General features: G+C 42.4%; 1 protein-coding gene and 1 pseudogene across 1 annotated transcript; both read left to right on the forward strand.

Moving 5' to 3' along the window:
- The window catches only part of LOC135362151 (histo-blood group ABO system transferase 2-like), a 718-nt pseudogene extending 641 nt beyond the window's left edge, over positions 1–77 (forward strand).
- Positions 78–44,293: 44,216 nt separating this feature from the next.
- On the forward strand, positions 44,294–105,333 carry LOC135362139 (alpha-mannosidase 2-like). Its single transcript, XM_064575572.1, has 9 exons — positions 44,294–44,362; positions 72,414–72,579; positions 73,906–74,124; positions 74,884–75,006; positions 78,747–78,861; positions 92,029–92,162; positions 94,974–95,115; positions 97,814–97,944; positions 105,100–105,333. Exons 2-9 carry the CDS (start codon positions 72,529–72,531, stop codon positions 105,316–105,318), a joined length of 1,134 nt encoding a protein of 377 aa, XP_064431642.1. The 5' UTR covers positions 44,294–44,362; positions 72,414–72,528; the 3' UTR covers positions 105,319–105,333.
- The last annotated feature ends 38,846 nt before the right edge of the window (positions 105,334–144,179 follow it).

Here is a 144,179-nt window from a genome sequence, read left to right on the forward strand (position 1 = left end):
CTGGGCTGGCCCCAGGTCATGAAGAAGCTGAGATTTGGGCCGTGCCCAAGAATCACCAGGACACCTGGAACTCATGAGGGGCTGTCCCCGTCTCCAGCAGCGGGTGCTGACTTCAGCGGAGCCATCAGAGCAGGTTCCTACTTCTGTCCCCTCGAGGGACACTGTGGAGTCCAGTACTGTCTGCACGGGCACGTCCAGTGCCCCAGCCGCACCTGCTCACAGGAGGCCTGCCTGGGGATACAGCGTCCTCTCTTTGCGTTCACTACATTTTCTTCACTTCTGGGTCATTTGCAGCTGTGAACGGCTCCAGTTTTATGTCAGATGTTTTTCTGTGTCAATGCTGAGCAACCATTTTTAAAAAGAACAATTGAGGGAAAAGGTTTTCTCCCTGGTTCTAAACAGACACCGCCTGGTGGGGCTGGGAGCAGCCCTGTAGCAGCCGTGGAGCCAGAACGGGTCCTGGCTGGGTCTTCCCTCCCAGTCCTTGCACCTTGCCATGGCCATGGGGCTTCAGGGTCAGGGGTGCACCGAGCCACCTCTCAGAACCCCGGTGCCCTCACCGCCAGAGGTCTTGGCCGTGACCGCTAGCTCAGCCTCCAGGAGCATGGTGCCCTCTGGGTTATTTCCATTTCCTGCCGTGGATTTATTTTTTATTTATTAATTTTATTTAATTTTTTAAATTTAAATTCATTAGCCAACATATAGTACATCAGTAGATTTTGATGTAGTGTTCAGTGATTCATTAGTTGCGTATAACACCCAGTTCTCATCACAACATGTGCCCTCCTTAATACCCATCACCCAGGTACCCCATCCCCCCACCCTCCTCCCTTCTGTAACCCTCAGTTTGTTTACCGGAGTGCAGAGTCTCTCATGGTTTGTCTCCCTCTCTGATTTCTTCCTGTTCAGTTTTCCCTCCCTTCCCCTGTAGTCCTCTGTGCTATTCCTGACATTCCACATAGGAGTGAAACTATATGATAATTGTCTTTCTCTGATTTATTTATTTCACTTAGCATAATCCCCTCCCGTTCCATCTATGTCAATGTAAATGGTAGGTATTCATCCTTTCTAACAGCTGAGGAATATTCCATTGTACATATATACCACATCTTCTTTATCCATTCGTCTGTTGAAGGGCATCTCGGCTCCTTCCACAGTTTGGCTATTGTGGACATTGCTGCTATGAACATTGGGGGGCAGGCGCTCTTCTTTTCATTACATCTGTATCTTTGGGGTAAATACCCAGTAGTGCATTTGCTGGGTGATAGGGTAGTTCTGTTTGTAACGTCTTGAAGAACCTCCATACTGTTTTTCAGAGTGGCTGTACCAGCTTGCATTCCCACCAACAGTGTAAGAGGGTTCCCTTTTCTCCACATCCTCACCAACATTTGTTGTTTCCTGCCTTGTTGATTTTTGCCATTCTAAGTGATGAAGGTGGTATCTCAATGTGGTTTTAATTTCTTTTTCCCTGATGGCTAGTGATGTGGAGCATTTTTTCATGTGTCTGTTAGCCATTTGTATGTCTTTGGAGAAGTGTCTGTTCATGTGTTCTGCCCATTTCTTGAGTGGATTATTTGTTTTTTGGGTGTTGAGTTTGAGAAGTTCTTTATAGATCTTGGATGCCAGCCCTTTATCTGTAATGTCATTTGCAAATATCTTCTCCCATTCCATGGCTTGCCTCTTAGTTTTGTTGACTGTTTCCTTTGCTGTGCAGAAGCTTTTTATCTTGATGAAGTCCCAAAGGTTCATTTTTGCTTTTGTTACCCTTGCCTTTGGAGACGTGTCTAGCAAGAAGTTGCTGTGGCTGAGGTCGAAGAGGTTGCTGCCTGTGTTCTCTTCTAGGATTTTGATGGATTCCTGTGTCACATTGAGGTCTTTCATCCAATTTGAGTTTACCTTTGTATATGGTGTGAGAGAATGGTCCAGTTTCATTCTTCTGCATGTGGCTGTCTAATTTTCCCAGCACTATTTATTGAAGAGACTGTCTTTTTTCCATTGGGTATTCTTTCCTGCTTTGTGGAAGATTAGTTGACCATAGACTTGAGGGTCCATTTCTGGGGTCTCTATTCTGTTCCATTGATCTGTGTGTCTGTTTTGTGCCAGTACCATACTGTCTTGATGATCACAGCTTTGTAATACAGCTTGAGGTCACCTGCTTTTGTTTTATTTTTATTATTTTAGTGAATTTTAAATTAATGTATAATATATTATTTGTTTCAGGGGTACAGGTCTTTGATTCATCGGTCTTATACAATTCGCAGTGCTCACCATAGCACATACCCTCCCCAGTGTCCATCACCCAGTCACCCCACGCCTCCCAACCCCCTCCACTCCAGCAACCCTCAGTTTGTTTCCTGAGATTAAGAGTCTCTTATGGTATGTGCTCTGGTAAGCGCTGTGAATTGTGCAAGACTGTTGAATCTCAGATCTCTACCTCTGAAACAAATAATGCAATATATGTTAAGAAAAAAAAAGAAGAAGAAGAAGGTAGCAGGAAGGGAAGAATGAAGCAGGGGAAATCGGAGGGGTAGATGAACCATGAGAGACGATGGACTTTGAAAAACAAACTGAGGATTCTAGAGGGGAGGGGGGTGGGAGGATGGGTTAGCCTGGTGGTGGGTATTGAGGAGGGCACGTTCTGCATGGAGCACTGGGTGTTATGCACAAACAATGAATCATGGAACACTTCATCTAAAACTAATGATGTAATGTATGGGGATTAACATAAGAATAAAAAAAAAGTCTCTTATGGTTTGTCTCTCTCTCTGGTTTCGTCTTGTTTCATTTTTCCCTCCCTTCGCCTATGATCTTCTGTCTTGTTCCTCAAATTCCTCATATCACTGAGATCATAGGATAATTGTCTTTCTCTGAGTGACTTATTTTGTTTAACATAATACACTGTAGTTCCATCCACGTCGTTGCAAATGGCAAGATTTCATTTTTTTTGATAGGTGCATAATATTCTCTGTATATATATATACACACACCACATTTTCTTTATCCATTCATCTGTTGATGGACATTTAGACTCTTTCCATAGTTTGGCTATTGTGGACATTGCTGCTATAAACATTGGGGTGCACGTGCTCCTTCGGATCCCTACATTTGTATCTTTGGGGTAAATACCCAGTAGTGCAATTGCTCGGTCATAAGGTAGCTCTTTTTTCAACTTTTTGAGGAACCTCCCTAGTGTTTTCCAGAGTGGCGTCTGCCTTCGTTTTAAATGGCTATTTATGCTGGTGTTTGTGAAATGTGGGCACTCACTCAGTCTGGATGCATGTGCCGCTGGGATTCCTCAGTGCCCACAGATGGTTTGTGCACTCTCTCTGGACCATCTGCCTGCACTGTGTCTTAGCAAGCATTTAGTGATGCCACTGTGAGCTCAGGCACCCAACAAGGCGCAGAGCATGAGAGCAAGAACTAAGATACAGGATCCCTGCTCTTGGGCCTTCCTGGGACTTTCGATGGACCCGTCCTCCTGACTCACTACTCTCCTATTGTGTAATAGACATACAACTGATACCATTAAGCACGTTTCAGGGTACAATTCAGTGGCAATAAGTATATTCACTCTTCTGCACCTGCCGCCTCCATCCACTGCCACAACTTTGTCATCCTCCCAAACTGAACCTCTACCCAGGAGACACTAACCCCCCATTTCCCCTCCCCAGCCCCGGCACCCAGCAGCTCCTTCCACCTCTATGAATCGGAGTGCTCTCTGTCCCTCACAAGTGGGGTCCTCCCGTATTGGTCCTTTAGGGACTGGCCTATTTCACATAGCCCAATGGCCTCAAGGTCTGTCCCTGTGAGCCTGGACCTGACCCACTTTCCCCCCAAAGGAGTGTCTCAGCCCTCTCCTGTCTAAGCCAAGCCTCCTCAGTCCCTTCTGCTCCCCTCACCTTCCTCCTCCGCCTGAAGATGATCCCAGCCAATCTGCAGCTTTGAAGACCTATTCAGTCCAGATGCCAGGCACATACCCCGGGGACCTCGGGCCTCACCTACCCCATCTGTCCACGTCAGGTCCCTGCCCACCCCCCACCAGCTGGCCACCTGCTCATCCCACAGGTGTCCCCATCTCAGGAGAGGGAAACACCAAGTCCAGACCCTTGGAGTCCTCTGTGACTTTTTGCTTTCTACCAACTCTCCCAGTAGTGAAGTGGCTATGTACTGAAGTGGACATCCATTGTCCAAAACATTAAAGGCATATGTGAGTCTCTGCTGCCTAGGCAATGGATAACAGTTGGGGCAGATAGAAACCGAACAGAATCACTGGAAGAAAGGCTGAGGAATGAGGAGCTTTAGGGAAGAAGGGCCTGGAAGCTGTGACTGCCCGTACCTGACCTTCAGATGCCCCTCAGTGACTCCTGTGCCTCTGGTGTCTTCCTGGAACCCTGACCTGGCTGTTTTCAGACAGCTCATCCAGCGGTACCCTCAGTTTCTGGGAGGGGGGTTTGCTGGAATCTGCAGTGTGTCCTGCTGCCCCACCAGGATCACTTTCTGAAGGCACATTGTCTGGGACCCAAGACTGTGGGTCTGTGGCCTGGAGGGGTTCTGAGCAGAGCTGGTGGGATGGGAAGGCTGCAAGGCACAGAGGTAGGTTTCCAGAAAGCCAGCTGGGGTCCCCGGCATCCTACTGTTTTTGATTCAGAGCCCTGAGATCTTTAATATGCCAGCAACGTTACAGCATGGGCCAGAAAAGCAAATTTCCCTGTGCAACCAACACCACCTAAACTATTGGCCATTTCTTGTCACTTGAGCTGAGTACAAAGGATTGGGAGTCAGGACTTGGTGGGGGGGCCCTGGACCAGACTTTGTATTTGGGGGACAAAGGCCATCCAGAGAAGCTTGTGCTGAGCCTAAGGAGAGGGTCTGTGTGGAGACCCCAGCTGCAGGCACTGCTGTCCAATGATGCCCCCTCAGCCCGACCCAGTGCACCTGCTGCTGGGGGAGCACCTGCCCCCTCCTCTCTGCCTGAGGGCTCTCTCCTGCACTAGGTGCCTCTTCTCCTGCCAGCCACTGCCAGCCTGCAGCCTGGGAGGGTGGATACCCCGAGTTCCTCCAGCTGCTGGGGGAGCACCTGTCCCCTCCTCTCTGTCTGAAGGCTCTCTCCTGCACCAGGTGCCTCCTCTCCTGGCAGCCACTGGCAGCCTACAGGCTGGGAGGGTGGATAGCTGGACGACCTCCAGCCCTGGGGACAGAGCCAGTGAGGGTGGGATGTGGTTTCCCAGTAGGCCTGAGCGCCAGGTCCCCACGGTGTTCACTCTCCTCCTGCAGGCTCACTGTGCCATGTCCTCCCTCAGGCTTCCTAGGCTCAAGTCCTCCTCTGCTCGCTGACCATCCTTGGCCCAGGCTCCACACGTTGGGACTGGGAGCAGGTCATCTGGACCTTCTGGACTCTCGCTTCCGTGCCCGTGACACGGACACAGGTTGGTCTCACAGAATGCTTGGAGGAGACCCAGTGCAGGAAGATGCAGGCAGCTGCAAGGGAGATGCCATGTGACCCCAGAGGGAGCGCACAGGCTTTGCACAATGCACCGGGCTCACAGGACCCCCATGGGATGCGGGCGCCAGGCCACGGGGCACAGGAAGTCCTGGTGGGGGTGGCCCTGGCGGGGAGGCCAGAGAAGGGTCCCAGAAGGGGCAGGAGACAAGGAACACGACAAGACAGAGCTTCCCAAGGAGGTCAATGGAAGGATCAGAGGATCGCAGAGACCCTTGGGGAAACTCGGAGGCCCTGGAGATGTTGGCTGAAATGCCGTCATTGGGTCAGAAAAGTTAGTCACAACCACCCAGTCGACACTGGGTAATTTACTTTGTGGTTCTAAGAATCAGTGCGTACCTGCCATTAGAACTCACACTGCAGGAAGTCTAGGATATACTCACTCTTCATCACTTTTCAGGACTCGATTTTTCTAGAGGAAGTGCCAAGCATTGGCCTCTGTTTTCAGGAGCAGATTCTTGGTGCTCATCACCACTCCTAGCCGTGAGGACTGACCCCTGTCACCTCCCACAGTGGACGTGACCATGTGGGTTGGGGGGTGCTCACTGATGAAGCCCCAGTGCTCAGTACACAGCAGGGACCCCCGGTCCTCTGCTGAATGAGGGAGGAAGGGGGGAAGGAGGGAGGGAGTGAGAGGGAGGGAGGATGGGAGAAAGGGAGGGAGAGAAAGGGAGGGAGGGAGGGAAACCACAGAAGTTGGGTCCATCCATCAGGAGCCCTTATTTGGGGTGAGGTCCGAGGGCACCACAGCCTGGGCCCTGGAGGTGGCTCAGGTCCTCCCAGTGCTGAACTTCCTTCTCCTTGGCCCTCTGTCATCCTGGATCCTCTCCACCTCCTCCTCAAACAATTCTCAATGTTCCCAGGAACAGGGTGGCAGGAGGGGTCTCAGGAGGGGCTTCCCGGATCCTGTGCCCCGAATGACAATGTGACAGTGGCTACAGGACATTCTATCATGAGGACTGGGACTGTGGATACCATCCATCTCCTCGGGCATTAGCGTTGTTCCATTCCCTGCTCTCTCCACCACTGCTGTGATAAACACTCCTGAAAACACATCTGTGAAAAACCGAGCCGGAGTTTCCAGGGGTTGGTCAGAGGCCAAGCATGCCAGGTGCACCTGTGGCCTGGGATGGGTGCTGCTCACTGTTCTCCCAGACAGGGGTGCCTGTCACCCTTCTCTCCAGGGAACCTGCAGGGAATCTCCGCTTCCTCACGTTCTCCCCAGACCAGACACCTGCCAGTCTGAGGGTGACCAGTGCTGCCTCCATAGGGTTTCCTTTGCCAGAGTCCTTCCCCGGGAGCTCCCTCATCTCTGACTCTGCACGTGCCTGTCCTCCCCCCTTGGACTTGCATGCGTTTGGTGTCTGTCCTTGTGGAACCCAGTGACTTGGTGTGTTGTTTGGACAAGAGGCATCGGAAACCTTTCTCTGGCCTTGAGTTGTGAGCAATGCTTTTGCCCTTTGTGGTGTGTCTTCCAGCTTCTGCATTTCCCTGGTTTCTGTGTGGGCCACAGGAGGAGCCAGCCTTGTCCTGTCTTGGGTCAGGCTGTGGTGTCCCAGCAGGAACAGGGGTCTCGGGCCCAAAATTGTGCCCATAATTCCTAAAGCGGCCTCTCTGATTACATCTGATCTGTAATCCATCAGGCATTTTAATATCGAATAAGGGAAATTTTATGACAAATAAACACAGACGAAAACAAGTCCCCTTTGAAAATAGGTGGGCAGACACAAAGGCACCTATTGCGTGATTCCACTTACAGAAACATCCAGAACAGGGAAAGGAACAGGGAGAGAAAGCAGCTTAGGGGTTTCCAGGGTCTGGGCTGGGGGAGAAATGGGCAGGGGGGCTTCTGGTTCGGGGACTCCTTTGGGACACGAGATATTCCGCAGCAATGTTCTGGGGTGTGGTGGCACAGCGTTGGGAAGGTACTTATGCTCATCACATGTTCAATGAAAACAAGTAATTTTATTTAAAACAAATAATAAACAGTATACAGAACATGAAAATGAACAATATGAACCAGAACAATATGAACCAGAGAGAAAGAATATAGGGGGAGGGGATGAAACAATCTGGCGGGGCGTCGGGGTCCGGCGATGGAACTAAGGGCAATTGTACAAGGAGCTCTCCCCGCAGGGCTGTGGGCTCTGGATGTGGCTCTGGGAGCCCTGCAGGAGCAGGAGTAGGGGCAGGGGTTGGGATAGGGGCAGGGCCTGGGGCAGGGCCAGGTGTAAGAGCAGGGCTAGGGGCAGGGACAGGTGTAAGAGCAGGGCCAGGGGCTGGGGCAGGGACAGGTAGGTGTAAGAGCAGGGCCAGGGGCAGGGGCAAGGGGAGGGATGGGGTCAGCAGTAGTGGCAAATGCAGGATCCAGGGCAGGACCTGGGTAAGGAGCAGGAACAGGAGCTCTGGCAGGCGCAGGGGCAGGGGCAGCAGCAGGAGAAGGAGCAGGAACAGGAGCTCAGGCAGGGGCAGGGGAAGGGGCAGCAGGTCTGGCAGGGGAAGGGGCAGGAGCAGGGGCAGGGACAAAAACAGGAGCCCAGGAAGGGGCAGGGGAAGGCGCAGCGGGTCTGGCAGGGAAAGGGGCAGAAGCAGGAGCAGGAAAAGAGCAGGAACAGGAGATCAGGCAGGGGCAGGGGCAGCAGGTCTGGCAGGGAAAGGGGCAGAAGCAGGAGCAGGAAAAGGAGCAGGAACAGGGGCTCAGGCAGGGGCAGGGGAAGGGGCAGCAGGTCTGGCAGGAGTAGGGTTATGAGCAGGAGCAGGGTCAGGGACAAGAACAGTAGCCCAGGAAGTGTCAGGGGAAGGGGCAGTGGAGTCTGGCAGGGGCAGGGAGAGGAGCAGGAGAAGGAGCAGGAACCGGAGCTCAGGCAGGGGAAGGGACAGTGGCTCTGGCAGGGGCAGGGGAAGGGGTAGGAGGAGGATCAGGAGCTGGGTTGGAGCAGTGGCAGGTGCAGGATCCAGGGCAGGAGCTGGGTCAGGGGCAGGAACAGTAGCAGGAGCTGGGTCAGGGGCAGGTGCCAGTTCTTCCTGGTCCACGTCAGGCTGTCCGTGGGTGGGTGCCGGGTCACCTGCCGGCTCCTGGTCTCCTCCTGAAGTCGCTGCAGGCACCACCCCTCCCTCCAGAGCTGCCGATGGAGTTGGAACCGGCTCTAGCTCCTGAGGTGCTGGAGCAGCTGTGAGAGGAGAAAAGCTCACCCCGAGCCTGCTCTCCGTGGGCCTTTGCGGAGACAGAACCCAGCCCAGGGCCTCCCAGAGAAGCCGCAGCCAGGAAGGAGCCCTCCCCGGGGTGTCTCCCCGACTGCAGTCCACCCGCTGGATGCTCTGCGCCCAGTCTTTGCTCCAGGCCCCACACCAGGCTCTGGGGGCTCGTCCCTGTGGGGCCAGCACCGACCCATCCCCACACACCACAAACACCCAGCCCCAGCCTTCTCACCCTCGGGCTCGGTCTCCGTGGGCTCCGGCTCCTGGACCACTGTCCGGTGACCAACCACCTGGGACAGTGGTCTGGGGGGTGTTGGAGGTCTTGCCCGGCAATCCCCAGCACTTGTTTTTGGGGATGCCTGTGGGGTCAACCCCTCCATCAGGGAGGAGGGCCTGTCCGCCAGCCGCCTCGGGAGGTCATCTGTGGCCTTCTGCAAAGACAGGACGGGTAGCCGGCTGGAGGTATCACAGCCCTGCCCGGCCATCCTCACTGTCCTACTGCCCAGTCCCCCTGCTGCTCCCAGATCAGACACAGACCTGTGAGTGCACAGCCCTGCACCCGGGATGCAGTGACCCATCCCTGCAGGGCTATCGGGATAAACCCTGGGTAGAAGGGGCAGTGCCCGCACACCCCATCCCACACAGCCAGCCTTGACCTTGATCATGACCTGCCCACTGGGAATCTGACCCCTCATCACCTGCTCCTGCTCAGGGTGGCCCCACCCTGCATGATCCCTCTTTACACACACACACACGCACACTCACACATAGACACACACAGACACACACACACACGGAGGGGGCCCTGGGGCTGCACAGGTCAGATCAGAGCGTGTGGGGCTGGGTGGCCGGCTCTGGGCCTCCTGGTGTCACCTTTCTGTCCTTCTGGCCAAATGGCCAGAGGCGGTGGGGAGCCCTGATCAGACATCCCCAGCGGGGGCCAGCGTTTGCAGGGCGGGCTTTCTTCAGCCTACAGCATCCAGACTTAGGGAGGCAACAAGCCCACATGTTCATGGTTGGATGGTCTCCAACGAAATGAGCTGGGCAGGGGGCTGTCTCTGGAATGTGGGTGCCTTGTTACCTGGGTTCCAAATTCTGTTGGACTCTGTTGTCAGGGAAGTGAGGTCACCACTGCCTGGTGTCCCCTTACCCAACTTCCTCCTCACACAAGAGCCCCACCCCCGAGGGCCCCCTCCCCCAGCTGCTCAATGCTCCCCCTCCCCCCATGCCCCATCCATACAGTGACTCCCTCACAGCCCACCCACAGCCTTCCCAAGGCCTGGGTGCAGCCGGTGTCCCCGCTGTGAGGACACAGAGCTGGCTTGAGAATGGGCTCCTGTGCGTGCCCAGGGCTGTGACCCTGGACAGACCCCGTGCCTCTCAGGGCCTCCCCAGGCTCCCCATCTGCACAGTGGGGTGTTCTGGCTTCTAGTCCTACGGACGCCATCAGGGGTAGGACCTCTACATACATTCCGGACCTGCTATCACAGGAGGCTGGGGCACACTGGGCAATGCAAGGAGGAGCCAGGGGCTGGGCGGGACATGGAGCACAGCTCAGAGAGGCCTGGGTCTGCTCTGGGGTCTGGGCAAAGCCACCCCCTTCTTGCCTGTTCCCAGCCCCTGTGGGAAGGTTGCAATGAACGGATTCCGACCTTGTCCCCTGGTGACGCACACTTCCAGGGGCTCCCATTAGGTTTAGGCTCAGGCCCCGGGGCCTCGTCTGTGCCCATGTGCTGGGCAGAAGAAAGGGTCAGTGAATTTAAAGACTCAGCAGTGGTGGGGCACCTGGGTGGCTCAGTCAGTTAAGCATCCAACTCTTGATTTTGGCTTAGGTCATGATTTCAGGGTCATGAGATCGAGCCCCACATTGGGCTTGGTGCTGGGCCTGGAGTCTGCTTAAGATTCTCTCTCTCTCTCCCTCTGTCCCTCCTTCTCCCTCTCTTAGAAAAAAAAAAAAAAGACAGGGCATTGGAACTCACCCAATCAGTGCAGCAAAAAGAAAAATTAGTGAAGAAAAAAAAAAGTAAAGATAGCTTGAGGGACTTCTAGGACAATATCAAGTGCACTAACATACATGTTATAGGGCTCCCAGAAGAAGGAGAGAGAGAAAGTGACAGGAAATTTATTTGAAGTAATGCCTGAAAGCTTCCCTAACCTGAGGAAGGAAACAGACATTCAGATCCAGGAAGCAAACAGAATTCCAAATAAGATGAACTCAAAGACACCATTACCAAGACACATTATTTTTTTGTTTTTAAAGATTTTATTTATTTATTTGAGAGAGAGAATGAGATAGAGAGAGCATGAGGGGGGGAGGGTCAGAGGGAGAAGCAGACTCCCCGCCGAGCAGGGAGCCCGATGCGGGACTCGATCCCAGGACTCCAGGATCACGACCTGAGCCGAAGGCAGTCACTTAACCAACTGAGCCACCCAGGCACCCACCAAGACACATTATAATTAAACTGTCAAAAGTGAATGACAGGAGAGAACAGTAAAAGCATCAAGAGAAAACCATCTTGTTATATACAAAGGAACCCCCACAAGACTATTAGCAGATTTTTCAACAGAAATTTGCCAGGCCTGAAGAGAGTGGCATGATATATTTAAAGTATTGAACGGGTACCTGGCTGGATGAGTTCATGGAACATGCAACTCTTGATCTTGGGGTTGTGAGTTCAAACCCCATATTGGGCATAGAGCTTACTTAAAAAATTACTTAAAAAAAGACAGTGCTGAAAGAAAAAAAAAACTTCCAACCCAGAATACTCTACCTGGCAAAGTTATCATTCAGAATTAAAGGAGAGATACAGAGTTTCCCAGACAAGCAAAAACTAAAGGAGTTCATCACCACTAGACTGACCTTACCAGAACTGTTAAAGGGAGTTCTTGAAGCTCAAAAGAAAGTGTGTTATGTATGAACAAGAAAACATGAAAGTGTAAATCTCACCGGAAACATAGAGTAAAGATAGTGGATTAATCACTTATAAAGCTAGTGTGAAGGTTAAAAAACAAAAGTGGTAAAAAAGAGCTGTAATTACAACAATTAGTTAAGGGACACAGAAAATAAAAAGATGTTAAATGTGACATCAAAAACATAAAATCTGTATGTGGGAGAGTAAAAATGTAGAGCTTTATTTTTTAAAAAAGATATATGTAATGGGGTGCCTAGATGGCTCAGTCAGTTAAGCATCTGTTCTCGGCTCAAGTCATGATCCCTGGGGTCCTGGGATTGAGCCCTGCATTGGGCTCCCTGCTCAGCGGGAGGCCTGCTTCTTCCTCTGCCGCTCCCCCTGCTTGTGCTCTTTCGTGCTCTCTCTGTCAAATAAATAAAATCTAAGGAAAAAAAAAAGATTTATGTATTTATTTGAGAGACAGAGAGAGAGAGAGAGAGTGGAAGGAGGGGCAGAGGGAGAGAATCTTTCAAGCAGATTCCCTGCTGAGCACAGAGCCTGACTTGGGGCTTTATCTCACGACCCATGAGGTCATGACCTGAGCCAAAACCAAGAGTCAGAGGCTTAACTGATTGAGCCACACAGGCGCCCCTAAAAATGTAGAGCTTTAGAATGCATTCAAACTTAAGTTGTTATCAAGTTAAAATAGACTGTTAAAATATAAGCTATTATATGTAAGCCTCATGGTAATGACAACCCAGAAACCTATAGTAGGTACACAAAAGATAAAGAGAAATGTATCTAAGCATAGCACTAATGAAAATCATCAAACGACAAAGGAAGAGAGCAAGAGAACAAAGGAACAGAGAGGAACTATAAAAACAGCCACAAAACAATTAATAGTAACACGTAAATAAGTCCACACCTATCAAATAATTACTTTATGTATAAATAGACTAGATTCTCCCATCAAAACACATAGCATGACTAAATGTATAAAAAAACAAGACCCATCTATATGCTGCTTACAGGACTCACACACACTCACTCTGAAAGTGAAGGGATGGCCAGAGGTATCCCTGCAAATGGAACCCAAATGGAAGCTGGCATAGCTATACTTATACACACAAAACAGACTTTCTTTTTTTAAAGATTTTATTTATTTGAGAGAGAGAGAAAGAAAATGAGGGGAGGAGCAGAGGGAGAGGGACAAGCAGACTCTGTGATGAACATAGATGCAAAAATCCCAAATAAAATGTTAGCCGACTGAATTTAGTAATACATTAAAAGGATCATACACCATGATAAAGGAGGATTTATTCCAGGGATGCAAAGATGGCTGAATATTCACAAATCAATCAATCTGATATATCATATTAACAAAATGAAGGATAAAAATTATATGATCATCCCAATAGACGCAGAAAAAGCATCTGACAAATTTCAACGTGCATTTAAGACAAAAAAAAAAAAAAAAAACCTCTCAACAAAATGGGTATAGAGGGAATGTACATCAACATAATAAAGGCCATACATGACAAGCCCACAGCTAACATTGTACTCAACAATGAAAAGCTGAAAGCTTTTCCTCTAAGATCATGAACAAGACAAGGATGCCCACTCTCACCACTTTTGTTCAGCACAGTATTGGAAGTCCTATCCAGAACAATCAGGCAATAAAAACAAATAAAAGGCATCCAAGTTGGAAAGGAAGAAGTAAAACTGTCACTATCTGCAGATGACATATTATATATAGAAAACCCACTAAAAAACTGTTATAACTGATAATGAATTCAGTTAAGTTGCAGGATACAAAATCAATATGAAAAATCTGTTGCATTTCTATACACTAAGAATGAAGCATCAGAAAGAGAAACTATGAAAACAATCCCGTTTACAATTCTATCAAAAAGAATAAAATACCTAGGAGTAAATTTAACCAAGGAGGTGAAAATATGTACTCTGAAAACTATAAAAACAGTGGTGAAAGATACTGAGGATGACACAAACAAATGGGAAGATAGTTCATGCTCATGGAACCTGTTTTGGATTTGAAGGTGAAAACTGTGACAGTAAGGAAATAAATTGAAGAAGATGAAAATAAATGGAGAAATATTTTGTGCTCATGGGCTGGAAGAGTTAATATTGTTTTTTAAAAAGATTTTATTTCTTTATTTGAGAGAGAGAGAGAGAGAGAGAGAGAGAGAAGCACAAGTGGGGGGAGGGGTAGAGGGAGAGGGAGAAGCAGATTCCTCACTGAGCAGGGAGCCGGATACAGGGCTCCATCCCAGGACCCTGAGATCATGACCCGAGCTGAAGGCAGACACTTAACTGACTGAGCCACCCAGGTGTCCCCACACAAATATTTAATATTGTTAAAATGTCCATACTACCCAAGGCAAGTTACAGATTCATGCAATTCCTATCAAAATTCCAGTGACATTCTTCCACAGAAATAGAGCAAACAACCCTAAAATTTGCATGGAACCACAGAAGACCCTAGATAGCCAAAGCAATCTTGAGATAGAAAAACCTGGAGGCATCATGCTCCCTGATCTCAAACTATATTGCAGAACTATAGTAACCAAAACAGTATGATATTGGAATGAAAATAGACTCATAGATCAATGGAAGAGAATAGAGAGCCCAGAAATAAATCAATGCATATATATATGCCCAATCAGTTTACTACAAAGGAGGCAAGAATATACAATGAGGAAAGGACAGTCTCTGCAATAAATGGTGTTGGGAAAACTGGACAGCTACATGCAAAGAATGAAACTGGACCACTTTCTTCTACCATACACAAAAATTAACTAAATATGGATTAAAGACTTGAATGTAAGACCTGATATCATAAAGAAAGAAGAAACTATAGACAGAAAACTCCTTCACAGTGGTCTTGGTGATGATATTTATTTATTTATTTATTTATTTATTTATTTATTTATTTAATATTTATTTATTTATTTATTTGAGAGAGAGAATGAGAGAGAGAGAGCATGAGAGGGGGGAGGGTCAGAGGGAGAAGCAGACTCCCTGCCAAGCAGGGAGCCTGATGCAGGACTCGATCCTGGGACTCCAGGATCATGACCTGAGACGGCCGTCGCTTAACCAACTGAGCCTCCCAGGCGCCCTTGGTGATGATTTTTAAATTTGACAACAAAAGCAAAGGGACCAAAAGTAAAAATAAATAAGCTGGACAACATCAAACTAAAGAGCTTCTGCACAGCAAAGGAAACCAACAGCATAATGATAGGGCAACCTATGGAGTCGGACAGAATATTTACAAATCATATATCTGATAAGGGGTTAATATCCAAAATATATGAAGAACTCATGCAAATCATAGCAAACACAAACAAACAATAGATGAAAAAATGGGCAGAGGATCTGAATAGATTTTTCCAAAGAAGACATATAGATGGCCAAGAGACACATGAAAAGATGCTCAACATCACTCATCATCAGGGCAATTCAAATCAAAAGCAAAATGAAATATGACCTCACACCTGACAAGTGTTGGCTAGAATGTAGAGGAAGGAGAACTTGCACACTGTTGTGAGAATGTGAAATGGTGCAACCACTGTGGAAAAAAGTATGGAGGTTCCTCATTAGAAAGATTAGCCCTTTATTTTTGATATAAGTTGTATTTTTTTTCCCCTTTGATCGTGAGACTGCCAGTTCCTTCCTGAAACCTCTTCTGCCCTTGGCCTTCAGTTTACTCTCTGGCTGCTCTCCTCAGAGGCCTTTGTCCCCTGCCTGTCAGTCATGTTTGTGTCTTGCAGTAGGTGCCCTCCTGTCTTCTTATACCCTCTCTCTGGATGGCCTTGGTCATAACTGAGGCCTCAGTGGGCATCTCTGTGCTGTCTCTGTGCACCTCCAGCTGGGACTCTCCTTGGAGATCCCAGCCGCCTGCCCCATCATTAATAGATCCTGCACTCAGATATCGTCTCAGGCTGTGTGGTTCCCAGACTGGACTCAGTAACACACTTTCTCTTGTGACCCTTCTCCTGGGAGTGGCAGAAATCTCTCTCAACCACATCTCTGAGCTTCCCTACCTCATACCTAGTGGTTGCTTCTCAGATTCTCGGTGGGGAAATCCATCCTTTTTGTACAAACTGGTGCTCTGAGAAGTTCATGTTGTTCTGGTCTAGGAAGATCTTGCATGGGGGGTTGAGCGCTCCACTGGACAGCACTACCCTTCAGTCTCTTTGACTTGCTTGGGGTCCACATGTCTTGACTAAATGTTATCCACCTCTGCTCCGAAAAGGGCCATGTTGGTTCACACAGATGGCAACATCCTCCTGGTACATTTGTCCTCCTTATGCCATGTGTCATGGTGCACTTCAGCCCTCCAGGATGGGCCGCAGCAAGCAAAGGCCCCTTTTGCACTTGGAAGATTGTGGTGTCCCCCCAGAAGGCTCCAGTCCTGGAAATGCAGGACAATATGAGCCAGCTGGGCTGTGTTCTTTCTACATAAGTATGGATGTGCTAAGGCTGGGCTTCAGCAGTCAGTGACTGCATCATGGCACAGTGGGGTTTGGAAGTCCCAAAGAGCTCTCACCATGAAGGAGTTAAACACCTCTCTTGGTGTTTCAGAAAAAACACTGTCCAATTGTCTGTTTCTATAGCAGAATTCCCAGTGCTGTGAGAGTCCTTAAAGGGCATCTAAAACTTAACATGTCCTAGATGGCACTCAAAGTCTTCACACTGGGAGATACTCTGTCAGTGTGCCTTCTCTCTGCTGGCAGGATCAGCACCTCCTGAGCTAATTAAGAGTGAAATGCAGATCTTATTCCCCATTTCCGCTTGCCTCACTCTCCACACCCATGTCATCTGTGATCCACCCAAGAGCGCTTTCAGGTGCATTGCCAAGAATGGCCCAGCTCCCACCTGATCTTGCCCCAGCACCAGTGACAAGCAGCTGCTCCCTCTGCAGCCAGAATGCACCTGTTGATCCTGCCTTCTGACCTTGTTGTTTGGTCCTTGGCATCAAAACTCATGTCCTCAGGTAGGAGCTCCCCTTGTGGTGAGCACAGTATTACAGAGAGTTGTCGAATCTCTACGTGGGACACCTGAAACCAGTGTGACCTTGTGTGTCAAGTATGCGGCAATAAAACAAACAGCCCCCCTCCCCCAAACTCACGTCCTCAAGCAGAAGCAACCTCAGGGGTCTGCAGGGCCAGACTTGTGGTGTGGAATGAGGGAGGCTGTGGGTGGCACAGCTAGACTGGAGAGCAGATGTGGCCCCATGCGACAGTGGACTGCGGCTGCATGGCACCCGGACCCAGTGTTGTTGGATCTTCCGATTCTGTCAGGAAAAGCTTGAACTGTGGATGTAAAAACTGTAAAATCTCTTTCCCTTTCACAATTCTTTGAACATGCCATCCTCCCGCCTGGTTTTTATTTTATTTTCCCCTCCATTTCCTACCCTTTCTAATGTCCCCCCAGGCCTCTTGGACGCCTGAGTTAATGCCTTTTTGGTTATGCATGTACCCTTGTATGTCATGCAGTGAGGTTTGTGTATACGTGCTTTTCATTTATGTACATATTATCCAGCTATAGATCTGGTGCTTGCACCCCTTGCTTAGGAAAGCTTTAGTATTGATCCCTGTTCATTATATCATCACCCCCATGATGGGCCAGAAGGTGCTTCTAACTCCCACACACAAAGCTGCAATGAGCTCCCTCCCAGCTACCCTCCTACAGTCCTCAAACTGACCTGGGGCTGGAGTGTCATGCCATGGGATTTGTGTGCTTACTCATACCAAGTGCGGACAGATTGCTGTCCAGAAGAATGTGTCATCGATCTCCACACCCCAGTAGTGCCTTCCACCTGGCCGCACTCATGCCAACCTTTGTATATATACAAAGGGTACAGTGATATGAATTTCCACATTGCATTGTGTACTATTGCCATCTTATCAATAGTATGTCTTTTCATCACCATGGGGTCCTCAGATTTATTTAGGTTTCCCTTTCATTTAGCAATGTTTTGTAATTTTCAGTGTACAAGCCTTGCACCTTGATTACATCTATTCCTGAGTATTTTGTCAGTGTTAATGTTCCCTAAATTGGAATTGTTTTCTTAAATTATTTTTTGGATGATTCATGGCTAATGTATACAAATAAGAGAGATTTTTGTGTGTTGATATTAACTGGCTGTAATCATTTTTTGTTGATTGTTTAGGAAGCTCTCTATATAAGATGATGTCATCTCTGGTCTCTGAATAGACGTAGTTCTACTGTTTTCTTTCACATGTGGATTTCATGCCTTATCATTCTGGGTAGAACTTCCAGTACGATACTGAGCAATGAGTGAAAGCCAGCATGATGGACTTGTTTGTGATTTCAGAGTAGAGCTGTCAGTCCTCTAAATTGAGCATGATGTTTGATTAGAGTTAGGGTTGGGTTAGGGGTTAGGGTTAGGGTAGGTGACCCTGTGACCCATGCAGCCCCACAGTCAGCATGTTGGAGCCAGGAACACTCCCCCTGTGCTGAGCTCCCGGGCAAACCCTGCGGGTCCCCTCCCCTGGCTGACCCCCTGAAGGTTCTGTCCCCACCTGCCATGAGTTGGAAGTCCCCACAACCTCCTCTTCAGGTTTGGATAATCTGCTCCAGTGGCTCATGGAACTCAGAGAAACATGTGTGATTCTTGGGCACAGCCATGAATCTCAGCTTCTTCATGATGGGGGCAGCCCAGCAGCTGAGTGACCATGCAGGGCTGCCTCTGCTTTTATTTCATTTTTTTATCAGAAAAGCAAGGGCAGTTGCCTCAAAGCGTGGGAAAGGAGGACAAAGGGATGGCAAGTATCCTGAAGCGGTAAAGCAGTCCTGCACCCTCCCCTAGGGGCAGGCACTCAGGGAGGCAGTCATGGGATAAGGGGAAAGTGGGATGTTTGTGCTAGCAAGCACCAGGTGCAGAAAGGGGACCTGAGGGTTACATTCTTTCCTAGCTCCTAACCTGTGCCCTGCCCCTGGGGATCATGGGATCCTGCTCCTACTGGGCCCTTGCGTTCAATAGTCTGAGAACAGGAACGCTGTTGACCTTTCAGCTGCTTCCACAATCACTCCTGAGGGCTTACAATATATTTTCTAAGAATAATTCCACACTTCCTCCGTGAGGTGGACTACCTGGTATGCACAGAGGTGGACATGAAGTTCTGCGACCACGTGAGTATGGAGATCCTGTCCCCCGTCTTTGGCACCCTGCACCCCGGTTTCTACCAGGCAGCCCGCAAAGACTTCAGCTACGAGCATTGGCCACAGTCCCAGGCACACATCCCCAGGGACAAGGGCGACTTTTACTACATGAGGACCTTTTTTGCGGGGTCGGTGGTAGAGGTTCACCGACTGACCTTGGCCTGTCACCAGGCAATGGGGGTCAACCTGGCCACTGGGATTGAGGCTGTGTGGCACAATGAGAGCCACCTGAACAGGTACTTGCTGGACCATAAGCCCATTAAGGTGCTGTCCCCAGAGGACCCGTGGGACCCTCAGCTGCTGGGCTGTCCCCGAGAGGACCTGTGGGACCCACAGCTGCTGGGCTGCCCCTGGAGGACCTGTGGGATCCACAGCTGCTGGGCTGCGCCCCATCATGAAGAAGCTGAGATTCATGGCTGTGCCCAAGAATCACCAGGACATCAGCAGTGGTTATTACTTGAGGAGTCATTTTGGTGCCCACCGGGTCTTTCACTTGAGTTAACAGATGAGCCTGAAGGAAGGACGTCATCAGTTAGGAAGTACAGACGAAGGTCAGAGTGGAGGTGGGCAAAGTCCTCTTTAACTCAGAGAGCGGGGGAGCCCCGAGCTTCTTCTACACACCTTGCCCTGCTCATCGATTCCAGCTGCCTGGCTCTGAGTTCTGTCCTTTTAATGAACAGGTCATCTAGTAAGTAACATGTTTCTCTGAGTTCCATGAGCCACTGGAGCAGATTATTCAAACCTGAAGAGGAGGTTGTGGGGACTTCCAGTCTGTAGCCCATAGCTCGGAAACAGGGGTGACCTCTCTGCCCAGCCACTGGCTGACCACTGAGTTAACAGCACAGGGATTCAGTGGCCACACACAGCAAAGAATACAGACTTGACAAAGTGAGTTCAGAAAAGTCACTAAGCCAACAGTAGCAACTACAACGAGCAGCAATCATGAAGCCTGGAGTGGGGAAGGTCTGATGTTCAGGATGCTTCCATTATAATATTCATAATCACACCCTGGACTTGTCACTGGGGCCAAGTCCCCCGGCTGGGGCTCAGGTAACTCCTACATGTTCCACGTGCCTCTCTCTGGCTCCCCCACCCGTGCACAGTCCTATGCTGCTTCCCAGCAGAGGTCAGTTTTAACCAAAGCCAGGAAGATGGGATGGGTTTTCCTGACTCCCCACCCCCTGCCCCACAGAGCTGCAAGAGAGGAAAAAGTTTTCCTCAACCCTGTTAAGGTCCCCGGCTGAGTCTGGAAATTGACAAAGACAGATGAACAGGAGAAAAGCAAGCAAAATGTATTGATTGCTTTGGTGGGAGCCTCACAAGACCATGAAGACCAGCAGAGGTGACTGGAGCAGACAGCTCTTCTACCTTTTAGACAAAGAAGCAGTCAGTGTGTGAAGAATTGACAGATGCAGGGGTTTGGACTAGGGCTCGTAAACGGTAAAGAAGTAACTAGGAAGATAAGGGTTAGTTTAACCAGGTGTGTGTGTATAGACCCCGTGGTCCTAAATTCCTTGACTCTGGTGATAAGCACGTCATCTCTGTGGTCCGGGGTGAGAAAGTTCCACATGGGAGTCTTCTGACCTGCTTAAGGGAAAAGGGCTGATGGCTGGGGGTCAGAGAGACCTTCTTGCTTTGCTCTATGCAAAAGTTCTTTTAGCTTCTGTATTTATTTTGCCAAGGTGCCGTATTCGGGGTCGTGTGTCCTGACCCTCACTGGCCTGGTGCTGTACTCTGTCTCCTAGTATCCAGGACATTGGATGTGCTGCTGTGGAGACCTTCCAGCCCTGGGGTAGCCCCTTGTCCAGGGAGGCACCTGCCTCAAGGGGAGGGTCGCTAAGGGTGGCCGCCCCTCCTCAGGGAGATTGGGTGGGAGAATGCAGATCTTACTTCGAGAAACTCTTTATTTCCTGAAAAGGTCTACCTGATAGTGGGATCATACGGGAGTTCTTTTTTTAGTATTTTGGGGAAGCTTCATCCTTTTCCCAGCATGGATGTGCCAACCAAAGTCAATTCCAGATGATTTTTACCTATAAACCAGAGATTTTGCAAGAACCTCTCCAGCAGAGAACATGAGGAGAACAGTTTCAAGACCTTAGACAGGCAGAGATTTCCCAGGATGCAAAATATACTAACCGTAGGAACAAAGCGGTGACTTAGAAACTATGAAATGAAGAACTGGTTCTCCTTCTTCCATTTCTGGCTAGTGTGCTGGTCTGTGGCTCGATCTCACCTCAGGCAGCTGAAAGGTTGACCTCCCAGGTCAGCTACCACTGAGATGGCTACTGTTTCTAGAAATTCTTCGGGGTGTGGCCGGTTTTCCCCACCTGTGCACTGATCAAGTCGGCGACCTTGGAGAGTGGAGCCACAGGTCCTCCAGGCATGGTTCCCCCCACCCCCCAATGCCCCAGTAAAGCCATTCCACTGAGGGTTTCGGGGGACCGGAGCTGCCCCTAGGCAAAAACACCAGAGATTCTCACTGTCCCTACCTGGCCTTCAGATGCTCCTCAGTTACTCCTGTGCCTCTGGTGTCTTCCTGGAACCCTGACCTGGCTGTTTTTGGACACTTTGTCCAGGGGTAACCTCACTTTCTGGGAGGGGGATTTGCTGGAATCCGCAGTGTGTCCTGCAGCCCCACCGGGATCACTTTTTGAAGGCACGTCGCCTGGGCCATCTGAGGACTCAAGACTGTGGGTCTGTGGCTTGGAGGGATTCTGAGCAGCTGGTGGGATTCTGAGCGCTGGTGGGATGGGAGGGCTGCAAGGCCCAGAGGCAGGTTTCCAGAAAGCAGTCTGGGGTCCCCGGCATCCTGCCGTTTTTGAATCAAAGCTCTGAGATCTTTAAAATGCCAGCAACGTTACAGCATGGGCCAGAAAAACAAATGTCCCTGTGCACCCAACCCCACCTAAACTATTGGCCATTTCTTTCACTTGAGTTGAGTAGAAAGGATTGGGAGTCAGGGCTTGAGGGGGGTCCTGGGTCAGACTTTGTGTTTGGGGGACAAAGGTCATCTGGACAAGCTTGTGCTGAGGCTGAGGAGGGGGTCTGTGTGGAGACCCCAGCTGCAGGCACTGCTGTCCAATGATGCCCCCTCAGCCCGACCCAGTGCACCTGCTGCTGGGGGAGAGCCTGCCCCCTCCTCTCTGCCTGAGGGCTCTCTCCTGCACGAGGTGTGCCTCCTCCCCTGCCAGTCACTGCCAGCCTGCAGCCTGGGAGGGTGGGAGGGTGGCTACCCCGAGTTCCTGCAGCTGCTGGGGGAGCGCCTGCCCCCTCCTCTCTGCCTGAGGGCTCTCTCTCACACCAGGTGCCTCCTCTCCTGCCAGCCACTGCCAGCCTGCAGCCTGGGAAAGTGGCTATCCCGAGTTCCTCCAGCTGCTGGGGGAGCGCCTGCCCCCTCCTCTCTGCCTGAGGGCTGTATCCTGCACCAGGTGCCTCCTCCCCTGCCAGTCACTGCCAGTCTGCAGCATGGGAGGGTGGATACCCTGAAAACCTCCAGCCCTGTGGACAGAGTCAGTGCAATGTGGTCTCCCAGCAGGTCTGAGCACCAGGCCCGCACATTGCTCACTCTCGTCCTATGGGCTCAATGTGCCACATCCTCCCTCAGGCCCCCTGGGTCCGAGTCCTCCTCTGCTCGTGGACCATCCTTGGCCCAGGCTCCACACGCTGGGACTGGGAGCGGGTCGTCTGGACGTTCTGGACTCTCGCTTCTGTTCCCGTGACACGGGCACAGGACGGCCTCACAGACTGCTCAGAGGAGACTCAGCACAGGACGATGCAGGTCGCTGTAAGGGGAGATGCCAAGTGACCCCAGAGGGAGCGCACAGGCCTTGCAGAAGGCGCTGGGCTCATGGGGCTCAGTGTGGGATGCGGGCGCCCAGCCAAGGGGCATGGGGAATCCTGGTGGGGGCGGCCCTGGCAAGTGGGGGAGGGGGAAGCCACAGAAGGGTCTCAGAAGAGGCAAGAGACAAGGAAGAGGACAGGACAGAGCTTCCCAAGGAGGTCGATGGAAGGATCAAAGGATCACAGAGACCATTGGGGAAACTCGGAGGCCCAGGAGATGTTGGCTGAAATGCTGTCATTTGGTCAGAAAAATTGTGTCACAACTCCCCAGTTGACACTGGATGATTTACTCTTTGTTCGTTCTCGGAATCAGGGCGTACCTGCCATTAGAACTCACATGGCATGAAGTCTAGGACATACTTACTTTTCATCACTTTTCAGGACGAGATTTTTCTAGAGGAGGTGCTAAACACGGGTCTCTCCATTCTTTTCTTTGTGCGACTGGCCTGTTTCCAGGAGCAGATTCCTAGTGCTCATCGCCAGAGCTAGCCGTGAGGACTGCCCCCCATCACCTCCCACAGTGGACGTGACCATGTGGGTTGGGGGGTGCTCACTAATGAAGTCCCAGTGCTCAGTACCCAGCAGGGACCCCAGATCCTGTGCTGAATGAGGGAGGATGGGAGTGAGGGAAAGAGAGAGGGAGGGACGATGGGAGAGAAGGAGGGGAGAAAGGGAGAAGGGAAGGGAGGATGGGAGGGAGGCAGGATGGGGAGGGAGAGGGGAGAAAGGCAGGAGGAAAGGGAGGATGGGAGGCGTAGAGGGGGGGAGGGAGGCAGGGAGGATGGGAGGGAGGCAGAGAGGCAGGGAGGGAGGGAGTGGGGGAGGGAAGGAAGGAGTGGAGGGGAAGGAGAGAGGGGGGAATGAATGAGTGAATAAATGACGTAGGGAGGGAGGGAGTGAAACCACAGAAGCTGGATCTGTACCTCAGGAGCCATTATTTGGGGTGAGGTCCGAGGGCATCACAGCCTGGGTCCTGGATGGTGGCTCAGGGCACGTCCATCTGTCCTCCCAGTGCTGACCTTCCTTCTCCTTGGACCCGGTGTCATCCTGGATCCTCTCCACCTCCTCCTCAAACAATTCTCAATGTTCCCAGGAACAGGGTGGCAGGAGAGGTCTCAGGAGGGGCTTCCCGGATCCTGTGCTCCGAATGACAATGTGACAGTGGCTACAGGGCATTCTATCATGAGGACTGGGACCATGGATCCCATCCATCTCCTTGGGGATTAGCGTTGTTCCATTCCCTGCTCTCTCCACCACCGCTGTGATGAACACTCCTGAAAGCAGATCTGTGAAAAACCGAGCCAGAGTTTCCGGGGGTGAGTCCGAGGCCGAGCATGCCAGGTGATGGGTGCACCTGCAGCCTGGGATGGGTGATGCTCACTGCTCTCCCAGACAGGGGTGCCCGTCACCCTTTCCTCCAGGGGACCTGCATTGGACCTCCACTTCCTCACGTTCTCCCCAGACCAGACACCTGCCAGTCTGAGGGTGATGAGCGCTGCCTCCATAGGGTTTCCTTTGCCGGAATCCTTCCCTGGGAGCTCCACATCTCTGACACATATTCCCTGCATGCCTATCCTCCCCCTTGGACTGGCATGTGTTTGGTCTCCATCCCTGTGGAACCCAGTGACTTGGAGCGTGGTTTGTACCAGAGTCAGGTGAAACCTTTCTCTGGCCTTGCTTTGTGGTGTGTCTTCCAGCTTTCTGTGTTTCCCTGGTTTCTGTGTGGGCCACAGAAGTAACCAGCCGTTTCCTGTCTGGGGTCAGGCTGTGGTGTCCCAGCAGGTACAGGGTTCTCTGCCCCGAGATTGTGCCCATAATTCCTTTTTTTAAAAAAGATTTTATTTATTTGCGAGAGAGAGTGAGAGGGAGAGAGATCACGAGCAGGGGGAGTGGGAGAGGGATAAGCAGGGTTCCCATGGAGCAGGGAGCCCAATGCGGGGCTCGATCCCAGGACCCTGAGATCATGACCTGAGCCGAAGGCAGATGCTTAACGACTGAGCCACCCAGGCGCCCCTGTGCCCATAATTCCTAAAGTGGCCTCTATGATTACATCTGATCTGTAATCAATCGGGGATTTTAATATCGAATAAGGGAAATTTTATGACAAATAAACAGAAGAAAACGAGTCCCCTTTGAAAATAGGTGGGCAGACACAAAGGCTCCTATTGCATGATTCCACGTACAGAAACATCCAGAACAAGTAAAAGAATAGGGAGAGAAAGCAGCTTAAGGGTTTCCAGGGTCTGGGCTGGGGGCGAAATGGGCAGGGGGGCTTCTGGTTCGGGGACTCCTTTGAGACATGAGATATTCCGCAGCAATGTTCTGGGGTGTGGTGGCACAGCGTTGGGAATGTACTTATGCTCATCACATGTTCAGTTGAAAACAAGTAATTTTATTTAAAACAAATAATAAACAGTATACAGAACATGAAAATGAACAATATGAACCAGAACAATATGAACCAGAGAGAAAGAACATAGGGGGAGGGGATGAAACAATCTGCCGGCGCGTCGGGGTCCGGCGATGGACCTAAGGGTAATTGTACAAGGAGCTCTCCCCGCAGGGCTGTGGGCTCTGGATGTGGCTCTGGGAGCCCTGCGGGAGCAGGAGGAGGGGCAGGGGTTGGGATAGGGGCAGGGCCAGGGGCAGGGCCAGGTGTAAGAGCAGGGCCAGGGGCAGGGGCAAGGGGAGGGATAGGATCAGCAGTCGTGGCAGGTGCAGGATCTAGGGCAGGACCTGGGTAAGGAGCAGGAACAGGAGCTCCGGCAGGCGCAGGGGCAGGGGCAGCAGGTCTGGCAGGGGAAGGGGCAGGAGCAGGAGCAGGAAAAGGAGCAGGAACAGGAGCTCAGGCAGGGGCAGGGGAAGGGGCAGCAGGTCTGGCAGGGGTAGGGTTATGAGCAGGAGCAGGGTCAGGGACAAGAACAGGAGCCCAGGAAGGGGCAGGGGAAGGGGCAGCGGAGTCTGGCAGGGGCAGGGAGAGGAGCAGGAGAAGGAGCAGGAACCGGAGCTCAGGCAGGGGAAGGGGCAGTGGCTCTGGCAGGGGCAGGGGAAGGGGTAGGAGGAGGATCAGGAGCTGGGTTGGAGCAGTGGCAGGTGCAGGATCCAGGGCAGGAGCTGGGTCAGGGGCAGGATCCAGGGCAGGAGCTGGGTCTGGGGCAGGTGCCAGTTCTTCCTGGTCCACGTCAGGCTGTCTGTGGGTGGGTGCCGGGTCACCTGCAGGCTCCTGGTCTCCTCCTGCAGTCGCTGCAGGCACCACCCCTCCGTCCAAAGCTGCCGATGGAGTTGGAACCGGCTCTAGCTCCTCAGGTGGTGGAGTAGCTGTGAGAGGAGAAAGCTCAGCCCGAGCCCGCTCTCCGTGGGCCTTTGCGGAGACAGAACCCAGCCCAGGGCCTCCCAGAGAAGCCGCAGCCAGGAAGGAGCCCTCCCTGGGGTGTCTCCCCGACTGCAGTCCACCCGCTGGGCCCTCTGAGCCCAGTCATTGCTCCAGGCCCCACACCAGGCTCTGGGGGCTCGTCCCTGTGGGGCCAGCACCGACCCATCCCCACACACCACAAACACCCAGCCCCAGCCTTCTCACCCTCGGGCTCGGTCTCCGTGGGCTCCGGCTCCTGGACCACTGTCCGGTGACCAAGCACCTGGGACAGTGGTCGGGGTGGTGTTGGAGGTCTTGCCCGGCAATCTCCAGCACTTGTTTTGGGGGATGCCTGTGGGGTCAACCCCTCCGTCAGGGAGGAAGGCATGTCCGCCAGCCGCCTCGGGAGGTCATCCGTGGCCTTCTGCAAAGACAGGGACGGGTAGCCGGCTGGAGGCATCACAGCCCTGCCCGGCCATCCTCACTGTCCTCTTGCCCAGTCCCCCTGTTGCTCCCAGATCAGACACAGACCTGTGAGTGCACAGCCCTGCACCCAGGATGCACTGACCCATCCCTGCAGGGCTATCGGGATAAACCCTGGGTAGAAGGGGCAGCGCCCCCACACCCCATCCCACCCAGCCAGCCTTGACCTTGAACATGACCTGCCCACTGGGAATCTGACCCCTCATTAGTCTGCTCCTGCTCAGGGTGGCCCCACCCCGCATGACCCCTCTTTACACACACACACACACACACACACACACAGACACACACGCACACACACGCACACTCACACACAGACACGCACAGACACACACACACGGAGGGGGGCCTGGGGCTGCACAGGCAGATCAGAGCGTGTGGGGCTGGGTGGCAGGCTCTGGGCCTCCTGGTGTCACCTTTCTGTCCTTCCGGCCAAATGGCCAGAGGCTGTGGGGAGCCCTGATTCGACATCCCCAGCGGGGGACAGTGTTTGCAGGGCGCTCTTTCTTCAGCCTGCAGCGTCCAGATTTGGGGAAGCAGCACCTGAACATGCTTTTTGTTGGAGGGTCTCCAAAGAAATGAGCTGGGCAGGGGGCTGTCTCTGGAATGTGGGTGCCTGGTTACCGGGGTTCCAAATTCTGTTGGGCTCTGTTGTCAGGGAAGTGAGGTCACCACTGCCTGGGGTCCCCTTACCCAACTTCCTCCTCACACAAGACCCCCGCCCGAGGGCCCCCTCCCCCGGCTACTCAATGCTCCCCCTCCCCCCATGCCCCATCCATACAGTGACTCCCTCAAATGGTTCTAGTTAAGTTGACATTTCTAACCTGGTAGGAGTGAAGAGCAGATTGCTGCTGCACATCTTCAAGTGTGATATCGGTCATTTCATTTGGCATTAGTGTACAATGTATTTAGTGAATATCCACTCTCTACCAGGTAGTGTAGATTGGTCTCTTGAATTCCGTGTTGACACCTTCTGAGCAGGAGCTTGGGAGTTAGGACAGATGCTGAATGGAAGACTCACACTTAATGTTTGTGATTCTTTCCTCTTATGTGTCATATGCATATACACACAAGATATGGTATATCTAGTAGTAAACCTTGGCATTCATTTAAATGATCACTTATCCTTTTCTATGCTGGTTGCCTAGGGGAATCTGATTGGATGCTCAGTCATAGTGTATCTTTCTCATATCTGATTTATATGTTTGGTTTTTTTCTCTTATTTTTCTTTCTATTTGATTAGTCTCATTAGACATGTATTTTTTTAATTATAACTAATAATCCAAGGTTATTTTTGGTTAAGTGTGGAATATTAGTAAATTATTAGTAAAAATTAAGTACTCTACTGAACGCTAATCTCAGAAAACTATGTTATGTAAGAACATTATGGTTATATTTTACTCACCAAGTTATTGAATTTTGCTAATAATTTAATATTTGCAAAGCAGTTTCAGAGACTATCAGTATAAAAAGATCATGTGAATTTCTAAATTTAGTTAAATGTTTTTAATTCTATAAAATACTTCGTTCCGTTATTGATGGTCTTTGAGTTTCTTTCGTAAGTTTTTATATTGTGAAATGGAACTTCTCGATAACCCTAGAAATGAAAATTGGAATACTGGGTAAAAAGCACATTAGTCATTTATCACTGATTTCTTAAGCATGGCATTACAAACATAGAGAACTACTCTGAGTTCTTCATCCGCTTATTTAATTTCATTTTTATAAGCCATTCCTCTTAAATACTTTGTATTCCTAGACTTCCTCAAATGGTACCCCGGTTCAGCATTCAGCAGTTCAACCCCAAAGGTTTTCTGCAGAATACTAGAATAATATGAAATATAAAAACACATCAGCACATTTAGTATTTAGCTGACCTTTGGACTCATGGGTTAGATCTGAGGAAGGTAGAAATCAAAAAAGCTATTTGATCTCCAAAACTTTATCTGTTGATCAGCCCTGAGAAGGACACTGACAGATATCCAGTTTATTGATGGCAGGTGTTAAGTGAGTTGTTTTTCTTCCGTTTGAAGAGGAAATCAGGTTCTATAATTGGTTTCATTCAAACTATTAATTTTTTTATGTGTAATCAGGCAAGTTTAGATCAAATTAGAGAAAGGCATCTTGAGTCAAAGCCAACTTCAAAGTTTATATAGATAAGAAATCCTTATTGTCTTCTTGGACTAAATTATTTTAAAATACACGCAATCTGGGATCCAGTGTCTATGGCCGGGCTTCAGGAGGCCATTGATGTTCCCAGTAATTTTATGTCAAAGTTGGTATGTGACTTTATTTCTCTAAGGATAATCCATTGGAAACCTGTGGGTTTTTCTCTCTGGTAAGAATTTATGAATATATTTTTTAGAAGATTTATTTATCCATTTTAGAGAGAAAGAGCAGAGGGGAGGGGCAGAAGGAGAGTGAGAAAGAATCCCAAGCAGACTCTGCGCTGAGCACAGGACCTAATGCGGGGCTTGATTTCATGACTTAGAGACCATGACTGAGCCAAAACCAAAAGCCTGGATGCTCAACCAACTGCGCCACCCAGGCACCCCAAAATTTATGAATATTTTAAGTGGATAATGAAAATTAGTATAGTAGTTTTAAAAAATCTGCCTTATAAATCATACTAACCTAGAATACAGGTAAAATATACAACAATTTCTTTTAACATAATACACTTTTTAATGAGTTGCCCCATTGTCCTTTTCTTAGTACTGTTCTTATTTTCCTTTTTCTTTTGTAGGGCTGAGATGCTTCTAGATCAGTACCGAAAGAAGTCAAAGCTCTTCCATACTACAGTTGTCCTGGCCCCACTAGGAGATGATTTTCGCTACTGTGAACACATAGAATGGGATCATCAGTATAAGAATTATCAGCTGCTTTTTGATTATATGAATTCTCATCCTGAGTATAATGTTAAGGTAATTTGAAAATATTTAATTATGATACTGTATTTGAAGTTGAGCCTTCATTATTAAATGAGGCTAAAACACAACAGCCTTAGTTTCTTTGTCCCACATCCCAATATTTCCTAGAATATGTAGTTTGTATGTAAGAGTGTAGTTCTTAAAGAGGAAAATTATCTAGTACTATAGTTGCATTTCTGAAGTTGTCCCTTTCCCCCCATTCCTACAGCATTAAAGAGACTTTACTTTTATGTAGTTGTAAATATGCACCTACTAAGTTGTGATCTTCAGTTTTCAGTGATGTCCTGTTTTTCTACCAGCATCAAAAGTTTGTTTCTCTGACGGCTGCATCCTTGTGATTTTAGTAATGTGACGGGCAATGCAGATGAACGTGTCATGAATTTTGCAAATTAATGTCTTGTGTCCAGAGAATACACTAGCATCTTTCTTAGTTGAGAAGACTTCCAAAATTAATCATTTACCTGTAGTTCTTTCTCTCTTTTTTTTTTCCCCTTTTGGAAAATTTTGAATGTACCCTAAAGTTTTGAGAACAACTTAAGTACCCTTCCCCTGACCCCTGCCTCCCCATATCCATAGCTCAGCTACCACATTGATCAACTCGAGGTCACTCTCACTTCAGCTGTGCCTCACTGTCCTCTCTCACCCTCTCCCAGGGATTATTTTGGAGGAAATAGTAGTCATGTAGTTTCATCTGTAACCATTTCATTATGTATCTAAATGATAAGGACTCTGTTTAAAAATACAATCATAATGCCACTATTATATCTAAAAAATTAACAATAATTCAATATTATCATATATCCAGATAGATTCAGATTTTCCTGATCACATACAGGCATTTTTTTTTAAGCATATGTTTCATGAGTCAGGATTCAAACAAGAGTCCTATATTAGACCCTATATGAGAAAATTACCCAATGTGTTTATTATATTCACATACTAACCTATGAGACAGTAGAATATTTGTGGAAATACTACAGAAAGGAAGAGATGTTACTGTTTAGGAAATTAGAAAGCTGATGATAGGTCACATTTTATGTAGGGAGAATTCAAGTTTATTAAGTAAATGTAAATAATATTAAATAGTTAAATAAACTTAAATAAAATGCCAGGTGTATTCAAGATACTTACAACTGAATTTCTACCAAATTATGAACTTTAGGTCTATGTTTAAATCATCTCTATAATCTCCTCAAAGATGAAGCTGATACACAAACATTTACTTAGGGGGTGGCATATGCAGATGGGTATTTTATCCCTAAGTACATCTTCCTAGTGAATGGTTTTGAGATCCATAAAAGGATCTACCACTCATTCTAAAGAATTAAAGTACTGATTTTTGTATTTTACCTATTTCCTTCTTTGCCCAGTAGGGCAATTTGTAAAGTCACTTTAAAAAGCATCCAACTCTTGATTTTGGTTCAGGTCATGGTCTCAGGGTCACATACTTAAGATTTCTTTCTTGTATCATTTCAAAAGAAAAAACACTAACCATGATGATAGAAGGGAAAATAAGGTTACTTTTGTAAGATTTGGCAATGATTTGAATGAGCGGGGGGGGGGCAGGGGGAGGGGAGAGAGAGACTCTCAAGCAGACTCTGTACTGAGTGCGGAGCCCAATGTGAAGCTCATTCTCATGACCCTGAGATCATGACCTGAACCAAAATCAAGAGTTGGATTTCTTAACCAACTGAGCCATCCAGGCGCCCCACAGTATATTCAATTTTAATACTGTGTATTATCTTTAATATCCATTTGATAAATACATCACGATTTGTCCATTGTATTATTGATGGACATTTGGGTTGTTTCCAGTTTTTGTGTATTACAAATAAAGCCATTTTGAATATTTTGTGCATGTTTTTATATACATGTATGTGAATTTATGTGGGTATAAAATGGGATAGAAATTTTTGGTCACTGGGTATGCACATGTTCAACTTCAGTAGATATTGCCAAATGGTATCCCAAAATAGATGCACTAGTCGTTGCATTGTATGACAATTTCAGTTGCTGTACTTCCTTACTCAGATTTTTTATTAGGATTTTTTTTTCATTTTTATTTTTTTATGATCGATATAATGGTTTTATTTTATATTTCCCTGGTAGTTAATGAATTGAACCTCTTTTCATAAGTTTATTGCCATTTAGGTATCCTCTTTTGTGAAGTGACTATTTAAATCTTTTGATGACTTTTCCTTAAATTGGGTTGTCTGTTTATTTTGTACCATTTATAACTCTTTTATATATTTTGGTTTGAGTCTTCCTTCAGATAAAAGTTATGCAAATATTGTCTCCCACTATGTGAGCCTGTTTTTTAATTTCTTTCTTAATGCTGTCTTTTGATAAACAGAAATTCTTTGTTTTAATTAAATCTAATATAACAGTATTTTCCTTTCCATGTCATGTTCTGCTTAAGAAATTTTTGTTTATACCCCATAATTATGAAAATACGCTTCCTATGAAGCTGTCCTCCAGAAGCTTTATTGTTTTACCTTCAATATTTAGGTCTGTAATCTGTTTGGAATTGATTTTTTTGTGAATTGTATGAAGACAGGGATCGAGGTGCATTTTTGCCCATATGGGTATCTACCACCATTTATTGAAAAGACCAGTGTGCCCACTTTACTGCAGCATCATCTTTTTCATTAATTTTGAGTGAAACTATTTGTGTGGCTCTTGTATAGACTCTATTCAATTTTGTCTATTTAGTCTCGGACTGTCTTAATTACTATAGTTTTAGAATGGATCTTAATTTCTGATAGCATAAGTCTTCTAATTTTGTTTTCTTTCTCAAGATTGCATTGGTTTTCTTTATAGTTCTGTGTAGGTTTAAGATCAATTTTTAAATTTCTACCAAAAAAAGTTGGAATTTTGATTGGCATTGCATTGAACCTATAGATCAATTTGAGTACCGTTAACTTCTTTACAAATATTAGGCCATCCATGAATGTGGTATATTCCATGTATAAAAATACACTTGACTTTTGCATTCTAACCTTGTACCCAGTAACCTTCATGCATTTCCTTTCTTTCTGGAATTTTTGTCACTCAAGTGTCGGCTGCTTTGATTGGCCTTAGATACCTTCAAACAAAAGCTTTTTTTCTCTCTGTGGTTTATCTAGTATCTGTTCTCTGTAGGATGTTTGAAGTTATTTTGTCCAAGCCAGAAGCTTCAGTTTATTATTTTCTTTTAATGAAAGGAAAAACCCAAGTAAGCAATTGAATTTAGATGGCTAAAAAATTGACATTGTACCAACCAAGCCAGTCAGTTTCCCATTGGTCATCACTTATTTAACAATTTATGTATTTTTCTCATATGTTGCTCTGATAGAGGAGTTTGATTATGTTTAAGATTAAGGTTATGTTAAAGATATAATTTGTTGCCTTTTGAAGTAAAAAACATCGACTTTTTTTTTTTGGTTATTTGGAATACGTACTTTGAGCTACCAAGAGACTATAGAAAAATTCACTCTTAAATAATTTCTTTTGAAACTACTCTAGGATAGATACAGGATTATATATCAGTCCTTTGAGATTGAATTAAATTTGTGAGAATGCTCACCAGGCTACTTAAATGAACTTTGCCTGGGGCAATTGCCAAGAAGGAAATACTTTCATCTTGGCTAATACCAAATATTAGTTACAATATTCTAAAAGGGTATACTTTGTTGTGAATATTAACTCTGTAGCATGCCACAGTTCCCTAAAATCTGAAACTGAAGGGAATTTTTGTTATCTCATAGAAATCCCTTTTTATATAGATGAGAAAGTGAGTCAGAAATTTAGATTGTTGAATATTTTTTACTTTTATCAGTATACTTCCCTGAGCTTGTCTGTACTACTGGGCCTGAAGTTAATGCTGTATTTCTTTGCATTTGTGACCCTCATGGTTATACACACACACTTATATTCTGCTTCTTAGAATGTGTTAAGTGAGTAATAAATAACACTTAATTTTTGAGTACTTACTATTTGCTATTAACGTTTTCTTTTAGAGAGAGAGCATGCACTTTGGGGGTGCGGGGGCGTGGGGATGGGGAAAGGGAGAGAGAGAATCTTAAGCAGGTTCCATGCCCAGCACAGAGCCCAATGTGGGGCTCGATCTTATGACCCCGAGATCATGACCTGAGCTGGAACCAAGAGTCAGGTGCTTAACCAACTGGGCCATCCAGGCACCCCTGCTATTAACTTTTTAAAGTGCTTCACTTATTTAACTTATTTAATTCTCTGAACATTTTCTGGTAGGTACTATAATTATCCCCATTAGAGATGAGGAAACTGAGGCACAAATATATTAACTTGCCCAAGATACATTGTATTTGGTGAAGCCAAGATAAGACTAGGTAATATTATTGAAAATTGCTTTTCTGTGATGTAAACATAAGGATTTAGAAATAATTATCTATTTTGCTGTTATAAAATTTATTGTGTCACAGGTACATGATAACTTCTATTTGTCTTACTAATATCATCATGTTTCCAGCTGAAATTTTGCCTTTGCAATAGAAAAATGATAGCTAAAACTTAGACCATTATTTCCCAGTTGTGTTTCTAAGCATTTTACTTAGATCCCTCTTAGCTGTAACACAGACACAGAGACAATATATAAATATGCTCAAAACCACATTGTTAGGTAAATGGTAGAGATGGAATTCAAACCAATGCTATCTGGATCCAGGTTCTGTGCTGTTCTTAACCACTCTTCTAGAGTGCTACTCACTGTTTTTAACTACTCTTTTTTTTTTTCTTAAGATTTTATTTATTTGACAGAGACACAGCTAGAGAGAGAACACAAGAAGGGGGAGTGGGAGAGGGAGAAGCAGGCTTCCTGCAGAGCAGGGAGCCCGATGTGGGGCTTGATCCCAGGACCCTGGGACCATGACCTGAGCCAAAGGCAGATGCTTAATGACTGAGCCACCCAGGCACCCCTGTTTTTAACTGCTCTTAATTATTTTTCTGCCACATTGAATCAAAGTAGCTTTTAGTATCTGTGTGTGTGTGTGTGTGTGTGTGTATCTGTGTGTGGTAGGAAACAACAAAAATAGCATCTTAATATTCAAAGAAATACATTCCCTGTTAAATTCTCTGCTTATCTCTAAAAACACTGCCTTTTAATATCTGTTTACATGGTGTGGTATAATACTTCTTTTTTCCTTTGATTTATGGAATAGCTTGGGCTCATAAAAATGGATTTATGTTCTGGTAATTTAAATCATTAGTCAAAAGACCTTTTCATTTGAGCAGTCAACCTTGCAGTTCTTGTCACTCTTTGTGTTTTACTTCTATTCAATGTTACCTGCTGGTAGAGAAAGTCCATTTTTTTAATGACCTGCTGTTCTTAAAGTCTCCCTTATGAGAGCTCAAGCAAGGGGGATGGGGAGGCCAGGGGAGTGTATGTGCATATGACATATGAAAATACTTAATGGTTAACCAAACTGTATGTAAATGTTTTATTTTTGCTGCTTCCTCCCATCTTTTATTCATCTCTGAATTATTCTATTCCCTGACCCTTGCACACTTTGAAATTCTGGAGATGGGTAAGGTGTTTTCAGATCCACAGATTTGTATATCTCAGTAGTTCTTCTAACTGCTTAGGGGTGTAAGTTTTATTTTAGTTTACTTTGGGACCTGATGCAAGTGAAAGAGCTACTGTATATTTTTCCCCCTGCTTTTGAGTTTTGTAAAATCTGAGCTAGAATTTCATCTTAACTGGAAAGCGCATCTTAAATATTTACTGTTAACTTTTCCTTTTAGTGCTAGAAGTAATTTTAAGGTAGAGATGAATAAGTGTCACTTTTTTTTTTATTAGATACAGTTTGGGACTTTATCAGATTATTTTGATGCACTGGATAAAGAAGATGTAACCATTAGAAAGAATAGCCAATCCATGTTCCCTGTTCTAAGTGGAGATTTTTTCACTTATGCTGACCGAGACGATCATTACTGGAGCGGCTACTTTACATCCAGACCCTTCTACAAACGAATGGATAGGATATTGGAATCCCATCTAAGGTACAAAATTTACGTTTAGAAAGCTACATTAATTATTCACCTTTTTTATGTGATCATAGCACATAGCATAGCATAGAGTTTTGCATAATATACAACATGTATGCAGTATTGGGATGTGTTTAATGTAATTGTGAAATTTTAATGCAATCAGAGCTATGTCTCCAGTGCATAATCAGATTATTATATGGGCTTTTGTTCTGAAAAAAGCAGTTTATCTGATTAGACTTTCTCCTGTATCTTATGTTTTATATGTTTCTAATTAATTACTGGTATTGTTTGCACACCGTGATAATATCCAGTGGCATTGTTATGTGTGTCTGCAGGTCAGTAGCCAGACAGACTAAATTGCTGGAAACAAGCAAGGGTCACAAGGAACAAACAGGGCCTCTCTGTGGCTAAAATGTGGGCCTCAAAGTACACAATCTAAAACTAATGTATTTTATATGTGGGAGAACTTCAGAGGCTCCACCTCAGTTCTCATTTATTGAAACATATTTCTATAGGTGTGATTCTCTGCTTAGAAGAGCAAAACTTGAAAGAGATGAGAACTGATGGCGGCAGAGTGATTGGCTGAAAAAGCATAGTGACAGGGAGAAAGCAGAAAAGTCAGGAGAAAACAAAAACGCTCTAACCAGCGTTGTCCAGTAGAACTTTCAGTCACTGTCCAACAGAACTTTCTGCAGTGGTAGAAATCTTCTGTTTCTGTTTTCTGCACTGTTTAGTATGGCCACTTGCCACATGTAACTGTTGAGCACTTGAAATGTGACCAGTGTGGCTGAGGAAGTGAACTCTTAATTTCCTTTAATTTGAGTTGATTTAAATGTAAATAAATAATCACACGTGGGTAGTAGCTATCTTTGTGGGTCCTGTTGCTTTTTGGTAAGGATGAACCACCCTGGGGGCTCCTGGGGCTCTCTCTATGTGTGTGTAGCGTGGGAGCTTAATTCATTTTCAGGATGAGTTCACTTTCAGCTTAGTTCAGATCATGAATTCATGATGATTAATTTTCATGATGAATCTCAGTATTAAAAATAAAAAGTCATGTTATATCTACCTTCTTCTCCGTACTGGTAGAAATAGTACATTTTGGAAAGCCCTTTTATAAAGATCATGAATTTCTCCCAGAGTTGTACTTTGGTATAGTAGTGTGTTTTTTTTTATTTTTACTGTTTCATGCTGTCAGCATTATTTCAAAAGCCTGACCTTTGCCTTTTTTTTGGGATATTCACAAATGTGCCAGATGGATACATATTCCTGTATTTGTAATAAAATAGTATTTCTATATTAGAGAGATTGATGCATTCTTGCCCAATAGAATATTAATTCTCTATTATGTTACTCTAAACTACCTATGATAAAAACAGAGAAAGTACTAAGTAATGTAGAGATTCTTTTGGACTACTGCACTTTTTTAAAAGTGTCAACTATTTTTTAGTGACAAAGAGTTACAAATATTGATTCAATTTTAATTTATTGAACATATTTAAGGTGAAGTACTTAGTGTGAGTAATAATATATTTTGAAAATTCTGCTTTAAAATAAAATGACAAAAAACCATATAATAATGACAAATTTCAAAATGTAATCAACTTACTTGAAAATAAGTTTATTGTCTGATTATAGATATTTCATCTTGATGCTCATTTGTAAAACATTTGGATAGGATAGAGGAGTATAAAGAAGAAAATATTTTTTAAACCCCCTTTTTACATTTTGGGATATCTATATGTATAGGTACTCTTTGCAAAGCCAGGAATATGTGCTATGGGTATAGATGGACATATATACACAATTTCTTTAATTCAAACTTAGTGTTTCTCCTGCCATGAATTTTAGAAAGATTAGAATTTAAAGGCAGAGATTATTTAGTATCTTCTAATTATTTCAAAATTTAAAACAATTCTTTTTTTTTTTTTTGAGTACTTTAAATTTGTCCTTTTCCTTATATTGTGATACATTTTCAAGCTGCCTTGGTTTTCTCTCCATCCTTCTTAATATGTTTGGCATAAAGAACCTTCTTAAACTTTTTACTTCATCAAGCCATCTCTCTTTTTTTTTTTTTAAGATTTTATTTATTTATTTTTAAAGATTTTATTTATTTATTTGACAGAGAGAGACACAGAGAGAGAGGGAACGCAGCAGGGGGAGTGGGAGAGGGAGAAGCAGACTCCCCGCGGAGCAGGGAGCCCCATGTGGGGCTCGATCCCAGGATCCTGGGACCATGACCTCAGCTGAGGGCAGACGCTTAACGACTGAGCCACCCAGGCACCCCAAGCCATATCTCTTTTTTAAAGAACTTTTTCGAAACCTGTATTGAACCATATCCTCTGATGAAAAAAATAAAGCATGAAAATGATAAGTCCCCATATTCTTGCTCAAAAACTACTCGTAAGCCCAAGTGTTTTTTCTTTAAAATAAACGAGAAGCGACAGCATATGTTTTATCACCTTTCAGTTTATATTGTTACTTTCCCTCTAGTTGTTGAATGTTCTCATTCAGCACAGAGACTAGCTGTTGTCACTGAGCTGTCAGGCCATCGCTTTCTGCCTCTCCTTCACTGTTAGTCTCCCACTCATGTGACCATTTCTGCACCGTCTCTCCTTTAATGTATGTATGTGAGAGTGAATGGCTTTCTGGTGATGAAGTTCCTGGTATGTGTCTGGGCTGATCTTGGACAGAAGAAAGGGCAGCAACCATTATCCACTTTTTACTGCTGTTTCGAGCTTTTTTTTTTTTTCTTTCCACTATGTTATACATAAGTACACCTATCTCGCTGCCAGTGGGTACTGGCTTCTTTCCAGGACCATCTAGAACAAGCTTCCTTTATATCAATTTAGACATGATGTTCTCTGATGATTGATAATCTAGATATATTAGATGGATACCTAGATGGTTTTATAGGAATGTTTATTATCAATATCTTTTTTATCAATTGTGCTGAAATGTGGATTTTTTAAAAAATGCATTTAAAAATTGTATCAGTACCACATATTTTAAATAGTAAATGTTTGTTTTGAAATAAGAATTAATGACTGTTTTATACAATTAGGGCTGCTGAAATTCTTTACTATTTCGCCCTGAAACAAGCTCAGAAATACAAGATAAGTAAATTTCTTTCATCATCCCATTACATGGCACTGACAGAAGCCAGAAGAAATTTGGGACTGTTTCAACATCATGATGCTATCACAGGAACTGCAAAAGATTGGGTGGTTGTGGATTATGGTACCAGGTAATATAATTATTAAAAAGTGATTATAAAACAATTATTTTTTAATTTTGGGTCACAGGCTTATATCTTTGATGAAATTGTTAATGTACATCAGACCATATCAATAATGACATCCCTTATAAGTATTGCTATAGAAAAACAACATCAATATTCAAAGCATTTTTCAAGAATTGTATGGAGAATGTACTAGCTGTCCTAACTTTTTATTGCAGTGCATTTCTGCAAATGGAGTAGTAAAACATTATTATAAAGCTGATTCTGTTTTCTCCCAAGTATAATGTGGTAATTGGGGTTACCTTGTTGACCAGGGATTTGGTATCAAATAAATCATAGCTGTAATCCAAGGAGATAAAGAGCCATACTTGATTGTATAGCAGTTTAATTTCATCCTATTTCATATCCAGTTGTTCTCAGCCTAGAGTTTAGCCAGGAAGTAGAAGAACCTAGAAACTTTGACATATATAGATGATATAAGGAATTGGGATGAGAAGGGTTGGCTTGGGTATTGATATCAAAACCATCTTCAACTCTTAGAAGGTCTGTGAGATGAGTGAGGGAGGGGAAGCTCAGTTATTTTCACATTGCAGGATTGGAAACAGTGAGTACAGGCTTTAGCTCAGAACAGCAGGAGACTTTGTAAATAGTGCTTTCCAATAATCAAAAGGCTTACCTTTTGTGATAGTGAGATTTCCATCATCATGCCCTAGTTTGAGTAACCATTCATTAGGATCATTGTAGAGGAGATTCCTATGTTGGGGAAGGAGTTTTGACTATTATTTCATTATGGCTTAGTTATTATTTCTTCCAGATTTTTTTCCTATCAAAAATGGTGTGCTTCAATAATATTTTAAAATTGTTAAAGTGTGCTCTGATTTTCTTATAATACAGATTTAAGAAGTGAACCTCTTTTTTTAATAAATGCTCTCTCCCGTATGTTAAAAGTGTATACAACGTATAAAGTCAACATTACAGATTGATCCACAACTGATATCACTAATCATTATAAGTGTTAATTAAAATTTTAGTTATAGTATTTTGACTGCCTTTCTAGATATTTGAAAAACAAATTCTTGAGGTTTCATTAGTTGACTTGAATCCTTGAAAATATATTCATGGTAGCATCTTGAATATCTTCTCAGTTTTCTTGTGGCAAATGTATTCGGCATCTGTTGAGGTTGAGCTGGGCTTAAAATGGAAAACACTCATTGGCTGATAATGATAATTGGTTTTTCTCCCACAGAAGGCATTTTTTAAAATAAGGTCAGATCCTCCATTTTTTTCCTTTTCACCTGCTCCTGTCTTCTTGGTTTATTGAATTTAAAAGTGAGGCTTATATTCAGAAAAGAGTTCCTAAGAGGAAATGAAGAAGTCATTCTCCTATACTGTCTACCTGCTCTCTCTCTGGCTGCCATATTGAAAGAGACTTGGGTACAGGTCATTGAGTTTTTGCAACTGAACATTTTCTATCTCATAACCTTTCCAGAAGGGCTGTCATTAGTTCCTCCATATGTTTGGTTATGCTTTTAGCTTATAAAAACATCACCATACAAAATTGCATCTTAGAGAAAAAAGACAATAATTCTCAAATTATACTTGACATTTGTAAATTTGCTTTGCGAGCACTTCACACTTCATTGAGAAGTCATACACAATTATCAAGTCATTAGCATAGACATTTTAAGTAGGAAATTTCAAAACACAAGTTAGAGAGTTATAAACAAAGAGGCAGCTAGCATTGGGTGCTCTCTTGTTCTTAGACTGTTGACTGTTTATTCAAATGTTGGCAGAAGTGTCCCTGTGAACAAGTGTATGAGTTAAGGATTGCATTTGGCTGCTAGTAATAACAACTTAAAACTGAATAAATCCTATCCTACTTATTTTTATGCCACGTGGAAGAAGAAGTCTGCAGGTCCCCAGTTCAGGTATAGCAGCTCTACAGTGCCGACAGGGGTCCAGACCCTTCTAGCTTTCTCTTCTGCCATCTAAAGGTGATTCTTACTTAGAGTACTGCTCTCAACAGTAGATTGAATGTTTATATAATTATCACCTGGAGAACAAGAATACATCATGGCTATTTGAAGGTTAATTCTAATCATGGCATGAAAAAAAAATGAATTAGAGGGGGGCAGTGTTTGTGATGGATGTTCAGCCTAAAAGTGGATAATGGGGCTATGTGCAAGAGAAGAAATGGTAATGAGATCAGTTACAGAAATATTTAGAATTCTGCCTATTTCTATGTTGTAGTTAAGGTAGGTAGGAGAAAAAAATGAACAAAGGGTAAGTATGAGGGCCCATATGTATAGATCAAACTTCACTGACAAACATGATAGTATCTGCCTGAAACAGTAGTAATGATACCAGAGTAGAAAACTGTGATTTCTAAGTGATGGTCCGGTTCAGTGATAATAATATACGGGCATGTTAGAAAATTAGAGGCTCTGGGAAATCCCACAATGATGATGAATTGTTGAAACATTAAAATTTTGCTTTACCCAATGTTTCCCAAACTTATTTACTGTGTTTAGTCTTGTTTGCTTTAAACAGAATGGCTTTATGCATCCTGAGAAAGCATTTGGGGAATACACTACCAGTTCTTAGTGCTTACCTCGTTAGAAGACTGTGCATGTGCCTTTAGGATACAAACATTGATGTGTGGCATTCCCTCAGTTTAAGCTCCAGTGCACTGTAATACATATAAGGTTTTAGCTGATGGAGAACATGACTTTTTTTTTTTTAAGATTTTATTTATTTATTTCACAGAGAAAGAGACAGTGAGAGAGGGAACACAAGCAGGGGGAGTGGGAGAGGGAGAAGCAGGCTTCCCGCTGAGCAGGGAGCCTGATGCGGGGCTCGATCCCAGGACCCTGGGATCATGACCTGAGCCGAAGGCAGACGCTTAACGACTGAGCCACCCAGGCGCCCCTTCTTTTTTTTTTAAGATTTATTTCACAGAGAGAGAGACAGTGAGAGAGGGAACACAAGCAGGGGGAGTACAACATGACTTTTATTCTTCAGGTTCTGACAGCCTAATAAAGATTGCCATATAGATAAAAATAAACTTAAATCGAGGGGCTTGTTCCTATAACTGAATTGTAGTCACTCATATTGTCTTTTAGTCTGGTGAAAACACTTGTTATCACCTAGGAAAACATTTGAATAGACTAAGAAACATTTGAATAGACTAAGAGACTTAGCTGGATGATGGCCTGAACTCACATGCAGAAGACTTTAACACTATGTATGTATAACACATTTGCATAGTTAATTAACTTACTGATTGTGATCACTTACATCTTTGAAAGTAATCTCAGTGCCCTGCAAAAAGAAGTTATTTTTAATTCTCTTAAACATTTTTTTGTCGTTGCATGCCAACAAAAATGTTCTTAACATGTAGGTCCAAAATTGCGTCCTGTATTGGGGAAAATAATATAATCACTCTATAAACATAATAGGTTCAATGGCTGATTGAAAGCATGTTTAGCCAAGTTTTTCGACAGATTTCTTCAGTGGCTTTACTTAGGGTTACCTGTTCTATAAAGCTTTAAAGAAACAAGATGGAACTTGAAAAAAAAAACCTTCAAATTCTTTTCCCACGTGTAGTGCTTCAGCAATAGTTGATACTGTACCAAGATTATATTCCAGAATTGATCTTGAGTAGGTTGATTCATACGCATCTCTTTGGTTCCTCAGACATAAAAGTACAATTGGAATACAATTAACAATTTTAATGACCAAGAAAAGTAACAAGGAGAAAGACAATTTCATTATCCAGACCTGTGAAAACTTTCTCTTTTTTTGAACAAGAACATGAAACTAAAGTCAACAAAATATTTATTTGAAGTTTTCAGGAATTTGAGTTTTTTGAAGTATGTATACTGAACGAATATTCTTGTGAGTGACAGTTAATCTCATGCTTTCTTTTGCTGTTTCAACATTTGTTAAAGAATTTTCTAAAGTAAAGGACCAAATCACTTTTTTGGTAACAAAGCCTTAAAGCTATTGGAGTGATCATGTTGAATATTCTTAGTATTTGGCATGATACTTGTAGAAAGTATCGGTAGTTTGATTAAGTTTACACGTTTCAGGTGTATACAGAAAGTTTTCTATTTTAAATGAATCCTTATTAGTGAAATTTTTTGACTAACTTTTTTTTCCTAAGTACTTAGTTCTGGGCAAAGAAGAGTCCGTTCATTATAGCTTCATTATAGGTTTCACTTTGTGAATACAGGGTGATGGTGGTTTGGCCATTATTAAAGAAACTGAAAATATTGTATACTGATGTTTGAATTGCTTCTCAGACCAGTAAAAATTTTTGGTTCACAGACTCTTTCATTCATTAACGAATTTGAAGAAGATAATTGGATATTCTGCACTACTTCTTATTTTGAAGGACAAAAACTCGTACAACTCTTACTCTTTTGATTACCTCCTAGACGTGGTTAGTTGCTACCTTTTATATTATCATAAAAATGTGTGATTCTTTTGTTCTTGATTCAGAAAAGGGGGTGAGAAGCTGAGTGAAAAGAAACCTTGAAAAATAGTGATTTCCTTATACATGATTTGAAAGAATTTGTATCATTTTATATGAAATACCTATGTGTTCTTCTTTCCTGTAAGTGTGTCTGTATTTGATTTATGGTGTATATTTTGTTCTGACTAAATCTAAGCATGAAAACTAATGAACTTCATTATGTGGAACATACAGCTTTGAGAACACTATTAATACGGTACTGTAAGGTAACTAGACGCTGTAATTAGTTATTTTGCTTGGCTTTAATTAGAAGCCCCTGAATTGTCTTCTGGTTTCAGGATGAGCCCATGGAGCGCTGTGAGCAGTGCTCAGATGTGTGTAACAGCAGAGGAGCAGTTGAGGAATTAAAGACTAGCTATTAGCCCCACCTCTGTACCTGATTGCATGGGCCTGAAAAAGTTGCTTAACATCTGTGAGCCCTCATTCATTTATCTGTTAGATGGGATGATTCCTGCCTTGGCTTGTATCGTGGTTAGGATCAGGGGAGCCAATAAAACAGAACATACTCTGAGAGGAAGAATATACTCTTCAGCAGCAAGGAAGAACAGTGGGGAAAAATGGGGGATTGCAAACCTCTTTAGACTTCGATTTGGCAACTCAGATGTTTTAAAACTGTAACATTTTATCATTAGAGTCTATTGTGAGCCATAGGCTTTGAAATTTTACATGTAATTGGAACTTACACATCTGGAATCAGAGATAGTAAGTTCAGTATTTTCATATACTGATGTTTGCAATCAAATTATGGTTACATATTTTCATGTTGAAGTAAAAAATCCAATAAATGGACATACATTGCTTAAGGATATGAAACCTGTGATACAAAGGTAAAATAGTGAAACTTTTTGCAAAATGATCTTTAGAACTTTGATTTACTTGGTTCCTAATTGGACTCTAGTAGTCCGTGTAACACATGCCGTACTGAAGTCTAAAGACACACCCATAAAAATGCACACACACAAGAATTACTTATTTTGAACTTTGATGGACCTTTATGTAGCTAGAAGGAGGACACCATTGTGTCCTTTTTAGGATTTTTGTAAGTACTATTACATAGCTAGTTTTGAAACTTAAGTTTTAAAAGTAAAATAAAAAATTTTTGTTTATTTTTACAGGATTTGAAACAAAACTCACAAGGTTCTCTACCACAAAAAAACTGTAATAACACTGAGTGCAGAGCCAAGGTAAATACATAATTTCTCATACACTTTGCTACTGTTCTGACTTGACTTTTTTGCTTTTCATGTTTCTTTTCCCTAGCCAGGATATACTTTGAGGCAGTATTTTGTTTAATAAATTTATTAATTTAAAAAAAATTTTTGAAGAAATGGATTTTTCTCCCATGACTGTCATGTTCAATGTTAATAGTTAACACAGTGTTTGATACATTAATTGCTGAATGAACAATTACAACTATTTTTTTACAGATATTTGGTATGGGATCATAAATATGATTTATGATTATGTTTTTTCTTAACCCTTTGTTAACTTATCTTTTCATTGATCCCTGATCCCATTTTTAAAATGAAGGAAGAAACTTAATTATGAAAAGTTCCTACTATAAATTGCTTACTAGATAACTGTCATTGTGCTGGCCAGACTGTCTCATTTTGGCATTGTGGATTTATGTTAAGGCAAATGGGAAGGGTGTTCAGTTGACCTGAAAATGGGGCGATTAATTGGTGGCTGCCTCTGATTTATAAAGAAATGTTTTGTGTTTTTATTGGTAATCATTTAACCAAGTCTTCTGTTTTAAATGACCAAATATCACTAGGTCAGTACCCACTATCCCCAGATACACACTATATTCTTATATAATATAACTTTTTGCTATCTAAATTGAGAAATTTAGTATGTACAAATTGTAGGATAAAAAAATAATTGTAAAGGATAATTCATGATTTTAGGTATTCTTTATTAGAATTATTTTAAAATAAATGGAATCAAAGTATTACAGAAAATTTACAATTGCTAATAAAATTGGCATTTTGGTTACTCAGAAAATAAAGCCTTAGTTTGCTAAATCTCTTCAGGAAGTAGAGACTTAAAAATGTATACAGCTCATACCTTAGAACAAGAAGACAGGTATTTTTTAGTAACACTAAAGTATCACTAAAGTAATGGTAAAGAAATCCTACATTTCTTTCTTTTGGCCAGAAAAAGAAGGGATTAACTGGAAAAGACAGTTTAAGTCTCAACTTTGAAGTCCTGTTGCAGGCTTACCAGCTTTCAGGTTGCCAAGTCATAAGAGAGTAATGATACTCCCATTACAAAATGTTTTCTTTGTCTTAAAATATGTAATATTTTGATGTAGTTGAGGTTGTGTGGCTGTTCCTTAACTATTTTGCCCCTAATAAACTCTGGTATTAGGCATAATCCCCCTTTTTCTATTTTGGTAGGGGAAGATCTTTGTTTCTGCTGACTGTAAGAATGCCTTATGCTTGCTATAAATAATTTATGCCCCTTCCCCACCCCATTAGTCTTCCTCTGGGTGAATGGTAGGGTGGGTGGGATGGAGCCCTAATGGGTTACAAACCCTATGGCTTTTCTTCTTCCTCTATTGTCCTTGCTTTAGCCAGGAGTAAGTGGTATTTTAGCTCTACTTATGCTGGAGGAAGAAAGGAGATCCAGGTGTATTAACTAAGAAGAAATATATTTTGAGCTTTAATATTGAGGAGTTTTAATTATACATCAACGTAAATAGCATTTTGGGGACTATTAGTAAAATGATTGCTTTCTGATATTTCCTTTTAAACAGTTTGTATTTAAATAGTGTTCTTCATCTTAATATTACTCCTTCACAGTTCTTTTCTACCAAATGTCAGTGCTACTACTGTTTCTGTAGTTAGGTGAATTGGGAGTACTTAGGATTGTCAAGTTCTTATTTGTATCTTTATTATCTGTTTTGTACTTGAGGACCTCATGAATAGAACTACTTATACTTCTGGTTTTAAAATCTATATTTTACTTGTTAGCCTCAAATAATCTGAGCTGATCTCTCAACAAAATCAGAGAAGAATGGAGGAATGACAGTGGCCTTTAAAATGGAAGAATTTCATAGTTTTATTTAGCAGATACTGAAAGTGATATCATTGCACTTCTCAGTCTTGAAGTTGAAAGTTTCAGGAGTATGGTCATGAGTCTTTCTCATGTTCTTCATGAGTCCCTATATAATGATCTAAGGCTTAGCATTATTTTGGCGATAAGAATAATTCTTGTTTGAGCAACAATTTATTAATCTAAATAAAACATGCATTCTCAGTGAGAGAGACATCCTCCTTAGGAGGGTAAAAATTGGTTCTTGGGGAGTTTGAAAAAAAGTATTTTTTTAAATATATAAAGCATAAAAATAGTACTCAATAGTACAATAACAGATATACTTTTAAGTGTATTAAAATTGTATGGGGGGATGATTAACAAAAAATGTCTAAAGAGTCTTTAAGGAGTTATGTGAAAAGTCTGAGAAATACTGATCTAACTCACACAATTTCATAGATATTTTTTTTTAAGTTTTTATTTATTTGACAGAGAGAGACACAGCAAGACAGGGAACACAAGCAGAGAGAGTGGGAGAGGGAGAAGCAGGCCTCCCGCTGAGCAGGGAGCCCAATGTGGGGCTCGATCCCAGGACCCTGGGATCACGACCCAAGCCAAAGGCGGACACTTAATGACTGAGCCAGCCACGCGCCCCTAACTCACACAATTTCAATAATACATGTAAATGACTTTGATCATGCTGTTTGGCAACATTAGTTATAGCTATAACCTAACATAAGTTAGTTTGGGAGTCTTTAAAAAGGAGTGGCTAATCTGCTCATGGGGATGTGGTACATATCTGTGAGCCTGACTGAGTTCACAAGGTTGGGTAAGCTCTATAGTATATGCATTCATAGTCTTTATGTGGAAAGAAGGTATAATTGAGAGTTAAAAGTTAGGGCACCCTGAACAAGTCATAAATTTTCTAGCCTTAAATAATCCTTTAATGTACCGAGGTGTTTCTTTTCCTCCAAGGCCCAATTGTAAAAAAAAACTGTAGTACAAAGATTTACAGGATTAGGGACGTGGAGGACCTAGAGGATGGAAGGTAAACTCCTAGGACAGGCAGGGATTTCAGTCTCCTTTCAGTGTTTAGTACTTGAGGCAGGATGGAAGCAAATATCACCGCAGCCCAGGACGCCAAATCATGTGTTTTGACAACGTGTGAAGGAACTTTTTTTTTAAATGTGGATAATTTGAAATGCCACGGAGTATACAACTAAAATCTGAAACTTTTGTAAATCTGAAAATTTAATTTTTCAAGTAGAAAACTTTTAGTTTGAGAGCAATTTATTCAAACCCATTACAAATTTACCATTAAGTGCTTTTAATGTTTAACAAGGCGTTTATTGGTAAGGGATTTTTGGCCAGAAAAAAGAAGGGATTAACTTCAAATGAAACCACCAACCATGTGGAGACACAAAAGAAGTCCTTGTTTTTGGGGCTTGGGTGACTTTAGAGTATCAAACAGATATTAAAAGTACTCAGTTCCAGAAAAGGCACTCAGTACCTCCATTGTCATGTGCTTGTTGTAATGGTTCTTCCTGGATGGCTGCCCAGCACCTCTAATTTAATTTCCTCTTGTTTTCTCCATGTGTGCTTTCTTTTTGGATCCTAATCTTTATTAATAGCATCATTCTCTTTTTGGTTGTCTAGGTGCTGAAAAATAGTCTTTATATGGAAAGCAGGTACAATTAAGAGTTAAGAGTTAGGACACCCTGAACAAGTCATAAATTTTCTAGCCTCTAGAACCCACTTTGACTTCTACCTTTTCTTGTTCTTTTAAGTTTCATCAGCTGGAAAGTGTTTTGAATTTTCCCCTCTGCTCACCTCTGACATTCTTCGTCTCCTGTCTTCCTATTACTTTCTGGTTTTAAGGCCTCTATTATGATTTTTTTTTAAATGTTTTACTTGAACTACTGCAATGACTTCCTGCTCTTCTGTCTTCAGTTTCTCTCTGCCCCTGATTTATTGCATGTAGTTGTCACAGGAATCTACCCATAGCGGAACGCAAGAAAGACACCTGGGTGGAAGCAGCAAGGCTTCTAGGACCTAGCCTCAGAACTCCTAGAAGGTCCTTTCCACTACATTCTTAGTGAAGCAAGTCACTAGTGTCAGCCAAGATTCAGGGGGAGGGAATTATTCTCCATGACTTGAAGGGAATGATGGCAGTCATCTTTGGAGACGGTCTACCACAGTTTATCCACTGGCCACTACAATTCACATACAATTCACCATGTGCACAATATTCCACCTCCTCCCATGATGCCAAAGTGCCATCCCATTATGGTACTGGCCTCAAATTTTCATCTAAATCAGATCCAAAATGACTCAATCATGTAACTGGGAATTGATGTTTTCTTATTTCTCTCAGTATAATAATTATTTGAAGTTAATTCTGCTAAACTGTAAACTCCTTGACAGTAGGAACTATTTCTTTTATTTATTTCTCCCACCATGCCTGTGGAATTGCAGTCAACATAGTAAGAATTGAATAAAGACTTGTTGAAATACAATTAATTACTGATTGAAGAGACTATTAAACTTCAGACACCAGATATGCGTAGACATTCTATGTGAAGATGTGGTATCCTGGTATATCTTCTCTCCAAATAGTTCTTTCATCTAGTATTTGGAGTTTGGATGCCAGAGGGCTTCTGAATACACTAAATAATACTACAAGCAAAAATAAATAACAACTCAAAGCTTTGAATTTGCTCAACATTTGGACAACTGTTCATTGGAGATTATAGAGTTTCATACCATGGGACCTGAAAAATTTTAGGTTGCCTCTCAGCATCATTGCATTCTTACAGAATTACCTTTGTTGAGATTGCTTTCTTGAAGGCTCTTTAGAATGGGTGGGTTCAAAAGATACTCCCAAATATCTAAATGAGTTGACTTGATCAGATGACTTTTTTCGTTTTTAGATTTTATTTAAATTGAAGTTAGTTAACATACAGTTTATTATTAGTTTCAGAGGTAGTATTTAGTGATTGATCAGTTGCCTATAACACCCAATGCTCATTACATCAAGTGCCCTCTTTAATGCCCATCACACAGTTACCCCATCCCCCCCACATCCCCTCCAGCAACCCTCAGTTTGTTCCCGGTAGTTAAGCATCTCTTGTGACTTGCCTCCTTCTCTGTTTTTATCTTATTTTATTTTTCCTTCCCTTCCCCTATGTTCATCAGTTTTGTTTCGTAAATTCTAGATATTAGTAAAATCATGGTATTTGTCTTTCTCTGACTAACTTATTTCACTTAGCGTAATACACTCTAGTTCCATCCACATTGTTGCAAATGGCAAGATTTCATTCTTTTTGATGGCTGAGTAATATTCCACTGTGTGTATGTATGTATGTATATATACATACACATCTTCTTTATTCATTCATCAGTGAGTGGACATTGGGGCTCTTTCCGTGTTTTGGGTACTGTGGACATTGCTGAACAGATCAGTTTTTACACACAAGACTTTCTGTTGTTGCTGACTTAGAGTATTTGCCTGATTCTGCATTTTGTGTTTTTAATGTTGTTATCACAAACCATTCTTCTCACAGTAATTATCTATTAGTGTAATGGAATTCAAGACTTTAAATCATTTTTTCATCTGTTACCATATCATCAGTGTATTTTTAGACCAAATCACACTGTATCTAATCTTCCTACCAGTTGTTTAAACGTAAGTTTTAAATGAAGTAACCAAATTCACAGCCGTACAGTTATTGTTTGGAGTGGAATTTCTAGGGAAATAGAATTCTCACCATTCAGATTCTGGCAGTGTTATTTATTATAATATAGACCTGGTAGAGTCATTTATAGCTCAAGAACTGAGCTGAGATTCCGCTACTTGAACGAAAGTAGTTCTAATCTGAGCACGTGGCGTCTCCTGAGAGAGCTGTGAACGTCACGATGCACCTTACTTTGTACCTGGTGGTTTTTCTTGGGGGAGCTGGAACAGTGTTAGCAGTGATAACTGTGATGAGTAGTGTAAGAACTGTGCTTTATTGCTCATGGATCGTAAGAGTGTGAGCTCAAATCTTGTCATGCACTAGAAAACTAGTACAGAAATGTCTTCACATTAGTTAGCAGAAAAACAAATGTACAAAGTCACAGAGATTGAGGGTTTCTGTCCTTGATAATGAAGGGCTGCCTTTTAACATTATCCCAAGGGAATTTAAAGTAATAATAGAATACATCATCTGACTAGGATTTGACACTCTGGATCCTCTGCAGGTTCTGTTATTATGAGAGATTTAGAACTTTTCTTTTAATGGGGCAGTTGTTAACTGAGAGTACTGGAGACTCTTAAAAATAAAAAACTGAGTTCTAGTCTAGTAGAGGTCTGTCTGGGTATTAATAGCATAGTCTATTTAAGAGTTAATGCTCATTACTGGTTTTGAAGGCGTTCCTAAACTCTCCTCTGAGATGCTTTTTTGTTTAAGTATTTCTTGCTTGTGAAAGGTGTTTGTGTGTTTTCATCTATGTTGCATCTGAGTTACATTTTATTCATTTTGACTTGTTTCAAGATATAGATTGACCGGTTCTCCAATTATCCAGAAACACGTTTCAGCCTGTGTGTAATGTGGGATATTTTTAGAAAGGATGTCTCACCCAGAAGACTTGAGTAGAATATAGTACATTACTTTAAGTAACCAAAAACTTCCTAGGGAGTTGGAGATACTTTCAACATGATATATTAGTTAATTTTATGTTATAACTAGTTTTAGAGCAATCATGTCTGGATCACAACATCAAATAATCTTATCTGGTGTTTGCCATTCTAAATCAGTCATTCGCAGGCTTGTCTTTTGCCTGACTTTTTTCAAGGAGATATAAAGTTCTCTGGGGGAGAGAATAGAAAAGGCCCTACCTTTCCCACAACCGTCTCCCTACCCTTAACATTTCTATTTATTTTATGATATCAGAAATGATGAGTATTAATTCCAGAAATACTGTTTCAGCCTCACATTGACTTAGATGAATAACACCTATTCTATGAAAAAACAAAAAAGTTGACACTTTGTTTTATGTGATGGCAGACTAGGGACTCTGAGACTGACTCTCTCAATTTCCTATTAAAACTCATGAAAACAAAGATGATGATCAACAATCAGAGGAACACCAAATCTTGGTTTGACAGTCAGCCTATTGCCACAATTTAAGATATCCACAAACTATAAAGTTGATCAACTGGACTGGAAAATACAATTACTCACTGACCAGTGGTAAACAGTTAGAAATAATAGCTACATTGCAAGTCTCTAGAAGCAGGTGTGGAGATTGATTCCTTTTCCTTTTTATAATGTCTACCCCCAAAGCTTTAAATTTGTGTACCTACCACCTAGAACAGAGAACTAATATTTTAATACAGGGACAGGGCTACTTTTTGAGGCTGTTAAGGAGATAAAGTAACTATTCTTTTCATTCTCTCTTCCTAAGATTTCTGTTAACCAATCTCCATTTAATTGGCCAACTAGATCAACTGATTCACTCCATTCCTTTTCTGTGCCCATGATAGCCTGACCTTGTCCCTAACAGGCCACTAGCTAGGGAAACTGGCACAATTCTCTCCCTCTGGTCTTTCCGTTGAATTGTATGATTATCATGAAACAATTATTTATTCCCAGATCAGTTGTTCTTGTTATTTTTCTTACACAATTTGATTAATTTTTATTGAACTGATGAATTATACAAAAGATTGTTTTTTTTTAACTGAAGTTGGGTTCTTTAGAAATTTTCAACAAATGTGAGTCACTGGTGAGATGCCTAAAAAAAATTGGGAAGAAGTCATAAAGATGTAGAAGCAGTCTGTACTCATATAGCTTAATATTTTTTCAAGTGGTGAAATTCTTGGTCTGCTTTAGAAAAACCTAATATGGAAACCATACATGATTAATCACATGCATGGTTATGCAGAAAATATGACACAGGACTCCAGTTAGTGGTCCCATAGTTAAACCAGAAGCTTTGCTCTTAATATCAATAGATTAGGAAATGTTATATATATAAGTATATATAAAACATATATGAAAACATGAATTATTAAGTCATATGTGTGTAACTTAAAATTGTACTACTTAAACTTTAACTTTCAAGTCAACTTTATCTCTTTCAGTTAATAGGTCTATTGCCAGCCTTAATCACACTTAAAAGAGGGCTTCCATTGTGTCTGTATTTCACAACCAATTTGGAGACTGAATCTGACAGAAATAAAATAGGCAGGTGCAGCCACTCTGGAAAACAGTATGGAGGTTCTTCAAAAAGTTGAAAATAGAGCTGCCGTACGACCCAGCAATTGCACTACTGGGTATTTACCCCAAAGATACAAATGAGGTGATCCGAAGGGGTACGTGCACCCGGGTGTTTATAGCAGCAGTGTCCACAATAACCAAACTATGGAAGGGGCCAAGATGTCCATCAATAGATGAATGGTTAAAGAAGAAATGGTATATATATGTGTGTGTGTGTGTGTGTGTGTATACACACACACATATACACAGATACACACACACAATGGAATATTATGCAGCCATCAAAAAAAAGTCTTGCCATTTGCAACGACGTGGATGGAACCAGAGGGTATTATGCTAAGCGAAATAAGTCAATCAGAGAAAGACATGTATCATATGATCTCACTGATATGAGGAATTCTTAATCTCAGGAAATAAACTGAGGTTTGCTGGAGTGGTGAGGGGTGGGAGGGATGGGGGGCTGGGTGATAGATATTGTGGAGGGTATGTGCTATGGTGAGCGCTGTGAATTGTGTAAGGCTGTTGAATCACAGACCTGTACCTCTGGAACAAATAATACATTATATGTTAAAGAAAGAGAGAGAGAGAAAAGATAGAAGGAAGGGGAAAATGAAGGGGGAGGGGGGAACCGGAGGGGGAGATGAACCATGAGAGACTATGGACTCTAAGAAACAAACTGAGGGTTCTAGAGGGGAGGGGGGTGAGAGAATGGGTTAGCCTGGTGATGGGTATTAAAGAGGGCACGTACTGAATGGAGCACTGGGTGTTAATACGCAAATAATGAATCGTGGAATGCTACATCAAAAACTAATGATGTAATGTATGGTGATTAACATTACATAATGAAATAAAAAAAAAAAGAAATAAAATAGGCAGAAACAAGTGGGGAACTGATGGTAGAGCACTGACCTAGGGAAGTATCCGTTCAAGGAAATTACTATTGACAGTGGCATGGGCCAGAAGGATACCCATGATAGTCTTTGCTGAAGAAAGAATCCCTCCATTTGTTCACCAGAGTTGGCATAAAACAATGAATATACAGGCATAGCCACCTTGGATGGTAGCCCTTTGGACCTTTGCAATCAGGCTGGCTCTATGCATGTGGACTTACATTCCTTATTATATATTTTATATATTATATAACTTACTCTTCTCCATCACTGCATTTTTCTTCCCCTCCTTTAGGCATTATTAACAAACTGGTTATTTAATTTATTTATTTCTTGCTGTCTGTCTCCCTTGCTAAAATATTAGCTCCATGATGGCAGGGAACTACCTTGCTTTTGAATCCCCTGGCAAATCCCTTGCTTTTGAATCCCTTGCCAAATACTCGTCAAATAAACTAACTCTAGGTAAGAGAGGGGCTTTAATGCCAAAATAAAGACCAAGAGTACCTTTAGCATACACAGGGTCTGGATATCTGCTTCTGTGAGGGTAAGTAAAGGGAAAGTTATCCTAGCAAACCTTTGCAAAGGCTCTACAGAACGACAGAAAGTAGCGCTACATGAAGACTCAGAAGAACAATTTACCTTTTAAAATGATTTATTACAGAGACCAGGAAAACATTACAAAAAAACCTCTTTGGAGTTCTCAAAAAATTTGAGTCATGATCTCTAAGAAATCTGAAACGGGAAACAAAGAGCCGAGATGAAAAACTGGTGAGATGATACGGGGAAGGGACAAAAGGGAAGGTTATTGGAGGGGGCGTGATGAGTGAGCATCTTTACAAGTGATACTGAAGAGTGAGGCCGACATTGTGAAAGAGTGTCCAGTGACACGAAAGAAAAAAACCCATGAGATGCTTTGCAAGAATGCAGAGAAAAGGAAGAGGAGTGGAAACAACAGGAGAGAAGATGATTGGTATGCAGGATAAGATTTAAACAAAAGACAGTGATTTTCTTCAGGAGAAAAAAATGGAGCAGAGACAATGATCAAAGACAGAACTGATGAAAAGTTTTCTGAGCTGAGAAGGTCTGACTTTATAGATAAAAGGGTTAAGTTCTGGGTAATACAAATGAAAAGAGGGTCACTCCTGTTATGTCTTGGTAACTTAGTCCAATTAAAAGGAAAGGGACATATTGTAGAAGTACCCAAGCAGAAAGATATATACTGTGTAATATGGAACAAAAGCTAAACAGACTTAGGTTTCTTCTCTGTAATGAGAAGACTATAGAGTTTTTAAATCATTTTATACTCACAGTTATCTTTTATATGTGAAAGCAACAAAAAAAGACATTTTCAAATATGAAAACACAAAATGAACCATGGGTACTCTTCTTTTTGAATATTTTCTTGATAAAGTCAACTCAGCTGACTAATATTTGAATCAAAAGTAAGAAGGCCTTGAAAATAATGAGACATAGTGAAATGCAGATCATGACTGGAAATTTGGTTACCGGAACTGAAGCTAGGTATGTACTGTAGAAAAAGCTACAGGAATATAGATCTGTGACTTCAGATTATGTTAACATCTAAAAGAGGTGGAGAGTCAAGAGCATATAAGAGATCTTAAATAAGTAATTGTTTTGCCTCAGGAAGATTTAAAAGATAAAAGCTCCTGGTGAGAGTGATATTTCCTACTCAGTTGCCTTCATTTATTGTCCATGTACTGGTGACTCACCACATCCATATCTCTTCTGAGAAAAGTTTGCCAAGTTCTGCCCACAGGCCAGATAGGTAGCTCCGTCGGGATGGTCCACCTGTACCTCCATTTCAGTGCGTATAAAACTGAACTCCTGGGGCGCCTGGGTGCCTCAGTCATTAAGCGTCTGCCTTGAGCTCAGGTCATGATCCCAAGGTCCTGGGATCAAGCCCCACATTGGGCTCCCTGCTCAGCAGGAAGCCTGCTTCTCCCTCTCCCTCTGCTTGTGTGTGTGTGTGTGTGTGTGTGTGCTCTCTCTCTGTCAAATAAATAAAATCTTTTTAAAAAAAATTTTTTTAAATTAAAAATAAAACCAGATTCCTACTCTCTACTCAAATATTCTGTGGTCCTGAGCTCCTTAATAAAATTTCAGCAGCATCATCCAGTTACCTGGGCCTCAATTTTTGAGTGATCATGTATTCCAGTTTTTCATTAGTGTCCCCTTCAGTCCCTGCTCATCTCTGTCTCTTTCACTTTGTCCTTGTGCCCAAACAAATACCAGGTCTTTTCATTCTACTTCCTAAACGTATCACAGTTTTGTCCGCTTCTCCTTAACTTCAGTACCAGTGCCCTCCTTTAGGTTGCTACTGTCTCTCCCCTGAGTGATGGCGACACTCCTGTAACAGGTGTCCGTCCCTCCCTCATACATTTGTTGGAGGAATTAAATAAGGTTACGTATATGAATTTTATAGTGTAGAATCTGGTACTTAGTAGGCATTTAACGGATACTAGCCATGATGTTTCAGCTGCTCAAAACTCTTCTTTTGTCCACTGCCCTAAGGCTAAACTTACAGACTCTTTAACTTGAATTATGTGTCTACATTTTGGTTTCTCTAGCATCATCTTTCACATTACCCCAGCCTGCACTCTGTGTTTCAGCCCTTCAACTATCAATTCTCTTAACATACCATGTTCTCTTACTTCTAGACCTTTGCTGCCTGGAAACAAAACAAAAACCCCCTACCAGCACATCCCCAGGCGCGCACGCACCCACACACACACACTCTCTTTGCCTGATTGACCCCTGGTTATCGTTTAGGACTCAGCTTAAGTGTTACATTCTCTGGAAACTTTTTCCAGTATACTTGAGTCATATTAGGTGTCGTTCTTGTATGCTCCCATGGGACTGTGTGTCTAACCACTGCTGTCCCACATAGCACATGTATAATATTCCTATGAAGATGCTTGCTATAAACCCCGTGAAGGCATAGGTTGGGTCTTATTCTTCATTCTTACATGACACCTAGCAGTCTGTCTAGAAAGTAACCCAGTAATACGTGCCAGGAGCGTTCAAACTAGGCATTGCACTGGAAAAAATTGATCCTGTGTAGAGATGAAGAGAACTGTGGGCAAAACCTTTCTCTCAGCTTTATCATCTGAAAAAATACTTTAAAAGACTTAAATGTTCAATAATAACCATCGAGGAATTGGTCAAATAAACTATGTTCATAAAATTCTATATAAAGTTAAAGAAGATGCCTGTGCTAGCATGTATTTTGTAATAAAGAGCATAGGATTGGTAAATTCTGAGGCTTAGCTTAAGTTTTTATGAAATCTGCCTTTCACATTCCATGGAGAAAATAAAGAAGACTCGCCTGAATTAAAGAAGTTATGAATGGTTGAATGAAATAAGAAGTACTTGGTATACAAGAGATGTTTGCTGATTGATCATTAAAAATTGTGGTAGAGAAGGTGACAATTATGAGAAGTTACGTGTAGTAATTGATAGGCAGTTAAGGACAGATTTAAAACTAAGCATCCCTCTGAGGAAAAGTATGTTTGTAGTGATCAATCTTTATGGGAAAATTTTTGCTTTAGGAGAATCATCTTGCATTCAGTATTACCTTCTTTTAAGATCAATAGGAGTTTTGGGTACTTCAGTATAATTTGTTGTGGGTATAGTGTTTCGCTTCAGATTGCATTCAACTGCATGTAACAAAAAGCGTGCTACATTGGCTTCCCAAGAAACCAAGTTTCAAAGTAGTAGGTAGTCCAGGCCTTGTGATGTGTTCCATGAGGTCATGAAAGGACCAGGCCCCTTTTACCTCTCAGCTCTGCATTAGCCTGTGGTGGTTCTCATGGTTTCAAGATTGTGCCTGGTTCTCCAGACATTGCATTGTGTTCCAGCCAGGAAGGGGTAGGAGGAGCAAAGGATGAAAGTTATGCCACTTGAGTCTGCTGACTTTTATTAAATTGAGGATACAATAATTTTCTGGGAAGCTCCACTTGCTGAATTCTAATTATATTTCATTGGCCAGAACTGTGTCACGTAGCCACAAGCATGGAGAATCAAGGGCTTTTTTTTTTTTTTAAAGCTACGATTACTGTCTTCCTGAGTACAATTGAGTTTCTGTCAGGAAAGGAGAATATGGGAATGGCTATTGGGTAGGCAACTAGCATTATCTACTCATTAGGTTCATTAACTAGATGACTCAGGCCAGCTACCATATTTTCTGATCATGGACTACTCTTCCCTGCCCTCTTCCTCTCAGGCTGGAGTTGTATTCTGCACACTGTGGAAACAGGTCTGTGCTGAATAAATCAGTCCTGGATGCTAGAAGCTTCTTAAAATCCTGTTCTCAAGACTCTCCTACCAGTTAGGTAGTAAAATCATATCTAACACAATTATTAAAGAAACAGATTTTCCATTTATTCTAAAACCAAAACATAATTAGATATTGTAAAATTAAGAATTGGGATAGAGATAAAGTAAAAGCATATATGTCCTGTTGGGATTTGGGGTATTCATATATAAAGAAAATATTCTTAAATGTTTACTGTTTCTTAGTGACCTATTTAGGGTCATGTTAAAAGATACTTATTCCTTGGTTCAGATAGTCAGCCATTCAGTGACAGATTTATTTTGTGTTCCTGCCTTTGTCGCACTGTGCTGGGATATGTTCATGTTCTCCTTCCCCTTTCATTTCTTGTGTTTTTTTGTTTTTTTTGTTTTTTGTTTTTTTCTTTTTCTTTCTTGTTCAGAACCACAGATAGGGTGTCTTCTATAAGAAGTCTATGCCTTGGACTGCTTGTATAGCCTACCTTTAAATAAAATCCTCAATCCTTTACCTGAAATCTTTTGTGAATTCAGAATTTTTATTTTCTAGGAACATAATATGCATATATGGCATATTATGACATACATATTTCAGTCTGGGACAGGGCTCATTAAATAATTTAAAATTTCTGAATATTAAGATCAAGTGGAATAAATAATTTTATGTGGCTTCATGTCAGTTCAGTTTAGGTTTTGCCACCAAATGAGTTTTGAAAAAACCTGATTTTCAGAATTTTTCAGATTTTGCAGATAGAGACTGTAGAGCTATATAATAAAGGTTTGGAAGAATTATGAAATAATTAGTTTAAAGTAATTAGCAAATTCCCTAATAAAGGCACAGTACAGGAGAAAGCACCATAACTCTTCTGACTTGCATTGGATTGTTACTAGCATCATGCTTAAGTGCCTCAACTTTTCCTCTTTGTCCAGCTTCCCATCCCTTCCAAAAATTGAAAAATGTCTGTCTTTCAAGAAATTTTTGCAAGTCAAGTGGTGCTGACTTTTCACCCTCTGTACCACATTCCCGAAGCACAGAGGTATTTAAGTGCTAACTTTTCTTCTTTATAAGAGTCCTTTCCTTGATTCTGCTTGTCTACTAGTGTTCTAGCTTCTTGAATATTCATTAGGCTTCCTCTTTATCAGAATTAAAAAAGAAATTCTTATTCCTTTCTTGCACCTCCTGAAAAAATACTTTTTATGGTTTTGTGTTAGGCAGTTTAAAGTTTATGATAGGCAGCTTTAAATAATATAACTATATTTATTATATATACATTTTTACTGTCACTTAGAAGTTTGAAGAAAATATTTATCAGTAGGCTACCATCATTCTCACATACTGATTTCTGAAAGATTTACAACGTGGTCAGAGTTTGTCTCCTTAGTGCTTTCAGGGCATGATATCTTAAATCATTCTTTTCATCAATTCTATGTGAACTTGAAAAGAATCTTCCTTCCCAGGCCCTTATAATTAGTCTACTGTGATTTTGTTCCTAGGTACAAAATTATTTTAGATTTTATTAGCTTTAGATTTTATCTGTGGAAGTGGCTGAACAGACTGCATTTAAAATGATAGTTTTAAGTTTTATTTCTTGAAAAGCAATGGCAAAGTAGTTATGTGTTCAGTGAACACCTGCTAAATTGCCTGGTTAGTCTGTGTTTTAATTGCCTTTTTATTGTTTATACTTTAAATCAAACTTTCTTAACTAGCTGTGTGGTTCTAGTTTGTTGTCAGATTATTATACAGTGAATTAAGTTTATACAAGGTGTTTTAGTTGTGTGGTTTGTCTAATGAAATCAAAGCGATTTTGTTTGTTGCTTCCAACATCTTGCAATTACCTCATCAAGGATCATAATTGGGAGAGTGCAGAAGATGGAGAGGAAAAATGTGTGCCCTCTGTGTGTTGGATTATGATGAGATATTTTGTTACACTGTGAAGGCAGAGTTAGCATGGGGACTACCAACTGTAATCTGGGAAGGATTATAATCATTTCCAGTTATGATATTTGGAAATGCATAACTTGGTAGAACTTAAGAAAAACTTGGGAAAGGAGATGAGATAGTGGCAAAGAAAAGCTGACGTTAGTTTTGCTGTATCTGCCAGGTAATGCAAATCTTGAATGATCCTCTTCTGTTATTGCTGTAGTGCCAGAGGTTTTCCCCCCGTTAGTTGGAACTGTGTAATGCACCATGAAAGAGAGAAAGTAAATATCTGGACTACGAGTCATTTTTAAAAGTGATTTGTATTAGGGTTGGGCAGGGGGGAAGTGATGATTAAATGAGAGTCCTTAGCTGTTCTGTTTTGTTTTGTTTTCTGGTTTCTTGCACACTCAGTCCTCTGTTCTCTCTCTTCTTTCCTCCCCGTGTCCATCATGTCTTCTGAAATTGCTGAGACAGAGCTAATTAACTCAAAGCAGTTCACAGCATAGACTGAAGTGATATGGCGTATTTCAAAGTCTTCTGTTCTTCTGAACCAGATTTTTTTTCCTTCTAAATGCAGATTAATAAAGCGTGCACTACAAGAGGAACAAGGAAAAGGATTTTAGTGAAGGTATCCCGATCCTGAAAAAGTCAGGAAGGGCTTCAAGCCCATCTTGGACTTCAGAACACTTCACAACTTTGTGGTAAAAGAAAAATTTTAAATAGAGCCTTTGGACTTATTTATTTCATCCTTATTTGGAGAGCAGCATTATTTTATTATTTTATTTTATTTTAGGCAAGAATATTGTATGTGAAATTAGGCTACTTTTCAAAGTAAAACATACCTGGGTTTTAGGGGTTTTTTGTAGGTGCTTAAAATATACTCAAAGTATTATAGGTAGTTGGATGGCTTGTGTGTTTTTCTTCGAATCGTGTTCTTTATCCCTTGTGACATTGTGTTTGCCTTCACTGTAAGTGATGTTTTCTCTAGTGTTTTGTATCTTCTTCAGTTGGTTCATTGGATTGTAGAGTAGAATGTCTTTCCCAGGACCAATACTGTGTCTAAAAGTGTTTTGAAAACAGAAAGTGGTTTGTGTTTTGTTGTTTTCATCATTTTACCTCTTATATGATGGCTCACTTGCATGGAGAGACATAGCACCAATATAAAGTTTTTTTTTTCTTTTTTCTTTTCACCTGAAAAACCTTACACAGGATAGATTTCTGTTGTTGACAAAGATCTACAAAGGGAATACAAACATATTTGCCGTGTCTGTCTTTAGTAACAAAACAACTTTATTTTACTGCATTAACTTTTAAGGTCTTTTTATTCATGAAAATCAGCCTGTTTATGTACAACGTGTTCCTCCAAAGTTACAGCATTATAGTTATTGGAGAAATGAAATTTTCTCCCTGTAGATGAAAATTACATTTTGATTGAACATCATTCCTTATGCAGTCACCCATAAATATAATGCCTTCTGCTGTCTTTTCAGAAAATGGCTACAGATGTGATTTCTGAATCGACAAGAAAATAGAACATCTTAATGTTTTAGGTAAAGCAGATGGTATTTTTGTTTAAGGCAAAACTCTCTCATAGTGAAAGCAACTTAATTGGTGACAAGACTCTTAGGGTCAGCCAAATTATGTACAGCTTTTGTATCTGTTTCTTATTATTGCTTTAGTACCAAAGGTCTTAGAATAGTTGGAAAGGGGTATTTATCCTTCTTATTGCTGTTTTCTCTTATGCCCTTAAAATAGATGTAAGGTTTTTCAGGCCTGTTTTATTTATAAAAGTTGTAAAATTGCATGTTGATTCTACTTTGGTTATATTTTGGCTTTTAGAAGTGCTTTCCCCATTCCTGAAATATGTAGTTGTACTTTTGACAGTTAACGCCTTATAATATTGAGTTGTAGCTATAACGAGTATTTGCAGCAATAAATTCTGATAACATTTATATACTATTTCGTTTCCATACCATTGAGCTTTGGGCAGCTTTCATGGTCAGGTGCCTAAAAAGAGCACCGTATTGTGAAAGGAGCTCTGGACTGAGAGTCAGGGGCTCATTCTAGTCCCACCTCTGGCACTAACTAGGGTCATTTTTTTGAAACCTAATTCCATTTGCTACACGTGCTGGGAGAGAGGGATCCGAAGTAGGTGATAACTAGAGTTGCATCTAGCTAACAGTGGTTTTCTTGTCTGTTAACACATAAATCGTATATAAAGCATTCATTTGGATAAACACTACGAAAGGAAGTTTTTACGTAGAAAACTCAGCTGTGGAAATTAAGCCAGCTTGTCCAATAACTGGGACATAGGAAACTATTTTCCAGAATAACACCACAATTGCAAAATGGAGACTTACTATAGCAATTCCTTTCCTACCACCTCTTATAAAGAGTTAGAACTTACTGAAAGAACAGCTTGTGTTGTCATTACAGCAGCTCAGGAAGGTAGCCTCGATTTCATCTCAGAGAAACTCCCTTAAAGCGCAGTCCTGCCATTGGAGGTGATTAGAAGGTTTCCGGGTGAAGGCTCTTTATGGGGTGAATACAGAGCACTCTGATGAAGCAGCAGACCGAGAGCCTTGGGGACATGGGGACTCTGATGGGACTCTGAGTGCTGCGGATGGCCCATCTACTTCTAGCGCACACACTGGAGGGAAATAGGACCACCCTCCTTACCTGCAAGGTTCGGTTCCTTGGAGCCTGACTGCTTGAATTTAAATCCTGGCTCTCTCACTTAAGTGGCTCTGTGTCCGTGAGCAGGATACTGAACCACTCTACACATCTGTAGATAGGTATGATTCAGGATGTCACAAGTTAGATGTGAAACTGAGCGGAGTTAATTCAAGTGAAGTACCTCCTGAATGCTAGGCAGTGTTCCAAAGGCAAATTAAGTGCAGCTGCTGGTGTAGTCGGTACTGTTGTTATTACCATTTTGGCTGAAAAACTCTATACCACCTGCTGAGTCAAATTTACTCTGAGTTAAAAATAGCAAAATTATTTCTTTATGGTAAAGTGCTATTTATGAATTACTGCGTTGTCTATTAATATTATAAACAAGCATAATTCTCTACTCAAAGTAATATTTTCTAACAGACAGCTTTCTAGAATACTTACTTAACAATCACATACTTTTCATCTAAACCAAGAACTTGGATTAGAAATATTTTGTGGAATCCTTGGATTTGAGATAGAAGGTATTCTCAGAAATTAAATACTTAGTTGACAATAGCAATTTTAGGTCCCGCTACCATACTGTTTCATGAAGGGCAGCTTCACATTTGCTTTTGAATCTTGTCCTTGCAGAAATGGCTGTTCATAGGATGATAGATTCGTAATATTTTTGTCCCATAAATTTTAAGAAATATATTTCCTATAGTTAATTTAAGAAATTAACTATAGGAAAAAAATGCTGAAATAATGTGTTAGGAAGATCAGGTAACATTTATCCCCTACTTGTATTCAAATATAATCCTAATTTTCATTGTAGAGAAAAAGAGTGTTCTGTTCCTTACTGTTCAATTTTTTTGCCTCTTAGATGAGACCGTATTTGCTACTTAATCAACTGGAAGCTTTCAGAAAACATCATTTTTTATTTTTCCCCTTACAAATATAAATTCCATTGTCTGGTAATTAAAGAGAAGCAAGACTGTTATTATACAGTTTCTGGAGAAACTTTAATGGGGAAACAGTTAAATATTTGCCTACTTAAGAAGGCCTCTTTTATAAAAATAGAAAGGTTTTTAAACTGGGAGGCCTTGGAAAGTATATGAAAAATCTTGTGCATGTGTGCATGTCTCCAGGGAATGCAGTCTGTGTGAGGTAGTCACAGATTAGAAAATAAACAGAATTTTAAAAGGCTAGGAATAACCACCTTAGTCACTGTAAAGGACTGTCAATCATTTGCTTTTCACAAAGTACAGGTTCAGGGTTTTCGTTGTTTTCTTCGTAGTGTTTGCTGTGAGCACCTGCGCTGAGACAGTGGGGTTGGGCACATCAGGCCTGGTGGTCGGTGGATGAGGAAGTAGGAAGGCATCCTCCCTGGGAGGGACGGTCAGACAGCTGGATACACTTTATTTCAGTCTTTGCCTGGGCCCACGTCCAAGGACCCCAAGTTTTTCTCATTGATCTTTGCCCCTCTCCACCCAGCCCTCAAGATTTTCTTGTATGCATTTGGTGGTAAAAAGTCTTTGTGCTACAAAACCACAGCTTAGCCCTCATTTTCAAGAGGAATAGTATAACCTGATGTGTTAGTCTCCTCCTGCTGCTGTAACAAATTAGCACAAAGTTAGTCTCTTAAAAAAAGCACACATTTATTGTTTTACAATGTTGGCGATCAGAAGTCCTAAGTCAGCTTCACAGGCCTAACAGGTTGGCAGGGCTGGTTCCTTCTGGAGGCTCTGAAGGGAGAGTCTGTTTCTTTGCCTTCTTCATCTTCTAGAGGCCACCTGCATTCCCTGGCCTGGGGCCCCTTCCCACATATTCCAACCTCTTGCTTCTGTTGTCATGTGGCCTTCTTCTCAGTTGGACCTTCCTATATCTCTCTTATAAGGATCCCTGTGATTATATTGGACTCAACTGGATAATCTAGGAAATCTCACCATCCCAAGATCTTTAATTTAATTGCATCTGCAAAGTCTTTTGCCATATAAATTACTCATAGGCTCTGGGGATTAGGATGTGGACATCTTGGGGGAGGGGGGAATGGTAAAGTATTCTGTCTGCCATACCTTGAAACCTGATTTTTGTATTTCCAATGGATAAGTAGCTCCTGAATTTGGGATAATTAATTAAAAAGCATCAGGATAAATCTGTGTGATGTTCCTCAGGCACCTCAAATTCAAGAAGTCTAAACCTGAATTTATCACCTTCATCTTAAAACTTCCTCCCACTACCCATCCTTAGGTGTTCGATCCTGGTTATTGGCACTCCTATCATGTCTATCCCCCCCTAACTGGAAACCAGGAGCTGTAGATTTTTTTTTTCTTCTCGTTTTACTCGGCCTTCTCCAAGGAATCCAAAAAATCCTACTGATAAGATATCCTGCCTGTTTCTCAGATTTGTCCCTCTTTTTGTATTTCTATCACTCCTGTAACTTCGGTCTTCACCTTTCCTGCCTGGGTTATTATAGCTACTTGGTTGGTCTTCTGCTTTTAATCCTGACTCCTTAAATTCTTCCTCTACCTAGCAACAGGAAATATCTATTCAAAATGAATCTGACCATGTTAAACCTTCCAGTCACTCCCTGTAACTTATATAATAGGGTCTGTGCTCCTTACAATGATTTAAAGACACCCATTCCTCACTATGACTTGAGATTTAGCTCCCTTTCTAGCTCATATATTGGCGCTTTAGAGATTCACTTTACTGTGTAGATTTTAGTGGTATTGGATGGCTTGTATGTCCTGAAAATAACATCCTTTTTCTTGTATCTGTGCTTTTATTCTGATAGTCAAACTACCTAGAGAATATTTCCCTATTTTCCTTTACCTGGCTATCCCTCCCTGCCCTACTTTTTAAAAAGTTGCTTGTTTTTGTTGTTGTCATCATATTTTCTGATTACTTTAAAAATATGTACTTTTTGTAGAAGAGGGTTTTACATCCAGAAGTATTAAAAAGTAGTTGCAGAATATTCACTCATAATACCAGAATCTAGAGGAAGTACCCTGTTAATAGTTTAACTTCTCTTCTGCTGAATGTACTCTGTTGTTAAATATATCTGCAGAACTCTTAGTTTCAAATATTTCTCCTTAGAGAATTTCATTCTGTTTAATTTTAATGTATTAAGTTTCTGTGGTGAAACTGTTCATCCTTTCACCTACTTATGGAAAGTCTTATCAGTTAAACTCCAGTATCTGGAGCATGTGTAGTTCTCATTCTTTTGTCTTTTTCTCCTTGGTGTTTAATCATGAGGCTCTGTCTTCTGGGATGTCTCGAAATTTTGTATTAAGTGGTAGACATTGTGTATGAAATTTATGTAGTCTCCAGAAAATATTTTCTTCTGAAAAGCGTTCAGTCTTCCTCTAATCAAGCGCTGTGCTAAACTGAGGCTAATTCATGTCTTGTTCATCTAGCTCTCCAAGTTTTCAGCTAATAGTCTTGTATATTCTGTGGGCCCTACTCCCTGGTAGGTTCTGAAATGTCGTGAGGGGGCATGTGTGTGGCTCAGTTGGTTGAGTGTCTGACTCTTGGTTTCGGCTCAGGTCATGATCTCAGGGATGGAGTGCCACATTGGCCTCTGCCCTCAGAGGGGAGTCTGCTTGAGATTCTCTCTCCCTCTCCTTCTGCCCCTTCCCCCCCACTCTCTCTCTCTCTCTTTCAAATAAGTAAATCAATCTTTACATAAAATATCATGAGATGTCTCTGCTCTACCTTTCATCAGCTTTCTGTTGAGGGTTTAAGCTTCCCTTTCTGTAGAGCAGTCCAGTATTTGCCATGTGTACTGATGAGAAAGCTACATGTATACTTGAAGCGTCCTGAGTCCTCACCAAATGCTTTTCAGCCACTCTGCTCCCACAGTGACCCTCCTCTAGGCTTTGCATGGAACTCAGCCATTCTCAGGCTGAGAATTGGCATGCCTCAGGGTAAAATGGCTAGAGAAGAAAGCTCACATCTCTGAAGTTCTTTGCACCCCTTGGCAGTGTTCTCTGTTGCCTGCAGATGATTACCGCATCTCTCTGGGTTTTCTAGTTGGCCGGTAGAAGTGGAGCTCTTGCCTGTCAGCTCCTCCGTCTCTCCGAGAGCCGTGTCTCCTAGAAGCTGAATCAGCCCTGATTTTTCAACTTCAGTCTGACAGTTGAAAAAGGTTCACTTTCTCTACTTGTATCTGTGCTTTTATTCTGATAGTCAAACTACCTAGAGCATATTTCTATTGATTTCTAAGAGCACTTTACAAATTTCCCAAATTTGATTTTCTTTTCTTTTTGGATTCTTTAACCTTATTTTTAAGGTAGAAAATGCTTAAGCTTTTGTTATCAATTCTGCTAGCCTTTCACTTCGCTATTTTTGTACCGTTACGGTTAGAGAGACCCTTTGTGCCACAGAGGACATATTTATCTTTTTCTACTAATCTTGTATCATTTTTAATGTTTCTACATTTTTTTAATCTAGAATCAATGTTGGCATATTGTTTTAATGTGTCTGTTTAACCATTTGTCTTGCCTGTCTATTATTATAGATATAGAATTGTGTTTTGCTCTTTCTCCCAACAAAAGGATTTCAGTGAGATTTTGATTAGCATTGCGTAAGATTCATGAATTAATTTTGGGATAGTTGGGGTTTTTCGGCAGTCTTTTATTTTTCTCTCCTAGGCAAGTATGTCTCTCCGTTTATTCATTTTTATGTCTCCCAATAAAGTTTTGTCATTTATGCAGTCATTTTGTGTAAAATTAATTTCCTATTTTGAATACTCTCCTGATTCTTAATCATCCTGCCACCTTTTTGTGTGCATCACAAGATGCTCTGTGCGTACCTTTGTCGTATTACCTACGCTATTGTATTGAACTTAACAGTTTCCGTCTCTCTCTTCTAGATTATAGGTGCTTCCACGACAGGGACTATGTAATCACATTCATAAGTTTGTAACTATACAAAACAGGAGGTATCCTTCTCTCTGTCCTTTTATTCTTTTTAAATTATTCATACACCACGTGGTTACTTTGTACATGTGTGTATTATATGCACCTGTGTGTTTATTTCCCCCCTCCCATGTTATCTGAACTCTTGTTTCAAGGAATCTTTGTTATCACATACGTAGTTTAGTTAATTTCTGTCATTTAGATTTTTATATGCCTTACACAGAAAAGCATTTAAGGCAGCTCAGTGACCTGGGTGAATTAAAACATTCACTCCACCATCCAGTGTGATTCATGTACCAGAGTCCCTGGTCAGGACGCCAGGAGGATTTTGTGAGGAAAAGGAGAGATTTAATTGCTCTTGGGATTCTACTTTGTGTCAGGCCTGAGCTATGTGATTTTCCAAACATTTTATCATTTAACTCCAATAAGAGTCTTATCTCCTGATTTTATAGATGAGGATATCAAGGCTTGGAGAAATGAAATACCTTGCCCAAAGCCTCTCAAATTCTAAGGCCCGTTGTGGGGTTTTCAGCTTGAATTCGTTCGATTCCAGAGCCCAGGAATCACAGAACTCTGTGATTTTTGAGACCTGTCATATGTCAAAATGGCTTTTTGTTTTTAATATCTTGATTCTTTTCCCCTTAGTGACTAACATTGTAAGCATTATGTTTTAAATAGAGAAAACTAGGTGGACTATATCAGAAAGACTTCAAGTCTAGAAATTGAAATTTTTATAAACATATAAATCTGTATATTTCCACATTCAGAAAATTCTCTAAGTTTACTACTTTTCTTTAGATTAGGCTCCACTGATGAGGCTACTTAGGGAAGATGAATATATTCTTATTTGAAATGAAATTTTTTACTATGCTGTCATTGATTAAGAATCAGACACACTGAGCTCTAGTCTGCTTTATTCTTAACTTTCTCTGTGATCTCGGATCTGTCATTTCTCCTGTCTTTGAAAAGGGGTTAATTATATAGCTTGTCGACCTTAAAAGCATTTTTTTGTGGAATTAAAATTATCAAAATGAAAATGATCTGATAAAATTATAAAACCCCATACCAGTAGGCATATTTATAAATGATACATTCTCCTAGTGGGATTTTTGTGCATTACTCATTTATCAACTATTTGTTGAATGTTATTCCGTGTCAGGTACTACACTAGGCACATGAAGTTACAATGATTTTTCATATGACCTGGTGTTTGCTTACTTGATTTTAAACTGCACTTAAAGGGGACTTGCAGATACTTCTCATTTTTATCTCCCTTACACAGTCTTAAATATATGTAATGCTTTTTAAATGTTTTCCTTGAATAGTGTTTTGCTTACCTCATGTCGTGAGGTCATAAGATGAGCTCCTTAGTATATATTGCAAGATTTTTTCTGTTCCAGTGTTCCAGTTTATAAATTTTCTTTTACAAATATAATATATTGAAATGCAAATAGCTTTCTGTGAATCCCAAAGAAAGAGGCTCCATGAGGATCTTTGGCATCAGGGAGGAAAGAAAATTCTCCACATATGAATTTGGAACTAAGGAAATTTCTACAGGAAAGCCCAGTTGTCAAAAAGGTACTTAATGAGCTTGACCTGTGAATAAAATGATTAAGAAGATGGCCAAGGGGGTAAGGTCAAGTTCAAAGCCTTATTATGGCACTTTTTTGCTGGGTGAGTCTTACCTGCATACCTAACCTCAGTTTCCTACCTGTTCAGTGGGAAAGATGAAAGGCTGTACCTTATAAGTTGCCTGTACAGGCCCAAGGGCTGGGCCGCACAGACAGGAAGCATGCTAAGTGATAACTCCAACGTCACTCTGACCATGAGGCATACTCCTTCCACTCTGCCCTTCATCCAGTCCTAGAAGGAGGTCCATGTGCTCCTAGACTCTTGTTCAGAGTTGGCACGAATTAGATTTGCCTTAAAGAGAGAGTGCCACAGTCATCTTTTTTAACATGGCATGAATCATTTCTACAAAAGGGATGAAGGAATTCTAAATATACTCATCCTCGATAGAGTCTTCAAGGACAGAACCACATTTACGATGGAATTCTAGTTCTTCCATAAAATGATTCCCAATTTGACATAAAGCATGTAGATGTCCTTTCATTTTTCTCTCAGAGTAGATCATAGTCTGTCACCTAATTTGATGGGCAGGTAGCATATGAATGCTTTGCCTCTGTGAGGTGAGGGTTGTTCCTTGTACACAGAGAATTGAGATCATTGCTGTAACCCCAGGTTAAGGGGGCTAGTGTCGTAATGAGAACGAGAAGGCTGGATGTGACCTGGTGATAGATGACAGGAGGAAGCTAATGTAAATGTGGGGAAAATCAAGGGGGAAAAAGTTCGGAGTTTCCTTTACAGTTACTTACAAGGTAAAATAGAAATTAACTGTCCCCATTTTTAGGATATAAGTATTACTCTCCTCTTCTTTAGTGTGAATCAGATATTATTAATTTTCAGTAACTGAGTTTGATATTTAGGATATTGAAACCTGTTGGTTTCATTCACAGCTGATGGGTTTAAATGGACTCCTATTTAGGGATGTTGGCAGTATAACAAATATTTGACTACCAAACATAATAAAAATGAACATTTAGTTAATTTTTGATTGTGTACTTATTTCCAAAGGAAAATATTTCATATGTGATTCTCCTTTCTCTGTACTCTACTTAAAATGTATGTAGATGAGAGTTGTGTGTATGTCAGGTAAATTTATGCTGTGGTGCGCTTGAAGAACATGGTGTGAATCTCTAATTATGTTAAAAAAATGATTTTCTTAGTGCAGCATTATACTCATTATATACTCTACACATTCCATTTTTGAACAGATTCCTGGCAAGATAATTATATAATCATTCAGTACAGTAGAAACATCATTATGGTCACATACTAATTAGCTACTAAAATGAAACAAAACAGAACCTAGTTCACAGCTTATTATAAAAAGTGATTTAATATTATATAAAACTAAATGTATGGTTAAAATTATTATTTGCTTTAAATGTGAATCTTTTTCCCCTATGGGACACGGGAAGGAATCTCTGTTCTGGATGCTTATTACCTAATTTATTGGTTGGGCACATGTTACATTTTATTATCAGAGCCCTTATGACTAGACCTGTGTAGTAGAGCATCCAACAAACCTGCCAGTAGGAATTCTAGGCTCAGTACCTGGATGTGCCTCAGGGCTTCTGCAGAATCAGGATACTGGCCCGAGTCTTCAGACCATATTATCTCTAAGCCTCTGGGAACATGGGGTTAAGCAGTAAATCACTCATTTCCGGGATGCTGGCTTAAACATCTTTGGTGCTGAGGATAGGTGATCCTCAACTGTTTTTCTTCTCCACGTTGCACATTAGGAATATAGTATTGTCTTGCTGGTAACAATGAATCCTGGCAGTTGTGATTCTCCAGGTGTGTTTGTGATGGGACAAGTCAGGTGACACGTAAGCTCTGGTAGAGGGCAGTAGGAGGGCACCAATAGGTTGGCAGATCCTTCAGGTAAGTCTGTTAGCATTGCCCTCACTATTCTTTAGAATTGCTTCTGTGGATAAAATAGGGTTTTACCCAGTATGTCAAGGCTTCAGTGTCCTTTGTAAATACGTTTTTGACTACACAGCTTCAGCCACTCTTCTCTCGCACATCTATGGAATCTCGGTGAACATAAGTGGTGTAAGCTAGGTTGTGTGATCCTGATGCATACTATAAGCCATTAGGAATTAGAGACATTTTTATTGCTGTGTTGTCGCTTTTGGTATCTCAGAATACTATTTCTATCATAAGAGCTTCTCCCGATAAACGCTTTATAAGTCAAACATTTTATAGATTTTATGCTACATGCTCGCTCTTTTCTTTTGTGTTTTCCTGTTGTCCTTCACTTTAGTTTTGACCACTGCAAGTATTAGTTTTACTTCTTATGCGATCTGCAATGCGATTGAAATACACAGAACACACGTAGAATAAAAGAGCACGACTACGCTTTCTAATGCACTAAATACACAATACTAGCTGGTGTCTGCCATCTTTGATGTAGCTGCTATGGGTCAGGGGGAGATGGGGTTGCTATTTGACTATTCAGTTCTGTGGTCCTGCAGTTACAAAATTGTATAGGAAACCAAAATATTTCAATCAAGAAAATATTCACTAATGAATCAGTGAGTTATATTATTCAAACATCCTCTTTGAAATATCTTTTGATTTATTTGAAGATAATCTGATTCAAATTGATCATAAAGTAAAATCATAAATCTTTCAAAGACTCTGTTTCATGAAGTCTGTGATATGATGGTCTAGAACATTTCTGCTCACAGGCAAAGCCATGAAACAGTGAGGATCTTCAACTAAGAATTCTTTGAATATCAAAGAAATTAAGAAGAGGACTTTAGGAAAAATGATGAAGTCCATGAATATTTTTTACAAATGCAGTTATGTTTAAAACCATCCTATAAAAATTAAATGCGTGAAGGTGTCATAATGTGCTAATATAAAATATTGTTGGAAAAAGTCTGCCAGAAACTCCAGTTCATTCATTTTTTTGCTCATTCTAAGAATTGCATGTAGTTTTAAATAATTGTCTAAACTTATTTTAATAGTGTGTGTTGTCCTTTTTCTAGCTAGGCCCAGTCAAATCTTTTTTAGCACTATTTGTATAAAATTTTAACACCCTTTTTAAGTGGAGCTACTTGAAATGATCTTTTTTCCAGAACCAACTCTCTTGGGGAATAAGGACCCCATGTATATAAAATAAATGTGTGATTCTGCATGGATAGCCATACATTTTTGTTGTCTTTTAGTGGTCTAAAATGAATGTCAGGATTTTAACTGAAATTAATTGTGGCTAAAGTACAAATAGGCAATGTATGTGTTTTCTTACTCAGCGAGCTTAGGCAGGGATCAGGAGATTAGTTGGATCAAGCTGATTATTTTAGAAAGGCTAATAAAACCATGTGTTATATAGGTCATTTTCTGGGCCATGGAAATAACTTTATTATAGTTCTATTAATGTCTTCCATTTGTATAACATTTTATTCTTAGAAAGTGAATCATTATTTCATTACCCTTTGTAGTGTGTGTTATTTGTGATGAAATTGCGTGTTCTCCAAAAATTTTACCAGAATGTGTTCCTTATAAGTCCTCTCCGTGTGTTGACTCTATGTCTACAAGCTGAGTCTTTACACATAGTGTAAAAGAAGTAGAAATACTGTTTTAAGACCCGAGTAGTGAAGCAGCTGTTTTTGCAGGTATCTTGTGGTCTGTAATCCTTCAGAACAAGACCGAATCTCAGTGGTCTCAGTCTATGTGAGTTCCCCCACAGCACAAGTGTCTTCTGCTTCCGGAAAGCCTGTGGAAATTCAGATGAGTGCAGTTTGGAATACAGCAACTACTATTTCACAGACAGCCTATGAGGTACGTTTTCGCCGTAGAACTTAAAGAGGCACCATTAAAAAAGCATAGCCAGTATGTAGTTTATATATGTATCCATGCTCCCTTTGAGTCATCACATTGGTGTATGTGAAGTGGTTAAAGTTGTGGATACCAGGGGATTTAACTGACCAGTTAAATGACACTAAAGGAAAAGAGATCCTGTGTTTCCTAGAATACTAATATCTTCTTTAGTGTGTATATCACATGTTATTATTAGTATGTTATTAGCATGTATATTGTATATCTTTGTAAGTATTGGAACTTTTTCCTGAAGTAATGAAGTCATCATTACCTAAAAAATTTTGAAATTCTTTGTTTAACTCAATTCAGTAACAGTTATGCACACTGAAGTTGAGATAAATAACACCTTTTCTAAATAACTTAGGTCCTTTCAGCGTTTCATTGCAAAGGTGACGTGACACACCATAAAAGAAGGACTTCCTAAAATAGAGGAAGGTGCTTTTTACCTGAGATACAACTGTGGAAAGCCTGGCCTGAAGTAATAGACATTTTTGGAGAAAATTTCTTAAAGTAATATTAAACTGGACCCCCGCATCACTAGAAAAGTTGAATTCTTGGAGTCTCGAGTGCAAATTAAACTGTACTTCTGAAGACGCAGCCAAAAGCTAGGAACTCTAAATGAGAATTACTTTGCTTGTTAAAAGCCATTGCTGGCTGCTTTCATAAATTCATAATCCTTTAGTTAGAAAGGAGAAGATAATAGAAGTTTTGGTCAGATGTTACAGGAAACAGCCTATCTAGAAAAGGGAGGAATAGCTCCTAGAAGGCAGAGGTCACGACTTACAGTGTGTGTGCATCCTCTGTGCTTTGTGCATTGTCTGCTGGACCCCAGGCATTCGATGGCCATGGTTAGCCTGCCTAATATTTATAGTATTACATTTACCACTTTTATTTTTAATGTACTTGAAACCATAGTATAAAAAGGGTCCTGATAATTAGGAAAAATCGTTGTTCACCTAAAGCTCCTACCTTCATGAAGCATTTTCTCCTCTGAGCATCCATTAAGAGCACCAGAGGACAATTGAGGTTGCTCGTATAATTTCATATATTGAATGAAAGCATTCATGCTTTTGATAGTCCTACCAACCTGAAGTTATTAGATTCCCTGGATAAACGGAAATGTGGATACTCTACCCATAAATTCTCAAAACATCTTTAAAGTAGAGTATTAAATTCTTTTTAAAATACGGTAGTTTTTTTGTTGTTGTTCTTACTAGATGTATAAATCCTTTTCTTTCAGTAGATTGCATTTCTCTTTAAAAAAATTCTCTCCTCTGTCTTTTAAAGATCTCCTTCCTAGTGCAGATGCCACCACTCGGACTGAAAGTGTATAGAATTTTGGAATCAGCAAGTTCAGACCCACATTTAGCTGAGTATGTGCTGCATAATGGTAACGTAAAAGATAAAGGAATTTTCAACATGAAGAATGTAAAAAGTACTGAAGAAGATATAACTCTAGAGAACTCCTTTGTTAAACTTCGGTTTGATCAGTCTGGGCTTTTGGAGGTATGTTCTGAATAGTTTCCAAATTCATGGAAGGCTTATCACTTTTATTATAATATGTGCAGATTATGTATGCAGAGGGGGGAAAGTCGATGCAAATACTCTGGGAGAAAGGATGGATGAGCTATATGTATCTGATATATGTGGTCCACTGTGACCACTTGCTCCTAACAAGGGTGGTCTGTGGGTGGTGCTGCTCTGTGAACTGTTACTGGTCCACAAGATAAGTATAGAAGCTGTAATGGTTGAGAAAAATGTTTGTGGAAACTCTGAAAGCACAATGACACAATAAATTTATGCCTACTGAATCTAATAATAAAAAATTTGAGTGTATATTTGGTATATCACTTTAAATTTAATTTTTCTAGTAATTCACTCTTATTGTACTTCACAAAAATATTGGTCCATGCATACTGGAAATAAAAAAATAAACCTGCTTCTTCAGTACAGAAAGTTTGAGAAGCACTGGTCCACATCTCTTAATTTGTGTATCTCTTTCTTCCTTAATGAAGTGTGTTCTTTTTGTTTCTATTGTGAAAGTTTTAAATTCTAAGTATTAGCTATAAAAGTATACTTTTAAATATAAGATTTTGGGTGTTCATCCAAGAATCGTGAACATTAGAGGCTGAATGTTAGCATTTTTCTGTCTGTCTTGTGGTTTTTTCGTGTTTTTTTTTTAATCAACATATACATGGAACCCGATGCAACATCATTAAAATCTTAATATAGTAAGTTGCTTTTAAACATTGTTTTTATCCTTAGGAAATGATAAATAAAGAAGACAGTAAACATCATGAAGTAAAAGTGCAATTTTCATGGTATGGAACCACCAGTAAAAAGGACAAAAGTGGTGCCTACCTCTTCTTACCTGATGGGGAAGCCAAGGTAAGTGCCAATGAACTGAGCTGTGAATAAGCATTTATTGAAAGAGTAATGAAGAAAAAAATAAGTTCATCTCATTATTTTGTCATCTGTTAGGTATAGATGAGTTGGTTCCACTATTATATTTCCTTATTGACACTTGGCAATCGGTAGTCGTGAGTGTTAGGTAAACAAATAATTTTTCAGGGTTGGAATTCATTAAGGTGCTACAATGAACAGTTGCTCTCCATGGAAAGAAGCCAGATTTGTTGGAGGGTTCAGGTGCTGTTGTGGTGTTCTGTGTGGCACAGCACATATACAGAGACAAATTATCTAGCCATAGGAGAAAAATAATTTGTCCAGTGGGCCATTTTTCTCCTTAACTTTCAGCACTTTAAAAAACAAAAAAAATTTTCCCTCCCCTTGACTGTAAAGGTGTAATAATATATACAAATTTTGGCACATTTTTGAAAATGCAGAAAACTGAAGAAAACAATAAAATTTACCAACTATTCCAAAGGCCATGCAAACCACTGCCAACATTTTGATGTATTTTTTATTGTCTTACTGTGCATATCCCTTTCTCCCCCATTTTCACTGTTGTGACAGTGCTCACAATCAAATGGTATATTCTTCGAAAACACATTTTTAATATATACTGTTGTGATTAAAGGTCTGAGGGTCCAATGTCTAACATGGTGACTGTAGTTGATAACACCATATTATATGATATGCTGAGAGAGTAGAACTTAAATGTTTTCACACACACAAAAATGTATATATATGTAAAAAAAAAAAAAAAGAATTTCCTATTGTTGCATATGTAGATTTTCTCCCAATACTTCACTACTGTAACATTGTGATAAGCTTTCTTTGTAGCATTCTTTTTATGCAGTGATGATTATTTCCTGAGAATAACTTTCTAGAAGAGTTATTTTGTGTCAGTGGATGAGGCCTTTAAGACTTGATACAGGGGCGCCTGGGTGGCTCAGATGGTTAAGCGTCTGCCTTCGACTCAGGTCATGATCCTGGAGTCCCGGGATCGAGTCCCGCATCGGGCTCCCTTCTCGGCGGGGAGTCTGCTTCTCCCTCTGACCCTCCTCCCTCTCCTGCTCTCTGTCTCTCATTCTCTCTCTCTCAAATAAATAAATAAAATCTTTAAAAAAAAAAGACTTGATACATACTGGGGCGCCTGGGTGGCTCAGTTGTTAAGCATCTGCCTTCGGCTCAGGTCCTGGTCCCAGGGTCCTGGGATGGAGCCCCGCATCAGGCTCCCTGCTCTGCGGGGAGCCTGCTTCTCCCTCTCCCACTCCCCCTGCTTGTGTTCCCTCTCTAGCTGTGTTTCTCTCTGTCAAATAAATAAAACCTTTAAAAAAAAAAAAGACTTGATACATACTATTTCTCTGTCCTCTAAAGTGACTGCATAAATATTCGCTCCCACCAGCATTTTTGAGAGTAGCTCTCTAATATACCACTCCAAGCACTGAGAATCAGTCATATCAAAAGCTTTACCTATAATAATGGGTGAAAAATATTTTACTGTTAAGTTTTTGTGATTATTAGGGAAGCTAAACTTCATACATTTATTTCTCTCTCCTATATCTTTTGTGAGTTACATATATAAGTTCTTTGACCATTTTTTTTACTGGTATGACTTACGGATCTATAAGCATTCTTTATATATGGTAAAAATTAATCCTTTTTCCTATATACTGCAAAATGTTCCATCAGTGTGTCATTTAATTTAATTATGTTATGCTGTTATAGTATTTTTTTTTAATTTTTGTGTAGTCAGTTCTGTATTTTTTTCTTTAGAACATCTTCCTTTGCTTTTCTACTTATATAGGTTTTCTCTACTTCAAGATAAGTTAAATATTCTCCATATTTTGTTGCCTAGAAACCTGTCTCCTGCAGAAGTTACTGTTGTTCTTCAATTTCGAAAAACCTGTTAACCGAAATCAAATAATAGATTTTATTTTATTTTATTTTTTTAAAGATTTTATTTATTTATTTGACAGAGAGAGACACAGAGAGAGAAGGAACACAAGCAGCAGGGGTGGGAGAGGGAGAAGCAGGCTTCTCGCTGAGCAGGGAGTCCAATGCGGGGCTCGATCCCAGCACCCCGGGACCATGACCTGAGCTGAAGGCAGACGCTTAATGACTGAGCCACCCAGGCGCCCCAAATAATAGATTTTAAAGAATAGCATTGACCGTTCTAAGGAGTCTAGTTTTTTGTTGTTTCGATTTTTTTTTTAATCAGTGAGGAATTAAAGGTAAACTACAGCTCATAGTAGCCGTTCTAGGAAGGGTAGTGGATCCTAAGTATAAGCTGTATCAGTCTGTTCTCACTTGGACAAGAATTTGGGTTTTGGGTTTTTTTTTTTTTTTTTTAAGATTTTTATTTATTTATTTGAGAGAGAGAGTCAGAGAGAGGGCACAAGCAAGGGGAGCAGCAGAGGGAGATGGAGAAGCAGGCTCCCTGCTCAGCAGGGAGACCAACGTGGGGCTTGATTCCAGGAACCTGGGATCATAACCCCAGCCAAAGGCAGACGCTTAACCGACTGAGTCACCCAGGCACCCCAGGAATTTGGTTTTGATTGACTGTTCTTATACCAAAGAAAAAATGAAAAATAACAATACTTCTGGAATATTATGCATGGACAATTGTGACTAATTTATTTAAAATTATTCTATCTTTAAATAGCTCTAATATTAAATTAAAAAACCAAGAGAATTATCATATATTTACAAAGAGAAAATAAAAGACTATCAGGGAGGCAGGTGGGTGCATCAGAAACAGGTAGGAGCCCAGAAATCCCCATGCCAGCTTTCATCTTCTTCCCTTACTTTTTAGCTATATGGTAAAATTAGGTCCAAGAACTTTGTAAACTCTTAATGCATTATATTAATTTCAGAATATTTTTTCTAGAACCAGAGAGGTACATTTGGAAGAAAATTTCACAGTTGTGAAAATCTGATGCTACTTAAGTAGTTCGCAATGCAAGCCTAGCTCGTCATGCCATTGTTGAGCTTCTGCAGCCTGTAATGCTTAAGAAAATATAATTCCTTCAAAAAAAAAGAGAAAATATAATTCTTCATAAATGCTTTCAATGTGTCCCTATGTCACAGACGTATGTTCTGTTCCTGATTTTTCTTGACAACTAGATTCGAAATGACGAAACCTTAAACCAGTGGTTGCCATAGTTTTTTCAAGTTTGTAAATTTGCTTTATATTCAGCTAGTTCTTTCTAGTAAAAGGGCAGTGTGTTTTATAGACTAGTAAACCTAACTGTGATTAAGCAATTCTCTGAATCCTGCTTTCTGTTTGCTTAGATGACTCCCTGTGGTCATCCTTGCCACCTGCCCGACCCCTGAACATTAGGGGGCCACGGTTATAATAAACGTTTGCCTGGGAAAATGTCACTGCTGTAGAATGAATGGTATTTCTAATAAATAGCACATGGACAATATAGAAGGGTTTTAATTAGAAATTTTTATAGCTGGGAGGGAATGTTTGTAGATCACCTAGGCCAGTCAAGTTGTAAACATTTTTATTTTCTATTTTCAGCACTTTTTGTCTAATGAAAAACCTTATACTCCATTTTTATAGCATGCGCCTGTTCTGATACCTTGTAAGGTTTTGTTTTCACTTGAGATTGCAAATATCAGGTGGTATGTATTTGCCATTTGGGAAATGATAATAAACATCCCTTGGAAAAGTTAAAAGCTGAATTTTTTTCTTAAAAATGTCATTTCCTCCTCAGCCTTATGTTTACACAACACTGCCCTTTGTCAGAGTGCAACGTGGAAGGTTTTACTCAGACGTGACTTGCTTTTTGGAACATGTTACCCATAGGGTCCGACTGTACAACATCCAAGGTAAGAAAACAAAGCAATAGCTGTGAAACATGTACTCTGGTTCTAGAATTCTTTGTGTGTCGTCTTTAATAAACTAGCAATTGGTTTTTTTTGTGTTTTTTTTTGTTGTTGTTGTTATGTTATGTTAATCCCCATACATTACATCACTAGTTTTAGATGAAGTGTTCCATGATTCGTTGTTTGTGCATAACACCCAGTGCTCCATGCAGTACGTGCCCTCTTTAATACCCATCACCAGGCTCACTCATCCCCCCACCCCCTCCCCTCTAGAACCCTCAGTTTGTTTCTCAGAGTCCATCGCCTCTCATGGAGCAATTGGTTTTTGAACATGGTATTTATGGTGGTCTTTCCTAAACTTGTCATTATACTCACTGTGTGGTTTAAAAATATACTTAGCCTTTTGATAATCAGAAATGGTAAAACATTTAACTCTACATATGTATGTTCTTTCCCTATATATATCTCCTCTTACGTCTCATAATATTTGTCTTGGTCATGAGTTCATTAATTGGAATCTTTATTTCTAAGATCTAAAAACAGTGGGGTTTTTTGTTGTTGTTTTAATTTTACAAAATGGGAATTCTGTCAATTACGGCTTTCAGTTAGTAGATCATTGACCGTCTCTGACATGCACACACCCCCCCCACGTATGGCCTGCCTTAAATATGGAATGTATTACAATAGCAGGTGTTACTGGAATTTAACTTTCTTTTAAGAAAAACGTTCGTTACTAGTTCTTTCTGTTTACAAGTCTTTACCTGGGAGAGTATAAAATCGGGCGATTGTTTATTGCTTTTAGGATGGGACTGATGAGCAGCATCTTTATCAACCAAGTGACAGTAAATAGGCTTTTAATCCTCTTAGGGACTTAACCATGGGCAGTGGTTCTTGTCCTTCCTTAGGATTTGGATGGAGCCGTGGCTCCCAGACACCCTCAGAGTTGCACATTTATGTTGGTTCATGTTGAATTCACTTTTTTTTAGAATGGAGTACTTTTCCAACCACAAATTTAATCCTAGTAACCAGACCACTTAACCATGGTATCAACTCTCTTAGAAAAGGACCTCATAAAAATGCCACTTTAGATTCTTCTTTGCTGTTAGCTAGGCTGAAAAAGTTAGAAAAGGAAATATTGTTTCCTTGAATCTTTATACCAGTAGATAATAAAGCGTTTGAAAACTAATGATAAAATATATGGGCAGGCGCTGTTTGCTTTTTGGGTTTTGTGGGGAAGCAAAGGGTACTGTGTTCAGGGAATGTTCACTTTGCTACCTACAAGAAAGTCTGAAATAATCTTTTATTGAGTTTTATTGAGTTTTCTAAAATCTCTGGTAAGCCAGAAACAATATTTTTGACCATCCTTTTCTACTCTTGCATAAGCCATTGTTCAACATCTCTGAGAGCTCTAAAATTATACCTTCAGCTATGGCCAGAGGTTTCATTTTATGGGTAGAAAGTAGCATCCCCATCACACAGGAGATGTGCTTATCTGCTTTTAGATTTGCTTAAAAAACTGTTGCTTGTAATGGAATGTTTCTTCCTTGAGTACAGCATGGCCCCCACTTTGGCCCAGGCCTGTGTCATCAAGCATGGTTTACTGTTGTTTTTCCTTAGGTCTAATTAGGAGGTAGGCTGTGTGACAGAGTTAATGCTGAAGCAGCTCGCCAGAGAATTCCTACTTTCAGTCAAGTCCGTTTGCTTAATTGCTTTTCTTTTTGTTTAAATGAGTCTGTCACCATCATTGCAGCCTCAGAGTTTTCGCAGGTTGTCCAGGGGATCTGGAGCTCATCACAGAGGATGGTTTCCGTAAATTAGAGGGCCCTCTTCTGCTGCTGTGACTATAAGCTTAGTTTGCCGTCATATCCCAGTGGTTGATTTGGAAATTAATAGGCTCTGACTTGCCTGTGTACTCAACCCAACAAACATGCATTTACCAGGCCCTAAAAGCTTTTCTTTTCTCCTCTTTCCTTCTCCCCAGCTAAGCAGTCCAAAATGCCCAATGGCTGACTAGTAGCCCCTTTGCAGAACCAGGAACCACCAAGATTTAACTGCCTCCCAGCCCTCCAAGGTGACAATGCCAGTGGATTGGTCAGTTAAGAAAGAGAAGTTGTTCTCAACTGGACGCTTAGAGTATTAGCATAACAAAAATAATAATAATAAAATAAGAATACAGATCTCGAATTGCCTCTGGATGTCACAATGGGTGGAATAAACAGGGTGAAGCATTTGGATGAGATTTCTGTAGCTTGAAAGCAGAAAGCTTCAGAAGTTGGTGGGAAACGACAGATAAATAAGTTAGGTATAACGTGAAGTTAACTTAGAGTGCTTCTCCAGATGGGTTTTACTGTTCTTGGCTTGGATTGAACCTGAAACCAGCGTGTATAACCATTCGAAGTGACATAGCAATCTTTATTTTTGCTCTCTCAAGCCCAGAGTGTTTATATTTTTTGTTTTTTTCCAACATGAAAGCGATCGGTGGGAGATGGAGATACCAGTTCACCTGAAAGGCTTTCATTCAAACTATACATCCTTCTATGTTTGTATCTGAGCCCCTCTCAACAAATCTCCCTCTTGGAAAAAATAAGCCCCGTTGTGGAGAGAGAGCCTCTTCTCAGTCGCCTTCCTGACCTCCCTCCATCTGTCGTTTTCTTTCACATACCGGTGCATGAAGGCTCAGGTTGTCTGGATCCTGGCTCATTGGGGTTTTAATTAAATCACTGGTCGAAACCTAAGGAAGAGATGTGAGGTCTTCAGGGTGTTTGGATGTCGACGAGTTCAAAGTGCCTGAATGGGGTCTGGTTATGCTGCACCAAAGCAGCCATACTGTGAAATACTTGAAAGCTCTTCGGTGTTTTAAACTTCGGCCTCATGTAAACCAGGTATCTGGGCGATTGATCAAAATCCATGGACAGGATGTAGCTTTTCGTCTTAGGTGTAGAGAAAACATCAGCCAACTTCCATGCTTTTGTCGAGTGGCTTGTGTTTAATATTTCTTGAAAGAACGTAAATACCTACTTTCAAATTTAACTTTCTAAATTGTCTTTGGATGTATGCTAATTGTGCCCCCTTTAAATCAACTGACCAGATGCAGTTATTCGGATGAGTATTAATGAATAGAGCCTGTTTGTTGTTAGTACCAAATTTATGAGCCAGAAAAAAATGGGGCTTGGGGGAGAGAAACTATTAATATTTTATGATTAGGTACTATAATGGTATTAGGTTACTAAACCATTAATTATACAAAAGATTTTATTACCTCTCAGCAACAAGGATAAAGAAACAGAAGAGTTGATATTATGGAATATCTGTCTTTATTGAGAGTCTATATTAAATGTTTCAAATTCAGTTTACTTGAAATATTCTTTTAAAAAAACTAAAGTAATACAAACCTGATAAAGTATCCTTAAATTCCTCAGTCTCTATTTTAGTTACTCTTTGACCGTTTTCTCCCCCAAAGTAACCTTTGGCTCCAATTAAGCTTTGGGAGAGAACAAAAGCAAGAACAGAAATCAAACAGCACTTCCCAGATTATAAAAACTGTGTGGTCATCATTGATTTTGCAACAAACTGAGTTGGGAGGCGTAGGTTCAACCAACTTTGTTTTTTTGTTTTTTGTTTTTTTCTTGGTGTTTTATATTTAAGTTTTAGTGTCTATTTGTGTTCTCTCCAGATTCTGAAAATGGTCAGAGGTGCAGTTTAGAGTCCTCTCTTAACATCATTTAAGCTATTAAAAAACACTCTTGTGTTTCTTTTCATTATTGTTCAAACATTACATTCAAAACGTTTCTAGAAATATTAAATTAGAGGAAATCTTGTGCTCACTAGCTTTAAAAGCTCTACAAGATCAGAGGGATTTGAAAGAGTTCTAATGCAACACAATGTATCGCCTTCTATCAGGTTAAATAAGAAATCCATTTTGTAGCACCCATAATTTAATGAAATGCCCTTTTGGAACTTTTTTTTTTTAATTTTTCAAAGATTATATTTAGTTTGTAGAAAATAACATTTTTCTGGAGGAAAAGATGGGAGAAATGAGGATTAATTTTTCTTGCACTATAATCATCTTTCATTAAATTGAAGCTTTTCATGTCACTAAGGCTACTTTAGCTTTTTTTTGTTAATCTTGATTTGGAAGATAGAATGTGATACAGGCAGAAGCCCCTGTATCCCCTTACGTTATATTTGTTTCATCACAACAAGTGCATACCTTGCAGTGACATCATGATCAGTAAGTGGCATTTGCTAGCTGTGGCTTCATTTGTCTTTGGAGTTGTAATTATTAGACTTTGGTGCCCTAGTTTTTTGACATCAACAGCTACTTTGAAGAATGAGGTTGCTATGGGTTACCAGTGTGTCCTGTACATTTTCACTAGCACAAGGTTCAGGTTCCAGATCGGTTAAAATATATACCTTCAAGCTTCCCTCCGCCTCTCCGCCCCAGGACTACGTTCTCCTAGGTGGGTGTTTGTGAATGAATGAGTATGTGTGTAAACCATGTTTCAACCCTTAAGAGAAATATCTAAATGCAATACTTTTGCCTATTTTCCACCAACATACTATGAAAGTACTATATGTAATGGATCTTGCTAAAAGAAAGCAAGTAGCCTGGAGGTAAAATGTAATGAACTGCCATCAAAAAGTATGGAAGAAAAGACTTTCCTTTGGCTGCAATGACTGAGTAATTTCCTTGCATGGACACATTTAGCATTCAAAAAGAGGTCGCTTAGTTTTTCTCTGTTTTGAATATGTAATATGATTGGATTCATAACATGACCCTTGACTTTTAGAAAGTCAAAATGAACTCCATCTAGTTAAACACATAAGAGAATCACACTGGGAATTAGAGGTCTGAATCCTCAGTTGTGCCTTGAAGCCAACCAGTGACCTTGAGTTTGTCCTTAGATTTCTTACGGACTCAGTTTCTTAAACTGTAGAAAGACTAGATAGATGGCCAATTAGGTATAACCATTAAAGAGTCTTCACAAAACTTAGTATTACATAAAGTCTCTGTTGTGCTTAACTCCTTGCTCCTAAATTCATCTTCTAAGGATGGTTGAATCTGGGCCTTCCATCCCTGGAGTCCTCCTCCTTGTAAACAAGGTCTCAGAGCTTCACTGAAGTTGTTTTTATTTCCATGAAAAGATTCATGAGGATATTAAAATGGTTTGCAATCAATCTCTCATTTTTTTCCCAGGACTGCGTTCCATATTTAGTTTAAGAGTAAAAAGCATTAAGTAAGTTATGGCTAGGCAGACTTAGGTAATTCAGACATTTTTGGAATACCATAATATGCAATTGACTGCTAAGGATTTTTCTTTCCTGTTAATTGGAACTTTTAAAAATTGAATTAAGTAGCTATGTGTTGAATCTGATTATTCCCTACAGGCATGAAAGAGGAGGTTATTTTAAGGGACTATAAGCACATTCTGGCTACACAAATTGAGAACTCAGAGGTTATCTTGGGGGCTCGTTGACAGCAGCTGCTGTGTTGAAAGCATAGCTTCTTAGCAGGGAAGCATCCTCCCCCACAAATAAGTGTTGTACTAAACTCAGATGAAGGGCAGGGGGATGGGAAATATAGGGGGAGTATGGTGGTTAAGAGCTCAGACTCCAGAGTCCACGTACCTGCATGTCATCCCCAGCTCCTATCCCAGCTCTGCCGCTTACTAGCTAGCTGCTTGACCTTGCGCAAGTTATTACCTCTCTGTCCTTGGTTTTGTCATACTGAAAAAGGTGACAATAATAGAATCCACCTCACAGAAGTGTTGGAAGATTAACTAAGTTAATATACATAAAGCCTGGCACATATTAAGTGTTGTGTCTCCTTAAGAGGTTGTGTAGGCTTTGGGCACCTGGGTGGCTCCGTCGGTTAGGCGTCTGACTCTTGATCTCAGCTCAGGTCTTGATCTTAGGGGTTGTGAGTTCAAGCCCCACATTGGGCTCCGTGCTGGGTGTGGAGTCTACTTAAAAAAAAAAAAAAAGAGGATGTGGGCCAGATGAATTAGACATAAGTGTTACAAAAGACAGTAGCCATTGAGGGTAGGGGGTGTTGGGGAAGATTTGATAAAGGAAGTGAGCTGTTGAGATGCTATGTCTTAGAGAAATGTCATTTATATAGGCAGAAAGGAGGGAAAGAACATTACAAAGCGTGAAGTGGGGTTTTTTTTTAATCAGACTCCTTTGATCCTATTAGAATTTGAAAAACTATTACATATATTTAAGTTGGCATCTAGTTTTTATACATTTAAAGAATTGCAGATTTTTTTTCTGGAATATAATAAATATTGACATTTTAAAATAAGCATATCCAGTGAGTAGCAATTTGATTTCCAAATCATGCATTTTTAAAAAGGCCTGAATAAGATCTTTAACAGTCAAATTTCACATCCTTATTTTCTCCTTGAACTCGTATTTCCATTCTACTTCCACAGAATTTTATCTTAATGTAATATTTTTATGCTTGAGAGTCTTGTTATTCATCAACCTTTCATTACTCTTGTGAAATACATATGTATGTGTATATTAAGTTTGAAAATTCTATCATCCTAAAAGTAAGTATTAATTTTTTTCTGGATTGAGTTATAAAGATTATTAGTAGTATACAGTTGATCAAAACAGTCCCTGTATAGGGGCACCTGGGTGGCTCAGTCGTTAAGCGTCTGCCTCCTGTATATTGCCATTTTGGTCATTTATTTCATGAATTTATAGGAAACATTTTGCTCAGTGGATGAATCGTTTCTACCCTTTGTATCCCCATATGTTCATGTATCCATTGGTGAATGTTACTTATTGCTAGAATGAGATAGATTTCAGCATCGATTTTCTTCTTAATTTTTGTTTTTATAAAGGTAAGGCCAAAAAATGATGTTACCATAAATAGGTGGGAATGGAAGGAGTTCTATTATAAGAATGTCATTCAGTCCCTTGAACTCCTTATGAGTTATGGTCCATAAATCACAGAATTGTCTATTGTCAAACTTGAGTTTCAATCAATTATTTTTAATGATCTACTGCCTGACAAATTGATTAGATACACCTTCAGTTTTGTTGAAGGCAAACAATAGAAAATCACATGTTTTGGAAAATATTTGTTACCCAGCCTTTAAAGTTCAACCAAACACCAGTATTGCAAATTGTCTCTGTTCAGCGTCCACTGGAGTTAGGATGAATGAGTGGTATGCTACTGATTCTTTTTTGTTAATTCAAGAGAAGGAACGGTAAAAGTGTGATTAAAAAAAAAAAAAAGAAAAAAACAAGGAAGAACTGCTTGCCTCCATAGCAAGATCAACTTGAGAAGTAAGAGTACACAGAATCCGGGCTTCCTGCATTAAGCTACCTTGGAAAGGAGCGTGTTTGGGAGAGCGGGAAGTAGGCAAGTTCAGAGTGACTGTCAGTGTGGAGAGTATGCGAACAGACCATTATGAGTATTCTAGCATTCTTCCCTCGCTTGTCCTGGACCAGCCCCAGCTTGGATCATTGGGAAGGGAACAGGAAAGCTCTACAGTGTTGTGAGCTGTTTTATTCACTCCCCATGGAAGTGCTTTCGTTAGATCTTGTCTGTTTTGGATTTAAAAAAATGTTACTGATGTAGATGTTGTATTCCCTCCAAGAGAGAGCTTCCAAAAAACCTATTGTTTCTTTTTTTTTTTTTTTTTTTAAGATTCTATTCATTTATTCATGAGAGATAGAGAGAGAGAGGCAGAGGCAGAGGGAGAAGCAGGCTCCCAAGGAGCAGGGAGCCTGATGCGGGACTCGATCCCAGGACCCTGGGATCATGACCTGAGCCGAAGGCAGACGCTTAACGACTGAGCCACCCAGGCGTCCCAAACCTATTGTTTCTTAAAATCAATGCTTAATAGGACAAAAAAAAAAAGACAGCTTTCAGTGTTATTGTGTGTTTTTTTCTGTTACTAGGTCTTCAAGTATATTGTAGTTAATTGGTGTCATCTTTAACCAAAAATTGCAATCCATGGAATCAAAATGCTCTACTTTTCCTATTATGCATTTACTTTTGTGTCATTTTAAGAATTACTGAAATGAAAAGCCTAAAATATGTAGACTAGTGCCTTGCTCATGATAAGTTGATCAATAAGTCGTAGTAGTTATTTATCAAGTGCTTTAGAAATGAAACGAAGTGGTGCATCATCATTTTCTTAAATTCAAGACTTGGAATGAAATTTACTCAAATTTATATTCATGAAAGCAGATGTTAAAATTTTCACTTGTGGAGAAATAGTCAATATGAACATTTACAGACCTGGAAATCAGCAAGTACCTCAGAGGATAAATTAGATCTTACAATGGATAGGCAAGTTGAATAAGTCAACATGGACAAAAAGGTCATCTAGTTATGGGAGTTATTACCATTTTTATTCTTGGTACTTTCAGATATGAGTACAGTTTTAAAAAATGATAATATTTGCTTTTTTAGAAACATCATCTCCATATTGTCCTACTAAATTTATCATTGTTGCGAGAATTGTCGTTTATGTGTTGAGTGAAGCAGTGTGTATTAGTTAATAACCCTAAGCGTCAACTCCTGGTTAAGTTGGGTAAGTTCGGGGGCACCTGGGTGGCTCAGTTGTTAAGCGTCTGCCTTCGGCTCAGGTCATGGTCCCGGGGTCCTGGGATCGAGCCCCGTATCGTGCTCCCTGCTCAGCGGGAAGCCTGCTTCTCCCTCTCCCACTCTGCCTGCTTGTGTTCCTTCTCTTGCTGTGTCTTTCTCTGTCAAATAAATAAAATCTAAAAAAAATAGAATAAAAAAGATAATAATTTTTATGTATACAAATAATATATATGTATACTCTTTTGACAAAAGTGTCACACATTATAGTATATGTATATAATGTAAAATCCCTCTAGAATCTGTGCGTGGTCCCTATCCACTACTCAAGAGAGGTAATCAGATACCTGTGTGCACTCTCGGATCACTTGCATTCTCTCTCTCTATCTCCTCTCTCTCTCTCACACACACCTCTCTTGCATGCATATCTGCAGAAAGGTATAGTATTGTGTTTGGTTTTAGCAAAAAGCTCATCACACTGTACAAATGCTCCATTCACCTCTTGCATCAGATATCTTTCTTTCCCGGGCAGAGAGCTACCTCATTCATTTGCTACAGAGCAGTCCAAAACGTGGATGTACTGGTTTTATTATTCATTTGTCTGTTGGTGGGCATCTAGCCTGTTTCCCCATGTTTCTACCCTTGGCACCAGTGCACAGTGAACATGCTTGTGCTTGTGATTAGTGTTCATCTTAGGTAAATACGTGAGATCACATTGTCTTTAATTAGTGTATATTACTTTATTGGCTTCTAAAGTGACCGTAACATTTTTAAAGAAAAGATTTAGGATTGTTTTGAAGAAGTTTTGTATTCTGGCAAGCCTGTCCCATAATTATTTTTTATTATTTTTATTTTATTTTACTGATAATGTATTTGTCTCCTTTAGGTAGCACTTGCAGCATATCATCCCAGATCAGTACCCTCTCCCTTTCTTAAAAAATAACCTGGAGGTCTCCTTTCTACTTAGAGTCATTGCAAAGCTTCTCCAATCCATGGTCCCAAAGTAACTTTAACATTCTCTAGTGGTCAATTTGCCAGTGAGACGTGATGGCCGAGAGGCTTAGTGCTGGTTCTGTCAGCCTTGTGATCTGGGGCAAGGTATGTTCTCCTAGGCTTAGGGTCAGGATTGAATGAGTTACTGTATGTAAAGCATATGCCGGGGCATATGGTACATAGCGAGGACTCAGTAACTGTTGGCTGATTCTTCCATGTAGCTGCTGCCCGTTACTCAGCAAACACTATCTGCCTATTATGTGCTGGGAGCATAAAGATAAATAAGACATGGTCCCAGTGCTTGAGGAGCTTACATTCTAACATGCATGTGTTTGCTCAAAATCTAAGTACTTATTCCCTTCTTTCTATTTAAACTCTGTCCATGGCCTAGTTTGCTTTCCTCCCATGTCAGCTGACTTCTGCATCATGAAGGACAGCCTCTCACATCTTAACTCATTCTCTTTAATGGTGATTCAGCACCTACTACATCCCCAAATTATTGTTAAAAACTGGAATGCAGAGATGGTGTGTAAGACAATCTGTAAGGAGCTAACAGGCTCCAGGGAGGAGAAAAAAAAAAAAAAAAACTTCAGAGTTCTGCAAGACTCTTTCCGCTTCTCTATGATGGCTTTCCACCTGTGGACTTGCTCTGTTTTTACCTTGCATTGCCTCTGTTAATAAAGATAAATAATCTCCATTCTCTCTTTCTGGGGACAGAGGGTGAGGTGTTAGCAGCAAGGGAGTTCTTAATTCTCTGTCTTTATCAATGATATAACTCTTTGGACTACGCTTGTTAGGTAGGAGCTGTTTTCTTTCCCAGGACTGAAGAAAAACCAGAGGGGCTTAGAAATTCCTGGCCATCCATGCCCAGGTGGAACCAATTTGGTAAAAGAACCTTTTGCTGCAAAGATTCTGCAGGTCACTGAGACCGATCGGTTCATACCCATGCTTCCCAGGGAGTTCTCCCCTCAATCCCATGAGCTTCTTTGGGAATGGCACACTTTAGGGAATTCTTGACCTAGAGTAGGAAAAGGTAGCAGTCCTTTATCCCCCTCACATAGATTCCTCTTTAAAAAGTAATAAATTACCTTTGATGACTCAGGGATACCTCCTTGCTTTGATTACCATTACAAGATTTATTTGGTTTGTTCATAATAAGTGTATTAGGTTTGATCTTACTTTAAAAGCCTGTCCTGGCACAGATGTCTTGCTGAACTGTGAATGGACATCGAGGCTCCTTTTAAAGGAGACTTAAGCATTTGTTGCCACAACCGGATCTGAGCATAATACTGAGCTCAAGAAAGATCATTTTCTCAACAGAAATAATTTATTATTGCCAGAGGTAATGTGAAATTATTTATTTTTTCTTGAAGCATGTTTTTTGTAAATGTTTTCCAGAGATACGTGACTTGAAATTAATGACACTCTCCTTTGTAAAGACTTTATTTCATTTCATGTACTCTATTGACCCCCTGGGAGAATATCCAGTCTAGAGAGGAGAAAACGGACGTGGTGCCAAACAGCCACGAATGCCTCCAGTAGATGAGGTGTTCGCCTGAATGCTTCATGGGGGACTTCATCCCTATGCTGTATTTTGTGTTTTTTGGCATCTTTGGTTCATTTGTGGAAGCTTGTCTGTTAGAATTCCATATACATTTCATTGGCTTTGAAAGATATTGGGGTTGAAATAAACCTACTGAAAGGAAAGTTTGCATCGAAAGTAATACATTTCCTAGTCAAAGAAAACACCGTTGTTCTGGCATCAGTGGATGTGATTTTTGTTTTCTTTTAACTTCCCAGTAGTAGTGAAGCTATTTGGGTCAGTTATCTGGTAATTGTCAGAAGGAAAGTTATATGTATATTTTACTGGTTAGTGGTTCAGACTGGCCATAAAGTGGGAGGGAAAAGAAAAGGACCTTCTTCCCCCACACATGAGGTCATACTGCTCATCACAGCTTTATGAACATAGTAAGAAACTGAAGTCATCTCTGACTGAGGTTGTCGAGTTGGAGGCGTAACATCTCCCAGAAAAGAACTTCTGTGAGAATTCTGAAAAATCTGTTGATGGAGGCTTCTGCCCATTTAGTATTGTCAGCATATTACTATTGATGTCTTACAATTTCCGGTGTACTTCTCACATAAACCTATAGTGCCTCAGCTAGCTGCATTTTCATTATTTTCCACCAGTCCCACCGATTCAAACTTCCTTCCTTTAACTGTTTGCTTTCATCTTCTCTAAGCCCTGGGGATTCTTCTTGGCTTCCAGAAAAAGTCCTCCTTACTCCCTTCTCCCACTCCCCATTTCTCTTTACATAGCCTTCTTTGTCTAAAGAGTGTCCTGGTGATCAGCACGCTGTGACAGAGTGTGTGTGAGGCCTGGTGGGTAACGACTGACAACTGCAGGTACGTGTCCAGGGCTCTTAGAACCTTAAAAACCTTCTGCCGTATGAAATAGGATAGGGCCAGTCTTTCTTCTTTTGATTGCTTGCTTTCCTGATTGCTCTTTTGTAGAAGATCCAGTATCTCTTCTACATACTCAGTCTGTATTAGGAGTGTTGGATTTCTCCATAACTCCCCTCTCCGTCTCGGAAATAGACCCAAGGCTTCACTCAGGACCAGAAGATATAGTTAGGGTGGCATGACAGATAGAAATTAGTGAAAAGTTTAGGCTTATCCAAAAAAATAAATGTTTGATACATCTGGGACTTCTTCAAGCTGTCCTCTGCTTTATATAGCAAAGGACAAAATGAATCACTCCATAACAAGGGGTCCTAAGAGATACCAAACTCAACTAAAATTGATTTAACTTGGGGCACCTGGGTGGCTCAGTTGGTTAAGTGGCTGCCTTCCGCTCAGGTCATGATCCCAGGGTCCTGGGATCGAGCCCCGCATCGGACTCCCTGCTCGGCGGGAAGCCTGCTTCTCCCTCTCCCACTCCCCCTGCTTGTGTTCCCTCTCTCGCTGTCTCTCTCTGTCAAATAAATAAATAAAATCTTAAAAAAAAATTGATTTAACTTCTGGGGAGCTGTCCAGATTATACTCCACAAATACTAATATGATAATATCCATTTTAGCCATAAAGCATCTCATTGGATCTCGTGTCTCTTTTCCTAGATTATAGATCATGGGCAGTAATAGACTGTCTCTTGAACCAACAGAGTGTAGATCTCACTGCTTCAGATTTCCAGCACGGAAGGCGAGCCGTGAAGAAGTAGGCTCACATGGCTCTGTTGGAGAATGGCCGTACACGTGACAGGCGGCCTGGCCTGGAGTGGGGCTAACCTTTTCTCATTTAAAGTTCTCTTTTCCCTCCAGAACTCATTGGAGAATCATTTGCATGTTATATTTCATCTGCGTTTATCTCATCCCAAGCATCCTTCTGTTGAGTTACATGTTCTCCGGAGTAAATGTTTTCTACTGTCTGACAGTGTAAAAAAAAAAAAAGAAAGAAAGAAAAGAAAGAAAAAGGTGAACGGTGGCACAGTTAGCATGAAAAATGGTGAAGATAGGAATAGAAAACGGGAAAATGTATGTCACTCTGGAAGTTCTGTACAGTATAAGAAAAGTGGAGCAATCAATTTCTATTAACATATATATTCTTTTAAATTTAGGAATAGACGGACAGTCTGTGGAAGTGTCCAATATCGTGGACATCCGAAAAGAACATAACCGTGAGATTGCAATGAGAATTTCTTCTAGCATAAACAGTCAAAACAAATTTTATACTGACCTGAATGGATATCAGGTAATTTTCCCTTAAAATGTCTAAGTAATAGCTGTGTTAGTGTGTAACTTTTATATATGGTAGTGGGCCAGTTAATTTTGGATCCTTTGAAAAATATGCTTACGTTTACAAATTATTTCTAAAGGAAAACTGAATTTTAACAGGTACTTATAGGTTCTATATTCAACCAGATGTCCAAAGTTAGAACAGATATTTGAGAGATTGGTTTGTAGAGCATCTGATTTACGGAGGTAGTTTTTTCAAAGGCAGATTTGGTGACCATTTGCATGTTAAATGCCTTGACACCAAAATATATCTGAATTTGTTTAATAGAAAGGAAACATAATTAGGGATTGGTGGAGTATGTATTTTTCCACTCATAAAGAAATGGTATGTGTGTATTTAATTTATTACATATATACTTTTAAATGTATAATGTAATAATGGGCTCTTTTAAATTTCAGGAAAGCTCTTTCCCTCTTTTTATCAATAATGTATGTGTATTTACCTTTATGCACACACTTGTGTACATATACATAGACAAAGAAATACAAGCACATATATAGAAATGTGGGCAGGTATGTATTTAATCAAAATGTTCACAAAATAGTTTGAAATAGTAATGAGAAAATTGACTCAATTTTTTTCAGATTGTTAGCTCTCTAATTTAATAGGGCTCTTTTGATTGTTACATAAATTTATATATTCAGAGTATATGTGTGTGACAACATAGCTTTGAAATACTACCACTAAAAACATTAGCATGTTTTTGAGACATTAGCATTTTAGAAATTTCTGGCTATGAATAGAAATAATTTCACAACAAATGCTTTTACTTTGTCTGATTTTCAACTGGGATGAGTGGAAGGGGTTGTGATAATTTTCTCTTCTACAATTTCCTGCAAAGGTTAAATTTAAACCTTTTCCAAAGCATAAAAATTGCATTATACACTTTGAATTTACATGTTAATTCTACCACAGCTGTTTGGTTTTCAAATGAAGCCCTGACTTTATGGTGATTCATTTTCCTTGTGTACAAAAGAAACTCTTTTCTTAAAATCTTACAAAAGCAATTATTTGTATGTGTGGGTGTATACATGAATGAAAAAAACTTAGTAAAAGTGAATAAACATGTGAATTTTCTTTTCAAGGATCGAGCATTTGAATAAATGGGAAAATATTATTTCTAAACTTCTAAATTTCTAAATTTATGACCTAAATATTTCTGCTTCTAAAATAGGCCATTTTTTAAGCCTTGGAAAGAGTAGTCCTTGAGCAAAACTAGAAATCTAGACCAACAGGTAGGGAGTGAGGGTGGCAGCCCTATAGTCATGACAGTGTGAATGTCCTTTTCAGTGAGTATACAAGTTAATTTGATTGGGAAGATCCAGATTGGAAAGGAGAAATGGAAAATTCTTTGAAACTCTCTCTTCTTTTTTCTTTCTTTCTTTCTTTTTTTTTTTTTTTAACATTTTGCAGTTGTTTCTTCAGGTTCATAATTTCCTGGGCCTGTGATACAAATTACCACAAAATGGGTGGCTTAGAACAACAAGAATTTATTCTGTCATAGTTCTGGACACCAGAAGTCCCAAATCAAGATGTCTTCAGGGCCACACTCCCTCCAGAGGCTCTAGGGAAATACTCTTCCTTGCCTGTTGGGGCTTCTGATGGGCTTGTAGACCCATCACTCCACTGTCTGCCTCTGCTGTCCCAGAGTCCCTGTCGTATTCTCCTTGTGTTGCCGTGTGTGTCCTTTCGTGTCCAGGTTTCCTGCTTAGAAGGACACCAGCCCTTGGATTAGAGCCCACCCTAATCCACTATACCTTATGTCTGTAGAGATCCTATTTCAGAACAAAATCACATTCACAGGTTATGGATGACCATGAATTTGGGGGACACTATTCAGTACAACCAGTAAGTTAAAGGATGCACTACAGGGTTGTTGTAAAGATTAAAGATCATATTTGTGAATGCCCGTACTTTGTCTCGTTATAATGGGCACTCAATACTATTACATTAACTTTGCACTCCTTTTCTTCTTGAGTGTCATGTCAGACTTGCATGAGCTGAACAGGAGAGATGTCATTTTTATGTGGTGTGAATAAGATACCTCGTAACAAAGTCTCTGTTTGATGTTTCCTCCTGAGGTTTGAGGGACTCTCCTCAGCCCCAACCAGCTTAGTGAATTTTCGGTCAAAAAATAAAATAATGTATTTCATGCATTCACATACCAGACCAAGAAAAGTTAAAATATGGAACTACCTACATTGACACTAAATAGGAAGAATAAGCACTGAAGAGTTTTTAAATATAAATATTAATTTGATTATTTTAATGTAATATGTTAGAGGATTTGATAAGGGGATCTGTGGTATTTATTAAAACTGATTCAAGAATTATAAGAGAGATTTTTTGAAAGGGGATAGAGAGCTATTATGCTTAGCATTCATTACAAAAGCAGTATGTTAGATTTAGATGAGAAATGAATAATTGATACCTTTATAATTTGTTTTATGCAAATATTGGAAAGCTAGAAGACTTTTGTTAAGGATTTTTATTCTGAATTTAAATAGGAATGCCTATTTTAAGAAACTGGATAAGTTCTACCTTTCTCACCTAAAAGTTTTCTAAGATCCTCCTTATTTTTTTTTTTTCATATTGTTTGAAAGAATGTTTTAATTCCTAAATTAGCTCTTCCTTTGAACAAGAAAGGAAGCTATACCTTTTTCTTTTTGGAAGAAACGTCATCTGTAGTCAGTACTAATTTTTTAAAGTACATCTGTAAATATCCCTTGATTTCTTTTTTTTAAAGTGAACTGTTTGGTCTTATAGATTCAGCCCAGAATGACGATGAGCAAATTGCCTCTTCAAGCAAATGTCTATCCGATGACCACAATGGCCTATATACAGGACACCAAGCATCGCTTGACATTACTCTCAGCTCAGTGTTTAGGGGTTTCAAGTTTGAAAAGTGGTGCGTGTTGTTTGGATTCTTTTTTGCTCTTACAAGTTTCAGTTCCAAATGTATAATTTTTCTGTTGGTCATATTATTAATTATCATCTTCAGACACCAGCTATTAGTTAATTTTGGTTTTGTGAGAATAACATAAAATAATGTATTTCTTCAATCTTCTGATGAAGAATGAGGGACCTAAAGCTCCATGAAACCATGGCTTCTTAAAGATAATTTTTCTCTCCTGATAGCTCATTGTTTGCACAAGCCTCTGCCGTTATCATAATGGAATGGCTGTGGAAACTCTCCCAGAAGCCAAAGAGGAGAGGGAGCTGGGGTAAAAGTTAGAAATTCCCAGAGTTGCCTAAGTTCGCAAAGGCGGGACGTAACAGTTCAAACCTAGGTCCTTCTCTGAATCGTATCGTTCTAGGGCACTTCTACCCGAAAGAAGAAAGGGAGTTGCAATGATACAGCTAGGCAGATAAAGAGGTGACAGACACAACTTTAAGGATTCCAAAAGATAGAACAAGATGGAAAGAGAAAATAAATCGTAAACACAGATTAATTTTTATAAAACCTTCTATGGAGAGGCGTATGTCCTTTATAATACATATTTTTTCATTATCATTTATATGTAGTCAAATTGCTCTTCTTTCTTACATATTAAGAGTTGCTAAGACAAATGTCTTAAGGAGCCAGGCAGATAATAAAGGTGTGCAGGTACCTGACGTACCCTTTGCCCCAAACCCACTTTTTTAATTGGGCATATACATACATTCCATATGTCCACCCACACAAAAAAGCATACTACTCATCTTCTTTTGTGGCTTTCATTACACAGACTCATGAGATGATGCCAAAAAGACATTAACGCTGTTAGAAAAATAATAATGGCCTCACATCAGGGATGCAGCGGGGAGTGGTGGGGCTTTGGCAAACTGGGGCACACCATTCCCAGTGAACGGTGGGGCAGCCGCTGCTCAGCGCCAGGTTGTTGTCACCATGGGGAAAGGGGCCCAGGGTTGCCAAATTTTTCTGCTTCTGAAGAGCCCAGGAGTCTGGAATTTTTTATGTTTTTATTTTTATTTTTTTTGGAGATTTTATTCATTTATTTGACAGAGAAAGAGAGAGACAGCGAGAGAGGGAACATAAGCAGGGGGAGTGGGAGAGGGAGAAGCAGGCTTCCCAGGGAGCAGGGAGCACAATATGGGGCTCGATCCCGGGACCCCGGGACCATGACTTGAGCTGAAGGCAGCCGCTTAATGACTGAGCCACCCAGGCACTCCATATGTTTTGATTTTTAAAAAATTAAGTCAACTATTTATAGATTGGACAACTTCACATAAAATTCCTAAATGTGGTTTAGGGACAGAGGAGCTTTATTTCTCAGCTTGCCTTTGTCAAGGGAAGTGACATAACTGTCTACTCCATGATTGCTCCAGTCCTAATGTCTAGTTCCCTATTTAAGGACCCAGCTTTGAGAATTTAAGGCAACGTTTAAAAATGGGGGGCTCAAGAGTCACACCTGGCCCAGGTGCCCCTGCTACAGACAGCCAAGCACCCTAGCATTTCAGTACCTACAAACAGAAGAACAATTTGAGTACAGCCCAGGAGATTTACTGAGTGTCACATATTATGAGGGCTAACATTTGGAGGCAGGGAGAAGAGAGAAACTGCCAAGAGACTGATGTACTCATTTGGGTGTGACATGATCAAGCTCTAGATGGCCAATTCGTCCCAGTGCCTGAGGAGCACATTCTAGACAGTTGTGTTCTAAAATAAATATGGAGGTAGTAACAACGAAAATTCTGACCATCACTGGCAGTTTTATGTACTGGGTACCTAAATTGAGAAGAAAGAACTAAACAGAGTTGGATTGACTGGGTAAAAATAATAGTTATTAAAATATTTTATGTATTGCTCTTTTATGCCAAAAGATCATTTAGTACTGTAACAAATGTGAATGAGTGGATGGATGAATATGCATATATTTTTATGTATGACTAGGTTTTTTTTTAGTGTAAATATATGACTGTGGCTCTGGGTGGTTTTTTGCTTTGTTTTGGATAGGGTTTTTTGGTTTGTAGTCTCATAGCCTAATTCTTAGCTTACAACTTAACCTAGAGGAGGTGTGGAATTACTGCACAGCCAATGAAGGAACCAAATATGACCTCTTCTTGAACTAGAGGAGAGAGGATAGTTGATGCCACTAACTTAATACCAGGGAGGGAAGGGGGTACGTGCTGGGTGTCTCCAAATCCTGGGGTTTCTTCAGAGAATCACCAGATACCAAGTAACCAAAACGCTTAGTCTTTCAAATCCTTTTTAGATTCTACACATCTGTATTTGCCTTGTTACTCCAGGTGTGATGTATGTTTCCTAATGAACCTCGTAAATGTTTTTAAATTCCAGGTGCTACCACTAAAAATTTTAGAGGACATAATTTACTCTTCAGATTAATTCTTTTTAAATTTCACTTAAGTTTTGATCTGTCTCATTTTTAAATTTCTTACCAAATTTTACCAGACATTCATGAAGAAGAACGGAAATAAAGTCCTGTTTTTTGCATTTATCCTAGCTGTTTTGAGAAAGCCCTTGGTACTTTGGGCTATATGGATCTGTCTCCTTGGCTTAAATCAGGACCGTGCCTAAACTTATGTGATTGTCACTGGATGTTTGTATTAAATAACTCTGGCCAGTTTGTTTGTTTGTTTGTTAGGTCAGATTGAAGTTATCATGGATCGAAGACTCATGCAAGATGATAATCGCGGCCTTGAGCAAGGTGTCCATGATAACAAGGTTACAGCTAATTTATTTCGACTACTACTGGAAAAAAGAAGTGTGAATACGGTAGGAAAAAAATAATAACTCATACGTTCTGATGTTGTTTGTTCTTTGCCCCCCAAAATTTGAAATTATGACTGTCCACTTTTTTTATGATTTTCAGTTCCCAGGATTGAGATATCTTTATAATAGGTGTAGCCTATATTGACAAAAAAGAGAACTTCAGTTACACATATGTCAGATTTGCATTTAGGTCATCTTATTTTTTATTTTTCCTTATTATGTAGATGTAAAATGTTAAAGAATCAGTTTGGGTGAGATTTTCTGAGATTATTTTGAAAGAAAATAAGAGTTGAATTTAAGAATAGAACTTAATCACATACTTAGATTAAGTTTGATTAGTAAAATTTATGGGAAACCTTAGTGTGCTTATTCTAGTCTTAGACTCCTCAATTGAAAATGGATTTACTTGTCTATCTTCTTGCTCAGTTTTCATTTCTCAAGACAAAACCTCAGCATTCCATTAAAAAAATCTGGCTAAAGCTCAGTTGGATGTAAACCAACATGACAATACGCCTCTTCAAGGCTACACAAAAGTCATCATCACAGTCCTCCGTGCTTTACTGATTTCCCACCTCAGATGATCTGTACACAGCCCTTTTTTTCTCACTCTGCTCTCCTTCTTTCTTCACTGATCCATTTCAGATCTTTTCTACTCTTTTTAGCTGGTGGCCTCACCATCGACTTCACATCTGACAGGGCTCTCTGTTCTAGGTATCAACCATCTCCTCCCACCCTTTCCTTCTTCCCTCATGTTGCAATAGAGACATTTTTACCTTCCTTTCCTCCCAGGCCAGTACCTCCACTTGTCCTTGCAACGTACCCCAGCGCCCTCCTCAGCATCATCATCCTCCTTCCCTCTCTCTGCCCTTCATAGCTGACATTTCCCTAGGAAAGAAACCCTTTCTGCAGGCTTTTAGACACTCTTCATTTTCTCCTATTAAAAATAAAAACCAAGGGCGCCTGGGTGGCTCAGATGGTTAAGCGTCTGCCTTCGGCTCGAGTCATGATCCCAGGGTCCTGGGATCGAGTCCCACATCAGGCTCCCGGCTCAGCGGGGAGCCTACTTCTCCCTCTGACCCTCTCCCCTCTCATGCTGTTTCTCGCTCGCTCGCTCTCTAAAAAATAAATAAAATCTTTAATAAATAAATAAATACATACATACATGCATACATACATACCAAAAACAACCTCCACACAGACTCATGTCCATTTGCCCTGCTCTCCCGTCCTGTCTTCCACACCCAGTTGAGCCGCTTTGGAAGATGGGTTTATTTCATTGCTTCCGTGTCACACTCGACTCATTTCGGATTTGCTTTAGCTTCCCCCACCACACACACACCCTTGCCAGTGTCACGAGATCCACCATCTTACTTCACCTTGCAGCAGCATTCGACACTGACCATGTCACTTCTTAGAAGACAGTCTAGCCAGGGCTTCCGTGGTGCCATGCTCATCTGGTTTTCCTCCTAGCTCTCAAGTGGTTCTTTATCTCTCTGATGGTTATTAAGCCATTAAATGTCAGAGTCCACAAGGGTTGGCCCCACGCCTTCTCCTTTTCTCGTTTTATATGTTCTCCCTCTGCAATCTCTCCTACTCCTGTGGCTTTGGTGACCACCTCTACGCAGATGAAACCCACACATATATTTCACCTCTTACCTGCAGACCCATCTACCTAGCTGCATCCTGCTATTCAGACCCGACATATCCATGATCACTCTCACGATCTCTCTTCCCTTCCCGCCAGACCTGCTCTTTTCTAGTGTTTGCTCTCTCGGGGACTAGTACCACCTTCCATCCAGTGCCACATACATAGCAGTCATCTCTCATTGATACTTCTCCTTTGCCTGCCCCTTTCTTAAAACAATGATCACCAGTGTTGACTATCTTATTGCCTAAATATTTCAAATCTATAAACTCGCTTATTTTGACCACCATTATCTAAACAAACATCATGTGTTTCCTGAATCATTCTGCTCTTCTTTTCCTGCCATATTTGTTCTCAAATCAAGTAAGCAAAGTGATTCATCTTTTCAAAATTCAATCTGACCTCACTGCTCCCTTCTTAACCCTCAGGTGTCTTCTCATTGCTCTCCTAATAAAAGCCAAAATCCTTCCCATGGCCTGAAGAGCCCCTCATGATCTGGGCCCTGCCTGTCCCCCAGCTTCATCCAGCATGACTCGTGTTATTTCTGCTCTAGGCCCACTAGTTTTCTTTCAGTCCCAAGTGCTCCCTACGCACCTGGGGCCCACAGCACCTTTGCATTTGTGGTTTCATTCTGTGCCCAGGGAACTCTTCATAATAGTTCAGGCCAAAGCTGCCTTGGTCAACTGCTTTTTCTTGACCAGGCCAGATCACCATCCTCAGTGCCTCCTCAGAATTGCGCATCTGTCCTCCGTGCATAGATGTGATTATATTTGATCATTGTCTCTCTCCTCTTTTGGACCATAACTTCATGAGAGTGGGGGCCATGTTCCTCTGCTTCTAGAATTGTTCCTGGTAGAGGAAGCACCCGATATGTGTTGCATGAATGAATGCACAAATGCATAAATGAGTGAGCTGTAATAGCGCATGGTGCCACCGCATTTATCCCAGCCCCTGCTTACTGCCTTGTCATACTCGGCATGTTCTCTTCCCCTGCTCCATTCCAGGGACTTGTCTGCTTCATTTTTATGTACCCCACAGGGCTCCTTGCCTATGGTAGCTATTCTATAAATAAAACACTGGTTGATTGAATGAAATGGCAACAGCTCATTAAAGCCAAGAATTCTTTCAGTATCTAGAATCTTTTAGGAAAAAAGATTTTAATATCCATTTTTAGATGTCAAGATTTAAACCAGTTCTTGGGACTCATGGTTTAAATCAATTACTGACAAGATAGCTTAATTTGAGGACTAAAACTGAACAGGAAAATCATTGTCTGAGTGCTGGCAGCTACTGTCTTTTTCTCCTCCCGAAAATGTCTCTGGCTTTTATGATTTTTTTTTCTCTATATATAGACACTAATTTGCAAAGCTTCTATTAACTATGGCAATAAGCATTTTCATGTCAGATCTATAAAGCTTTCACTTCGAAGTGAAATAATTTGTTTATTCCCATTCAAAACTCCTTGGATAGTAATTGATTGAAATTTGATCCAGTGTTTGTATAATCCTATGTTGGTTAAATTTTTCTTTTTGCTCAACTATAGATTCTTGGACTTAAATCAATAGTTTCTTTTAAATAAAAAATGAACTAGAGAAGAGAAAATACATTTTAATTTCTAGTGCAATTGATTAAAAAGGCATTTGATTAAGGAATGTTCCATCTCCTATAACTTAAACTTTACAGAAAGTGTTTTTATTTTCAACTCAGACTCTCATGTTTAAGATGTCGATGGTAGGAACCATGGTGAGGAGACAGTCTCTGTACAGGAAGGCATTTTAGTAGAAAGTCTTCAGCCTGCCAGAGCCTCTGGGAGGAGTTAACTGGGTGACTAAGTGGAACCGAATCCTGTTCGTGAGTGTTCTGCAGAGAGGCAGTGAGAACAAGGACTGGAATGATAATTGCTGTGAGATGTGCAGATGCCCAGTGGGTTACCGTAGCTATGTGAGGTGGACTATCATCCATGTGTAATGACCAACGGAAGCGGAAAGTGGGAATTGTCTCTTTGGCATTGACCCTTTAGGTTTTGTTTCTTTGACACTTACTCCCTATCCCTTCCTGCTGAAGACTGCTATAGGTAGAGGGCATTGAACCAGGAATTAGAAGTGCTGGGAAGTGTTCAGGTATTACAGTTGTGTCATTTTACCTGTGGATACCAGTTCTTTACATGTCAGGAAAAGGAGCTAGGAGAGATCAGATGAAAAGCTCAAATGCTGACAGGACTCAGAAAAGTGATGGCATGAGGGAGGTTGGTCAGGTTTAAGGGCAAACGCGTAAGTGAGGTGACCCCAGGTCTGTGATGAGTGAGGACACATCCCACCAAGGAGCTACAACTCAGCTGCACTTGAGGGAATATGGGGGCCCTGGGTGACTTGGGTTTCCAGTGTTTTGGGTTTAAAAAAAAAAAAGTTACCTGTTTTAGGGAGTTTTTTTGTTGTTGTTGACAATTTCACTGTGAAATCTCCTGGATTTTTTTTCTTTTTTGAGAGTTGGCCAAAAAACAGACAACTTTTTAATACCATGCAGACCTATCAAAACCTATCTGTAGGCAGATTTAGCTCACAGATCACCAGGCTTCACCTCTGCGCTAAATGAGATATATTTCTAAATCTTATGATTCATTAATTTTCATCAATTATTTCTTCTGTCTCTTTTTACCACATCCTTTCTCCTACTGTATTTTTCTCTCCTTTATTTATATTACATTTACTTTTTGATAGATTAAGTTTAAAAAAACATTTTTCAAGTTCTCACCATGTATCAGGTCATACTGAATAAGCCAAAGTGACTCAAAATATCATCTCGTATTGTCTTAGATAATTTATTTAGCAAGTTTTGCTGTAGATGGATGGAAACCTTTGATGTTTAGGGATCAGATAACTTAAATGGGCTTCATGAAGGACACCATGGAGCCTAGCAGGAAGTTCTGATTTATAAAATAAGGGCTGGAACCCAATGGAGATCTCAACTTCTTGTGGTTTGGATCAGAATGTGCTATAAACTCTTTATAATTTCATACAGAATGCAAGGAGAAAGCTAGATCTGAACAGCTTGAAGACTTCCAACCCACAAGGAACCAAATAATGTTTAGAGTAGTATATTAGTACTGCAAGGCTGGAGAATTCATTTACAGCTTAAAATTTCCTATAGCAAACATGTGTTATAAGCTTTGGGTTTATCATAAAGGTTACAGTTAAAAGATTACCTTTCCAGGAGATTAATCAAAAGGTGATAATTCACCAGCTAAATATCTTGTCGAGCCCCTCGTTGCTATAAACATGTTAAGAAAGTGCATGAATCATGGAACCTTCTGTGAGATTTTGTCCCACCCTGCCTGGCCAGCTTCCAGCAGCGTTATTTGTTCGTGGTGCTTTTATAGCTCTGAACCACAAATCTTCCCTAAACTTCTCTCCCTTATCCTGCTTAGGACAGTAAATGGCACAGTTCTTGAATTCTCGAAGCACTTACAGTCATGATATTGTTTCCTTTGACGAGACTTAGCATTAACATGTTTCTCAGTCTGAATCATTTTCTTAATCCAAAACTAGTTAAAGGATGAGACTCAGACATTTGATTGCAAAGGCAGCGGTTTCTTCTACAAGGTTGGGAGGATGTCTGGGGTGATGGTTCCCAGCACGTGTCCACAGAGCTGTGTCAGACTGACCGAGATTTGAGATTCACTCTGGGGGCTGTTAAGCTTTGGCTTCCTAGGGCTCACCCCTGGAAATTCTGATTAAGTAGATTTGGGTTAGGGTTCGGGGATCTATGTTTAAAGCTCCCCAAGCCATTTTTATGTATGGTAGGTTGCAGGGGGGCACTGAGAGTCAAGGGAACTGGTGTGGTTGGGAGGAAGAGTATATATGCACATTACTGTTTGAAAGGTATACATAATCCATCAAGAAGTATCCCACCTATTCACTGAAGTGTCCAGGGATTCCTCCAAGAGCATAGAACAAAGCCAGAGAGCTTTCTCTGAATGTTACTTGACCTAGAATGGACTTAATGCCTTCTGATTCTGATACGGCAGGTGTCTTCTTTTCTGTTGGGATCTTTTATCTTTTATTATTGAAAAGTGATTTTGTCAGCAATCCTGACCTAGATTATGAAGTCCTTTGATCTTGGAGTACATTTAAAGTTTCCAGTTGAAACTGTTCCCTCAGTATTCAACAACATGCATTAAATTTCAGTATTGTTGGTGAATATTATTATATATGCTTTTTTAATCTTTCTTTTAAAAAAAGAGTGTGGGATGGGTGCATATTTTATTTACAAGTCATTTAGACCTTGTGTCAGTATCTCAGTATGCACTGTCCCTCTACTGCCTTTAATATTTTTTCTTTCTCCATAGTCTGAATTGTAATGACATCTACAGTTCGCTGCTGGCAAGATGCTTGTCACTCTTTGCTCAATACCCTCTGTTCAGTGCTAATCTGACATTCTGAATTTTAAGCCCCGTATCTCCTCTAAATCCTATCTTTTCGGCCAGATAAGTAGCCAAGCCTTTTATTTGAGCCCTGTATTGCAGAAAGGATGCAAAATCAGAGGATATCAGTGAAATGGACAGTTTAAAAATAAGATACAAAATTAAATTTGTTCCACATGTCACTGTTGATCAAAAAACCTTTCTACATAAAGTATTTTCTCTTCTCAGTGTTTTTCTCTGTGTGCTCTTATACCTTAGGCATTATTGGTTAAGATTCTACTTAGTCATCGATTTAGTTAATTGAGTGTGTCATCTACCATATGCCTATTGCCAGCCCTGGCAGACTTGTTTAATGTTTGAACATGCAGAACCACTTGTCTTTAAGTATATACCATAGCAATGACTAAAGTACTTTTAAATTCTACTGAATAATTGTGTACTAGGTAAATATGTACTAACTATTATATAACATAATTTAACAGTTTCAGTTCAGTGGTAGTGATTTACCGAATTTAACAGATGATATAGGTATACTCCTTGTGTTATTTTAAAAACCTTATTTATTTTGAGAGTTTTTCCCCCAAAAATCCTGTCATTGGGTAACATGTATGGAGCATAGCTTCAGATCACAAGATGTTATGGTCTAGTTGAGTGTATAAATGAAACCATGAGTATATGGTGGGTAAAACCTGAGGGAGAAGAGATCACATTTGATGATGTGCAAGATGTGTGAATATCCCAGCCCATCTATTTAAGAATTTTGTGGTAGGTTGAGAAAGAGTTTCCGTAAAATGTTATGCCTTGTCCTAAAATGTTTTTTGGAAAATGTTATCAGGATTTTTAGTACTAAAGCAATGGAAAAAAGATCTTTCTAAACATGAGTTAGGTGGACACTGTTCATTTTCTTGTATTGCTTACAAATGGACTTGGTAATCTCTGTGTTGGCTAAGACTGTTATTTACAAAATATAAAATTAAAATATTTGTTTTTGTTTATATTTCTTTTCTATTTAAACCCTGTCAGGTAATTCCATTAATATTGTGAAAACTGCATATATATATAACACTTAAGCATTTCTGTTTTTTCTTGATAGGAAGAAGAAAAGAAGTCAGTCAGTTATCCTTCTCTCGTTAGCCACATAACTTCCTCTCTCCTGAATCATCCTGTCTTTACAATGACAGAAAAGATCCCCGTGCCCACCCTTCAGCTGCTAGGTGAATTCTCTCCGTTACTGTCATCTTTGCCTTGTGACATTCATCTCGTTAATCTGAGGACAATACAGTCAAAGGTATATCCCAAAATGTATCTATAAAGAATTACTTTTTTGTGATGTATTTGATATAAGGGGATGAGAAGCAGAAAGAACTGCAGCTGACCCTTGAACAGCATGAGCTGGAATTGCACTGGTCCACTTACACAGATTGTTTCCCATAAACACACTACAGGACTGAAAATGTATTTTCTCTTCCTTATGATTTTCTTAACATCATCTTTTCTCTAGCTTCTTTTATTATAAGAATACAGTGTAACATGCATATAACATACAAAATGTGTGCTGATCAACTGTTCATGTTATCAGTAAGGCTTCCAACCAAGAGTAGGCTATTAGTCGTTATGTTTTGGGAGAGTCAGAGTCATGCGGATTTTTGACTCGGGGAAGGGGGATCATTGCCCCTAACCCCCTGCACAGCTCAAGGGTCAACGGTACTGTGGGTTTTACTGCGCCTCAAGGAGCCGTTAAGAGGACTTGGCCTTTAGGCAAAATCATTCTACCTTTCATTTGACTGTTGCTGTGTAGTTTAGAGCATATCCCACTACTAATTTATGTTATTCCCGGAAAAGTTCTATGTGGTGAGAAGGTCAGGGTATATTATCTTTGTACAGATAAGAAAGCAAAAACTGGCCCTGGGGTCACATTATAGTAGGTGGGAGAACAGGCCGTAAGATCAGCTCTTCTGGCATTTTCCATTCATTTCTCCTTGTTAGCCAGTGTTTCTTGAGGAGTTAGAGAATTAAGAAGCATAGCATTTAATTATTTCTGTATCAGAGGCCTTGTACATTCATATCTTTCTCTTGAAAATCACTGCAACTCAGATGTTGCAACTATTTAGAGACATCCAAAGATATACTAGAGGAAGAGAGGGGAAGGTTTTATTAGATTTGGAATTTTAATTCAGTTAGACTGCTTTTGTGTACATGTATGCCTACTTTTAAAGTCAGAGATTGCATTTGAAAAGAATAAAAATTAGACATTTGACATCATTTTTATCTTTTGTAGAGCTGTTTTGTGATATTGTGAATTGACATATGTGTAGCTACAAATAGTCTTAAGTGCTTAGGGATTCTGCAGGGAATGTAATAAATGGTCTGAGTATGAAAAGAAGAGAATGCTCATGTTTGAAGACCACATAAGAAGAGAAAAATGTTTCGTTTAAGCACAAAGAACTAAAGCAAACCAAGTAAAGTAAGGATAAATGCCTGCAAATTTGGACATATAGGGCTTTTAAAACTGTATGACCAAGAGAAGGAACTTAGGCCTATGTAGGAATATCCATGAGGCTTATGATAATGAATACAGGTGAACACAGGAGGCCTGCATATATCTGCATGTGTCAAAAGCCTTGTTTGATCATGCGAACGAACCAGGATTTATTTCATGCCTACTACGTGCCAGTTATAGCTAAAGGCACTAGGGATACTGTCATGAGCAAACCAGACAATCACCCCTGCGTTTTGGAAGCATGGATTCTGGTGGGAGGAGAAAAATAAGAAAAAATAAGAGAAACATATAATGTGTTAGATGGTGATAAGTGTTAGGGAAAATAGGGAAGGATGGTTCTGGAAGATGATGCGAGTTTGCATAGTGTGGTTGGAAGAGGACCTTGCAGAAAGGGTGTTAATGGAGTAAAAATCTGAAGGAGGTTAGAGAGTAAGTGACTCATGCAGATTTCTGGGGGTAGAGTGGTCCAGGAAGAGTTACAAGCAAGTAGAAAGGCCTAAACGTGGGTGCCGTGGTGAGAATAGAAGCTCCATGTGAGCTGGTCTTTTCTTTGATTCCTTGCTGCATCCTGTTGCCTAGAAGAATGGTTGCACATAGAAGGGGCTCAGCAACAATTTGCTGATTGAGCGAATCTCATGAGCTCTGTTTCTAGGATTCTGCTAGTCTTTTGTGGGTCAACTTTTTGACTCATGGAAAGAACACACCAGCGATGGATAGCCTCCCTGAGCTTTTCCTCTCATTAATTCATAAGCCAAAGGGAATGAGGGGATGGGGGGGGTGGTACTAAAGACTCTGAGCCTCAGGTTGCCACCTCTGGGCATGATGGTAGAGGACATTAGCAACCTAAGGATCTGAAGGCTTCTGGGGCACATGGCGGCCACTGTTCCTTAGCCTCGTTTCTAGATGACTCTTTCCCATGATTGTTTTCTGGAAGCAGATCCAGTTGTCTGGAGTCAATGAATGTTGCTATTCAGTTGGTTCACACTCTGAAGAATTCGGCTCCGTGTGGTCTGGTCTCCACTCACTATGTCCGCTTGGCTTCCCCTTGTTCCTCACACCCTTCAACAGCTGGCCCACCTCCACTCCCTGATGGCTGGCCGAGTGCCGACTCAGCTGCCCGTTATAAAATGGGGCTGATATCAGATCTGCCTGCTGCGGGTCTGTTGTGAGCAACACATAAACTAATGCTTGTGAAAGCCCTTTGGAAACAGAAGTGCTTTATAAACATACGTTGTCCTGATGGTGCTTATGGTACTTGCCGGCTCAGGTGCAAACTAGGGTTTTAGCAGAGGAAATAGAAAGCAATTTAACAATTTGACCAGGAAGAATAAAGGCTGAAATATTATGTGTAACCATAACTAGCACACTGGCACATGATCAGAAGTCGGTATTATTGGGGGCTGTTTTACTTTATCCTATCAATCAGTGCCGGTTCCTGTGTTAGTCTTTGACTCTTAGCACATATTTCTAACAGTTGGTTAAAAGCTCACCGGTAATCCAAGGGGATTGATTTGTCCATTCAAAATCACTTCTTTAAAGAATTGCATTCTGTCCCTTAACCTCTGATAATGGGAAAATAATCATTGAAAGAAGCTGACGTAGGTATTGAATCAAAGAAAGCTCGGTACTTAAAAAGGTGTCAAGTGTAATTTCATGGTTACACTAAAAGAAGACAAAAATCACTTGGAAGAAATCCAGAAACCAGACCTCAGCATTTTGGATTGTATCCCTATTTCTGTGTGCTGGCAGCTCCAAACATATAATAATGAATTGTTCCTCTGGAGGTTGCAAAGCATTTTTCCCATTGAAGTAGTGTGAACATAGCTCTTAGCTTCCAAGCCAGACCAGGGTCTCCACTGGCCTGTATGTAAGTAAGCATTTTCCTAACTACCACCTCCCACAAGAAACATGTCTGAGAACCACCTTCACATGATGGAGGCATGTCTTTGTTTCTGCCGCACCTCCTCGTCGGCAGCGGGATGGAGGAGGCCCCTGCTTGCCCAGCTCCCGGGTCACCGTCTGATGGTTCCTCAAGTTCTAAACGTCACATGGGCCGCCTGACTCCTCAGGGAGAAAGGGGTTAAGGACTCGAGCAACAGTGAGAGAGGCGAGGTAGGGTTGGAGGTGTTGCTAACCCACCAAGGTGCTGCAGCATTTCCAGCTACCAGTCCTCAGAGTCCTATGTGTCCAGATCACACCAGGGAGATTTTGAAATAGAGAAGACTTACAAATTTCCCCATCTCTGAGATTCTGATTCCCTAGGTCTGGGGTGGGGCAACTTAGGAATCAGTAATTTTCAAAAACTCTCATGATTCTAGAAATTACTGTTATCTCCATTGACTAAATTGGGAAAGTAAAAGTTAGAAATTAAATGACTAAGATAAAATTACACAGTGGTACATGGCAGAATTAGGGCCCACATGCAGGTTTTCTGAATCTGGGTGCTGTACAGGGCCTCAGAGGGTGGCGTTTGACTTCTTAAGAGTTACTAAATCTGTTCCTCAGAGTCCAGTTTTTCAGGAATTATTCTGTATTGGTAGATGAGTTTATGGTTTTATATAAGCATATGTTGCTCTTATTTTATATGTTTTTGGAAAAAACTGATTGCATGTCATCTAGTTGCAGTCAGAGGACGATGGGAGCAGGCATCTCTTAAACCCTGCCTCGCAGCACCGCCGAGTGTGCCAGTGAAGTCCCGTCTAGCAGTGAACTGTCAGCCTTCTCCTCCTGGAGGCTCGGCCCCCCTCTCTTCTCTTTACCATCTCCTTTTCTTGTACTGTCAGAAGCTTGAGATATTAAAAAGAAGATTCTGTGAAGGCTTGAAAGCTGGGGAACAGGAGCACCAGTGAAGTGGTCGGGAACAGGAAAACCATGCCATCCTCAGGAAAGGGTATTGATTAGGGGGGAAGGGAGTCTTGGTAGAGAGGATGCTGGGAGAATCTCACAGGGGCATGGATCATCGGTCGGGGTTCTGTAGGCTGGAGAGATAGCTTCAGCCTGGAATGCAGACATTCCAGGGACCAGAAGGAATTTGATTAAGCCATTTAATTAAAGGCTTCATGGAGCCATGCTGCCTTGATGTTTTGCACAATGATACGTTGTTCAACCTTTTTCTTTCCCCCAGATTATTTCCACCTCTTTTATGTTCAGATGTATTTTTATATAATTCATTTATAGATATGTATCTTTATATCTGTATCTACTTCTCTGTGTATTACATTTAGCTCTATCTCTGACATTTTATTCTGATTTCTGCTTAACCATTTCTTGCAAATAGTTAAATATTATCATTTCAACATCACCACTTACTGAATAAGATTTTCTCTCTCCACTTGTTTACACACCCCCTTTTCTTATAAGAGGCAGTTTAAGGTTTTTACTTCATTTTGCCTTTCTTAGAAGAATTGATCGGTGCTTTATTAATCTCCCTGGCTTCTGGAAAGGTGAAAATTGTGGAGAAAATTTCCTCGTTGTACAGCCCTTCACCTTCTCTGTTCTTTCTGTCATCTTATCTTGTTGATCGAAACAGGATAACTGTTATTGGACATTTTAATGAATGCCCTGGAAAATGAATTCCTACTGGTTACTTCCTGTCTCAGGACTTAAAATGCAGTGTGCAGTTTTCCCACCTTTCCAGTTGCCAGAATACAGGGAAAGATGGATGTCAGTCGGCATTTTCAAGGAATCTGGGCAGGTTGGAGAAATTTCTCCACCAGCTGTTTAGCCATGCCTTAATTTGTATGGACCTTAGACATTCTTTGAGGAGGATAGAGACACATTTCTCGTAGGGAATCTAGTCGAAGTTATGGCTTCTCTCTTCCACAGAAAAAAAGGGTGCACACATAACGTTGACTACAGTTTCCAGGAGTGTGCTTATCTGTGAAGCTCACCTTATTAATGAGCAAGTCAGATTTCTTTTGGTGTGAGACGGGACGGCCACAGCTCTCTCTTCTGGGTTCTCACCCATGTCGATGGAGGGACACTTGCCTGCTGCTCTGCTTATGAGACACTGCCGTGTGCATATATGATTTTCAGAATGGCTTTAAATCCCGTTTAAAATGGGGCGGGTGGGTGGAAATGACAGTGTCCATGCCTTCCTTTCTCAACTAATGTATGTTCTGATAAGTCGTGGTTTTAGGCTGCTGGAACCTTGGATTAAATACTCCCTTTTTCTAAGCTCAGATCAGAAAGTGAGCTCCTTCGGGTTATAGCCTTTTCTTCTGTTACATTAAAAGTGATCTTTCTCTTTCCCCTCCTAGCGGGTGTCCTTGAGCGCCAGTCCATAGCTAGCGCGAAGGCAGGGGTGCGAAGCTGGTAGAGCACTTTGGATTCCCGCTGCCTTTGTTTGAGCACATCACCTGTGCTTACCGGCCAGTTTGCTTAGCACACAGCCCCTCATTCTCCCATTTGCCTCATTCGCAACGTGGCCATGATAACAGGACACACCTCAGAGGTGTCCTAGGGATCAAATGAGTTAATGTTTGTAGAGCACTTAGAACAGTATCTGGCACGTACTAAGCACTGAGTGCGTGACGAATGAAGGTTGTCAACAGTGAGAGTTCAGTCATGAGCAGTGGTGATTTTTGCTAAAAATGAAATAAAATGTAGGCACTTTTTTTTTTTATAAATTGGAGGTTGAATTTTATTCCCAAAGTAAATCTCGATGTCACCTTGACTTGTATCCCGTATATATTTTTTGAAAAGTTATTAAGATACCTAAAATTGTGTGCCGGGCATTATGCTGAGTGTTTTCTTTGTAAAGAGAGCCTTATTTAGCTCTCCCAGCAGTACTGTGAAGGTAGGCCATATTGTGCCCCCCTGTTACAGAAGAGGAAACTAGCTGACCTAAAGATGGTAGGTAGCTTTCCCAGGTCATGCAGCCAGTAAATGGTGTGCTGAGAGGCGCACCCCAGCATGTTGACTCCAGATCCCCGCCCAGAACCTTCTACTCCTCTTGTATGGAAACAAAGGGGAGTGAGAGTGCTGAAAATGTTAGGGAATACTCTGCCTGTTTTTCTCTTGACCACTCAGTTATGATGGGACACCCTCAGAAGGATCCACCATCTGTGGGAAAGGTCATGAGGGACTAATGTAGGGTCAGTCAGTGATCATTGCTGGTTGACTATGAGAAGGCATGCTTCATGATTTCGATGTTCATGTGCACTTAAATATAATAATACAAACTTGTATACCACCTCCACTGTTTCAAAGGCTGTTATGAGATGAATTGAGTTCTTCCGTGAGAAGTATTCTGTACAGGGTCCCACACACGGCAAGTGCTCAAAAAGTGTTAGCTGCGATTACTGTTACTGTCACTGTGGTTGGGACTTGATCCTCAGAGGGGCGCTTCACGAGTCTCCTGAGTTTTCTGAGTTCTGAGAGGTTAAATGACGTATCTGCAGACACAGGACTGGTTTGTGTGTTTTGCCCCCAGTCCAGCTTCTTGTAGCCTTGATGGCGTCGTTCTGCCAGCCGCACCATCTTCCGTGCCCCCCCACCCCACCCCGTTGCCAGAGAAACCTCCCGGGCCCTGCTTAGCCTCAGAGCCACAGGTTGCTTTATCCCCTGGAAGTAAGTTCTGCGGTGGATTCTCCACGTGACTTCGGAACACCCAGGCCTTCCCGAGGGGATTCAGTCTCAAATGTGATCTGAGGTCCGGATAGTACTCATACATTAATGAATATAAAAACAGGTCTTTCAGAGTCTGTTTACTCTCCTCGAGTGAACAGCATCTTTTTTGTGAAGGTATCTGTTTTCTTGCATGCATATTCAAGTTAAATTCACAGTTTCCCTACTTTGAAAAACAGTTTTCTTGGAAATAAAATGACGAGACAGACTTTGAAACTGAAAAACTGCTGCTTTGTCTCAGGTATTTTTGCTTGAAAACTGATACTTTCATGAATATTTAATTTTTAAAAACTTGGACAAGATGATTGCTATTTCAGTTGGTGTTCTGGTCCTTACGAAAGTGAGGCAGTTTTGGTTTTTATAGAAAGTGTAACATTTTTCCATCAGTGAAAATTACTCTTTATGACTTCAATTTCTACTTTTGCATTGTTTAAATCTCTTGTAAAACTAATGGCAAAATTCCAAAGATGCTTCCTTTTGCTTTTTTTTTTTATTATTATCACCTCCAGTCTGGTAAAGGCCTCACACATTCATTATTTCAAGAGCAGATGTGTTGCAGGAATTTTCACAAAGCCTGCTGTCTGGTGGTTTTGTAAGGATGGTTTAGTGAGATAAAATGGCTAAATGCTTCAGGTTATAATGATAAGTGCTTTTAAAAGAGCCTCATCAATAGACCATGTAAATAGTGAATCTGAATTGGGACTTAGTCATGATTTTGTTATGTTATGATTTTGATGCATAATTGTTGACATACAGTTTGGAGGGTCTCTGATTCCTCAGCTACAGAGTTATAATGTCACTAAAGAAAATTTGTGAATAAAAAATTAAGTGAGCTATTGGGAAAATAATCACCAGCACTTATCTGATAGATTACAATGACAGAAAGAATAATGGCTAAAATGTACCAAGGGCTTCCTCTGCTGCAGACACTGGGCTGAGTCTCTGTTACACAATTGAATTTCATCTCCATTTTATGCTACAGGAGAAACCAGGTTTTGCTAAAAGCATCTAGGAAATTGCAGAGCTAGGATCTAGATGTCGAGCTGCCTGACTCCCAGCCCAGGTTCTGATCCATTTTCTATAGCTTCTACACCAACACATTCTGTCCTATAAGCTAAGCCACCATACCTCGTATTTTCAACGTCTTACTAGACGCCATGACTCCATGAAGAGGGGAAACCTGCATTAGGTCCATTTTATAGGCAAAGAAACTGATGCTTAAGTGATCAGTAACTATTCCAAGCCTATACACTTAGCACACGAGAGACTTGTCCTTGTCCTTCTGGAGACCTTATGTATGTCATAAATGAAGGATTTTTTTTTTTTTTTTTTTTACTGTGCTCTTTTCATGCTCTTTTGGGACTGTGTGAAACACCTTGAAATTTTATTTTTTTTATTTTTTTAAAGATTTTATTTATTTATTTGAGAGAGAGAGAATGAGAGACAGAGAGCACGAGAGGGAAGAGGGCAGAGGGGGAAGCAGACCCCCCGCTGAGCAGGGAGCCCGATGCGGGACTCGATCCAGGGACTCCAGGATCATGACCTGAGCCGAAGGCAGTCGCTTAACCAACTGAGCCACCCAGGCGCCCCACCTTGAAATTTTATTAGAAAACATCGTCATATGATTTAAACTTGCTATGTTTATCATGTTGGTCCTGTGATGACTCAGAATTCCTTAAATGACTTTTTCCTCTCCCTTCAAACAAAATCTTAGCAGTACCACTGCAGAATACCAGTGTGAAATATCATAAAGCAGGTTATTCCAGCCAAGAATCCGAGGTGAGGCCAGCTGTAAATTGTTGAGGCACATTAAAGTCAAATCAGTGGTGAGAATGCTGACAGCTCCTCCTTAGAAAAGATGTCTCTGTGGCACATTTAAAAATCATATCCCCCAGTGAAGATGATTAAGAACTTGGACATATTCGTATCTGTGGCCACAGAGGAGAAAAAGGGATCATTTTCATCACAGGTCAGTGCTGAGCACACTGAACTCCTTTGAATAGCTGTCCCTTTCTTAATTCGTCCAAGGATTCTTAATTTATTTTGCTTATTATCAGAAGCGTCTCCCCCCTTGAGGAAACATAAAATTTATTAAGAGAATTGTAACTTAAAATATTCAGAGCACTCCTGGCATCTTTACTTAAATGGATGCAAGAAATTTTACTGCAAGAAAGTATATATTGATCCCTGTAGCTGACTTGTCATGTTTAGTATTTTTCTCTTTGCACAAGAATAGCTTCTGTAATGTGAATTTAAATGATACATCAAGCTAATAAATGTGGTTGGCCTAGCAAGTGATAAGCATAACTAACTCAATTTAAATGTCTTTTATATAAAAATAATGAACCAGTGCATTAAAGATTAAAAATGTTAATGCAATTAGCAAAAATTAGCATTCAATAAAGAAGTGTGTTTCAGTTTTGAGATGGATGATACATCATTCAATGACCAGATAAGGACTAAATTCAGGTACACTTTATTCAGCTGGCGTGTATGTTAAAAACCAAATAAATAAAAATTAAATGCTTTATTTGCCCCTTTGCAACGACGTGGGTGGAACTAGAGGGTATTATGCTAAGCGAAATAAGTCAGTCAGAGAAAGACAATTATCATATATAATCTCACTCGTATGTGGAATTTAAGAAACAAAACAGGATCATAGGGGAAGGGAGGAAAAAGTAAAACAAGACAAAACCCGAGAGGGAGACAAACCATAAGAGACTCTTAATCATAGGGAACAAACTGAGGGTTGCTGGAGGGGAGGGGTTACAGGAATGGGGTAACTGGGTGATAGACATTTAGGAGGGCACGTGATGTAATGAGCACTGGGTATTATATAAGACTGATGAATCACTGACCTCTACCTAGACATGAAACCTGTAATACATTATATGTTAAGTAATTGAATTTAAATTAAAAAAAAGTAAATGCTTTATTTGAAGAAACTTTGATAAAACAGTATGTGGCATGTAGACAAAAGGACACGCAGGTCCTTGGGGACTGTGCCAGAAACCAGGGCATGAGGTGACTTAAAACATATTGTCACCTGCCTCCTTGTGGGGGAGGTAGACGGGATGTAGCAGGTGTGACAGTGAACGTGGGACTGGAGGGGAAATGAATTTTCCTGGCTTCACTGCTAAATAGAGTGAGCATTTTTGGTTTGGGGACGCTGACTTTAAAACAGTGGAGTATACAGTGGTGTCGCTATTTGCCTTAATGTCGCTGTGGCGTCTTGTCACTCTATGCTCATCTGCAGTTGGATGGCAAGCATTCCGATGAGGCAGCCTTGATCCTCCACAGGAAGGGGTTTGACTGCTGCTTCTCGAGCAGAGACACAGGGCTGCTTTGTTCCACAACCCAGGGAAAGGTGAGCTGAAAAGTGGTTTTTGCTTGTTGATTTCATGTGCTTTGAAATGCTTGCTTTCTGCTAATCATTCTGACAATAAGATAACGTTTCATTGCCTCTTCGTGGACTCATTCCCCTCAGCTGCTGTAATTTAGCTCAAGTCTCTCCATCTTAAGAAAGCACTTTCTCAACCTTCGATCTCTTCTCCTTGTCAGCATCAAAATGCACGTCTGGAACATGGGCACGTGTAGGGGCAACATTCTCCTCCATTCCTAGGCCTTCCGTTGCCAGCCGACAAAACATCCTCTCCCCACCCCCCATCCCCCAATATTCCCTCCTCTCTCACACATGCTCATGTAGGATCTAGGTCCATGAAGTCTCAGAGGGGCAAAAGCAGGTTTTATAATAACTAAAGGTGGGGTGGGGTGGGGTAGGGAAGTGGTGACACTGGCCAGTCGGGGAGTTTCACCACGGCCCCGAAGCAACCTTACTTAGCTCCAGTCAGTTGTTGTCCCAGGGGAAATGAGGGTCTAGATCTCCTGATCAAGACAGATTTGCATAGGAGTCCTCACTGTGCCAGCCAAACAGGTCTTCAGGCTGACCTGCCGGCTGCCCAGTTTTTCTGTCTCCTTTGAGCTGGTCTTTCTGATCGTTCCCTCAGGCTCTCCTTGGAAGGAAATGAACCTCCAGCCTTCTGCCTATGGCTCTGAGCAGGTTGTGCTCAGAGAAGACAGCTGGATGGCACACAGGCAGCTCTGCCCCACGGGGCAGCTCAGCTGACCCAGCTCTTCTCCAAAACCTCACAGATAACCTGTAGATCAGACTTAAGAGATTCATTTCCAACCCTACCAACTAGAATGTGCATAGGGTCTGAAAAGGAGAGAAAAGACAATATGGTAGGGGGTCAAAATCCACTTAGGCAGATAAGCTTCTTCATTTCTCGTATCATGCCCTCCGTGGAATTGGTGCGAAGAAAGCACTGATGGTTTGGGGTTTGTTTTTCATGATATTTACGCTTTACCTTATTACTGATGATGTGAGTGTACTTGGTTGTAAGCATTTGTATATAGACATTAAGGCGTCAAGTTTTAAGGGGATTATATGGTCCAGAGAGACATGGGATGAGGGTAGTACTTTCTCAGCAACCCCCCAACCCTGAAAATGGGACTCACTGACATGAGGAGCCTGTGTCCTTTCTCTCAGCTCTTTGGGAACAAGAAGAACGACAACTGTTAGGTGTAAATGTTGGGTGTAAGAGGATACGGATGTTTTTAAAGCTTGCTGGCTCATAGATGTGTTTTCTTTTATTGAAAAAGTGGCCCCTGCACGTGATAAGTTCTCAAGAAATTCAGAAGAAGAATGTAGAGTGAGCTGTCCTCTCCTGGTTACACTTCTCCTAGGTGTCCCTCCCAGGGTGGTCTGTGTGTCCAGGCACACATAGCTGTATCTAATCTCCTTCCTCTTCCTCTTTTTATCATTAAAAGGAAACTTCAAATACACTGTTTTACTCTCCTACTATTTTCCACTGAATAAATATATAGATGTGCTACTAATCTTTCTTCAAAGTTGACCTAACTGTGCAATTTTTTTATCATTTATTTTCTAGATTTTGGTACAGAAGCTTTTTAGCATGTTTACTGTCGCAAGTCTCATACCTTCATCATTATCCTTGATGCATTCACCTCCAGACGCCCGAAATATAAGTGAGATCAACTTGAGTCCCATGGAAATCAGCACATTCCGAATCCAGTTGAGATGAACCTGGCTTTCAAATTTGGATTGGGAAGCATTGTCTTTTATACACTTCTTGGTTTGACGTGCAATAAGGAAGCACAGTATTTTAGCTTCTGGCTACTGTGAGGACATGAATTCTGTGATTGTTATTATAATTATTATTATTATTATTTTTTTTTTACTAGTACAGAAAGAAAAAAAAAAGCCATGCTATAGCCAGTTTTTCTTTAAGTTCCATCCATGAATCACCACCATCTGTATGAATCGATGCAACAATGAAGGAAGAAATGTCTAAAACAACCTCTCCACAGATTGTATCTCAGGTTAAATGCTAACTAACTATATCTGTGTTGGGAGTTGTGAAGAGATTGTTATAAGTATTCATGTTGCTGATCCTTCATTAGTTTTACAAAAATACCCATTTTTACCAAAATGGAATAAAAAGCTGAAGGGTAATAGCTAATGGCCAAAATGGTTGCAATCGTTCATACGCATTCGAAAAATTTTGTGTATTGAAATATGTGGAAAAGTGCAATCCATCAACCCTTATGATATCTGTACATCATTGATCTTCACACCTTTTTCTAATGTACCACTTGACCCCTCCCTTCTCACTCTTTGTATTTCCAGAAATAGCAGATTTTGAATCATTCAATAGTAGAAAAAGAGGCATATTTTCATTACTTGACAATGTGGGATAGGTGCAATTTATTCCATTGTCACTAAGATAGAAAAAGCAATCCCATAGGTACCATAACCTCTTTTAGGTACCACAAGGTGTCTTTTTGCACAGCTCATTTGAATACAGATGTTCGGAGAGTGGTTTTCTATTTTAAAAATAACCATATCAAAATAAATGTGCCTTATTTTTTTATAAGTCTTGTTAAATCTTTTGGTGTCCATATGACTGAGGAAGGGGGAGAGGGCGGGGGTGGGGAGGAGGTGGGTACTTTCTATGACACGTAAAGTGTTATCGGTTTTGCCTGACAATGCTGGCCACATTCTGATCTGTTTCATTAAATTTGTGGTGATGTTATTCTAAACATTTTGACTATTTGAATGTACTGAGATGTCAGAAAACAAAACAAGGAAGAAAAAGTACTGTTCATTAAAATCCGCTGCTGCCAAGAAGATGGCAGCTTGAAGCAAGGATTTTGTGACATGCAAAATCCATACACTGTTTCCGTTTCACAGGAGGTAACTCTATGAAAGAATGCTTTAAAAGGGACCCTGTTTTGAAATCCACTTATAGGTAGCTCATCCTGATTTCTTTTATTAAAGAACATGTGTGTTGAGTGAATTCCAAACTTTTGTACGTGCTAACCTCAAAGTGAAGTTCCAAGCCTATGTGCCATTACAGTACTTTTGATAAAATTTATTTGGGATCATGATTAACATGACATTAACACTGAAGCAACATTAGAAACATTTAGAATATTCAGTTTTAGGATAGAAAGGATTCACTGAGTATGTACACTTTTGAAAATTCTCTTTGTGTTACCTAATAAATTTAGTATTCTCTGACTTTAAACTTCCTTTTACCTCCTGCCATTCCAGCATCTTTATAGAGAAGTTGAAACCTAATTTCTGTTTCACCAGGTAGTCTGATGATCATCCTTTTTTTTTTTTTTTTTTTTTTACCAAGATTCAGCTCCTACAATTATTGCTAAGTTATGTTAAGTTCATAAGTTTTTTTCACCTTTAATAATTAAGGAAACAATACTGGTGTTGATGAAGATATTATAAGGGAGTAATTTCATGCAATAAACATGTATTGTAAGTTTCCTTCCTCATTTTGGGGGATAAACAACTAAAAGAAAAAAAAAAAAAAACACTTCCTTTTTGTGGACATCTATAGATGTTAAGATTGCCAGAAGCAAATCCCAGGAATAAGATCAGTATTTTCATTGCATCTTAAATGTAGAACCTTCCTTTGGGAGTTCACTGTGTTCTGTGGTTAAGTGGGTGTGCTTAATCATTGTGGAAATTCTGATCAGTTGAAATAAAAAATCTTGATGCAATAACAGTGGTTTTGCCACTTCTGGTTGTTTGAGATGGATCTGTCCCATGTCAGTCGGGGTCTTAGTGTGTGTTGCCACCGTTCACAGGTAAAGCAGAAATTCTCTTTAAACCAGCAAATTTCTGCTTTTTATTTTTAGAATAAATTATCAGGGAAATGAGGAGAGGATGCTTTTGCTTTGGGTTGCGGTCACGAACTGATTAATTTAGTGTCTCTGGCACACCTAAAAACCATACATTTCAGTTGTGATCTCGGTGGCATATTTGTTTGCTTGGGTTTTATTACATTTGTTACCGCAGATGTTCAGTTGAGCGAGTAGGTCATTCCTGTGATTTTTTTTTTTTTTTTGGTAATTTGAGCTTTTACCTGCAGTGTTTGAGAACTCGGCATTCTTGTTTTCTTCAAATACTGATTAAAATAAAATGCTATAAAATGTGTTGTGAAACATTTTAATTACCTTCCCATGTCTTTGTTGTACTTGTGTCGAAATGTTTTCACATTCCTTTGGAAAAAAATCTTTGCTTTCATTTTGATTATGTTGCGTATCTTGGAATCAGATAGGTTTTGATATTTTTCTCTTGGAAGATTTTATATCTTTTTGGGAATATGTAATATAAGATCTCTAATAAAAGATAAATCTTACCATGTACGTAGTCCTCCAGAGTGCTGCTTAAGTCTTATTTTGTAAACAACAAGAATTAGTACATTTTGAGGGGTAGGGTGGAAGAGTGAGGGTCTGTTCTTTGTTCCTTCAAGAATGAATCACTCCACCTTCTGCCCAGTGCTAGCTGGGAAATACAGTTTTAGAGAGCAAGTGGCAGGCGGGGGTGGTGATGAGTTCGTCTGGGTTTGTGGCCACCTTTGAGTTTGGGGTGTGGGAACCTTCCGGACAGTGTGGTACCTGTGGGGCCTTCTGAGCCAATTGGAGGAGCAGGGTCTGGTCAGATTCCGTATGTTACAGGACAGTAGTGAGAGGAAGACGACACAGGAAGCCAAGAAGTTTCCTGTGAGCTGATCAGGAGGGCGAGCGGCATCTGGAGGCACCCCGCTGGCCCCACCCGGCGCCCAGGGCAGTGGCTTTCAGAGACTTCCTTCAAAGGCGGGAGGTGGGGCGGCTGAAGGACAAATACGCCGGAGGATCCTGTGGGTTAGCCGGGCAAGTGAGAACGTGCTAACTGGGGAGTTTGGGCTTGTTTTGGGTGACGTAGTACAGAGGCTAGTCAATTTGTAGTATGCATGTGCCAAGCTAAAAACTTGGGAGAGAACTATCCATAAGCATCTCATTAGCATATAAGGAAAATCGTGTTTGGCTTCATCACATTTGATTATCAACACGTCAAAATAATTTGGCTATCAAGACTTGTAAAGAAACACGTAGTTTCGGTAGGTATCTGCTCGCAGACTCCTGCGAACCTGTGAGCGGCAAACAAGGGAGCGCGAGCGTGACTGGCAGGCTGAACGGGCGGCCGGACGGGGGGTGGCCGAGCGTCAGGAAGGCCCCCGCTCAAGCGGAACGAGGAGATCGATTGTTCCCGGTAACGAACGGTCGAGGGTCGAAGGAGCTCCAGAGACCGGCAGAGCCAAGCATGAGATGACGTCGTCCAGGATCTGTCCTCATCTCCTGGGTGCCCCGCTGAGAGAGCGCCCTTAATTATTCAGCCAATGTCCTGGCACTGACGTCGCTTCCTCTGGCTCATGTGCTAATGACTGTGGCCCCCCGGCTGAAGCGGAACGAGGAGATCGATTGTTCCCGGTAAGGAACGGTCGAGGGTCGAAGGAGCTCCAGAGACAGGCAGAGCCAAGCACGAGATGACGTCGTCCAGGATCTGTCCTCATCTCCTGGGTGCCCCGCTGAGAGAACGCCTTCAATTATTCTGCCAATGTCCTGGCACTGACGTCGCTTCCTCTGGCTCATATGCTAATGACCGTGGCCCCCCGGCTGAAGCGGAACGAGGAGATGGATTGTTCCCGGTAAGGAACGGTCGAGGGTCGAAGGGGCTCCAGAGACAGGCAGAGCCAAGCACGAGATGACGTCGTCCAGGATCTGTCTTCATCTCCTGGGTGCCCCGCTGAGAGAGCGCCCTTAATTATTCAGCCAATGTCCTGGAACTGACGTCGCTTCCTCTGGCTCATGTGCTAATGACCGTGGCCCCCCCGGCTGAAGCGGAACGAGGAGATGGATTGTTCCTGGTAAGGAACGGTCGAGAGTCGAAGGAGCTCCAGAGACAGGCAGAGCCAAGCACGAGATGACGTCATCCAGGATCTGTCCTCATCTCCTGGGTGCCCCGCTGAGAGAGCGCCCTTAATTATTCAGCCAATGTCCTGGCACTGACGTCACTTCCTCTGGCTCATGTGCTAATGACCGTGGCCCCCTGGCTGAAGCGGAACGAGGAGATCGATTATTCCTGGAAACGAACGGTCGAGAGTCGAAGGAGCTCCAGAGACAGGCAGAGCCAAGCACGAGATGACGTCGTCCAGGATCTGTCTTCGTCTCCTGGGTGCCCCGCTGAGAGAGCACCTTCAATTATTCAGCCAATGTCCTGGCACTGACGTCACTGGCTTCCTCTGGCTCATGTGCTAATGACCGTGGCCCCCTGGCTGAAGCGGAACGAGGAGATCGATTGTTCCTGGAAACGAACGGTCGAGGGTCGATGGAGCTCCAAAGACAGGCAGAGCCAAGCACGAGATGACGTCGTCCAGGATCTGTCCTCATCTCCTGGGTGCCCCGCTGAGAGAGCGCCCTTAATTATTCAGCCAATGTCCTGGCACTGACGTCGCTTCCTCTGGCTCATGTGCTAATGACCGTGGCCCCCCGGCTGAAGCGGAACGAGGAGATCGATTGTTCCCGGTAAGGAACGGTCGAGGGTCGAAGGAGCTCCAGAGACAGGCAGAGCCAAGCACGAGATGACGTCGTCCAGGATCTGTCTTCCTCTCCTGGCTTGGCTTTCCTCTCCGCGGTTCTCATTCCCACGCGAAGGGCTCCACGTTTGAGGGCAAAAGGCTGCCCCAGGCCCGGACTCGCGTCCGGCCGGCTGGGTGCCCCGCTGTGAGCGCCCTTAATTATTCAGCCAATGTCCTGGCACTGACGTCACTTCCTCTGGCTCATATGCTAATGACCGTGGCCCCCAGCTGAAGCGGAACAAGGAGATCGATTGTTCCCAGTAAGGAACGGTCGAGGGTCGAAGGAGCTCCAGAGACAGGCAGAGCCAAGCACGAGACGACGTCGTCCAGGATCTGTCTTCGTCTCCTGGGTGCCCCGCTGAGAGAGCGCCCTTAATTATTCAGCCAATGTCCTGGCACTGACGTCGCTTCCTCTGGCTCATGTGCTAATGACCGTGGCCCCCCGGCTGAAGCGGAATGAGGAGATGGATTGTTCCCAGTAAGGAACGGTCGAGGGTCGAAGGAGCTCCAGAGACAGGCAGAGCCAAGCACAAGATGACGTCGTCCAGGATCTGTCTTCGTCTCCTGGGTGCCCCGCTGAGAGAGCGCCTTCAATTATTCAGCCAATGTCCTGGCACTGACGTCGCTTCCTCTGGCTCATATGCTAATGACCGTGGCCCCCCGGCTGAAGCGGAACGAGGAGATGGATTGTTCCCGGTAAGGAACGGTCGAGGGTCGAAGGAGCTCCAGAGACAGGCAGAGCCAAGCACAAGATGACGTCGTCCAGGATCTGTCTTCGTCTCCTGGGTGCCCCGCTGAGAGAGCGCCCTTAATTATTCAGCCAATGTCCTGGCACTGACGTCACTGGCTTCCTCTGGCTCATATGCTAATGACCGTGGCCCCCCGGCTGAAGCGGAACGAGGAGATGGATTGTTCCCGGTAAGGAACGGTCGAGGGTCGAAGGAGCTCCAGAGACAGGCAGAGCCAAGCACGAGATGACGTCGTCCAGGATCTGTCCTCATCTCCTGGGTGCCCCGCTGAGAGAGCGCCCTTAATTATTCAGCCAATGTCCTGGCACTGACGTCACTTCCTCTGGCTCATGTGCTAATGACCGTGGCCCCCCGGCTGAAGCGGAACGAGGAGATCGATCGTTCCCGGTAAGGAACGGTCGAGGGTCGAAGGAGCTCCAGAGACAGGCAGAGCCAAGCATGAGATGACGTCGTCCAGGATCTGTCTTCGTCTCCTGGGTGCCCTGCTGAGAGAGCACCTTCAATTATTCAGCCAATGTCCTGGCACTGACGTCACTGGCTTCCTCTGGCTCATGTGCTAATGACCGTGGCCCCCTGGCTGAAGCGGAACGAGGAGATCGATTGTTCCCAGTAAGGAACGGTCGAGGGTCGATGGAGCTCCAAAGACAGGCAGAGGCAAGCACGAGATGACGTCGTCCAGGGTCTGTCTTCGTCTCCTGGGTGCCCCGCTGAGAGAGCGCCCTTAATTATTCAGCCAATGTCCTGGCACTGACGTCGCTTCCTCTGGCTCATGTGCTAATGACCGTGGTGAGGGCAGCGTTCGGCTCACATGAATCACTCGGAATCGCGTGAGTGAGAAATAGTCCCCCCCCCCCAACGTGCACACCCATAGAAGGTGGGGTTCTACAACCAGAGAAAAGGGCTGGGGACCTTGAATACGAGGTGGACAAAATACAGTAGAAACACATCGCGGAGAAAAACCAAATACGCAGATCGGAAGGAAGCAGCTCACCCAGTTTCAGTTCCAGGAAAGTTCCGTAGAAGACACAGATTTGAGATAGTTCTTAAAAGATGCATTTGATTCGAACAGAGACAACACGTGTGTTCCTTGGAAAAGACAGAATAAGGAAAGATGGTTACAGGAGGCGTAGAGAACTAGAAATAGTTTCCTCTGCCTGGAGCAGCGCCACCCAGTAAAACTTTCTTTAATAAGGGCAAGTTCGTTATCCCTGGGCTGTCCCATAGAGCAGCCACTAGCCACCTGTGGCTTTGAGCATTTGAGATGTAGTAGTGCAACTAAGGAACTGAATGTCTTATTTTAGCTTAATTAAATTTAGCAACATGTAGCCACTGTTTCAGTACCGGTCTGTACATGGTATGCACAGGACAGTAGTAGGAAATACAACTAAATATGTAAGTTAAGGTCACTTGTGCTAGAATCCTGCTACTGAGTGTGGCTCTCAGACCAGAAGCTGTGACATCACCTGGAAACTGGTTAGACAAGCAGAACCCCAGGCCCCACCTCAGACCTCCCGAGTCACAATCTGCACTTTACAAAGATCCCTAGAGGATTCACATGCACACTAAAGCACTGGCCTAGAACATTCCCAGGGAGTAATTTCTCTCTGCTCTTACCGAACTTTTCCAAGTAGCTCTTGACCGTAACTCCTATACCTCACAGTCTCTAGGAAGCATCCCATAATACCTGTCTACTTGTCCCACTGCCACCCAATTCCAAGTCACCTTCGTGCACCTGGGACTCTGCCTTACAAAAGAGTTGTAAGAGGGCTCCTGCCCCTTATATCTCTTTTTTTTCACACAGAAGCCAGAAAATAAAAGAAAGTAAAATTTGAAAAATATCTTCCCTCTTGAAAACTGTGTTTCCCGTTACACCTGGAATAACATACAACCTTTCACCATGGCCAGAAGCCGTGCCTGGCTTGGTCCGTGTCCTTCTCCTTCATCTCAACTCTGAGAAGGGGGCGAGGGTGTTTAAGAAATCCTTTCCCGACCCAAATCAGCTTTATCTCCCACCACGCCCCCTCCTGACTGTTGTCTAGGATCCTTATGGGTCTCTAACATGCCAAGATTATCCCTCTTGGGGGCTTTGTACTTGTTCCTTCTGATTCAAACTTGCTCTCAAATCCTCCCCTGGCAGGTACCTTATTATTCTGGTTTAATTCAAGCATCATCTTCTCAAGAATCTTCCTTGACCAGCCAATTTAAACCAGTCCCACCTCCACTCCCTCACTGAGTATTTTTATTACACTGCTTCCTTTCTGCTTAAACAGAGTCAAATTTGAAATGATGTAGTTTGCCTTCCCCACCAGAATATAAGCTCTCCTGAAGGCAAGAACCCCAGCATTTATTCAGCATTGCATCCTCACACTTGGAACAGCAGGCGTTCGGAAGATATTTGTTCAATAAATGAATGAAAATATGTGTACCACCAGTAAATGTTGTGAAACAAGAATTATAATTTTCAGAATTACAATTTTTCCAAATCCCTTACATCTTAATCTGCTCATGTTATTTTCCTGCTCAAAAGCCTTCAGGAAGTTCCCATTACCAGAAATTAAAGTATAGAGGTTTCAAACTGCATTCCTAATCTCCCTGAAGTATGTGACCTCCTTATGGAAGATACTGTCGTTGCTTAATGACCAGTCATTGCCCCTCTGCCTTCCATGCTAATAAACCCTGATTTTATTCATAATCAGATACCCAGGAGCTTCAGGATGTGAACTGTTCTTGATCTAAATTAGTCATGAGAATTTTCTTCTCCAGGCTGGATGATGAATTTAGGAATTGGCATGTGACACAATTTTGGCCAATGGGAAGTCAGTTGGGGACTCCTGGGGGAGGCCTCCTTCCTCTTCAGAAGGAGGGAGCATCTTACCCTCAGAGCGCAATGTTTAAAGGTAGTATTGGTGTAAGTGTTGATGCTTGGGCTGCCGCAGCCACTTTTGCAACCTTGCGGTGGCAAGCCTGAGGACAAAAGTCAACTAGACGACCAAGTCAAAAATGAGTAGAGCCTGGGTCCCTGATGATATTGAGCAGCTGAATGAACCAACTCCAAACTTCTCGTTATGTGAAATAATGCCACCTTGCTAAATATTTAAGCCATTTGAGCTTAGTGTTTTGTTAGAAAGAGCTAAAAACACTTAAACTGGTGGTTCTCACCACTGCCCCAGTGCTGGGCTTTCTCCGTTAGGTACTTTCCTGGACGGGGGCGTGTGTACTTGCACAACTAAGACTCGGTCGTAGTAGGTTCCTCAGAACACATCCTCTTACGTTGTCCCTGCTGCTCCCACCACCTTGCATATTTTGCTCAATATGTTTAATAAAATTGTGTTTAATTAATTATATCGTGAAGGAATTTTTTTCAAATGTAAGGAAGAAGAAGGTTTTTAAAAAATGATAAGTGAGTTAAGGATGTGTGTACTAGCAACTTGCCCAAAGATTGCAAAGTTCCTTTGGCACAGAGTCAGATTCACTTCAAGTGTGGGATTGGGGCTGGCTCCTGTGTACCGAGATGAACCTTCCAAATGTCAAACAAAATCTGGAAGGCAGAGGAGAAAAGGACCAAGGGGTTGGGGTGGGAACAACGAGTCAGTGGGACTAGCTCCTTTGAAGTACGCCAGCTAACGCTTTAAATATTTTAATATTTTTTCCCAATAAATTTCTATCATTGAAAGATTATAAGTGAATTTCTGAATCTCCGAACAGGCAAAGGAGGGAAATTGGAAGAGTGCTGTTTAAAAGGGCATATTTTAAGGGCTTTGGATGGAGCCTAGTGTTCTTGGCTCCCATGCTCCATATAGCTTCCCAATTTTTTTATTCACAAGCTTAGCCTTGGGGCTCATTTTCTGGTCCCAAATCTGAGTAGCGTTGCTACCAAGCAAGATGTGTCTCTAGGGTCTGGATGTATAAAACTCTTCACTAAACCAAAGGTAGCCTTCGTTGGTTGGCTTTCAAAGCATGATCTGAAGTTTCAGCAAGGTCTTTGTTTTGGTCCAAAACTCCCCTCTGGAGCAAAAGATCAGAGCACTTGCTTTTCTTGAGACAGATTTCCTTGCCACACGCAGGACTGAAATCATTCTGGGCTGCCTGTATGGAAGTGAGTTTTCAAGAAAAACAATTTGACTCATTCATTTGTCTTCCTAAATGGATTTTTTAAGTGCAGTTAATAAGATTACTTTGAAGTTAAAATCTATTTTCTTAGGTAAAAACTACAAATTAATCCCATTTAATTTATGGGGCTCCCCTTAATAGAGCCTGAAGGTAATCTGTTTTAGATTTTGCACTGAGCTTTCAATAAACATTAACTGAAGTTGTCATTTGGGCAGGGTACCTGTGCTAGGCTCCGAGGGAAAAGGATTTTAATAATCTTACCCTGTGGTCTAGTAAAGGAGAGAAGAAGTCCTGTATGGAGTCAAGAAGCCATACGATCAGAGAGCAAGGGAGTCACCTCAGCGCTGACTGCACGGGTGATGGATATTTGGATACAGGGGAAGGAGAGTTGGCTTCTGCCCCGAGTGATGCAGAGGGACAGCAGGGAGGTGGGAGGCTCTGAGCTGAGCCCGGAAGGATGGACGCATATCACCTACCAGGTGTGGGAGAGGAGGTGGCAAGGCACGAACGGCACCAAAAGTAGTTATCTCAAATCTGGCGGAAGTTTCATGAAGGGAAATCACTGGAAGTTAGACTGGAAGTGTCTTTGCTGAATTTAAAGACCCTCTGTAATGTGTATCTAAGCTTTGGACCCCACCGAAGAGGACGGATATGTGGTAGTGTGCCCATGAAGGTTGATCTGTTGGCACATTGAAGAAAGTGAAAGGAAAGAAACACGTGTGTCATTTTCAGGAAACTTTAATGCAATGTCACATAGTTGCCAAAATTGTGAAGAAAAGGACACCTGTATCTCTGATTTTGTGATACTTTTTTTTTTAAGATTTTATTTATTTGACAGAGAGAGACAGAGCAAGAGAGAGAACACAAGCAGGGGGAGTGGGAGAGGGAGAAGCAGGCTCCCCGCAGAGCAGGGAGCCCAATGCGGGACTCGATTCCAGGACCCTGGGATCATGACCTGAGTTGAAGGCAGTCGCTTAACCAACTGAGCCACCCAGGTGCCCTGATTTTGTGATACTTTTATTGGAGCCATGCGCTGGTGCATTAAGGCAATTATGAAATGGATATTTCTTATATATGAACGTTTTGACTTCAGAGCTCCATGGCAATGATACGGTGAAGACTTCCAGTGTCGAATCCAAGCTTGGACAGAACAATTTTACAGGGTATTTCATTAGTTTACAGTCAATCTACTTCAGGACTGTCTCTAGGGTTTAATTTGTCAACCATAAATTCAGGAATATTTGTCACCTAGATAAGAGGTTAAAGAATTAATGAGACACATTATTAAATACTTTCAGCTTTAAAAGGGTTTAGTATTTTAAAGTTTAGTAGAACCTTGTCATAATGCAATCTCTGGGGCCTGTGTCATTGAAATGTAATGATGATGAAGTTTTATAATTCAGTAAAAACTACAGCAGGTGAAAGATAGCCCACCTTATCCTGAATCCCACCCTATTTGCATGAGGAGAGATGAGTAAGGTTTCAACAAAGCTGAAGCCCCAGTTCCTGTAGCTTTCACAAGCACTGGAAAGATGGAGCTCTGTGAAGTACAAAATCTCGAATGAGAAGGGAACAGAAGGGGCAGGGTGGCACCAGCAAAAACGACTGGTCTTTGAAACTATGCACCTGGCTTCATTAAAATCTCTAGAAATAAACAGTGAAAGTGAAAGCTGTTCAATATTTTAAAAGAAACTACCTATTTGAGCACCTGGTGTCAGGGAGCCAGGAGGCTGTTGGAGCTCAGAACTTACCAGGGTTCCAAATAGAAGACACACTGTCTATCTGAGGCATACGGAGCCCTGGGAGCTCAGAGTGTGATGTTACCATCTGTGTGATTGTGATGATCAGCTACCCGATAATGTCCGTGAAGCAGTGGGGGGCTCATGGCAGTGGGCACATTTTGGTTTGTCTGGGGCAAGGGAAAAAGAAAGATCACTAAATGTTGATTCCTTTGTTTCTCTTCCTTTTTTTGGAAGGTATGGTAAAAAGTAAACTAGTGGTAAAATAATAATAAAAAATAATAATAGGGGTGAATGGGTGAAATAGGTGAAAGAGATTGAGTATACTTATCATGATGAGCACTGAGTAATGTATACAATTGTTGAGTTACTATACTGTATACCTAAAATTAATATAACAGTATGTTAACTGTAGTGAAATTAAAAAAAATAAAAGGGGCACCTGGGTGGCTCAGTTGGTTAAGTGTCTTCATCTCAGGTCATGATCTTGGGGTTCTGGGATTGAGCCCCATGTTGGACTCCCTACTCAGCAGGGAGTCTGCTTCTCCCTCTCCCTCTGCCCCCCAATCCCCCCACTCAAGCTCTCTCTCTGTCTCTCAAATAGATAAATAAAGTCTTTAAATAATAATAATACTAATAATAATTGCCAACATTTATTGAGTGTTATGTGCCAGGTGCTATAAACAGATGACCTACTCACATCATTGAAGCCTTACAACCAACCTATACAGCTATACTGATTATTATACCCTTTTTACAGAACAGGAAAGTGAGGGTTAATGAAACTGGACTCCAACCTTAGTCTATATAGGGGCCTGAGAACTACAGTCCACAGGCCAAAGCTAGCCCACTGCCTGTTTTTGTAATTAAAGTATTATTGGAACATAGTGATGCCGTTTGTTTACATATTTTCCATGGCTGCTGTACGGCTACACAGACAGAGTTGAACAGTTGTAACAGAGACCATATGGCCCCCAAAGCTGAAAATATTTACTAATGGTCCTTTAGAGAAAGCATAGAGTCCACTTGGTGTAGAATCCCTAGAGCTGTCACTCCAGGGAGTATTTTAGTTACAAGAGAATGGATGGGGTGCCTGGGTGGCTCAGTCGGTTGAGTGAGAGACTCTTGGTTTTGACTCAGGTCATGATCTCAGGGTCGTGGGATCAAGCCCCACGTTGGGCTCCGCAATCAGTGTGGAGTCTGCTCAAGATTCTCTCGCCTTCTCCCTCGCCCCACTTGTGTGCATGCTCTCTCTCTCTCTCAAATAAATAAATAAGTAAAATATTTTTTTAAAAAAGAGGGAGAATGGAAAATGTATCAGTAGTGGAAAGAGCACTAGACTGGGAGCCTGTAAAAAGTGGCCATGGGACCTTGGAAAAGTCACTCCACCTCCTAAGAAATCTTTTTTCTGATCTACTAATTAAAGCCACACTGCCAAGTTTCCAAATTAGAAGGTGTTCTAAACACTTCTTTCTGGTTTGCAAAAAGCTATTTTAGCAGAGGGAGAGAGAAAGAGAGAGAGCAAGCACAAGCAGGGGGAACAGCAGGCAGGGGAGAAGCAGGCTCCCTGCTGAGCAAGGACCCCGAAGCGGGGCTGGATCCCAGGACCCTGGGATCACGACCGGAGCCGAAGGCAGACGCTTATGTACTGAGCCACCCAGGCGTCCCCTTTATTTTGATAGTTTTACATTTTAAATTTATCTACAGTTTTGAATGAATTTTGCTGTAAGTTGTAAAGCCTGTGTCTGCATTTCACTTAATTCCGTATGGTTTCTAATTACTTGTTTCTATTTCTGGAGAAGTCGGGGACAATGGGACTCCATTTCAGTTCGAATTTCCGAAATGTAATGGATTCAGCTGGACCCCAGGACAGGTGCCTCCGCTGAACTGAGGGCACCGCATCCTGCACTGCCCCCGCCTCCCGCAGGGGGCGCCCGAGTCCCGCTCCGAGACCCTGCGGGGCATGCGCGCTCAGCCCTTCTCCTCGGGGCGCGGACGGGCGTTCCAAAGCCTCAGAACCCACTGTGCTGACGCCCAGGCTTCGGGAGGACGAGGGGCCTCATCCACAGTCAGGAGCCTGCCTCCTCAGGAGCCGCTGTGGAGACTTCGGGAGGACGTAGGGCCGCGTCCACGCTGACGGCAGCCGGGCCTCCTCAGGACCCGCTGTGGAGACTCCGGGAGGACGTGGGGCCGCGTCCACGCTGACAGGAGCCGGGTCTCCTCCGGACCCGCTGTGGGGACTTCGGGAGGACGTGGGTCCGCGTCCACACTGACAGGAGTCCGGCCTCGTCAGGACCCGCTGTGGAGACTCCGGGAGGACGTGGGGCCGCGTCCACGCTGACGGCAGCCGGGCCTCCTCCGGACCCGCTGTGGAGACATCGGGAGGACGTGGGGCCGCGTCCACCCTGACAGGAGTCCGGCCTCCTCAGGACCCGCTGTGGAGACTCTGGGAGGACGTGGGGCCGCGTCCACGCTGACAGGAGTCCGGCCTCATCAGGACCCGCTGTGGAGACTCCGGGAGGACGTGGGGCCGCGTCCACACTGACGGGAGCCGGGCCTCCTCAGGACCCGCTGTGGAGACTCCGGGAGGACGTGGGGCCGCGTCCACGCTGACGGGAGTCCGGCCTCCTCAGGACCCGCTGTGGAAACTCCGGGAGGACGTGGGGCCGCGTCCACGCTGACGGCAGCCGGGTCTCCTCCGGATCCGCTGTGGAGACTCCGGGAGGACGTGGGGCCGCGTCCACGCTGACAGGAGTCCGGCCTCGTCAGGACCCGCCGTGGAGACTCCGGGAGGCCGTGGGTCCGCGTCCACGCTGACGGCAGCCGGGCCTCCTCAGGACCCGCCGTGGAGACTCCGGGAGGACGTGGGGCCGCGTCCACGCTGACGGGAGCCGGGCCTCCTCAGGACCCGCTGTGGAGACTCCGGGAGGACGTGGGGCCGCGTCCACGCTGACGGGAGTCCGGCCTCCTCAGGACCCGCTGTGGAAACTCCGGGAGGACGTGGGGCGTCCACACTGACAGGAGTCCGGCCGCGTCAGGATCCCCCGGGAGTAGAAGGTGAGGAGAAGCCGCCTGAGCCCGGACTGCGGGGGCGGGGGGGGGGGTGTGAGCTCCCGGGACCCCGCTGGGGAAGGGCGCGCTGTGTAGATGCGGGGCTTTGTGTGTGCTGACGTGGGGTCCCGCGCGGGGCTGGGCGCGGGGCTGGCGGGTCTCCCCTTCCTGAGCTCGGATCCGCTCCGAGGTCCCGGGGTCTGTGTTTCTGGGCCACTCGGATTCGGTTCCTGGGGCTGCACAGACAGTCTGCAGGCAGGGAGGGGACACCCGCCGCGGGGCTCGTGCTCCTTCCCGCGTCCACGCGGTCAGGATCTGGGTAGGGCTCCGGCTCCAGCAAGGAGGTTGGCGTCTCTGCTTCTCTGGGAGGTGCTGACGTGGGTGTTCGGAAGAGTCACCGACTGCGGCGAGCCTGTCCCAGCGGCACAAACGCTCGGTCTCCGCACTCAGGCCCCCAGCTGTCGTTGGCTCAGCACATTGACCACCTCACACGGGGCGCTTGGGTGCGTTGGACCCGGAACAGGGACGCCGTCCCGCGGAACCGGCACAGGACCCTAAGTGCGGAGATCATCCGGTGTCCACACTGCAACCCAGCCCGCAGGCCCGCTTCCACGGTCACCACCTGCCCCACTGTCTGAAGCGTCCTTTTCCCCTCGCGTCTGGTTTTCTTCCTCTGGAACTGCTCCCGACACGTTGCCTTCTGCGGGTAACCTTGGCGGATGTAAAGAGCAAGCTGGTTGCAATCTGGCCTTTCCTGTCTGGCTTCTGTCACTGCGGCTGTTTTCAGTGTCCACCCACGCTGTGACCTGCCTCAGTCCCTCATTCATCTTTTCACTGCGACTAAACACAATAGTATCGACCACTTACAACATTGCAGGTGCACAGTTCTCTGGCCTCAGCCGAGTTGCGCGGTTGTCCCTCATTCTCCAGCACTCTTTCCTTCTCCGCGAGGGGGACTCTGTGCCTGAGACGCCAGCTCCCCATTGCCCTTCCCCTCGGCCCCTGCAGCCACATTCTACTTCGTGTCTCAGGATACTTCCTGTAAGTGGGATCACACAGTGTCTGTCCTCCTGTGACTGGCTGATTTCACTCAGCGAAACGACTTCCAGGGTCAATCCGCGTTGTAGCCTGTGTCAGAACTCCCTTCGTTTTTAAGGCCGAATCGAGTTCCACACTGTATATGCCACATTTTGTCTATCCATTCATCCGTCAGCGGGCACTTGGGTTGCTTCCACCTTTTGGCTGTTGTGAAAATTGCTGCTCTGAATAAGGGTACTTGTACTTTCAGTTTTGGGGGGAATATAGGCTGCAGTGGAATTCTGCGTTCAGTATTTTGAGGAGCCACCCTATTTTTTTCTACAAATGAACCATTTTACTTCATTCCTTCATAGGGCAGAACAAGATTGCCATTTATGGATCTACCTCATTTTGTTTATCCTTTCCCCATTGATGGACATTTGCATAGTTTCTGGGTTTTGCCTATTGTGAACACTGCTGCTACGAATATTTCTGTACATTTTTGTTTGTATCAGTGTTTTCAATTTTGGGGGTATACACCTAGGAGTGTAATTGTTGAACCATATGGTAATTCTACTTTGACCTATTTGAGTAAATGCCAAAATATTTTATACGTAGACTCACCATTTTTCACAAGCAAGGTGTAAGGGTTTCAGTTTCTCAACATCCTTTCCAAAATCTGTTATTTTAGTTTTCTTGATTAGAGCGATTCTATCGTGTGTAGAAGGACATCTAACTGGTTTAAATCTTCATTTCCATAAAGACTAAGGATGCTTAACATCTATTCATGTGCTCTTCACCATTTGTATGATTTCTTTGGAGGAAGGTCTATCCAAGTCCTTTGTCTATTTTAAAAAATGGGTTGTCTTTTTGCTGAGGAGTTGTAAAAGCTCTTTACATATTCTGGGCAACAGACTCTTATTAGATAAATAATGTACAAATATTTTCTTCCATTCTGGGGGCTTTCTTTTCACTTTCCAGATAGTATCTGATGATGTACAGATTTTTATTTTTTTTTACATTTCTTTTTTAAGAGTGAGTGAGAGAGAGTGTGCAAGTGGTCAGGGGCAGAGGGAGAAGGAGAGAGAATCTTAAGCAGGCCCCATACTCAGTGTGGAGCCTGACGTGGTCTTGATCTCATGACCCTGAGATCATGATCTGAGCCAAAATTAAGAGTCGGACGCTTAACCAACTGAGCCACCCAGGCACACAGAACAGATTTTTAATTTTGAGGATATTATTTTATCTATTTTTTCCTTTCCTTTCTTATGCTTTGGTGTCAGATCTAAAAGCATTGCTAGATCCAAGCTTATGAAGATTTATCCCCATTTATTTCTTCTAGAGTTTATAGTTTTACCTCTTACATTTAAGCCTTTAATTCATTTTGAGTTAATGTTTATATGTGGTGTGAGGTAAGGGTCCAGTTTCATCTCTCTGTTCATGGATAGTCAATTGTCTAGCACCCTTTGTTGAAAAGACCATTCTCTCCCCCAGTGTAATGTTGCCACCCTTGTCAAAATTCAGTGGAGCATAGATGAAGGGGTTTATTTCTGGGCTGTCAGTTAAATCCCACTGATCTGTATGCATATCTTTTTTAAAAAAATATTTTATTTATTTATTTTTAAAAACGTTTTAAATTTAAATTCAACTAATTAACGTATAATGTATTATTTGTTTCAGGGTGAATGCTACCTTTATGACAGTATCACAATGTTTTATTTACTGTTGCTTTGTATTAATATTTGAACTTTGGAAGTATGACCTTTCACCTTTGATTTTCTTTTTCAACATTGTTTTGACTATTTTGTGGTCCCTTGAAATTCGATATGACTGTTAGGATTAGCTTGTGCATTTCTTTCCAAAGGCCTTTGTGAATTTCCTCGGGAACACATGAATTTCCACATTGCATTGTGTACTATTGCCATCTTATCAATAGTATGTCTTTTCATCACCATGGGGTCCTCAGATTTATTTAGGTTTCCCTTTCTTTCAGCAATGTTTTGTAATTTTCAGTGTACAAGCCTTGCACCTTGATTACATCTATTCCTGAGTATTTTGTCAATGTTAATGTTCCCTAAATTGGAATTGTTTTCTTAAATTATTTTTTTGGATGATTCATGGCTAATGTATACAAATAAGAGAGATTTTTGTGTGTTGATATTAACTGGCTGTAATCATTTTTTGTTGATTGTTTAGGAAGCTCTCTATATAAGATGATGTCATCTCTGGTCTCTGAATGGACGTAGTTCTACTGTTTTCTTTCACATGTGGATTTCTTGCCTTATCATTCTGGGTAGAACTTCCAGTACGATACTGAGCAATGAGTGAAAGCCAGCATGATGGACTTGTTTGTGATTTCAGAGTAGAGCTGTCAGTCCTCTAAATTGAGCATGATGTTTGATTAGAGTTAGGGTTGGGTTAGGGGTTAGGGTTAAGGGTTAGCGTTCGGGTAGGTGACCCTGTGACCCATGCAGCCCCACAGTCAGCATGTTGGAGCCAGGAACACTCCCCCTGTGCTGAGCTCCCGGGCAAACCCGGCGGGTCCCCTCCCCTGGCTGACCCCCTGAAGGTTCTGTCCCCACCTGCCATGAGTTGGAAGTCCCCACAACCTCCTCTTCAGGTTTGGATAATCTGCTCCAGTGGCTCATGGAACTCAGAGAAACATGTGTGATTCTTGGGCACAGCCATGAATCTCAGCTTCTTCATGATGGGGGCAGCCCAGCAGCTGAGTGACCATGCAGGGCTGCCTCTGCTTTTATTTCATTTTTTTATCAGAAAAGCAAGGGCAGTTGCCTCAAAGCGTGGGAAAGGAGGACAAAGGGATGGCAAGTATCCTGAAGCTGTAAAGCAGTCCTGCACCCTCCCCTAGGGGCAGGCACTCAGGGAGGCAGTCATGGGATAAGGGAAAAGCGGGATGTTTGTGCTAGCAAGCACCAGGTGCAGAAAGGGGACCTGAGGGTTACATTCTTTCCTAGCTCCTAACCTGTGCCCTGCCCCTGGGGATCATGGGATCCTGCTCCTACTGGGCCCTTGCGTTCAATAGTCTGAGAACAGGAACGCTGTTGACCTTTCAGCTGCTTCCACAATCACTCCTGAGGGCTTACAATATATTTTCTAAGAATAATTCCACACTTCCTCCGTGAGGTGGACTACCTGGTATGCACAGAGGTGGACGTGAAGTTCCGCGACCACGTGAGTATGGAGATCCTGTCCCCCCTCTTCGGCACCCTGCACCCCGGTTTCTACCAGGCAGCCCACAAGGACTTCAGCTACGAGCATTGGCCACAGTCCCAGGCACACATCCCCAGGGACAAGGGCGACTTTTACTACATGAGGACCTTTTTTGCGGGGTCGGTGGTAGAGGTTCACCAACTGACCTTGGCCTCTCACCAGGCAATGGGGGTCAACCTGGCCACTGGGATTGAGGCTGTGTGGCACAATGAGAGCCACCTGAACAGGTACTTGCTGGACCATAAGCCCATTAAGGTGCTGTCCCCAGAGGACCCGTGGGACCCTCAGCTGCTGGGCTGTCCCCGAGAGGACCTGTGGGACCCACAGCTGCTGGGCTGCCCCTGGAGGACCTGTGGGATCCACAGCTGCTGGGCTGCACCAAATCATGAAGAAGCTGAGATTCATGGCTGTGCCCAAGAATCACCAGGTCATCAGCAGTGGTTATTACTTGAGGAGTCATTTTGGTGCCCACCGGGTCTTTCACTTGAGTTAACAGATGAGCCCGAAGGAAGGACGTCATCAGTTAGGAAGTACAGACGAAGGTCAGAGTGGAGGTGGGCAAAGGCCTCTTTAACTCAGAGAGCGGGGGAGCCCCGAGCTTCTTCTACAAACCTTGCCCTGCTCATCGATTCCAGCTGCCTGGCTCTGAGTTCTGTCCTTTTAATGAACTGGTCATCTAGTAAGTAACATGTTTCTCTGAGTTCCATGAGCCACTGGAGCAGATTATTCAAACCTGAAGAGGAGGTTGTGGGGACTTCCAGTCTGTAGCCCATAGCTCGGAAACAGGGGTGACCTCTCTGCCCAGCCACTGGCTGACCACTGAGTTAACAGCACAGGGATTCAGTGGCCACACACAGCAAAGAATACAGACTTGACAAAGTGAGTTCAGAAAAGTCACTAAGCCAACAGTAGCAACTACAACGAGCAGCAATCATGAGGCCTGGAGTGGGGAAGGTCTGATGTTCAGGATGCTTCCATTATAATATTCATAATCACACCCTGGACTTGTCACTGGGGCCAAGTCCCCCGGCTGGGGGTCAGGTAGCTCCTACATGTTCCACGTGCCTCTCTCTGGCTCCCCCAGCCGTGCACAGTCCTGTGCTGCTTCCCAGCAGAGGTCAGTTTTAACCAAAGCCAGGAAGATGGGATGGGTTTTCCTGACTCCCCACCCCCTGCCCCACAGGGCTGCAAGAGAGGACAAAGTTGTCCTCAACCCTGTTAAGGTCCCCGGCTGAGTCTGGAAATTGACAAAGACAGATGAACAGGAGAAAAGCAAGCAAAATGTATTGGTTGCTTTGGTGGGAGCCTCACAAGACCATGAAGACCAGCAGAGGTGACTGGAGCAGACAGCTCTTCTACCTTTTAGACAAAGAAGCAGTAAGTGTGTGAAGAATCGACAGACGCAGGGGTTTGGACTAGGGCTCGTAAACGGTAAAGAAGTAACTAGGAAGATAAGGGTTAGTTTAACCAGGTGTGTTTGTATAGACCCCGTGGTCCTAAATTCCTTGACTCTGGTGATAAGCACGTCATCTCTGTGGTCCGGGGCGAGAAAGTTCCACATGGCAGTCTTCTGACCTGCTTAAGGGAAAAAAGGCTGATGGCTGGGGGTCAGAGAGACCTTCTTGCTTTGCTCTATGCAAAAGTTCTTTTAGCTTCTGTATTTATTTTGCCAAGGTGCCATATTCGGGGTAGTGTGTCCTGACCCTCACTGGCCTGGTGCTGTACTCTGCCTCCTAGTATCCAGGACATTGGATGTGCTGCCGTGGAGACCTTCCAGCCCTGGGGTAGCCCCTTGTCCATGGAGGCACCTGCCTCAAGGGGAGGGTCGCTAAGGGTGGCCGCCCCTCCTCAGGGAGATTGGGTGGGAGAATGCAGATCTTACTTCGAGAAACTGACTTTATTTCCTGAAAAGGTCTACCTGATAGTGGGATCATACGGGAGTTCTATTTTTAGTATTTTGGGGAAGCTTCATCCTTTTCCCAGCATGGGTGTGCCAACCAAAGTCAATTCCAGATGATTTTTACCTATAAACCAGAGATTTTGCAAGAACCTCTCCAGCAGAGAACATGAGGAGAACAGTTTCAAGACCTTAGACAGGCAGAGATTTCCCAGGATGCAAAATATACTAACCGTAGGAACAAACCGGTGACTTAGAAACTATGAAATGAAGAACTGGTTCTCCTTCTTCCATTTCTGGCTAGTGTGCTGGTCTGTGGCTCGATCTCACCTCAGGCAGCTGAAAGGTTGACCTCCCAGGTCAGCTACCACTGAGATGGCTACTGTTTCTAGAAATTCTTCGGGGTGTGGCCGGTTTTCCCCACCTGTGCACTGACCAAGTCGGCGACCTCGGACAGTGGGGCCACGGGTCCTCCAGGCATGGTTCCCCCCAATGCCCCAGTAAAGCCATTCCACTGAGGGTTTAGGGGGACCGGAGCTGCCCCTAGGCAAAAACACCAGAGATTCTCACTGTCCCTACCTGGCCTTCAGATGCTCCTCAGTTACTCCTGTGCCTCTGGTGTCTTCCTGGAACCCTGACCTGGCTGTTTTTGGACAGTTTGTCCAGTGGTACCCTCACTTTCTGGGAGGGGGATTTGCTGGAATCCGCAGTGTGTCCTGCAGCCCCACCGGGATCACTTTTTGAAGGCACGTCGCCTGGGCCATCTGAGGACTCAAAACTGTGGGTCTGTGGCTTGGAGGGATTCTGAGCAGCGGGTGGGATTCTGAGCGCTGGTGGGATGGGAGGGCTGCAAGGCCCAGAGGCAGGTTTCCAGAAAGCTGTCTGGGGTCCCCGGCATCCTGCCGTTTTTGAATCAAAGCCCTGAGATCTTTAAAATGCCAGCAACGTTACAGCATGGGCCAGAAAAGGAAATGTCCCTGTGCACCCAACACCACCTAAACTATTGGCCATTTCTTGTCACTTGAGTTGAGTAGAAAGGATTGGGAGTCAGGGCTTGAGGGGGGTCCTGGGTCAGACTTTGTGTTTGGGGGACAAAGGTCATCCGGACAAGCTTGTGCTGAGGCTGAGGAGGGGGTCTGTGTGGAGACCCCAGCTGCAGGCACTGCTGTCCACTGATGCCCCCTCAGCCTGCCCAAATGCACCTGAGGGCTCTCTCCTGTTCCATTCATCTATGTGTCTGTTTTGTGCCAGTACCATACGGTCTTGATGATGACAGCTTTGTAATACAGCTTGAGGTCACCTGCTTTTGTTTTATTTTTATTATTTTAGTAAATTTTAAATTAACGTATAATGTATTATTTGTTTCAGGGGTACAGGTCTTTGATTCATTGGTCTTATACAATTCACAGTGCTCACCATAGCACATACCCTCCCCAATGTCCCTCACCCAGTCACCCCACGCCTCCCAACCCCCTCTACTCCAGCAACCCTCAGTTTGTTTCCTGAGATTAAGAGTCTCTTATGGTTTGTCTCTCTCTCTGGTTTCGTCTTGTTTCATTTTTCCCTCCCTTCACCTATGATCCTCTGTCTTGTTCCTCAAATTCCTCATATCACTGAGATCATAGGATAATTGTCTTTCTCTGAGTGACTCATTTTGTTTAACATAATACACTGTAGTTCCATCCACGTCGTTGCAAATGGCAAGATTTCATTTTTTTGATAGGTGCATGATATTCTCTGTATATATATATACACACACCACATCTTCTTTATCCATTCATCTGTTGATGGACATTTAGACTCTTTCCATAGTTTGGCTATTGTGGACATTGCTGCTATAAACATTGGGGTGCACGTGCTCCTTCGGATCCCTACATTTGTATCTTTGGGGTAAATACCCAGTGGTGCAATTGCTGGATCATATAGTAGCTCTATTTTCAACTTTTTGAGGAACCTCCCTAGTGTTTTCCATAGTGGCATCTGCCTTCGTTTTAAATGGCTATTTATGCTGGTGTTTGTGAAATGTGGGCACTCACTCAGTCTGGATGCATGTGCCGCTGGGATTCCTCAGTGCCCACAGATGGTTTGTGCACTCTCTCTGGACCATCTGCCTGCACTGTGTCTTAGCAAGCATTTAGTGATGCCACTGTGAGCTGAGACACCCAACAAGGCGTAGAGCATGAGAGCGAGAAATAAGTTACAGGATCCCTGCTCTTGGGCCTTCCTGGGACTTTTGATGGACCCGTCCTCCTGACTCACTACTCTCCTATTGTGTAAGAGACATACAACTGATACCATTAAGCATGTTTCAGGGTACAATTCATGTGGCAATAAGTATATTCACTCTTTTGCACCTGCCACCTCCATCCACTGCCACAACTTTGTCATCCTCCCAAACTGAACCTCTACCCAGGAGACACTAACCCCCCATTTCCCCTCCCCAGCCCCGGCACCCAGCAGCTCCTTCCACCTCTATAAATCGGAGTGCTCTCTGTCCCTCACAAGTGGGGTCCTCCCGTATTGGTCCTTTAGGGACTGGCTTATTTCACATAGCCCAATGGCCTCAATGTCTGTCCCTGTGAGTCTGGACCTGACCCACTTTCCCCCCAAAGGAGTGTCTCAGCCCTCTCCTGTCTAAGCCAAGCCTCCTCAGTCCCTTCTGCTCCCCTCACCTTCCTCCTCCACCTGAAGATGATCCCAGCCAATCTGCAGCTTTGAAGACCTATTCAGTCCAGATGCCAGGCACATACCCCGGGGACCTCGGGCCTCACCTACCCCATCTGTCCACGTCAGGTCCCTGCCCACCCCCCACCAGCTGGCCACCTGCTCATCCCACAGGTGTCCCCATCTCAGGAGAGGGAAACACCAAGTCCAGACCCTTGGAGTCCTCTGTGACTTTTTGCTTTCTACCAACTCTCCCAGTAGTGAAGTGGCTATGTACTGAAGTGGACATTCATTGTCCAAAACATTAAAGGCATATATATGTGAGTCTCTGCTGCCTAGGCAATGGATAACAGTTGGGGCAGATAGAAACCGAACAGAATCACTGGAAGAAAGGCTGAGGAATGAGGAGCTTTAGGGAAGAAGGGCCTGGAAGCTGTGACTGCCCATACCTGAACTTCAGATGCCCCTCAGTGACTCCTGTGCCTCTGGTGTCTTCCTGGAACCGTGACCTGGCTGTTTTCAGACAGCTCATCCAGCGGTACCCTCAGTTTCTGGGAGGGGGATTTGCTGGAATCTGCAGTGTGTCCTACTGCCCCACCGGGATCACTTTCTGAAGGCACATTGTCTGGGACCCAAGACTGTGGGTCTGTGGCCTGGAGGGATTCTGAGCAGAGCTGGTGGGATGGGAAGGCTGCAAGGCACAGAGGTAGGTTTCCAGAAAGCCAGCTGGGGTCCCCGGCATCTTACTGTTTTTGATTTAGAGCCCTGAGATCTTTAATATGCCAGCAACGTTACAGCATGGGCCAGAAAAGCAAATTTCCCTGTGCACCCAACACCACCTAAACTATTGGCCATTTCTTGTCACTTGAGCTGAGTACAAAGGATTGGGAGTCAGGACTTGGTGGGGGGGCCCTGGACCAGACTTTGTATTTGGGGGACAAAGGCCATCCAGACAAGCTTGTGCTGAGCGGAAGGAGAGGGTCTGTGTGGAGACCCCAGCTGCAGGCACTGCTGTCCAATGATGCCCCCTCAGCCCGACCCAGTGCACCTGCTGCTGGGGGAGCACCTGCCCCCTCCTCTCTGCCTGAGGGCTCTCTCCTGCACCAGGTGCCTCCTCTCCTGCCAGCCACTGGCAGCCTACAGGCTGGGAGGATGGATACCTGGACGACCTCCAGCCCTGGGGACAGAGCCAGTGAGGGTGGGATGTGGTCTCCCAGTAGGCCTGAGCGCCAGATCCCCACGGTGTTCACTCTCCTCCTGCAGGCTCACTGTGCCATGTCCTCCCTCAGGCTTCCTAGGCTAAAGTCCTCCTCTGCTCGCTGACCATCCTTGGCCCAGGCTCCACACGTTGGGACTGGGAGCAGGTCATCTGGACCTTCTGGACTCTCGCTTCCGTGCCCGTGACACGGACACAGGTTGGCCTCACAGAATGCTTGGAGGAGACCCAGTGCAGGAAGATGCAGGCAGCTGCAGGGGAGATGCCAAGTGACCCCAGAGGGAGCGCACAGGCTTTGCACAATGCACCGGGCTCCCAGGACCCCCATGGGATGCGGGCGCCAGGCCACGGGGCACAGGAAGTCCTGGTGGGGGTGGCCCTGGCGGGGAGGCCAGAGAAGGGTCCCAGAAGGGGCAGGAGACAAGGAAGACGACAAGACAGAGCTTCCCAAGGAGGTCAATGGAAGGATCAGAGGATCGCAGAGACCCTTGGGACAACTTGGAAGCCCTGGAGATGCTAGCTGAAAAGCCGTCATTGGGTCAGAAAAGTTAGTCATAACCCCCCAGTCGACACTGGGTAATTTACTTTGTGGTTCTAAGAATCAGTGCATACCTGCCATTAGAACTCACACTGCAGGAAGTCTAGGATATACTCACTCTTCATCACTTTTCAGGACTCGATTTTTCTAAAGGAAGTGCTAAGCATTGGCCTCTGTTTTCAGGAGCAGATTCTTGGTGCTCATCACCACTCCTAGCCGTGAGGACTGACCCCTGTCACCTCCCACAGTGGACGTGACCATGTGGGTTGTGGGGTGCTCACTGATGAAGCCTCAGTGCTCAGTACACAGCAGGGACCCCCGGTCCTCTGCTGAATGAGGGAGGAAGGGGGGAAGGAGGGAGGGAGTGAGAGGGAGGGAGGATGGGAGAAAGGGAGGGAGAGAGAGGGAGTGAGGGAGGGAGGGAAACCACAGAAGTTGGGTCCATCCATCAGGAGCCCTTATTTGGGGTGAGGTCCGAGGGCACCACAGCCCCGGCCCTGGATGGTGGCTCAGGTCCTCCCAGTGCTGACCTTCCTTCTCCTTGGCCCTCTGTTATCCTGGATCCTCTCCACCTCCTCCTCCTCCAATTCTGAATGTTCCCAGGAACAGGGTGGCAGGAGGGGTCTCAGGAGGGTCTTCCCGGATCCTGTGCCCCAAATGACAATGTGACAGTGGCTACAGGACATTCTATCATGAGGACTGGGACTGTGGATCCCATCCATCTCCTTGGGCATTAGCGTTGTTCCATTCCCTGCTCTCTCCACCACTGCTGTGATAAACATTCCTGAAAACACATCTGTGAAAAACCGAGCTGGAGTTTCCAGGGGTTGGTCAGAGGGCAAGCATGCCAGGTACTCCTATGGCCTGGGATGGGTGCTGCTCACTGTTCTCCCAGACAGGGGTGCCTGTCACCCTTCTCTCCAGGGTACCTGCAGGGGATCCCCGCTTCCTCACGTTCTCCCCAGACCAGACACCTGCCAGTCTGAGGGTGACCAGTGCTGCCTCCATAGGGTTTCCTTTGCCAGAGTCCTTCCCCGGGAGCTCCCTCATCTCTGACTCTGCACGTGCCTGTCCTCCCCCCTTGGACTTGCATGCGTTTGGTGTCTGTCCTTGTGGAACCCAGTGACTTGGTGTGTTGTTTGGACATGAGGCATCGGAAACCTTTCTCTGGCCTTGGGTTGTGAGCAATGCTTTTGCCCTTTGTGGTGTGTCTTCTAGCTTCTGGATTTCCCTGGTTTCTGTGTGGGCCACAGGAGGAGCCAGCCCTGTCCTGTCTGGGGTCAGGCTGTGGTGTCCCAGCAGGAACAGGGGTCTCGGCCCCGAGATTGTGCCCATAATTCCTAAAGCGGCCTCTCTGATTACATCTGATCTGTAATCCATCAGGCATTTTAATATCGAATAAGGGAAATTTTATGACAGATAAACACAGACGAAAACAAGTCCCCTTTGAAAATAGGTGGGCAGACACAAAGGCACCTATTGCGTGATTCCAGTTACAGAAACATCCAGAACAGGGAAAGGAACAGGGAGAGAAAGCAGCTTAGGGGTTTCCAGGGTCTGGGCTGGGGGAGAAATGGGCAGGGGGGCTTCTGGTTCAGGGACTCCTTTGGGACACGAGATATTCCGCAGCAATGTTCTGGGGTGTGGTGGCACAGCGTTGGGAAGGTACTTATGCTCATCACATGTTCAGTTGAAAACAAGTAATTTTATTTAAAACAAATAATAAACAGTATACAGAACATGAAAATGAACAATATGAACCAGAACAATATGAACCAGAGAGAAAGAATATAGGGGGAGGGGATGAAACAATCTGGCGGGGCGTCGGGGTC

Source organism: Mirounga angustirostris, unplaced genomic scaffold, assembly GCF_029215605.1.
Source record: "Mirounga angustirostris isolate CCGP_5_RB_7025 unplaced genomic scaffold, mMirAng1.0.hap1 SCAF_12, whole genome shotgun sequence".
In the NCBI taxonomy this organism is placed as follows: Eukaryota; Metazoa; Chordata; class Mammalia; order Carnivora; family Phocidae; genus Mirounga; species Mirounga angustirostris.

Excerpts from the sequence above, each read along its gene's own strand:
- LOC135362139 (XM_064575572.1), top strand. The coding sequence starts at position 72,529 with ATGAGTGCAGTTTGGAATACAGCAACTACTATTTCACAGACAGCCTAT. Across the intron at positions 92,163-94,973 it reads CTGACCTGAATGGATATCAG|ATTCAGCCCAGAATGACGAT; the intron begins GTAATTTTCCCT and ends TTGGTCTTATAG. Across the intron at positions 95,116-97,813 it reads GGTTTCAAGTTTGAAAAGTG|GTCAGATTGAAGTTATCATG; the intron begins GTGCGTGTTGTT and ends TTTGTTTGTTAG.